General features: G+C 37.3%; 4 protein-coding genes across 8 annotated transcripts; 3 read left to right on the top strand and 1 right to left on the bottom strand.

The window, feature by feature from the left end:
• Positions 1–1,436: 1,436 nt before the first annotated feature.
• RWDD1 (RWD domain containing 1) lies at positions 1,437–24,154 on the top strand. Of its 3 annotated transcripts, none has more exons than XM_054569861.1 (8): positions 1,439–1,907; positions 2,680–2,734; positions 9,308–9,373; positions 11,519–11,649; positions 18,592–18,735; positions 20,322–20,454; positions 20,954–21,016; positions 23,860–24,154. In XM_054569861.1, exons 2-8 carry the CDS (start codon positions 2,713–2,715, stop codon positions 23,979–23,981), a joined length of 681 nt encoding a protein of 226 aa, XP_054425836.1. In that variant the 5' UTR covers positions 1,439–1,907; positions 2,680–2,712; the 3' UTR covers positions 23,982–24,154. The 3 variants fall into 3 exon arrangements, with proteins under 3 accessions (XP_054425835.1, XP_054425836.1, XP_054425837.1); XM_054569862.1 differs by lacking the exon at positions 2,680–2,734 and adding an exon at positions 3,089–3,216 and having other exon boundaries at positions 1,815–1,907; XM_054569860.1 differs by lacking the exon at positions 2,680–2,734 and having other exon boundaries at positions 1,437–1,907.
• A 7,147-nt stretch (positions 24,155–31,301) lies between these two features.
• LOC129067723 (amine sulfotransferase-like) lies at positions 31,302–62,516 on the top strand. 2 transcript variants are annotated; one of them, XM_054569863.1, is made up of 7 exons: positions 31,302–31,436; positions 46,352–46,506; positions 48,327–48,535; positions 52,562–52,688; positions 53,508–53,602; positions 60,177–60,360; positions 62,077–62,516. In XM_054569863.1, the coding sequence occupies exons 2-7, from the start codon at positions 46,362–46,364 to the stop codon at positions 62,226–62,228; spliced, it is 912 nt and encodes a 303-aa protein (XP_054425838.1). In that variant the 5' UTR covers positions 31,302–31,436; positions 46,352–46,361; the 3' UTR covers positions 62,229–62,516. The 2 variants fall into 2 exon arrangements, with proteins under 2 accessions (XP_054425838.1, XP_054425839.1); XM_054569864.1 differs by lacking the exon at positions 31,302–31,436 and adding an exon at positions 45,358–45,375.
• Positions 62,517–68,675: 6,159 nt separating this feature from the next.
• On the top strand, positions 68,676–90,604 carry RSPH4A (radial spoke head component 4A). The gene is made up of 5 exons (XM_054569866.1): positions 68,676–69,459; positions 72,423–72,657; positions 86,154–86,888; positions 88,895–89,012; positions 90,484–90,604. Exons 1-5 carry the CDS (start codon positions 68,795–68,797, stop codon positions 90,504–90,506), a joined length of 1,776 nt encoding a protein of 591 aa, XP_054425841.1. The 5' UTR covers positions 68,676–68,794; the 3' UTR covers positions 90,507–90,604.
• On the bottom strand, positions 86,820–121,426 carry ZUP1 (zinc finger containing ubiquitin peptidase 1). 2 transcript variants are annotated; one of them, XM_054569867.1, is made up of 10 exons: positions 121,293–121,426; positions 119,604–120,176; positions 116,510–116,620; positions 114,649–114,770; positions 108,292–108,460; positions 104,572–104,760; positions 103,954–104,119; positions 100,355–100,506; positions 96,940–97,160; positions 86,820–86,910 (listed from the first exon to the last, which is right to left on the bottom strand). In XM_054569867.1, exons 2-10 carry the CDS (start codon positions 120,160–120,162, stop codon positions 86,851–86,853), a joined length of 1,749 nt encoding a protein of 582 aa, XP_054425842.1. In that variant the 5' UTR covers positions 120,163–120,176; positions 121,293–121,426; the 3' UTR covers positions 86,820–86,850. The 2 variants fall into 2 exon arrangements, with proteins under 2 accessions (XP_054425842.1, XP_054425843.1); XM_054569868.1 differs by lacking the exon at positions 86,820–86,910 and adding an exon at positions 93,158–93,255.
• Between the last annotated feature and the right edge of the window lie 470 nt (positions 121,427–121,896).

The raw sequence follows: 121,896 nt of genomic DNA on the forward strand, positions 1-121,896 counted from the left end.
CATTATTGTCTTTTGCTTATATTATCACCATAGCCTCCTAATTGGTCTCCATACTTTCAGGCTTTGTCCCCCCCTTACATATATTTACACTTAGTAGCTAAAATAATGTAGTCAGATTGTCATTCTTCCAGCTAAACCCTCCAATGGCCCTATATGACCTGCAACCCCCAACCAGTTCCCTGTGCACTAGCCACACGGGCTTCCAAAATACCAAGTGGGCTCTCAATTTAGAAACTTTGCACGGTTCCCTCTGCTCAGAAGCTCTGTACCCAGTAACAAATCAGGCCTGAGGATACCGAGAAAAATAAACCCCTCATATTTGTAAAGTTACTTCATGTATTTTATTTGATTCTCTTCATCTTCAGAGGAATTTCTGTTTTCCTGAAAATTTAAAAGTTCCCAATCAACCCTTAATACTTTAAAGCATAGAAGAGTACCTGAATATGTTTTAATGTATTCCTCCGCTATAAGTAAGCAATACTTCCTAATACAAGATCAAGATGCCTTCTGGTCCATGGGCCATCATCATTTTAGAATGATAAGAGAAAAACTTCAGAGCCTCATTATTAGGGACCTTCTTATTAAAAACTGTTTCCCCCAATACACAGGTGAAACCAGCTTTAATACAGAAAACAAAACGAAGGAAAATATTTTAAAAGTGTAAAAAATCTCCTAAGGTTGGTGTATTTTCTTATATTTCCCGTTTATTTTGACTTAACCATGTTCATTATAAACATAAATAGTTCTTTCATAATCTTTTCATAAAAAGTAACATGTTTAATCACTTGCTTAGCTTTCGCCATTCTAGTTCTTTGAAATTTTTCTTTGTAAATGATGAGATGAACTTGGAGGTGACAGATGTATATATTTTAAATATATTCCTCATTTTTATTCTCCCAAGTCAAAAGTTCTGAACATTTTTCAGAATGACAGTTACCTTGCTTATCAAAACTGTTACTGAAATCCACACATACTCTTCATCAATTCATAGAACTTCGCAATCACAGACACCTCTAAATCCATACCCAGCCGCATTCATTTTACAACTTAAAGTGAAGCCTCAGCATCTGAATGTAGAACCCATATCTCCGATTTGCAGTTGATTTCTCTCCCGATGCCCGCGGAGTGGCTATTCAGGAGTTGGCCCGAACCTTCCGGATCCGCGGGACCCACCAGCACAGCCTCTGTCACTCTGCCCACTGGGGTTTACACAGCTCTCGTCTTCTCGCCCAGCTCCCACAGGATGCCTGGGACCTTACCGGTTGGCGAAGCGTACAAACCACCTGGACCGTACCCTTAGCCCACACTACAATGAGCATCCGTCCGCCCCACCGGGCCAGCGGGTCTCCACCCGGAAACCGGAAACGACGGATTTCTCAGACGCACCCCCGAGCCTCAACCAGCGACTCCCTCCAGCTCCGGAACGCGAGGCGGACTTTCAGTCCTGACACATCGAGCGCGGATGCCGCGCTGAGGGGCTCTTCACTCTCAGGCTCTGCAAAGCCCAGCGACCGGTCCTAGGTGTCTGTGACGAATGCCAGACCGAGAACGTTAACCATCCCTGCAAATCTTGAGCGGGCGTGGGATAGGCGGCTACACAGTGCCCCGCTGGCCAGGCCCAACGAGTCGAACGCGGAACCAAGGAGCTGGCGGAGGCTGGCGCGGGGCTGTTGCTCAGCAGGCCCGGCCTGGCTTTGGGCCCCTGGCCTCCTAGCCGGAGATTCTGCGCCTGCGCCCGTCAGGCTGCTGCCCGCTCCCCTGGCGCGGCAGTGGTCCCGGCTGCCACGCGCCGCCTGGGTGTCTGGGCGATCCATGGGCAGCAGCGAGGGCCACGATGACAGATTACAGCGAGGAGCAGCGCAACGAGCTGGAGGCTCTGGAGTCTATCTATCCGGACTCCTTCACAGGTGACTTCCGCGGCCGCAGCCCCGCAGTCATCCCGGGATAGAGTGGGATGGGCCGGAGCTGCCGCTGCCCTCGGCCTCCCTAGCCTCGATGGAAAAGGGGACAGGGAGGTTGCGTGGCCACCTGGCCCGCCATTCTCTCCTCTAGTTCTTCTCCCGAAGTGTTCAGGCATTTGTGAACAGCTCCACGGCTGTTGTGCTTGTTCTCTGAAATCTAGAAGTCAGAGCGAGGCTGGCGAGGTCCCTGGAGAGCGTCAGGCCTGGAATTGAGTCGGGGGCACTTTGGTTTCTGTGTAACTTACAGCAACCGGAGGTTGAGCGTAATAGCACGAAAATATCCTCCACGTGGGAGTAACCCTTCCAGAGCCCCAAAGATGTCAGTTTTCACCTTTATTCGGGTAGAAGATGTGTTTTCCTACGACGGTGTTTTAAAGATTATGGAATTCAGAGTGGTGTTTACCCAGAATCAGTTAGAGTAGCATTATCCCCGAAGTTTCTCGTTTTTTTTTTTTTTTTATCTTTTATTTTTTATTTTCTGGCATTCTGCAGAATGCCCGATGATGTGGCCCAGGGTTCAGTTCCACTGTAGATTCACAGGCTGTTAGGCAGGAAGGGATATTAGATGTCATCCAGCCCGGAATCCTCTTGCTGCAAGCAAGGTAATTAAGGCTCAGGAAAGAGGTGGCTTGCTTTGGGTCAGCCAGCAAGTTAGCGGCAGGACTGGTACCAAGAGTTAAATAGGTCTGAAACTCGTTTCCTGTTCCTTCACCTTCAGACACGTGGGACGTGGAATCTAGCTCCAGCTGGGATGAGGTGGAAAAGATTACTTGGTAGGTTCGGCCAGTGTAAAACATGGAGAAATTCATTACGTAAAGAAAGGCAATTCTTCTGTATTAAGTAATCCTCCAGGTGATTCTTAAACTGCAACAAGATAGCCGTGTCACAGTATACTTAGTTTTTGAGAAGTGATCAAATGAAACCAATAGGAGCTAGTAGAACCTAAGTTTGAGGGATTTCTGTTCCCCATACCTTTTCTTTGAGTGTTGTCTGTCACTGTCAGTATTCATAGTGTAAGGTATGTTATTTTAACTCATAAACTCCAGCCCCTCTCTGTGTAGTTTTCTTAGCTCTACCTTTGACCACTGCTTGCAATGGTAGCAAATTTTGTTCTGCTTTGCCAACAGGCAGATGTCTCTCAGCTACCCCTGTATAGCTGCAGTCCTGTTCATGTTCTCTCTCACCAGCAGTGCAGCTGTGCTGTGAGGATGTTAAGGGGATGAGTGAAGAGGGGTTTGAGAGTGTCGTTAACTGGGTGAGTGTGTATGGAGTCTGGCTCCCTTCTCTATCCTTGCTTATATGTCAATGTCTAAATAAAATAGAATATAGGGTCGGTTGTTGGATATATCCTTAATCTTGAGATATAGTCATTCCTTGTCTATTGGAAATGTAACAGGTATGGACACTATGTAGGCAGAATTAAGAAAACATAAGATTTGCTATTCTTTTTCTTTTCTTTGGACATAAAGTATCGCTCATTAAAGACTGCCCGTGTAAGCATTTATAAAAGTGATACATTTTTAACCCTGCAACAATCTGGTGGTTCTTTTGTATTGTACTAGATCTTCATACAATTCAGTGGCTGCAGTTCGTGTCCAAGGCAAAAGTGCTTGAGGATTCTTGAGACAGGCTAATAAAAGACAATGTATGAGTCTTTGACACATGCAAGTATTCTGTGGTATTAGCTGAACCCAGTCGTCTCTAATTCCTACCAGCATTTCTATAACCTTTGCAATAAATAAATTAAATTGAGAAGGCTATTTTATAGCCTTCTTTTGTGTTGATGATTTTATACTTTCATATTTTCATACCAGATTTAAGAAAGAGAGATTGCTTGTGTCAGTTTGCCAAGGAACATGAATTTGTAGTTTTCTAACTATATTTTGAACCACACTTAATATAGTGTTTTAATATTAGATTTGGTAAATGCTCAGCAGTGTTGATGAAGGAAGTAGATAGACCTTTTTTTTTTTCTTTTTTGGATAGATGGCTGAGTGCCTGACAGAAAAGCCTTATTAAGCACATCATGACCCCACCCTCTTGCAGATGCTGAAGAGACACAGTTGGGCCAGCCCACAGTCCTAGCTGTGTAGGCCTAGCTTAACTTCAGAATTGTTTGCTTGACTATTTTCAAAGAACTTTTGGTCCAGTGTTGTATTTGTCATGAGTTGTAACAAATCATAACACAATTTCTTCTTTTTGCCTATTCTGTAGCTTGACTGCATATTGATCCATCCTTCTAACAACTAGTCTTCCAAAATGCAGACTCACTTTCCTGATACCGCATTCTTCCTCAGTAGTGCTTCTAAGGTAGCAGCCATTTCTGTATCAAAGTCTCTGGCTATGGAAAGTTTTGTTGGAACAAATTGGTTGGCTTTGCGCTAGCCAAAAGTCAAGTTCCCTTAATTCTGTTTGGTAAAGAGGGGTATGTAATACTATATTTGCTGTGTCAGCACCTCTGGTAGCAGCCATGAGCCTTCAACATTTATAATTGCATCTTACAGATGGGGCAGAAATCTTGTGAAAGCAGTTTCTCTAAGACAGACACTTCCTAAGAAGCAAGTGGACTATTTTATGGGCTGTCTGGCTCTTTGCGAACGTCTTAGTGTCATTTATGTGTCCCTTTAGGGTACATTTCATTCAGTGCCTTGATAGTGTCTGTTCTTGACAAAAATCCTTAATTCTGTCCATTTGCCCTATATCACCTAACACTTCGACCCCTCTACTGGTTCATTCCTCTATGCACAACAATCTTACCCTTTTTCTCAAAAGTATTTGATCCACTTACATTGGTGCAAGTCTGGTATCTTTAGAAAGGGTAATCTTTCTTTCACTTACCCCAACAGGAATGCATTGGAACTGGGATTATTCCTTAATCACAATACAGCAATCGTTCATCTTTGCAAGTCCAGTTAAGTAGCTATCCTATCACTAGTTTAGTTACCTCCACGCTTGGGAATATTATCCTTTTCCATGGTTTTTTAAATACCCGTTTTAACATTAGGTTCTGCTGTGACAGAAAACCTCAAATAACAGTGGTTTTAAAAAGGTAAAGTTTATTACTCTTGCACGTAAAAGATAGTTGTGTAGCTCCTGTCCACAAATTCCTCAGGGATCCAGACTTCTAAGTTCTCTGTCACCTCCAAGGTGTAGTCTCACCTTCATGGTCAAGATGGCAGCATTTCTTTTCAGACAGCGGAATAGTTAAAGAGGAAAGAAAAAGTAAAAGACAGCAGTTTCTTAAGGAAATTTCCTGGAAACTGTCAAAGGACTTAATTTGCTTCCATCCCATTCATTGTAATTTAATTTGGTGAGACATTCTTGGAAGCGGGGCTGGGAAATGTATTTTTTCTTCTGGGTGGTCAGTGTGCTCAGTTAAAAATGGTATTGCTGGGAGAAAGGAAGAGTGGATTGGGGGAGATATTAGCAGTGTCCTCCAATATCCTTTTTCTGTTCCCAGTTCACGACTTTTTCTCTGTAATGGCTGCTTGGTGTGGTGGGTGTTACGAGCTCTGTGCTTTTACACAAATCATAAAACTTCTCTAATCCTCAGTTTCCATATCTGTTTGATGAAGAATAGTGTAAATGGAAATACTTTGTAACTGTTAAACAAATGTAAGATACTCTTTCCCAGAAATTTACTGTATTAGTTTCTGATTCTTCTAACATGGCTTAGTAATTCCTTGTCTTTATCAACGAACAGTTTTGATTTCATTTTCCTCAATTGGTGGCTGCATAGCCACACCTTGGAAATGCCATCTTCAAAATTTTGGCCTCTGAAATTCCTCTTTGTGTCCATAAACTTCGTAGCCCTACAGTTCTTTCATTCTCATGCTTTTACAGAACATGACTTTTCATCGTGATTTCTCATGGATTAATGGCTTATCAACTTCTTTCTTGTTCATCTTGCCTCCCTATTCTGTCTGGCTCCCAAGGTCAGGCAGTTAAAGATGTTCTTGCCACCATCCCCATAGTATCATTTACCAAATATTTACCAAATGTGATTGTTAGAAGCCCAGTCTATTGGGAAAAGACATTGGATAAGTCATTTATAACACAGTGTGATGAATCTTCCATGGAGGTGTATATTGGGTGAAGCTGGACCATAGCGGGGAGGTAAGGGTCTGGGTTGTTTTGGAGAACTGAAGGGTGATGAGGAGCTAACAAATGAATGAAACGTGAGGAAGGAGCACAGCATGTGCAGACACATGACTATGAGGGGGCAAAATGTGATCGTTGATCAAGTGGCTTGGTATTACTAGAATATAAAGTGAGAAGTGAGAGTTGTGGAAAATGAGACTTGACAAGTAAGCAGGGTCCAGATCACAAAGGGCCTTGTTAGGAATTTAGACGTGATCTTACAGGCCAAGGGTTCATTGCCCATTTTCTCCCCGCACAGCTGCAGAGACGGATACACTGTACCAGGGGTGTCCAACCTTTTGGCGTCTTTGAGCCACACAGGAATAAGAATTGTCTTGGGCCACACATTGAATACACAAACACTAACAAAAACTGATGAGCAAAAAAAAAAAAAAAAAAGGTTTTAAGTAAATTTACAATTTTGTGCTGGGCTGCATTCGTAGCCACCCTGGGCTGCATGCAGCCCTCGGGCCACGGGTTGGACGCCCCTGTTTGCAGACACTGCCATGTCAGACGTGGATCTCGCGAGTTACATAGTTCACAAATAAGATGGCCTTTTCTTCCGTTTATTTTTATCTCTCATGGCTGCTTCTTTTCTTTTAATCTCTGGCACTTTTTCCTCCTTTTATACTCCCCCCCCCACTAAATTTAGGTTTCCTTACAAAACTGGTGTTGGTCTTTATTTCTTTTTCCATTTTCTCTAGTGATCTCATCTAGTCTAATAGCCTTAGCCATTACCTCTCTGTGGATGATCCCAAAATTAAGTTCAAGCCCAACTGTCTTTAGTTCCATTTTTGCTCATTTCTGATTGCATACTCCATACTTCCAACTGAAACTATCCTGAGTCCTATAAATATATCATATTTGAGTTTCCTTTTTTATTTCTTGCATCTGTTAATGGTTCTACCATCCTCTGCTTGCAAATTTAAAATGTCAGTCATCACCGTGTACCCTGCTATTCCCATTGCTGCCAACCTAGTTCAGAACCTCATTGTCTTTGCTGGGATAATTTCAGTAGCTATCTAGTTCATCCTGCCTCTAGTCTTGTTTCTTTCCCATTTTATGCACTGTTGCTAGATTTATCTTCCTATGTTTAGAATACAGTCATGACCATATTACTGCTGCTAAAATAAACAAACAAAAACCCTGTCATACTCTGGCTGCTGTGTTACTCTTCTACATTTCTTTTCTTCGTCTGGATTTACCAATATGCCTTAATTCACAGACTAGCTCAAATGATTTCCCTGAAATTTCTCAACTGGAAAAAAAGCTTTTTTTTTTTTTTTTTTAATGAAACTCTACAGATTATTCAGCTCTGCCAGTTACTACTTGTATAGCCATGAGAAAACTATTTAAAAGCTCTTTTTTCTCAGTCTTACTATCTATAAAATTGGGATGGTACTGTATTTAATAGTTTCTAAGACATTTTTACATTTTAACATCTGTGCAATATGAATTTGTCTTAAAATCGGTTACATTCATAGTTTAATTGCAGCTTTTTTTTTTCTTAATGGTATATAATGTAGGGTGCATCTCATACTTGATGGGCTTTTAAGTTTGGTGAAATATGGCAACAGTATAAAATCATGGTCTTGGTGTGAGAATTAACAGATCTTTATGTAAATGCATAGCACTGCACAGGCACAAAGCAATGCTCAGTACATGTTAGCTGTCGTTATTGGCTGTTAGGTGATCCCTAACTTACAGCCTCATGAAGTCCTAGAAAATGGTAATATATTGGAATGTTATTGGGTTGAACCCTTATTTCTGTAGTTGCAATGTTTATGTTTAAATGGCATGTAAATGCTATTAATCATGAAAAGAAATAGGAATGAAATACATCAAATATGTTTTATGCACATTTGTTTTTTAAAAAAGTAGAGCCAATCATAAAAGCTTTATTATAATTTCCTTTCAGAGGCTTTTTCAGCATAGGCTGGCCTTCCTGAGGCCTATCAAAATATGAATCTAATGAGTCTTTTTATCTTTCCGACAGACACCTTTCAAGTACTCATAGATGTTCATCATCGTTTCAAGTACTTTTAAACCTCAATTAAAATGAGGGCATGTGTCTTAAAACTTTTATTGATAATGAATATTTATAAAGGCCTCAGAATTCCAAAGGAGGAAAAGCTGAGTAGCTTCCATTGCGACTTCTTCAGGGATCCCCACGTTCTTTCATTTTAGAAAGAGGCTGCTGACCCCGTACCACCCTTGACAGGGCTTTCTGGGCCTGAAGTGAGCGGCAGGTTTTCCTCGTGGACTCTGCAGCTGTCGTGGGTGGCTTCAGCTTTTCTTGTTCATTATTCTAAGGGTTCTCAGGGCAAGTTTTCTTTGTTTTTTGACTTCTTTTCATCCCATTAGTTTAGGTCTTTCATTGAGCCAAAATTTATTCAGTTTCTAGATACTGGCAGACACTGATCTAGGATCTCTCATAGCCTTAATAGTATTTTTGTGGGGGAATAGGTAATCAATATATAGTATCAGATATCAAGGTGTAAAATGGTACATAAAGCTTTCATAGTTATGTAAATATGTATTTATGTGTCTTTTGAAAAAAAATTTTATTGAATTTATTGAGGTGACAATCGTTAATAAAATTATATAGGTTTCAGGTGACTTGTCTTGCTTAACAAATTGGAAGTAATTTGATGTTATGATTTATGACCAATTTTAAAACTCCCTGAAAGATGGTAGAGGCTTGATAATTTGTAAAAAGATTAAAGTTTGGTTCCAGAGATGTTGTGTGAGAAAGAGATAGCTAGAAGATACAAACTCTAACAAGTTAATATTAACTGTTTGTCATGGGGATTCTGAATTGTATTTCAGAATACTTAAGTATAAATATTAGTGATTATACTGAATATTTATCAGTGGGTAGAAACATCAAACTTCTTTATCATTCCATTTGGGAATTTTTTTAAATATAATTTTCCATATATAGGTAGAAGTTTTATAATTATTTTAATTGATTTGATAAAACTCCAGGAGGTATCTACTGTAGGTAGTTCTTTCCACATTTAAGACAACCTGAGATTTAAACAGAAAATTCATGGATGTGTTTTATTATTTGAATGTCCTATTTAGTTTGTTTTTGTGGAAATAGAAATCCAGGCCTGGGGATCAGTTTCCCAGACTGGATAGTGATATTTGGCTAACTTAGAAAACATCTTAATAACTTAACCTATGTGTATATTTTCTTGCAGTATTATCAGAAAATCCTCCCAGCTTCACCATTACTGTGACATCTGAGGCTGGAGAAAATGATGAAAGTAAGTCTAGTAAAAAACACTTGTGGTTTTTCTAAGCCTCTCCTTCAGGAATTCTACTTATTCTACAGCAATTCTGTGCTGGGCATTGCAGGTATAGAGGTGCGAAGGGGCTGTTAAGAATCTGGTGTGAGTGCTATGTGTTTCTATTTGGTATACAATAAAAATATGACTTCTAGAGAAACAAAGTCAATGAGATATATTCTGATACAATAAGCTTAGCTTTTAAAAGTAAAACAGAAATGATAAGAGTACAGCAGATGAAGAGATTTTTTTAGTCAAACAAGACTTTGCATGCATATATATTTCAGTGGTTGTATGATATTTCATTAAGTGACTATTGTTTTTCCATGACTCTTTTTCATCTTTGGACATTTAGATCATTTACTGGATTTTTGCTGTTATAAATTAGTTTATATAAACACCTATCAGCATATTTTTCTCCCTCTCTTTAGGATGGGTATTCTACTGTTATTTAAATATATATTTATAGAACCAGGTAAAACCACTATTACATAACTATACAACTAAGGTAGATATACAAATTGAAATAAAGCAGTTACAAAACCAACAAATTAAAATTATTAAATAAAATAATTTAAACTTGGGCAGATGTTGGGGGAGCAGGGAGTATCTGAAGTTCATTTCTACTTTTAGTGCAGTTCAGTTTGATAAAAATATAATGTAAGTTAATGTTAACTCCAGGGTTTTTTTTTACTCCAGGGTTTTGTTTTTTTTTTCCTGTTAAACTAGTCAACTAAAATTCAGCCATGTAATACCAATGTTAGTGTTAATACTTGATAACTCTAAATCTGTTTTATACAATTGGAAATGATACTGGATATTTATATATGTCTAAAATCTCAAATACAACATGAGCAATTTTTATATTTTGTTTAAAATGTAAATATATGCATAGATACTTTAAAGTATCCTTTTAAAAATACGTTTATGATCATTAAATAAATCAAAATGGTAATAATGATCTCTTCCTGATGATGGATTATTATTGCTTTTGTTTTTCCTTTAGCGTATTATTAAATTTTTTTTATAATGAATGTCTGTTACATCACATAGTAGAATCAATAAGTTTTTTAAAGAAACTTTTTAGCAAAGTTTAATAAGAAAACAATGAAAAATGCCAAAAACACTCTAATTTTTTTATATCCATTGACTGATAAAATTCTTTGTTGGCATCCATACACAAAAATTAAAACAAAATATCAAACCAGCATATTTTAAGGTGTCGCCCCCCGCCCCCCCATAGAGAGAAATTTAGATTTGAATTAAAATAATCAAAATCAGGAAGTTTTAATCATTAAAATGTGAGTTACAAGAAAGGCATACTCTAGACAAAGGATTATTGTGGCTAATAAGTTATGACAGAAAATGTTTAGTATATCTACTTTATTTCAAATTGCTTCAGAATTCACCAGGCTGGGCTGCCAAGAGACAGATACTTTGCAATAATGTACATGTAAGAATCTTAGTCCCATATAAGTGTAAGATCTGTGAGCTGGCACAAGCCAAAAGAATGAGTGAGAATACATAGATGAGTCAGGTTAAAAGTTTCTCACACAATCTCTCAGACTGTCCACTTCAAAACATGTCATCTAGCAACCTCTTAGCAATCTTCTGCTGGCACCATACAGATAGAAATATCGATTCCCCTCCAGCTAAAGCCAGATCTTTTGCATTGGGAACTGACTTTATTAGAGGCCTGAAAATGAGTCTAAGATAGTACTTTATTTATATGTTATATTTAGTGCCCTTGTATTCATCTAAGGGAGGGTTTTAAAAAGAGTGTTAACTTGGTATTTTTTAACCTTGTTTCTCTTTGCAGGAAAATCTGTTGTGCTCCTTTTTCTTTTTTTTATGGACACATTGTAATTACCGTATTTTGCCATGTATAATGCACACCCATGTTTTGTGTGCATCATGCACAGGATTATTATACCCATTATTATACCCAAAGTATGTAATCATCATACCCATGTATAATGCATATCCTTATTTTTCCCTCAAAAATTTGGGCAAAAAAATGCACATTATACATGGTGAAATATGGTAATTACTGGTTCAACAAAGATGTTGATTTCTCTCTACTTTATGTTTTAAGATATTCTTATCAAACTCTTATATCTTTAGCTGTCCAGACTACCCTCAAGTTTACATACAGTGAGAAATATCCAGATGAAGCCCCTCTTTATGAAATATTCTCCCAAGAAAATCTAGAAGACAATGATGTCTCAAGTATTTTAAAATTGTTAGCATTACAGGTAAGGAAATAATGGGTTTTGTAAAGGTAGTTTGTTTTTTTTGCCCTAAGCATTATATATCAATTGCAAGTCAAAAAATACTATTAAATACGTCTAATTAGTACATTGAACAAGCAGAATTCAGTGTGTGTGCATGTGTGTGTGTACAAACAAATACTTTTCAACTTTGGGTAAGATTTGCTGTCCTTCTGCCTCTGTTTGAAATTCAGTCACCCAGGACTTTTAGGTAAAACGTCTGATAGGTGTAAGCACAGCTTCAGTATGGTTCTCGGAATACCCAGTCTCTTGTGCAGTTAAAAATCCAACTGAAAAGAATTAAAATTTCCAATCCCTGTGACCTGTTGCAGGCTAGTTCCCTACAATCTGAGAAGAAGACTGGTGATTGATTTATTTTTTCTTATGTTTCCTCCCTAAAGATTATAAACAGAAACAAGGGTTTATAACTCCTCTAAGAGGGGAAGAAAAAAATGGGTATTGGAAAGTTTTTATTTGGCACATCTGTTTTGGGATGGGATGCTGAGCTTTGCATGTATTTAGAGCTGTCTCTTGCTTGGGTGGAGAGTTTTCATGTGTTCTTCAGAGTAGGGAAATAGAGAAGACAAGCAAAACCTTTACCATATTAAAATCAGAACTTCTAGGTTTTTCTGTTTGTTTTTTCTAAGAAGAATTAGCAGAAAACATGTCTCCACCTTAAATGTGACTTGCATATTTCAAGGACTATTGGTCTTCTTAATGCTAATTTGTTTTATACTTTATCCTCACCTGAGGATATTTCTTTATTGCTTTTAGAGAGAGAGGAGGGAGAGAAAGAAAAATTGATGTGAAAGAGGAACATTGACTGGTTGCCTCCCACGTGCCTAGACTGGGTTGTATGCACCTGGACAGGGGATTGAACCCGCAACCTTAGGCATGTGCCCTGACCAAGAACAGAGCCTTCGGTCATGTGATGACGCTCCATCCAACTGAGCCACACTGACCAGGGCTTAAAGCTGATTTTTAAAAAATGCTACTATTATTGAGCTATGAGTGAAAGAACATGTATTAAACATGAATTTGTGCTGATCCTGAGTCCTGTACCCAGTATGAAATTATACTAATTCTAATACCATTTGGCATAACACACTTCATTTTAAAACATTGTAGAGAACCCAAGACAATATGCTATATTGGAGCAGTTATGTATTAATATGTTATTTGATCTGAATGATTTATTTTCTTTCATTTCATATTGCATTCATACTCCTTCCTTTAAAAAAAGTTTTAATTTCTTTCTAATCTTACCTGAGATCAGAGGTATTAAGAGAATATTTGTACTTTTTCTCTAAAAATAGTTGTATTTTTAATTATCAAAATAATAAATTCATATTACAGAGTACTCAAGAAAATACAGAAAATCACAAAAGGAAAACAGAGGTTATCAGAGTGTTAATCTCACCGACCAGGTATAACTGCCTGTCAACATGTGGTGTGATAGAATTCAGATTTTTCTTAGGCTTATATTTATATTTCCTCTTCCATCCCAAGTTAGATTATTCTATACATTATGTTTTATAACAACCTTTTTTAACATTACAATATATGTGGACATCTTTCCACTTTATAAGCATATTTGTAAATCAGTATTTTTGATAACTGCATGGACTTTCACTGTACATATGTGTAATTACACACTGTTTTTGAAGCAACTTAAAATTACTTCTCATTTTTGCCTTCTCTAATATATAATTCTTTGGGAGAAGGCAGAGGTGTCTCCTCTACCCTAGCAGTGTGAGATCCAAGCAAGATCAGTGACAGCTTGTTGGCCGCCACGTCAGAGAGTAGGGCTGCAGACATCCTCAGTGCCAGGTGTTGACCCTTCTTTCACTTTGAGTTCCCAGATGGAGGTATAGGTAAACACGCTTCGCCTCCTTGTGTAACCACAGAGAGAATTACAACTAGACCTCAAAACAACACCCAGAACCATCAGAAAATTGAGCTGTATGGAAGTCTGACAACCAAGGATTTAAAAGAAGCACACTCAGCAGCCAGGTGGGAGTGGAGAAGATGTAGCAGCAGCAGAATGGGTGGTCCCGCATTCACATATGGTAGATAAAAATTGAGTGGGATACCTTGGGAGCAATGGTCCCAGCCCCAGGCCAGACTGTACAGCCCAGGGTTCCAGCTCCAGGAAGATAAATCCTCTTAACTTCTGACTGTAAAAACCAGTGGGGGTTGGGACGGTGGAAGAAACTGCTGGATAATCAGAAGGCTCAGCTCAGAGGACCTGCAAGGACTCAGAATGCATACAACCCTCCCCCCCGCCCCCAGGATTCTTCATCAAGGCAACAGCTAGAAGAGCACCAGTTGCACAGGGTGGGTGCCAGGCAAACCTCCAGAAGCCAGGCAGTGGCATTGTGCTTTCTCCAAGCCCTCCCCTGACACAGAGCCACAAAGTGGTGAGGTAGGTTGGCCTGCCCTAGCAATTACTTAAGCTTCCACCCCACACAATTTCTAGGTACCTTTTCTACAATAGGCCATGCTACTAAGATAGGCAGCCAAAGCAGCTTTTCCTAACAACAGAAACAAACACAGGGAGGCTGCCAAATTGAGGAGACAAAGAAATAGCACCAAATGAAAGAACAGAACAAAAACTCAGAAAAAGAACTAAATGAAACAGAGATAACCCACTTATCAGATGCAAAGTTCAAAACACCAGTGATCAGGATGCTCAAAGAACTCACTGAGTATGGCAACAAAATAAAAAAAGACCCAGGAAGAAAAGAAGGTTACACTAAGTGAAATAAGGAAACATCTACAGGGAACTAACAGTGGAGGGTATGAAACCGGGATCAATGATTTGGAACTTAAGGAAGAAATAAGCATTCAACCTAAACAGCAAGAATAAAAAAGAATTTAAAAAAATGAGGATAGTATAAGGAGCCTCTGGGACATCTCCAAACATACCAACATCCGAATCATAGAGACGCAGAAAGGAGAAGAGGAAGAGCAAGAAATTGAAAACTTACTTGAAAAAATAATGAAAAAAAACTTCCCTAATTTGGTAAAGGAAATAGACATACAAGTCCAGGGAGCACATGGAGTCCCAAAAAAGACCACCTCAAGAAGCATAATTAAAATGCCAAAGGTTAAAGAAAAAGAGAGAACCTAAAAAGCAGCAAGAGAAAAACAGAAAGTTACCTACAAAGGACTTCTCATAAGACTAGCAATTGAATTCTCAAAAGAAACTTTGCAGGCAATAAGGGACTGACAACAAGTATTCAAAGTGATGAAAAGCAAGAACCTACAACCTAGACTACTCTCTCCAGCAAAACTATCATTTAGAATGAAAGGACAGATAAGAGTGCTTCCCAGACAAGGTAAAACTAAAGGAGTTCATTACCACCAAGCCAGTATTACATGAAATGTTAAGGGGACTTACTTAAGAAAAAGCAGATCAAAACTATGAACGTTAAAATGCCAACAAATTCACCACTATCAACAACTGAATGTATAAAAACAAACTAAGCAAACACCTGGACAGGAACAGAAGCATAGATATGGAGACCATTTGGAGGGTTATCAGCTAGGATAGGGAAGAGGGAGAATGGGGGAAAAGGTAAAGGGATTAAGAAGCATGATTGGTAGGTACAAAATAAGTGGGGTGGGGAGGGGAGTTAAAATAGTATAGGAAATGTAGAAGCCAAAGAACTTATATGCAAATACCATGGGCATGAACAAAGAGGGGAGATATTTGGAGGGATTGGGGGTACTGGGCGGATGAGGCCATAATCAATAAAATATTTTAAGTAAAAATATCTAGTTCTTTGAATATTTTCATATATTACTATTTGTAAATCCTTACAGCAGAGTCTCCTTTGAATTTGTAGTACATGGCACATAGTAGACACTCAAATATTTTTTGTTTTTAATTAAAGAATGAGTTATTGATGAAAATACTAGTCCAGTGTTTTCTGGAAGATTTCTAGATTAAAAGGTATGCATACTTAATGTCATACATACTGCCAATTTGACCATCAAAATGGTTGTGCCAAATTATGACTTCACTATTGCCATTGAAGGTATCTGCCCACTTTTAGTATCCTGGGTATTTTTATTTAGAAAGAAACAAATGATGACAAGGTTAAGATAGTATAAAATCGTAATTTCAAATTTGTTAATAACTAGTGATGTGGAAATCTTTTCATATGACCTCTAGTTGTCTGTTTTCTGTATGAATGATTCTTTTTTGCTTTTTTGTTGGAATACTTAACTTTTTAAAAAGAGATGCTACCAGATTTGCTGTTGAAATACAAGAGGTCTGTCCAGAATGTATCCAGCCATGCACTATGAAAAACAGGTGTTTGTTGAAGAAGATACAAGAAACATTGTACATAGGAAAATGGCGCCTCAGTCCCCTTCACAGTAGGCACATTCAGACCTCACACAGTTCTCACAATTACCATCAGCTGACCTGTCGTATTATCCTGAATCTCCCTGATGGTGTCTGAAATCTCTTCCCTTTCAAAGGTGATTTTAGTTTTGGGAAAAGCTAGAAGTCACAGGATACCAAGTCTGGGCTATAGAGGGGCGAGTTACCTTTGTGACATGATGTTTTGCCAGAAAACTGCATGAGACGTGATGCATGAGCAGGTGCATCATCGTGGTGAAGCGGCCAATCACCAGTTGCCCATAGCTGCAGCCTTCTGAATCATCCAAGTAGTTTCTGTGAGGGAACGTCCAATCTTACTGCAAAATTTGATGCAGATACATTGTTCTACTTGCTCAGTTCAGTCACTTTGAATGTGGTGGCCACATGGTATACGTTCTCACTCACTGCCATCTACCACTCCCACAAACTCATACAATGAAGTCCTCATCATTCATGCATTAACATTCCAGTCCACTCTCCTTGGCTGCCAGGTTACATTGATGTCATGCAAACCATTCTTGTTATACTGGTCTTTTTCTGGACAGATCTTGTAAATCAAGGGTTAAGTGAAGTAGTCAAACCAGACTCTATTGGCACCATCCCACCTCTCATAGATTTTATACTCTGATGAGGAGAATGGACTAGCAAACTGAATATCATTTTCCTGTATGAAAAGTGCTCTGATGGGGAGGTACAGGAGTGAGTGTATGAGTGCATGTAGATTTGAGGCACTGGAGAAGCTTCCTAGAGGAAGCAGAGACCTGAAGAAAGTGTTTGTCAGGCAGAAGAGAGAGAAGAGTTTTACAGGAAAAGAACAAGCTTGTTAATGGGCATGGGAGTGAGAGAGAGAAGAGAGATCATTGTTTACTTCCAGAACTCTCAGTCACACTAAATCACTTGAGCATAGACTTTGAGGTTTGTGGTTATATTGATGCAATTAAAGAGCTTAGAACTGGGCCACACAGCAGGAGATGAGTGGTGGGCTTGAAAGCAAAGAAGCTTTGCAGGTATTACCGCCTGCGCTCCGCCTCCTAGCCTGTCATTCCCTGCCCCCCTGCCCCCCCCTGCCCCCCCCCCCCGCCACATCCAAAGAAAAATTGTCTTCCGTGAAACTGGTCCCTGGTGCCAAAAAGGTAGGGGACCACTACTTTAAACTGTTTAAAAAGTTTGATCTTGCTCCTGATTGGTTTGGGAAGCTATGAGGGGTTTTTAAGCAAGAGACTTAATAAATCAATTTTGTGTGTGTATTGAATGGTCAGAGAAGTTGATCAGGTTTTTAGAAGACCACTTAGGAATTTCTTGTGATATTTCAAGCTAAAGATGATGGTGTTTGATAGTGTTGATAGAGGACAGCAGGCAAATTTAAATAGTATATATGAATAGGTAAGAGACAGTGATAGAATTTAGGATGGGATAGGAGTGGTCAGATTGGGTACATGGTGGTATGATTCTCTGAGATGCAGAACTTAGAAATAGGTTTTGTGGAGATGATGGATTCCATGTTGAGATGCCTATGGGACATCCAAGTCACTGTCCAGTGGTCAGATTTCATATGGGTTTGGCACACAGGATAGAGGTTTTTTTAGAGTCAGATTTAGGATGGTTAGCATGGAAACACACAGAGAAGCTCCACCGCAGAGGATTATACGGGCTAGCTTGAAGGCTAGTCATCAGGGAGGGTCCAGGAAATGAAATACCTATTCAAATACTTCTGAGGCCAGTCCTGTCAAAGAAATGCTAGGAAATTTCTTCAGCTGCTGGGACAGAGATTCTGGCATGTAAATTTTGGATTTTTATTTTTTATTGTTTTTTGTCTTGTTTATCCACAGAAATAAGATAGGGTTCAAACCTATCTTATTTCTGTGGATAAACAAGGTATCTTTTTATTTTATTCTGCCTTCAAATTACCAACTTCCAAAAAGCGTTTGAATTATAGCCCTTTCATGAGTCAGAGATACTTTCTATCTGGCTTTGAATCATTTCAAATCAAAAGAAAAAAAAAAAGGGTAGCTAAAGGTAAATCACAGAACTACCTACAGTCTTTATTATTGTTTTATGTTAGTTGCTGTGGCCTCACTGTTCAGGTCATTGTCGCAGCTGTTAAAATATCCAAGGAACTGAAGTAATGAAAACATACTTGAGAACCGATGTTACTAGCTACTGTGGGAAAAGTCTTTTGAATTCTATCTACATTTATGATTATTAAACAGAATTTATTGACATATCTGCTTTATGTTAGGTATAACAAATTATATGACTTCTTAAAATTTAAGGTGTTGTTATTGCCATATATGTTCAATTTTTAAATAATCATTTACCCAAGTGTCTGAACAGATGTGTAACTGAATTAGTGATCACATCATGAATGTATGGAATTTAGTTGTTCTGCTGAAACACTTTTTTTATTGCTTAGTTGTTTTTATTTGTCTCAGCAGTGTGCTTCTCACTACAACCTCAGTTTTTTTTGTTACTGGGTTTTTTTGTTTGTTTTGGTTTGTTGTTGTTTTTTTTTTTTTTTTTTTTTGGTTACATAGGCAGAAGAAAACCTTGGTATGGTGATGATCTTTACTTTAGTGACAGCTGTGCAAGAAAAATTAAATGAAATAGTGGATCAAATAAAAACCAGAAGAGAAGAGGAAAAGAAACAAAAAGAAAAAGAAGCAGAAGAAGCTGAAAAGGTATATTAAAAGCCATGTTTTCTTTCTCTAAATCTGTTTTTTTTTTTTTTTTGAGTTGTTTGGGATTTCCTGTTTTTGGTTTTTGTTTTTGGAAACTTAAGTAATTTTTTTGGAAATCACAAAAATAAATGAAAATAAATTTCAGTAAAACTTTACTAAGTAAAATAAAATCTTAGAAGTCCCTCATTTAGTTGGTGGTATAACACAAGTGATGATTAATAATCAGTAAATTTAGTAAAGCTCATGCAGGTAAGATCAAGAAATAGAAATTATTTCACTTACAGTATCGAGGTGAGAATTAATAAAACTGCCACCAGAGTATTTTAAATATAGTCATGCACTGCTGAACATGGATATATGTTTTGAAAAATGCATTGTTAGGCAATTTCATTGTGCGAACATCATAGAATGGCACTTACACAAACCTAGATGGTGTAGCTTGCTACACATCTAAGCTATAGGTATAACCTACTGCTCCTAGGCTACCGCCCTGTGCAGCATGTCACTGTCCTGAATACTGCAGGCAGTTCTAACACAATTTGTGTATCTAAACATAGAAAAGGTACAATAAAAATGTGGTATAAAAGATTCAAAATGGTACACCATTAATGGAGCTTGCAGTACTGGAAGTTGCTCTGAGTCACTGAGTGAATGACAAGTATATGTATGAAGATCTAGGACATTACACTACTGTAGAATTTATAAACACTGTACACATAGGCTACACTAAATTTATAAAACAGCATGAGATTAAATCAAGCGCAAGAGAAAATGATGCAATTAAGGCACTTGGTAAATACAGATTATGAGGATGCTACTGACATAACATGGCATACCGTTTTACAGCCAACTTTTTATATAAGCAGAAGGAGTACACTCTAAAATAACAATAAAAAGTGTAGTATAGTAAATACATAAACGAGTAACATGTTTGTTAATTATCATTATCAAGTAGTAAATGTATTATATATAATTGTATGTGCTTTATTTTTTTACAACTAGTAGCACAGTAGGTTTGTTTACATCAGTGTCACCACAAAACACATAAATAGTGCATTGCCCCATGGTGTTTGGACAGCTGTGATGTCACTAGGCGCGAGGAACTTTTCCCATTATCTTATATGACCACTGTCGTTATAAGTGGTCTGTAGCTGACTGAAAATTGTGTTGTGGCATGTGACTGTATTTGCTAAAGTAAAGAAAACCTCAAATTCTGAAATTTAGTAAAAAGATAAGCTGTGATGCTAAGTGTTGTAAATTGATATATATTCAAAACATTAATAATGACAGCAACAACTTTCTTCTGACCAGTGAACATCAGTGGAGATATGTGGCATATTATCTTTATTTTTTTGTAATAAAAATTATAGGTGGACTTTTCCAGAATAAATTGCCAAAACCAATGAGAGTAGCCAGTGTAGGCAGAAATCAGATTAAGTACTTCAAAACTTGAAACAGTTTATCTGCATCTTTCCTGTAAGTGGCTATATTCATTTGTGTAGAGGATCATTAGGCTTTATTTTTTTAAAGAGTTGTCTCATTTATCTGGTGACATGTTTTGTTTTTGTTTTTATTTTTCCCCCAAGCAATTATTTCATGGCACTCCTGTTACGATTGAGAATTTCTTAAATTGGAAGGCCAAGTTTGATGCAGAACTCTTGGAAATTAAAAAGAAACGAATGAAAGAAGAAGAACAAGCAGGAAAAAATAAATTAAGTGGTATGACTCACCCCTATTTCTATTCCCCCAAAACCCTTCTGCATTACTTCTGATAGAGCAAGAGGATCATTTGGACAGATTTCTGTAGAGATTATTATACTTGGGTGTCTGGGGAAAAAAGAGAGAACGTTCTCTCTGCATGGTGATATATCTTCACATATAATTATAATTAATATTTATGGCCTATCTTTGATAGAAATATTACAGTGGATAGACTTTGAGATATAGCCCCCATGACTTCCAGGAGTACAAGCCTTAGAAGTGATAGAGTCGAGCCCATTTATTTTTCTAGGTCTTTGAAGCAGACTAGGGTTATCACTTGTTCCATTTTAATCCAAATATTTCCTATGCCTCTTAACTGAGTTCATAAGTTTATTGAAATTCACAGAAAAACAGGTTTTTAGGCTTGTTTTCTTGGGTTATTTCATTTTTTTAATGGATTGTAGAGAAGATGAAGGAAAACTATGCTGTTCAAATTAAACATATTTATTTCTTTTAGGGAAACAGCTATTTGAAACAGATCATAATCTTGACACATCTGATATCCAGTTCTTGGAGGATGGTAAGATAACAATGGAATTCCACGTGTACATACTGTGTTGTTTTTAATATTAAACCATGAAAATCACAGTGACAACAATGTAAATCTTCCGAAGGGTATAAAAAAAATACATTTTGAAGAGTAAATTCTAATGTTTGATAAATTTATACATTAAAAATACCAATTATGCTTTAAAGTTTTCTGATAACTTATGCAAAATCAAAGATAGCAACAGATGAACAATTATGATCATTTTAGCCTCTAACAGCTTGTAAACGAGGCCACTGTGACTTAGGTGACCTGTTTCCCTCAAATTTCTATCATCATAAATGTATGGAAACTATATTCCATGGTCTATCATGGAGCTTTATAAAAACCTCAAATCTGGAATGCTTCTTGCCCCCTAACCAAAAATCTTACATTTCATACCACTCTTATTATCTTTAGAGCATCTAGCCCCTTACTCTTTCCTTCTCCTTTCTACCCCAATCCTTACCCTCTTTCAGTCTTCCATATCTCCATTGTCCATATATCCACAAGTATTTAGTGTATACCAGTTATAAGCTAAGCACTGTCCTGGTGCTGAGGATACAGCAGAGAACAGCATAGAAAAATTTCCTGCCCTCACAGAGCTTAGGGCCTGCATGTGTTTCTTAAACTGTACTCTATACTGCCACACCTCCAATGGCACCCTTAATAGTTGTACACTTCATTAGCTTTCTGTCATGCCCGTTTTACCAGCTGGGGATCCTCTGTCATCTGGCCCTTCACCGTTGTTGCGGACTACCTGCTGCAGAAGGTTAAGAAGCAGTATTGATGTGGCTGACTGTTAAGTTTCTCTCTTCGTTCTTCTCCAAATCTTTGATTTGAGTCCTGGTTTCCTTCCCTTCACTGTTGATTCCCTGTATATTTCACTGTATTTCACTTTGCATAGCCTTCACTTTTTCCTCTATTTTATGACCATACTCAACCATTTATGTGAGCATCCTAATTACCAGTGTCTTGAGCTCTACATCTGATATGTTGTCTGTCTCCTCGTCACTTAGTTCTTTGTTTGGAGTTTTGATCTGTTCTCTCATTGGGCCATATTTCTTTTTCTTGGTGCACCTGTTCCCTTGTAAGGGGCAGAGCCTTAGGTATTCGCCAGGGCGGAACAACCCATTTCTCTGTGTTTTGGCACTGTATGCGGGGGAAGAGTCAGAGAGGGAACAATGCCCTTTCCTAGCTTGCTCAGCCCTCACCCCAGTTTCCATCACTTCTATCCCTTCCCAGAAGCTGATTGTGTCCTTTCAGGTGCTGATTCCCAAGTGTGTGGGTTTGTGTACATCCTAGGATCCCGTGGGACTCTCCAAAGGACTACCCTGTGAGACTGAGAGTTTCTCCCACTGCCACAACCCCCACAGGTTTTTACAGCCAGAGTGTTTGAGTCTTTATTTCCCGGCACTGGAACCCTGGATTGCATGGTCTGTCTAGCTCACCAGTTGTTCTTCCCGGCTTATCCACACGCGAATGTGGGAAATCCCATCTACCAGCCGCCACCTCACCTGCCCCAGTCATCAGCCTCTGCCCTGCCCTGCTTCCTCCTTGCCCGGCTGCTGGTCTCCTTCCAGTCAGGATGAATGTTTCTTCTTTAACTCCTTGGTTGTTGGACTTCATGAAGTTTGATTTTCTGGCGTTCTGGTTACAGTTTGTTTTTAAATTGGTTGTTGTCCTTCTTTTGGTTGTACGAGGAAGCAAAGTGTTTCTACCTATGCCTCCATCTTGGCCAGAACCGTGTGTTAGCTTCTTAAATTACCTCTCTGCACTAGTTCCTTCCTCCTCCTAGTGACCTTACCTATCCTATTGTCACTGCCTCTGAGGTGGTGTTTCTAAAACCACATGATATTTCTTTCCTTAAAATCATTTGTTGGTTCTCTACTGCTTGGAGGAAAAGGTTGACCTACACAATTCTTTAGTCTTTCTTTGTTATCACCAGATATTTTTCCTCAAGAGTCTTACATTCTAATTAGAAGTATACAATGTCTTAGCTTTTTTTCTCTGTCTTTACATATACTACTGCCTCGAATTGCTTCATTCTGGCCTTTTCCTGGCAGATTCAAATTTGTGGTGAAGGTATTTTCGGGCTCATCTGCTCTGTGAAGCCTTCGCTACCCCTTTCAGATAGACAGTCATTCTTTGGCCTGAACTTAGCAAATTGTATTTGGTTACTGAACAGCTCATATGCATGAAGCAAGACTTATTTTTATTGAGTTGAATGTCAGTAGACTATAGAATCTGAGAGGGAAGGAAGATGAACAATTTGGGGTGATTTAAGAGTATTGTAATATCTTACCTTTATGACCTTTAGACGAACTGAAGGATGTAGATATTTAAGGCAAAACCTGGGTATTACTTCCTACAGGTTTAGATATTTGGAATCTTGGGAAGGCATTCCATTGGTAACAAGGGGAACTGGGTGATATTGAAGAACAAGTTAAAGCCATCAATTAAATAACTAGTTGAGCTCTAATGATATACATATCTTCCACTATTGGAAGAGAGAAACCCCTGGTTTGAGGCCCATGGTCAGTGATAATCAACTTTATATAACCAGTACCTATCATCATCCTCAACTTGTCACATGGCACGCCACATCATCAGTAATTCATTCTAGAAAGCCTTTTTTATGACTGGAGGCATGAAGTTTTTCTTAAAATGTGCCTGTCTCCGCTCACCATTACAGACCATTGGTATGATTGGCAGTAGTAGTTTAGGATTTTGTCACCTCCTGTGCACATGGAAAAGTTTCTGTTTGGTACTGCCAATGAATTATATCTTTTATTCCTAATTGTAAGACTGAAGGTGAAATCTTTTGTCTTTTTCAGCTGGAAACAATGTGGAGGTAGATGAGTCTTTGTTCCAGGAAATGGATGACTTGGAGCTGGAGGATGATGAGGATGATCCAGACTACAACCCTGCCGACCCAGAGAGCGACCTGACCGATTGATGGGCCATCCCCATCTGCAGAGAGGCTTGACTGCCACAGCATCTGTGGCTATGCTGAGAGGGTGTTGATTTTCCTTTCTTTTTTCTAAGAAAAAATAATTTTCAGGAGAATAGTCTTCTGAAAGCTTCATCAATGAACTTAATAAAACTGACCTTAAAATTTCAAATATAAAATGTTCAGTTCCTCTTACTGGTGGGAAGAAGGTCACACATTTAAAATGATTTAGTGGTGGAGAGAGCTGCCTGTAACCTCAGACTTGGAGATGGACTGCTGCTGAGCTCAGGTGTAGTTATGTGCAAGTAATCAGAATAACTCGGAATTTCTATGCTGGAGATGGTGGTGGCTTTTGGATTCTAAGTGCTGTCATTCATATAAAATACTATATGACTGAGGTGAATAGAGCATAAAACTTTTTGAATTCTAGCCTATGGGCATGATAAGTTTAAGTCTTTACAAAATGAGAAGTTCATGTAATAGTCAGAAATAAAATAGATTTTAGTCGTATGGTAGTATTTGAATCAGAACAATCTGTAGGAGTTATTAAAGTGTATACTTGGCCCTTCTCAGTTTAGGTTAATAAACACTGAGCATCAGTCTGAATATTAAAACAGTGAAATCTCATGCCAGTGACTCAGGTGATTGTTATACATACTGATTAAGAACCACTGTCTTACAGTTATGAAGTCTACATGTTGTCATGTTCCCCTGTGTTTCTAATTAATCAGTCTGAAGGGGTGTGAATTCTTGGTGTTGTACACTGTCTGCAAGAGAACCACACTTCGCATCCATGTATATATCAGAATAATTTGGAATGATTGACTTGGGGATTCTAGGCAGGAGAGTCAGGCTTCATGCAAGGTCACTGCTGATTTAAAGTACTGAATCTAAGCCACAAAGAGAAATGATTTATGCTATTGCAAATAGCTGCCTCCATTCAAAAGTACATATACCACGTACATGCAAGTACAACAATATCAATCCCACATTTATATTTATATGGAGTTAGACCTTATGATTAAAATCAAATAAGACAAAGGTATCATTAAGAAATTGAACACTTTTCCCCAACCTAATCCTAATCCCGACCAATACAAGGGACTAGTAGTCATGTTCAGTTATGTTCAGCATTTCTATGCTGAGAGAAGTCCGAAAGTTTGTGTTACGTAAGATTTTGCTTTTCCTAAGGAAAGATCCTTTTTGAAGCCAATCAGCAGATATGTAAGAATCTAAAAGAACACTCTGAAGTTAAGAAAAGCAATGAGGTCAATGAAGACTTTCAAGTGTCAAGAATGATTCCACCCCCTCACTTTCACCCATGATTTTTTTTTAAGTTTTACACACTTTCCACAGGTATTGAATGGACCACCACCTTTGTCATTAAAGAATGTCATTTTCAGAATTAGGCAGAACCTGATGATATAGAAATAAAGACAGTCTGGTTCTAATGATATTTCCAGGTATTTTCATCCAGACGTAACTGATAACTATACTGTTGACTTTGTATTCTGCAAATTAACCAAAGACTCTGGTTCTCACACGGGAGCATATATCTTACCCATGGTAAGTGCCTCACTGTCCTCAGCCTAGTCCCTGGCAGTTCAGAAAGGCATCAGGGTTCCCTGGCCTCCATCCCCAAGATCATTAGGAGGAAAGGTCTAAAGGTAGAACCATGTGGAACTCTCAGGTAAGGTGGTCATCTTTGCATAAAAGTGCTCAGTGGACAAGCAAAATGAAACCGTACTATTGCCAACCCCAAGCACAGTTAAGCTAAAGTAATTAAGGGCCTGAAAATACTGGAGTGTGGGCTACTGCCACATAAACCCAAGATGTTAAAAATATGTTCTTTGTTTTGACCATACCAGTCCAAATGTATCTAAATGGGATATAATTGTTAAATTATACTCCAATTGTGCTGTTAAAAACAGATTGATTCTCATGGAACTTAGACTATTTTGAAAATATGAATCAGAACATTTTTCACATACTTTTAAGTTAGGTTTTTTTTAACTGCCTTATATTAATTTGTATCTTCTGACATTTAAATTTTGTTTTATAAGATATCTCTAAAAATCTTTAAGACATCAGGATCTGTTACTAAAAATGTTTGTTTTACAAGGCAGATATTGATGCTAAGTCCTTTGAAAATGACATTGAAGGAGAGTTACAGACATTCTCAAAGGTGTGCATCTGACGTCTCTGCTTGTTATTATCAACTAACCTTACAGGATTCTACATATTTGGGATAGGAAATGTCTCTGCACATGTATTTTTACAGGGGAGGGTTGGGATTTCTGTTTCTGATATTGGTGCTCAATTGACGATGAACTAGTACACATTGGTTGATCCTGCCCCAGAGAGCTTGAGCACAAGAAGAAAAACAAGATTTAATATTTTGTAATTAACATTTTAGTTCACTGCTGAATATAACACATTGCTTAGCATGAAAATATAGGTGGTTCTGGTAAAAAAAAAAAAAGAAAAAGAAAATTGGAATAATAGGCCCTTGTACTAACTGTGGAAGCTTGAAAAACATTCACTTAATCTCTGATCCTCAATTTTGCCTGTAAGGGCGAGATTATAGTCCTTAGTATGCAAAATATATTTAAAAGGAAAATTAATAAACATGTTTGAAATTGGTCAGTTACCAGCCAAGTTCTTCACAGGGCTTTGTCCACAACTCTCTCACACCTTCTGCAGTTCACTGTATTCCACCTGCCCTACACAATCAAATTATGGTGAAGGAGTATTTATATTGCTATGGGCCAATATTTGTGTCCTCCCATAATTCATATGTTGAAATCCTTACACCCAAGGTGGTGATACTAGGCAGTGAGGCCTTCAGGAGGTGATGAATAAGTTCAGTACCTTTATCAAAGAAGCCTGTGAAAACTCACTTACCCCTTCTTCCGTGTGAGGTTACAGTGAGAAGACAGCAAAGGAAAAAGATGCTCATCACACATCCATCTGCTGGCATCATAATCTTGGATTTCCTAGCTTTCAGAATGGTGAGAAATGAATGTCTGTTTATAAGCTACCCAATCCACAGTATTTTGTTAGAGCAGCCTGAATAGCCTAAGACAAATGCTCCATCTTCCTTCTGCCATTATTTCATCAAGTCTAATTGAAAAAACAAAAGATTACTTAGTAGTGAAGAAAGCACATCCTTAGCTATAGTTGCACAGACACTGCCTTGCATTTGTATCTGTAGCAGCAAACCTGCTTCATCTCAGCTCCTCAGCTGCCTATTTGATCAGCTGCGGGTTTTGTTGTACAGTCTAACTTTTCCCTCTGTCCAGTCATGGTTCCTTCACTCTGTCACAGGTACTGTTCCTAAGAGCACTCCCTATGCCTGCATACAAATCTCAGTCTGGTCTACGGCCATACCATCCTGAACGCTCCGGATCTCATCTGATCTTGAAAGCTAAGCAGGTTGGGCCTGGTTAGTGCTTGGATGGGAGACAAATCTCAGTCTCTTTCCTGGAAGAACCTAACATAAAATATCTCACAAAATGACTTAAATTAAAGCAGTAGGATGACCCAATGGCTGAAAAGCAATGGTACCAGCTGAGGGCAGATTTTGGTGGGCTAGGTCTTTATTGGTGCTCCTGGCTACCCATAGACTCCAAGTGGTGCTAGGGAAGTAGTTCTGGGTGCTGGATGGAAATTTGTGGGAGCATTTTTGGTTGTCAAAATATATCAAGGTGGATAGAAGCCAGAGATACTAGGCGTTTTCTGGTGTGAGGACAGTTTCACAACATGAAAAACCTCTGAATTTTGCATACATTTCTAATGTTCCTCTGGACATTCATGGCTATGAAAAACCCATATAACTACTTTAGCAAGTGGAAAAAAAGAGGAAGAAAAAAGAGGTGGGAGTGTGATAAATTTTAGGGCAGTTTTTCTAGACTATGAAGAAATTCCATTAAGCTCCTGTAACAGGTGAAGTGCTCAGAGATCTATTGAGAAGTGACCTGGGGGAGGGCTAAGTAGGCCCCTGAATAGGAAGAACTTGAGACATTAGGGAAAGCAAGATCCATGTCACCAGCAGTAGTTGCAAGTTTCATGCAACAGGTACCTGTGCTGGATGTCTAGGTGGAATGAGAGACATCTCAGTAGAGGTCTGCAAAGCTCAGGAAAATAAAACATCAGCCAGACCAGGACAGCCTGCTTCCTTGTCACTTAGTTCTTTGTTTGGAGTTTTGATCTGGTCTTTCATTTGGGCCATATTTCTTTTTCTTGGTGCACCTGTTACATTGTAAGGGGCAGAGCCTTAGGTATTTGCCAGGGCAGGGCAAGCCATTCAGCTGCTTTGTTGTGCTTTATGTGGGGGAAGAGTCAAAGAGGGAACAATGCCACTTGCTTGGCTCTCGCCCCACTTTCAGTCACTTTGTTGACAGGAGAGACCTGGTTCTTCTTGCTGATGCATGTAAAGAATTGCATATCAGCAACTCCATTAACCTGCAATCAGAGTTTATTAGTGATCCGTTCCCAAGGAAGAGAACGGGCCTAACTGAGATGGAGGGAGGGTAAAAGGCAGAGATTCGGGGCAAAGCAGGGCAGCAGAAGTAAGGACAGCTGAAGTCTGAGGTTGCAAGCCCCCCTGAGACCTAAGCCCAGGCGGCCAGAGAGCCCAGAGTGCCCCACGAACGCCAAGAGAGTTAGTTCTTTGTTCTGAGAACTTACATAGTTGATGGGATGGGAGTACAAACGTTACATATTGATTAATGGGTAAGTGTGGTGCCAGCTTTCCTGAGGGGATGTGACTACCCAAACTTAGGTTTGTGTAGGGGTCTGTTAGCCCGAATCCTTAATCTTGCTCCAAACTCCGTTTGTTCATCTTGTTGTAAAACAGATACATGACAGAAGGCAGTTAGTTACAGTTGCAGCAATTACCCAAAGTTATTTATAGGCTGTTCTTTGGGCACTGTAGACCCTCTCCTGCATTTCAGGCCTTGGGATGAAAGCATAGTCTCAAGACTTTCTTTACTAGATACTGGAAACACTACATAGAATTTCAAGGACTCCCCTCCTTCCTTGCTAACATAGTGTTTCTTGTGATGTTGGGACACTTGGCAATATTATCGGACCAGGCTCAGGACTCCTGAGTTAACAGGTGAGACATGTCTTCTTCCTTCTTCCTGCCTTCGTTTACTATTCATTCTACCTAAGTGATAAGGTGTTTCCTGGTGACCAGGATGCTAGACGCTGACCAGTAACAGCAGTGTAGTCTCAGAGTTCTTCCTATGCTCTTTCCTGACTCAACTTTGCCCGCTACCTGCAAGTAAATTGGGCTCTTCCGGTGCTGATTCCTGGGTGGGTGGGTTTTTGTATGTACTAGGATCCTATGGGTCTCTCTAATGAACTCTCCCAGGAGGCTGCAAGTTTCTCCTGTCATTGCAACCCCTCTGGGATTTTTACAGCCAGAGGTTCTGAGGCTTTAGTTTTCCATGCTGGAACCCTGGGTTGCGTAATCTGTCTTGCTCCCCAATTGTTCCTTCTGGCTCATCTGTATGCGAATGTGGGACTGTCCTGTCTGCCAGTCATCACCTTGTCCGCCTGGTGCACTGTTTTGCCCCTTGTACTCTGCTTCCCAGCTGCCTGTCCTCACCACTCCTACCAGTCTGGATGAATGTTTCTTCTTTAACTCCTTGGTTTTTGGACTTCCATATAGTTTGATTTTCTGGCAGTTCTGCGTATTTTTTGTTTTTATCTTTGTTGTTGTCCTTCTTTGGTTGTGTGAGGAAGCAAAGCATATCTATCTATGCCTCCATCTTGGTCAGAACTCCAGGAAGATCTGTTTAAATCATCATTGCATTTATTCAACTTGCTGTTTAACACTGAAGGAGATATGTGATCTCTAATCTGCAGGTTTAATCTTTTCTTTTCTTTTTTTTGTTAGATTGGGAAAGAGGATTTGAGCATAAGATGAGATTGGTTATAGAAAATAAAAATAATGTCTTCCCGCCCACAAACTGCTGAGCCATGGAAAGTAACCCTTTTCCTGGGTTGTAGGAGAATTAAGACAATATAATTAAAACCTTAGCTTGAATTTGAATGAGTGATAGGAGGTGGCTTCTAGGGAACAAATCCTTTAGAGAATACTTGATGAAAGATACCTGTGACAATGAAAATCATGTAGGTACTGCAGTTTACTTCAAGAATATTAAGTGATAGTTATGTCAAAAAAGATAGTGTTGTGTTGAAGCAAGTAACAGGTTTCTTTTCTTTTTGTTGTTCCATATTTTATGATGAAAAAATAAGCAAAAATAAGCACTTGCCCAAGTTTGTGCTGTGGTTGTGAATAGGAGAAATGAGCTTTATGTGATTTTATTCTGAATTATCATATGATACAAATACATTTTTATCATTTAATAAGAAATTTATTTTTGGTTCATATAGAGTGAGTCCCTTTTGCCAAGGACAGGGTATATTTCTCAGATTTCTTTTTTTAATGAATATGTAAATAGTATTAAATTTACTACCTCTTTTGATCATGAAAAGGGCTCTATTGCCATCTTGAAAATGCTGTGTTCACAAGTGCCATTTCATGGTTAAAGAATTTATTGCGTTTTTAGCTGCCAGTACTGTTCTGCAGCTGAACTTGGTTCCAGGGTCAAAGGGAACAAAAAATAAAAACAAACAAAAAACCAGAAAACTTACTCCCCCTAATTTTGTCCATTTCTTCAAGTTTTGTCTCCCCTTCACAAAATGCCTGCCTTTTTTTACTTTAGGTGTCAGTTAGTTGTGGGCCTTGTGTGTGTGTGTGTGTGTGTGTGTGTGTGTGTATTTTTATGTGTGTGTGTTTACCCACATTTTATTGATGTTTCAAAAAAATAGGCTGAAGGGGGTTTACACAGAACTTCAGTGACAGAGTTTTGATTGTAGGATTTTATGGGAGCTTTGGGCAACCACAATGCTTCAAGCTCCTCTAGGCTGAATTGATCCAGACAAAATCCTGACTCTCTCTCTTCTAGTATGAGTAATATTTGTGTACAGAAAAACAGGCATTTCCAGTTGTTCCTTAGAACCTGGTCTTAAGTTCCCTGCCTAACTTTTCTTGCCTCCTTGCTTTTTCCAGGAAACAACTATATTGCATTTAAACTGCATCTTATCCCCCTTGGAGACAAAATGGCAGAGACAACAGATTCCTTATTTTTTAGTTTCTCAATTACCCCCATTGAAATGAGAGAAACCGAGAGTGACATCAGCACCTGGATGGCCTAAGTTGTTCCTCCTCCCTTTGTTGATTTACAAGTATTGGACACCCATAAACAAACAAGTTTCTTTGCACAGCACACCAGGACATCTGAGAGATCAATCTATTTGTACATCCGAAAGGAACTGGATTGGATGTTGGCGGAGGCTATATACGGAACCAAGCGAGTCATGGTGGCAGTGGAGGCAGTGGCAGCAGCAGCAGTGGCTTCTTTAGCAGAAGAGCTGGAAGTAAAAGAGGTAAGTGAAACTCGATGGAGATGTTCAGGCTGCAGCTAGAGGGACGTGTTGCTGTTCAGCAGCACCTAGATTTCTGGGGCAGGAATTCCATGGCTAGGGAAAGGAAAAGGAAAGGAAAGAAAGCAGACAAGAACATGATTCCTGCCGCCTGCCTTAGAATATCAGCAAGAAGACCACCCACTGAGCTCACATGAGGCGCTCTCTCACTGGCCTGTGGGCACACTGAAGCCACAGGTGGTAAGCCCATACCTCACCCCAGTTTTTCTTTTATACCAGGCTTTTCAGGTGTGCTTCCAACTTAGTAGCAATTCAGGTCCGGTAAGAGTAACTAAAACTTTGTGCCACATTTTGAAAAACAAAAGAAATTAGAAAATAGTAAATCTATTAAGCTGTTAGAATAAAAGTAAACAGCCTTCCCTAAATAGAAAGGTATTCATTTCTTCAAATGAGATGGCAGAGGCACATTTTCTCAGACAGTATGAAAAATCATGGTAATACAGTAGTTCAAAAGGAAAGTAATAATTCTCTAGCAACAGAGCTCAGAGATGGTCGATATTTTGATATAAGTGATAATGAATACAAAATAACTGTTAAGAAGAAATTCAATGAGTTACAAATAAACTCAGAAAGACAATTCAGTGAACTCAGGAATTAATGAATAGAAGTACTTTGCCAAAGAAATTGAAATTATAATAAAGAACCAAACAAATTCTGAAGCTGAGAAATTAAATAAGTGAAATGAAGGGTATATTAGAAAGCACTGGAAATAGAGAAGATAAAATGAAAGAGAGAAGAAATGATCTGGAAGTAGGACTTTAGAAATGATTCCAGTAGAAGAGGAAGGAGAACTAAGATTTTTTTAAAAGTGAGGAAACCCTACAAGAGTTATCAGACTATTAAGAATGCCAATATATGACCCCGAATAGCCGCAGCAATTTTGAGAAAGAAACACAAAGTAGGAGGGATCACAATACCGGACATCAAACTGTACTACAAAGCCACCATACTCAAAACAATCTGGTACTGGCACAAGAACAGACCCATAGACCAGTGGAACAGAATAGAAAGCCCAGAAATAAGCCCAGGTCTCTATGGACATCTAATATTTGACAAAGGGGGCAGAAGCATAAAATGGAGCAATAACAGCCTCTTCAACAAATGGTGTTGGGAGAGCTGGACGGCTACATGCAAAAAATTGAAATTGGATCATCAGCTGACACCATACACAAAAATAAACTCAAGATGGATAAAAGACTTAAATATAAGTGGCAACACCATCAAAGTCCTAGAGGAGAACATTGGCAGGAAACTCTCAGATATCCCATGCAGCAATTTTTTCACTGATATGTCTCCTATAGCAAGGGACATAAAGGAAAGAACAAACAAGTGGGACCTCATAAAAATAAGAAGCTTCTGCACGGCTAAAGAAAACATCAGCAAAATGAAAAGGGAGCCAACCATTTGGGAAAATATATTTGCTAATGATACATCAGATAGAGGTTTGATCTCCAAGATATACAAAGAACTCACTCAACTCCACTCCAAGAAGACAAACGATCCAATCAAAAAATGGGCGAAGGACCTGGGCAGATGCTTTTCTAAGGAGGAGATACAGAGGGCCCAGAGGCATTTGAAAGGATGCTCTGCATCACTAGCCATAAGAGAAATGCAGATCAAAACCACCATGAGGTATCACCTCACACCGGTCAGAATGGCCATCATAAACAGATCCACAAACAACAGGTGCTGGCGAGGCTGTGGAGAAAAGGGAACTCTAGTCCACTGTTGGTGGGAATGCAGACTGGTGCAGCCACTATGGAAAGCAGTGTGGAATTTCCTCAGAAAGCTGAAAATGGAACTGCCTTTTGATCCAGCGATTCCCCTGCTGGGACTATACCCTGAGAACACCAAAACGCCAATACAAAAGAACCTATGCACCCCAATGTTCATAGCAGCACAATTTACAATAGCCAAGTGTTGGAAGCAACCTAAATGCCCATCAGTAGATGACTGGATCAAAAAATTATGGTACATATACACAATGGAATACTACGCAGCAGAAAGAAAAAAAGAATTACTAAACCTCGCGACAGCATGGATGGAACTGGAGAGCATCATGCTAAGCGAAATAAGCCAGGGGGCGAAAGACAAATACCATATGATCTCACCTATAAGCGGAACCTAACCAACAATGCAAAGAAGCAAGGAAAATATGACCAGCAACACTGAAAGGAAAAGAAATCAACAGAGACAAGAGGGAAGGGGGGGTGCAGGGAAAGGGAAGGGAAGGGGAAAGTCAAGGAACATATAGCAAGGACTCATGGACAAAACCAAAGGGGAAGAGCTGAGGGAGGGAAGAAGGGAGGGGGCAAGGGAAAGAGGTGGGGGGAAGGCAGAGACAAATGTATTTAAAAAGTAAATAAATTAATTAAAAAATAAAAAAAATAAATAAAAAAAAGTACATAAAAATAAAAAAAAAAAGCAGACAAAATACATTTTAAGGGAAAGATGGTAGCAAGAGGCAAAGGTCACTGTATAAAGATAAAGGGATGAAATATCATTGATGTACAGACGGATTCTTAATTGTGGTGATGATGTTGTGGTTTTGTTTTTTTAAAAGAACCTTTATTTTTTAGCAATACGAATTGAATTATTTACAGATGAAGTTATATGCCTGGGGTTTGCTTCAGAATCATGTGGAAGAGAGAAGTAGGAGTACAGATGAAAGGAGACTGGCCATGAGTTGATAATTGTTGAAGCCAGGTGATGAGTACATGAGGATCATTATACTGTGCTGTCTACTTTTGTTTAGTTTTGAAACTTTCCCTAATAAAAATAGAAACAAACAAAAATCTCATTATATCTCCTGAGTCAGTAGAAAGTCTTAATAGCAAGTTTGATGTGGCAGAAGAAATCATCAGGAAACATGAAGATATTTTAATCAAGATTACTTAATCTGAAAAAAAGGAAAAACAAAAGAATAAAAAAAAAAAACCCTGTAGAGATCCTCAAAGACCTGTGGAAAAAGGAGAAACAACAACCACCTCTAGGAGATCAGAACCTAGACCAGCTCTAATTCCTAGTTTTTAGCAAAATGTGCCATCAGCCAAGAGTGTCTGAGTTCAACCAGAGACCATTTTCTTTACTGTTCTGTTTCTTTGCATATGTCACTCTTTCCTGTTTCTCCTTTACTGCTTTCTTTGCTTTTTAATTGTTTGTTTTAATGAGTTACTAGAACTAATGCTATGGAAGAGTCTGTTTTTCCAACAGTATGTAGTCTTTGGTGTCTCTACTAAGAACTTTAAAAAAAAAACCTTGTTTTATATTTAAGTCTGGGCCAACATAGCTCAGTGGTCAGTCAGAAATAGGACAGAGATTGTGCTTAAATACCTTATGCTTGTAAATTTCCCACTTTTTCACTGTTATAAGATGGAAATAAAATTTAACCAAGTTCAACAACCATCCGTTTTTGTTTACTGTCTTCAAGTTATTTATTTTAGTTATTGACTCATGTTATTCTTTCTAATCATTAACAAACTTTGTCTTCACAAAACTGATTGTTTTTTACATTTATGGTCATTGCAAGGAAAAGACAGTCTGAATAATTGCAAAGTCAAATTTCTGTCACATTAAACCCTTATTTTCTTAGCAGTCAATATTTCCCCAGGGGAAGATATTTAAGCCTTTTGGATCAAATTTTTATTTAGTAAAAGATGACAATAGGAAAGATGAAATTATGAACTTGAAGCTACTAAATGCAGCTCTAAGTAAGAAATACAAGCTGACTTTGCTTGGTGTAGTCCCTACAAAATAAGTGTGAGGGAAGATGTGTCAGGGAGACGTTGAGTTTGTTCCAAATCAAATAGTGTGCCCAGTTTAAAGTCAACAGAGGCAAAAGAATTATTATTTCTCTTCATATATGACAAGAAATATTTGTTGTTGCAGAGTCACTACAATAGAAGAAAAGCAGCAGGTAAGATCAACAACCCGAGTGAATATAGAGAGAATTTAATAGGCCTTAGAATATTTATCCTTCATGGTCATTCTGTTTAGAAGACAAACTGACTGGATAGAGGGTGGACCTGTGAAAAGGATGACATACAAAAGTATCTCAAGAACAAACCCCAGAACCTACCACTACTTCTGTGATCGTGTGGTATAAAGACCTTATCAGTATCTGCCCATCTGAGGACTACAATGGCTGCTAAAATGTGCTTGGCAGAGAAATGAGTATTACATCTGTGTCAAGAATATTATAGAATTTTGGAAAATATGTAATCCTTCAAAGTTAATCTATTTACAACTTGCAGATATGGCTTTCCTTATTCGTCTTCTCAGTTCTTCTCATTACGTGTTTCTAAATTCTGTTTCATAAGAGACAATACAAATCAAAATCAATAAATTAACAAAAATGTCAAAGCCTCAATAGTAGTGCGATTAAAGTAGAAAAACAATGGTGTTGGGAGAATTGGACAGATACGTGCAGAAAAATGAAACTAGACTACCTTCCTACCCCACACACCCGAATAAATTAAAAATGGACCAAAGACTTAAATGTTAGACCTGAAAGCATAAAAATCCAAGAAGAAAGCATAAGCAGCAAAATCTCAGACATCGTTCATAGCCAGTTTTTTATAGGATGTATGTTCCCAGGCATGGGAAAGAAAAGAAAAAATAAATAAAGACTTCATCAAACTAAAAAGTTTTTCACAGCAAAGGAAATCGTCAACAAAATAAAAAGACAATCCACAGAATGGAAGAACATATTCACCGATAAATCTGATAAGGGGCTAATATCCAAAATTTATAAAGTACTTACAAAACTCAACATCAAAAATAAAACAAAAAAACCAATTAAAAATGGGCAAAAGACCTGAATACACACTTCTCCAGAGAGGACATATAGATGGCCAATAGGCACATGAAAAGATGTTCAACATCACTAATCATCATAGAAATACAAATAAAAACCACAATGAGTTACCACTTCACACCTGTCAAAATGGCTATCATCAATAAATCAACAAACAAGTGTTGGTGAGGATGTGGACAAAAGGGAATCCTTTTACACCGTTGGAGGGAATGCGGACTGGTATAGCCACTAAGGGAAGTAGTGTGGAGATACCTCAAAAAATTAAAAATGGATCTGCCGTTTGACCCACTGATCTCACTTCTGGGAATATATCCGAAGGAATCCAAAACACTAATTCGAAAGGACACAAGCATCCCTATGTTCATTGCAGCGTTATTTACAATCACCAAGATATGGAAGTAGCTCAAGTATCCTTTAGTAGATAGTAGATGAAACGACTATGGGACATTTACACAATGGAATTCTGCTCAGCCATAAAAAAAGAAGAAAATTTTACCCTTTGCAAGTATGGATGGACCTGGAGAACATTATGCTAAATGAAATAAGTCAGTCAGAGAGAGACAAATACCATATGATTTCACTTATGTGGAATCTAAGAAACAAACTGATCTAAGAAGCGATTCAGAGACTCAAAGATAGAGATGAGATGAAAGCTAGTGGGGGATAGATTTAGGTGGTAGAGGGATTGAGCAAAAAGGAAAAAGGATTCATGCATATGGACAGCAGTGTGGTGATTACCAGGGGAGAGGGTGTCTAAGGAGACTAAATGGTAATGGAAAAATATAATAAAGATTAAAAAAATAAAGTAGAAACAACTCAGCTTTTTGCACTGATGATTTCTGGGCATAAGAGAATCATGAGTGGAAAAGCAAGCAAAAACAGCCGTTTTTTTCTGGAGTTATTCCTAAGCAAGGACTTTGCACCCTCTCCAGGAGCCTTGTGGAACTCTGAGCTGGTTGAACCATTTATCATCCATTATTTGTGGTAAATGGATCACACCTTTCTACCTCTTGGGTGAATTACTGATTCTGAGATAACTGCTAAGTGGTTAATCACATTGTCGACTAGTTAGTCTTCATGTGTATCTTTCTCCATTGACATCAACACATATCAGACTTTTAGAAATTTTATACCATTTCTGGACTAATTATATTAACAATATATAACTGTAAAAATACAATCAAAAGAAGGTTTAGCTTCACTGGTTAAGTAATAACACTTACCATATAATTCAATATACTAAATAAGCCTAATTAGTTTATTATGTCTCTTTTTATTAGGAGAGAGATCTAAATTTTTGAGGTGTTGCAGGGCCCCTCTGGAAAACATTAAAGGTAGTTCAATGTCAAAAGACTTTATTTAGAATTCAGTTTTGGGGAAGTTTATCAAAAATATCAAAACATTTTAAAACACTTGATTAAAAAGAGTCCTAAGTCCCTGTGAAACAATACTAAATTATGTTATTTAATCCAAGTGACAATTATATAGTTCAAAGGCAAATACATAGGTTACATAGTTGTAAGCAAAATTTAGTTTTTTTAATGTGAAGATTCAGAGGTTTTTTAGGTGATAAAAACCTGATAAAGACAACATGAAGCAGAGACAATTATTTTGATAAAATACAAAAATCTTTGCTTTCTAGGTAGATAAACTAACAGTTAAAAAAAATGTTTCAGATTGTATCAAGATCAGAGCAATGGTCTAAGAAAACTTATTTTAAGTTAGTAATACATGATAGTTTTTCTTTCTTTGCTCTGTAAATAATTAACCCTTAATTTAAGTTGGCACAAAATGGTACTTGTTGCACACTGTCCAATTATTCTTATCTTCATGGTCATCCTTCAGAGCCATGACCAGGAACCAAATAGGAGCTGCAAAGTCTTAGCATTGGAACATTTTATTGATCGTGCTACACAATTAATGTGTGCTACCTCAATGTGCTTATACTTTTTCTTAAAGTATGTTGGAATATTCCAAATTTGGTAGTCACAGGTGTTAATCCTATAGTTGGCTACTAGTTAGGGCTCAAATTTTATTTAAGACTTTCTTTAATGAATATCATTTGAATAGTTCTTATTTAAAAATAACAAGGAATTTCTTCAGGATATTAAAATCATTTTTTAAACATACCTTATATTTTTCAATTCCCTGAAGATCACATACTGAAAGAGAAAAAGCAAACATTGAAAACAGAAAATTACACTGTTTCTGTTTTACATCCACTATCATCTCTTCATAAGATCCACAATCATATCTTCATAAGAAGGCAAGACTCTCAACTTTACATATTCATATCCTTATTCTGTAGTTATAACATACTAGAATATTTTTAAGGAAATTCTGTTTCTGTTCCTGCCAGGCCCTGAATTAATTAATTGATTCTTTTTATATGTCACATAACGGCAATCGGAAACCCAACAAACTTTTCGAAAACTAAAGATAAAATAAAATATGTGAGACCATTCAAGGACATTTAAAAAAAAAGATTATTAGAGTATTAAGGAAGAGGAGAATAAGGAATATATCTTACTACATATCTAATGGTATAAAACATATAGTCAATGTAGTGTGGCCCCAGTGAAAACATACATAAATGTCTAGAAGTGAATATTAGTACATGTATGAAAATAACATGTGACTTGATATCATGGGTGATTTATTTTTATCAGAATTGAATAATGAACATATGTGAAAGAGGATTAATTCACATTATGTTTATCAATTATGAAACTAATATTCTTAGTAATCTAAATATCAAAAATTTAAAAAAAACTGTAAAGGAAAGTATATATATCATACTGTTTTTATTCTAAGGAGAGGTCAAATTTTTCTAAGTAAGATGATAAATCTAAATGCCATAAATGAAAATACTGATACATGGAATTACCTAAAAGGGTAAAATTTATGTTTACAGAAAGATACCATTAACAACACTCCACTAGCTCACAAGGGTAATGACTACACCTCCTTCAGCATCTGGATCTCAGTCCTATATAAGAAAGCCCATCAGCCAGAGAGAGAAAAATGAAGAGAATTCGATGAGCCATTGGTTCACAGAGACATGTTTTCTTTTTTTTTCAACTTGTCTAGATGTGGTCAAATTGCCCCCCAAATTGAATGTATTCATTTTTATTTCTATCACTAATACCATATGTGAGAGTTCTTTTTCCTTTACACGTGCTCTCCGGCACTTAGAATCGTTGCTTACTTTCTGCAAATCTAATGAATATTTAGTTTTAATTTGATTTCCATGATTACTGGCAAAGAGAGCATTTAAAATATTTTTAATTTTTCATTTGATTCTTTTTATGATTGCCTATTCATGATTTTTGTCTTTTGTGCTATTTATTTTTTCACTAATTTATAGGAATTTCTATATATAATGAATTCTTCTTTCGATAGTTGCATTCATTGCAAATAATCTGTAGTCTATGGAATTTGGTCAACATTTAAATTTTTGTAAATTTCAAACTTAAATAAAAATCACAAAAACAGAAGAAAGAGTTCTCATGTGCCTTTTGCCCATAATTGTCAATTATTTATATTTTGCCCCAAATGCTTTATCATTCTCTCTTTTTCTTTCTCTTGCCTATTAGTGAAAATTTGCCCCTTTGTTCCTAATTAGTGTGGGCATATTTCCTAAGAATAAAGAAATTCTTGTATAGTTACCAAAGTCACAAAGTATAATGTTGATACAATATTATTACATAACCCACAAATACATACTCAAAATTTTTAATTGTCACAATAATACTACCCCATGACAGGATCAAGTCTAGAATCATTCATCAATTTTAGTTGTCATATTTTTTTAGTCTACTTTAACCTGGAAAGTTTCTTTTGTTTCTTGATGTTACATGACTTTGATATTTCTGAATAATACATGCAAGAATGTTGATCATCTTGATTTTCTCTGATGTTTCTTTAGTATAAATTAAGGTTGTACATTTGACAGGAATATACTGAAGTTATGTGCCCTCAGTGATCATATTAGAGGCATATCAGATTATTATCTCAATGTTATTGATGTTTGCTTTGATAACTTGGTTCATTAAAGTCTACAAGAGTTTTAAACTATAAATTAATATTTTGCCCAACACTAACAAATTAATAATTTGTAGGGATATATTTTGAAAACATCAGAATATTTTGTTCTACATTAGAACTTCCATTTACTACTTTTAACATAAATAGATGATTTTCCCATCTTTTCTACATTTACTACTTGGTAATTTAGGCCAAAGAAAATATTTGCCTTTCCACTCATTCATTTGTTCATTCATTCATTCATTCATTTGTTCATTCATATCATTCTAGATGAAGGGTTGTCTTACTACAGTGTAGGCCAAATGCAGCTAATCGCCTGTTTTTTGTATGACCTGTAAATGGTTTTATAATTTTCAATAACTGAAAAATAATGAAAAGGAAAATAATATTTTGAGACATGGAAATAATAGAAAAAATTATATAAAACTCAGGTTTGTGTGGAATCCAGTGAAGTTTCATTGATACACATTTTCATTCATTTACATATGTCTGTGGCTGCTTTTGTACTACCATGACCTGGTTGAGTATCTGTGACAGAGACTATTTGCGGCACTCCACATGCTCATTGCTTTGGCCTGTTGTTTGTCCCACTACATTTGACAACAATGTCATTATAACTCAGCTGTGTTTTGTGTGCCATGTGTGTAGTCATGCTTTTATTATTTTATGTTTTTATTATTAGTGCATGCTTATTATGGAAAAGACAAGAAAAGTAAATTTTGAATGTCATTCTTTTAAGGTACAGTGGCATGTGGATTACTGTTTATGAAGAAGTTGGTAGAGCATTGTATTTTAATACAACGACACTAGAACTGAGTTCACAGAATGCAGTATACATCAACATTGCCAGATTAATCAGTTATTACAATAATCCAAACTAACAGGAAAGGAATGGAATGGCACGAAAAATATAGATATTTCAAATAAACTATCTCATCACAGCAGAATTGCTTCACAAAAACAAAAAGTCAAAATGAGGCTGCAATAAAAATAAATTTCTTAGTAATTATTTGTTAGTCAAACAATGTAAGCTATTTTCTGATGCAGAGTTGATTACAGGCTTGACTAAGTTAGCTTTAAAGAGCAGGAAGACTGCGGGCAGGGAGAGTTTAGGTGGTGGAGGGACTGAGCAAAAAGAAGAAAGGACTCATGGTCATGGACTACAGTGTGGTGATTGCAGGGGGGAGGAGGCATAAGGGGACTAAATGATAATGGAAAAAAAATACAGTGAAGGTTAAATTTTTAAAAAATGTTTACAGAGGAAAGAAACTTGCCTAAGACTGTGAACTGACCCCCATGACTCTGTCTTCTCTTTAGGAGATGTGTATCACAAAGGAATGTTTTAAATTATTATTATAGTTTTAATGTTGTAATAAAGAATTGTGGAACTTTTTCTCTTTTTTGTTATCTAAACAACTATCTAATTTTTGTGATCTTGCCTGGCAAAGCTAAAGCATGTACTACCTGGCTCTTTCCCAAAGTTCATCCACCACTGGTAAAGGATCATGAGTTGTTATTTTATTCGAAGGGTTGTAACCATACTATCTTATTTCTTTCAGAGTCCAAGCTGGCTCTGATGTCCCTTTGATATGTCTTCAGTATTCTCTGAGTATTTCTTTACTTTGTGATATAAGATGTTTGAAGCCCATATGTACTTCTTGTCTCCCTTATGGAATCTGCCATCTCTCCTCATTCCTCTAAATAGAGAAAGGAATATAGTAATCAAGATTTTGTCTTTAAGTGTGCTCATTTGTCTGATTTCTCTTTGTTTTTATGTCCTTCAGTAGACAGAGCTAGGTCATAGAATATGCTATAATTTGATGTGATATAATGCGATACGCTTCTAATTATCTCAATTCTTCCAGCTCTTAAAAGATATAAAAGGACAAGCAAGGTGAATTGATTAAGTGGATTGAGGAAGAAGTTATTATGTTATAATTATAAAGGATTTTTTCAAATCCTTTCTTCTATTTTGGTGTTCAGTTAGTTGATTGGACAGACTGTTACTGGAATAAATCACACCCTCCAAAATCTTAGAAAACTAAGATTTCACAACACTGTGGAAAGTTCCACAGAAACAAAAGGGTTAGTGATAGTTTTAACGGCTATAAGTACCATATTATCGTTTGATATGGAAATGAGGAAGCTGAAACAACCCATTTTGTCACAGATGCAGTACTGTAACTCTTCTGCTAGTGTTAAATGCAGACTGGCCTAGAGGTGAAGAAAGGGAAATCACCTCAAGAATTTCAAAAGGCCCCTAAAGCATTTAGTTCACTAAAAATTCAAGTTATAAAATTAGAAATTCTTGGCTGGGCTATTCGTTTTCATATGTAGTTTACTCCCATTGATTTCTTTTTAGGTTATGCCCCTCACAAAAAAAGTGACTATTTTCTTAATTTATAAACATGATGTGAAACAAAAAAAAAAGGCTGAACATTTATAAGCTTAAACTACCTTCAGCTTAAGCCTTATATCCTCCCAGTGAAGGCTTGTGCATTGGAAGGATTAAAAACCTCCCCTAGGATCAAATTCTGCTGTTAGCAGAAACCTGAGAATCATTCTCAAAGAGTGTGGTAAAGTGGGTGGGGTTGTGGTGTGCAGGTGGAAGAGAATATGGGTGGATAAATGGTGATGGAAAAACATAAAAAGTGTAGTTTATATAGATAACAAATGACAGATGAATGGGAGAAATCTTCCATGGAGATGTTAGGACAGGTCTGAGATACGTTTCAATTATTGTATTGAATGCAAAAGAAGATAGGCTGAGTCTTCCATAATGTTTATAGGAGTGGAAGAGCATGACTTAGGAAGGACAACCCTGGGCATTGTAGAAAATGAAATTAAATACTTTGTGATTTTATTACATTCTTTGAATCTCCCATAGCCATAGGCAGTTCTACATAGGATGGTTCAAATGAAATCCTGAAAAAAGAACATCAGCCTGATGAGATGGGTCTAAAAGATTTTATGAACCATCCTTCATGCCCAAGGAAGATGTTGCTATGCCTTTCAAATTTTATACACTTTGGTTTTTGTTTTAGAGTTTCCAAAGTTAATATTATGCTGGGTACATTCAGTTCTCTTTATCATCTCCACTTGTTTTGAGTACTTTGTTTTCACTAGGCTAATCAGTATCTATTTCCTAATGTCAACAAAATATTACCTAATTTATTTATCGAAACCCAGCTACCAGCTGGCTCTAGAATACTACTCTTTGGACCAAATTTGTAGGGAGTATTTCTTTCTCAGCAACACATTAGTCCTTGCCATTCATACAATTATATGAGAAGTGGATTGTGCTTCACCTGCTGATGGGTAACGGGGAGTAGTAAAATGGTAGACTTAGAAGTGCTTTCAAGTCTTGTCGTCTGTTGAGCATATAACACAATTATTTTTCCTCCTCAATTTTATGTCTTCCCTCCTTTTCTTTGGGACTTCAGTGCAGGAATGAAGGAAACAGATGACATAGATTTTCTTTATACAATCACTTTCTCCCAAATTCACTAAGGATTTGCAAATGCTATATGACCAGCCAATGCTGAGATCCTACATGAAAATGTAGCCCTTATCCCACTTTGTCCCCTTGTTTCTGTGACAACATAACAATTACAATTCTTTCTCTTCTGGGACTGTGGAAGGCAGACTAAACATAATAAATAAACAAAAAAGGTGATTTCAGACTGTTGTTGTGGCCTGCCTGACACTGTTTCCTTTTTTCTCAGAATCAAGAGATTGTGGAATTGGTCCTGTGTGTGTGTGTGTGTGTGTGTGTGTGTGAGATGTCAGAAGGGTATGTTAGTGGCTCACACTTTCATCTTTGTCTTTGCTTTAACTGTATTTCTCACTTATGGGCTTTTCTGTTTGTCCATGTTATGTAGTATAAACTCTTACTCACCGTACTCCAAAGGCTGAGTTACACACTGTTCTTGTTGGAAAATTTGTGATGCTAGTGTCAAAATAGCACTCCATCCTCCTCTTGAAACGATTCCTCATGATTTGTTGACCAGTCTCTTCTATCCTTAGTTCTCAATAGTTGAAGTTGTCTGGACTACAACTTGAGCCATGGCAGCTCTAACAAGTTAGTAGGGCCTTAACTGGATTTTTTAACTGGAATTCAAATAACATCCCACAAGGCTTTTCTGGAGGTTGAGATGAAACATCCATTGGAACATCCAGATAGCGCTTTATCAGTGTTTTGGTTCTAATTTTTTTGAGTGATTGACAGGATTGTTAAAGTACAGATTTCCAGGGCACACTCCCCAGAAATTCTGTCAGTCTGTTATAGGGCCTTGGACATGAACATTCACCCAAAAACCCAGGTAATTCTAATGCAAGAGATTTGTCTACTCTTACTCAGAAAAATTCTAACATCTGACTTTCCTGTATTGGTCAGGTGCATTAGATTGTTTGTAAAAGAATTAAATATTGGTATTCTAGAAAGATTATTTATTCTTAGGGAGAGGAGAATGGAGGGAGAAAGAAGGGAGAGAAACATTGATGTGTGAGAGAGACATTGATTGGTTGCATCTTGTACAGACCCCGAAGAGGAACAGGGACTGCAACCCAGGCACATAGGCATGTATCTTGACCAGGAATCAAAACCACAAACTTTCACTTTGTGAGCCAAGCCCCAGCTTACTGAGCTCCCCCCGGTGTGGGCTCAATGTTGTTTATTAACATGCAATTTAGACAAAGCCATATTTGCAACTTTTATTTTTTAAACTTTATTTTTATTGTTTGCACGATTACAGATGTCCCCATTCAGCCCACCTTTGTCCCTCTTTTCTGAGCCCCTGCCCTCCCTTCCCTCTGGCCATCACCTCACTGTTGGCTGTGTCTGTGTGTTACGCATGTTTGCGCTTTGGCTAATCTCTTCCCCTTCTTTGATCCTGTCATTCCTCTCCCCACCCCCTGACAGCTGTCAATATCTTCAATGTACCTATGAATCTGTTCCTATTTTGTTCATCAGTTTACCGGAAGTTTGTTCATTAGATTCCACCTATAAGAGATGTCATGGTATGTGTCTTTTTATTTTTTAACAAATTTGTTTTCTTGGTATGCACAGAAATTATTTTAAAGTACATTACTGAAATACGTGTTGGTTCCAAACTTCATGCGACTAGAACTCCTGGGATTTCATCCTCTCTTTAATGTTCAAGAATAGATTTCTCAGGTGGAACTAATACAGAAATGCTTATCTGATCCAACTTTTGAACAGATGTGTCTTTAGACTATTTGCTTCCTATTTTTATTTTGACTTCCTTATGTATATTTATTTAGGATTTCTGACAAAAATTGAATTGAAAAAATATAATAATGGTCATACAATATTTTGCAACTCTATGAGGACAACATCTCCACAGTACGAGCAATTGGTATTTCTCATGCGGAGCATAATCCACAATTCATTGGAATGGCACACAGGTCTCAAAGCTTCAGAAGCTTCTTTCAGGGACTGCAGATTATTTCTGTTCCAGAAAAAAGTAAAAGTAGAAACAAATGAAAATAGATTTATTGAAGAATTTCCTATTTCTATAATAACAAAAATATGCAAAGAAGAAAAGTGTAAAATACTGAGGAACTGTATTAGGGGTAGTAACTGAGAGCAGGGACTCAGTGGCCAAATAATCCAACATCGGATCCTGCCACGTCTGCTGGCTGGGTAACCTGGAAGCTCCTGTGCCTTATTTTCCTCAGCTGTATGTGTGGAATCATGACAACACCTCCCTCATGGGGCTTTAGGAAAAGCTGTTTAACCTTTAGTATCTTACTTTCCTCATCTTCAGAATAATGGTAAAACCTCTCGGAATGTTTGATTGTTGTGAAGATTAAATCATTTACACATACATATGTATGCTCTTTAATATGGTATCACTTCATACACACAGGACATTTAAAAGGTGCTTGGCATATATTGAACACTCAGTAAGTTTCAGTAATCATTATAAAATACTAAGAAATTGAAAACGATTGTATTTGTTTTTACCACTAGGTGAATAATTATGGAAAACATCAACAAATATTTATTGAACTATAAAGGCTATAATTTTTTATCTACTGCTATAAATGATATTGACTTTATAGAAAATATGGAGGATTTTGAAATTCAAGATGATGATGTCTTCATAATTACATATCCAAAATCTGGTAAGTCTGAGGATTGGGCTACCTGGTATCAGTCTTCACTCTGGTTTGGTAATACATGTGTACAAATGTGCCCTTTTCTAGGCATTAACGGTAGCCCAGCCTACATTATACCTCCATTTAAAATATTTTTTTGAAGTTATAGAAGTCTCAAATCCTTAATACGTAAAGCCATTTGAAATGCAGTTATTGTCATTTTTGAAGGCACATATGAAGAAACCAAATATTGAGCCATAAGCAGATACTAAGTAAACGCTGATCTGTTGGCTTGCTTGAGAATAGAAGAAAATATATTTTAGAAACCCAGCAGGATTCTTGTTAGCAGCATATCTAAGTCAGAAATAATTCCTTGTGTGCTTTCCAATGACTCAAACTGCTTTGTATTTCTCTATAATAATGAAATAATTTGAACTAAAATAATTTGCCTTCAAATCTTACAGTCCCCCTGAAGTGTATTTACTATATTTTACTTTTAGAACGCAGGGTGACTGGTGTTCTTGAATCAGTGTTGTAAGTGGTTAATGATGCTCAAAGATACACTGGAGTCTGTCAATACAAAAATAATTATTTTTTAGTTTCATGAAAAGCTCCCTTTTACCATCTACTTTGAAATTCATGACTTTGGTGTGAATTTCAGATTAGTAATATTGATACAATGCCTTTTCCCTGAACTTTCCCACCCTACAAAATTTATCAGCACATCTGACACTTGGTGTTTTTTCCCTCCCTTAGCTGTTGGTTGCTATAGTCCCTTGCTAGGTTTCAGGTTAAGCAGCCCATGAGAGTCTTCCTTTACCCTTAGTCCCACGCAAGTCTTTGGTACAGCACACAACAGTCCTCAGTCCAACCTGCTGGGTTCTTACTCATGTTACAGGGCAAATTAGTGACACTGCAGGACTCACTGTAAATATTATCTAATCTATGATGTCTATAATTCTACTCAAATGAGTAGTGATGATTGCAAGATTATTAAAATCTCACATTGTTTCAGAACATTGGTTGTATATTCATGAATATAGAAGCAAAATCCTAAACCACATAACTCTACAGAAAACAAATCTTGCAACGTTAAAATATACACTGTGACTAAAGTGGCTTTATTTCAAGAGTCAAAACTGGTTTAAAAATATATTAATGTAGTTCACCCACGTTCCTACAGTAAAGCCTGAATGATCACTTCAACAGGTGCAGAACAAGCATTTAATACAATTCAGCACATATGTGTAAGACAAACTCTTAGCAAACCAGGGAGAAAGTGACCTTCTTGAACCTGATTAATAGAATTTACCAAAAACTACCACAAACATCAAGTGCAATAGTGAAACATTCAAAATCAAGAACAAGATAAAAATGCCTGTGGATACTTTCATTCAACATTGGGTAAGAAGACCTATGCAAAAAAAGAAAAAAGAAAAGAAAAAGAAAAGGTGAAAGGGACCTTGAACTCTTAATGTGTCTATACTTCTAAAATATAAAGCTTTAAGAAAGACTAAGGAAGGAGAAACAGAGGTACACACAGGAAATCATAACATGGGCCTTACATGAAGTCTAGGAAACAAAAAAAGCACTGAATGATTAATTTGAACCACTACTATCACAGCTCTTTTCTAATAAAAAGCTAAGAGCACCTGATTTTCTCTTTACTAATTTTAATGCAAAATACACACAAACAAACAAAAAAAAGGACACATTTTCCTGGCATTTTTAGAGTGGTTAAAAGAAAGAAAAAGTTCCAAATGATTTTGAGCTAGAAGGTATTATTGCTGACATTTTTTTAGAAAAAATTAATTCTGTGTTGAAAACGAGATTATTTATTTTTACAGGTACCATCTGGACTCAGCAGATATTAAGCTTGATTTACTTTGAGGAACATCGTAACAGCACTGAAAATGTGAAAACGATTGATAGAATTCCCTTCTTTGAATACATTAGGCCCAAAATGGACTTTGTCAAGAGACCATCCCCTCGTCTCTTTGCATCTCACCTCCCATATTATTTAGTACCAAAAGGTCTCAAGAGCAAAAAAGCTAAAGTAAGTCATATAAATAATTGATGGACCTTTGGCACAAACAAAAATACTTTCTTCAAATATTTCTTTCCAGCCCCACTCATCCACCTTCTGTCTTGTTTTACACATTAAAATATATATATAATTATAAATATATACATAAATTGAGTCATTATACATATGACTTGCAGTGTGATCATAAAACATAGAGCAAAAAATTCTCTTTGGCAGCACATGAAATTCAATTCTTTTTCATAATTTAGTTAGCCAATTGTCCCAATATGACTTGTTTAAGCATTTACTCTTTCCCAACCATTTTAAGGTACATTTTGATATTCGAAGTTACTATAGTCCCTTCTTCTGATTCTGTATTCTTTTCTCCAGAAATTAACATGTGGCAGTTTTTCACTGTTTTAAATATTGTAACTGATAAGGCAAATCTCCATCAACTTTATTTTTTGATATCTTAATTTGCCCAGTGATTTTTTGATGTCGATTGGAATTGATTAAATATATTTAAATTAATTCTGGCACAATCATTAGAATTGCACTATTCCAATATTCCTTCAGCATCATTCTACTACTCTTTATTTACCAGGTCTACTTACATGTTTACCAATTGTGCTATGTTGTTTTTTGTATGTTTCTTATACACACTCCCTGAATTTCCAGTTTTTTGTTCATTTATACGGCTATTATGAATTGAAAATTTTTTCACTATTGCCTTTTCTATTTAGTTATTGCTGTTATAAAGATAAAATCATTGGTGGTGTTGGTTATAATAGATGGCTTCCTGAATCAATTTTGTTAGTTTTATTAACTTTCTCCCCATTCTCTGGAATATATTAGACTTTAAAATAATACATTTTATTTTCCTCTACTTTCCAATATTTACAAATGTTGTTTACAAAAAACAATAGTTTTTATTCTATTTCAATAGTTAAAACCTGCAGAAAAATAGAATAATAGAGGTGGTGATGAATGTTCTTCTCTTGTCCTTGATTCTCTAGCATTTTTTAGTATCGTTACTGGGTTTTGATTTTCAAGGCACATAATGAAAAAAATTTTTCCTATTCTTAGTTTACTTGGAGTTTTACTTTTTCTTTTTTCTTTATTCAGAAAATGTCTAATCACTTATAATGACTTTACTGGCAACTCTGAAAATGCTTCGTTCCTCCCTTCCCCCTTTAATCTACACTGAAATGACACCACTAATACTTAATAAAGTTCTATTTCTGGGATAAAACCTGTTTGCTTCAAGTGTAATACCTATTTTAACCTACAGCTGGAAGAGCTAATGTGCTCCTGTGTATAATGTGCTCCAGTGCATAATGTGCACCAGTGTTTTTGTGCGCATTATATAGATTATTATACCCATTATTATACCTACAGTAAGTAATCATTATACTGCACATGTGTAATACGCATCCTTCTATTTCCCCCCAAAATTTGGACGAATAAGTACTCATTATTGATGGCAAAATATGGTAATTTTTACTCATGAATTTTTATCTGTATTTTTAAATAGACCCTAATTTTCTATGATCTATCTTTATTCAATTTTGGTATCACTGTATTTCTAGTCATAAAATAAGTTTTGAAGCTTTTTGCTAAGTTATGTAGTTTAAAAATATCAATGAACTGAATTTTTTAAAGATTGAAGTCCATTATAACAATATCTGATCCTGTTAGCTTTATAGTCCCACATTTTCATTCTTCTGATCAGTTTCTTTAAATTATCTGCCTTTACCTAAACCAGTATTTTAATTTTATTTTCAAAGTAAATTATCCTCATTTCATCTATATTTAAAAACAATGGAAAAATTGCTCTGATCCAGTATGGCTCAGTTGGTTGGGTTTGTCTTGCAAAGCAAAAAGCTCACCAGTTTAATCCCTGGTCAGAGCACAGGCCTAAATTGTGGCTCTGGTCCCCTTTTGGTTGGGGTGAGAGTAAGAGGCAACTTATCGATGTTTGTGTCTCAAATCAATGTTTCTCTCCCTCTCTCTCTCCGTCCCTTTCCTTCTCTGTCTCTTAAAAAAAAAAAAAAGAAAGAAAAATTTACAGCATATTCTTTCATAATCTAATGAATTTTCTCCAATTTTCTGATTATACCTTTAATAATTACATCATTATCACTTGTAATGAGGAAATTTTTTATATTCTCTATTTTTGAGGATATCAGCAGTTTTCTATTACATTCGTTATTTTTCTCCAAAGAACTAGTTATTTTTTAAAACATAATTTAATGTTTTCTACTTTATTGATTTCTGCTTACATTTTATTTCCTCACATTTTGTTTGCATTTGTTTATGTCTCTTTTAATTAAATGGTTGCTATTATTTAGTTCCAGTATTTATTTTTAAATATCGACATTTTAAAATGATGGATATCCTTTTTAATATAGCTATACATATAATTTTGTTAGTATCTAAATAATCTATCATTAATTAAGGTTGATTTTCTAATTGGTCCAAGTTATTTTAAAGATTTTTAATGTCCAACTGTTTATATAAATTTTCTCTTTAAACTTTTTTTCTATTGATTAATTGTATGTATTATTATCAAGTAATGGTACTGTAAGAATTCTAATTTTTGAAACTCAGTAAGCAGTTTTATGGCCAATTATATGATCAATTTTTTCAATTTGTTCCGCGCCTACATGAGGAAAAGGTTTATATTCTCTGTGTGGGGCAGTAACACACGTGCAGGGCCCAGCAGAAGTAATGTCTGCTTGACCGTGGTTGGTAGGGTAATAATACGTGTGTAATAATTTATAGTTTTAATTTGAACATTTCACCTAAAATGTCATATGGTGTGCTTGAGTGTGATATTGTTATGTTACAGAATTACATGCTTCTGATTTTGTAATAAAAGATTTTGTAATTGAAAAAGGGTGTTATTTGTGCTGGACCCTATATGTGAAATAAATTTTGTTAACTAATTGTGTAAATTTATTTAATTAATTCTGTCATATTTGTGGCTAAAGATAATTGTGTGTAAATCTCCCACTATGATGGTTGCTAAATTAAAATCTTTACAGACTTAATAGAATTTGTGTCATTTAAGACTTTCCAGTATGTTATTTAGTAAATGAAAGTTTCTGTTCTGTTAGTCATGCAAACAGGTTATATGTTGTCCTGTTAAATAATTTGGCCTTAAATTTTACTTAACTTTATATTGTCACTTATTTTCTTTGTTTCTAGGATTTTGCCATGAATGCTTTTTAATACATTAGTCATAATAATTATTATTTATTTTAAATTTTGGCCACAAGTATTTCTTATTCTGTAAAATGATTATGACTTTTGTCCAATTTTTAATTTCATTGTCTTCTATTGGTTTGTTTTACATATATTCTGATTGTAAACATTGGCTATATGTGTTGCTTCTCACATACCTTGTTGCTTTTGTTTCATGGTATATATTAATAACATTCTTAAAAATGTAATGTAATTTAACTGATCAATTATTATTTAAATAATATTTTTAGAAAATATTTTTCTTCTCCAAAACCAGAAATATATATATATTTTTTTAAGATGTCCAAGGTTTGCTTTCATGTTTAAATCTTTAATCCATTTGTAAATGATTTTTTTTGGTCTGGTGTGAATTCTGAGGTAGAATACCATTTTTATTCTATACAGATAATTATTTGTTTCAACATATCCTATTAATTATAATAGTTTTTCCTCTTTAACTAATCTCCAATGTTACCTTAGCTTTTTATCAAATGTCACTTAAGGCTCACAGAGGGTAAATTAAAATAACTCATATGCAATATCATTTACAATATTAATAAACCACATGAATAACTTGTTTTAGAAATTAGCCTTATATGCTTGCACATGTGAAATGTCATGTGAAGAAAGTTATTTATTTCAACAGTCTTTGTAATAGCAAAAAAATAGGTATAACCTAAATTTCCATGAGTCGTTGACTGGGTGAAATAAATTATTTCACATTCATATATTGAAATATTATGTAGGTGTCAAACAACCTCTAAGAATAACCAATAATTGTTAAAAATTGTTTTACTATTCCCCTTGCAGATTATTTATGTCTACAGAAACCCCAAAGATGTTTTGATTTCATACTTTCATTTTACAAATTTAATGGTTTTATGTGAAGCTATGGATAACATGGAGCAATTCATGGAAAAATTTCTAGAAGGAAAAGGTAACTGTTGATTTATTTACACAAGTAATATGTTTATGAGGCCATGTGGCCTTTTACCCAAAATCTCAAACTTAGGGAAGATATTTCAGGCAGATAAAGGAGGGTGATGATACAAACTGGAATGCATGTAGGTGGTTGCTATTCTGTCAATTTAATTAGCCTCCCAGTGGCTTTTCTATTCTCACCAGGACCACTTTGGGGGTTGTTATAGTTGCAAAGGTTGAAGAAATATTTTGACCACATCACAGAACAACCACAAAGTTCTCACAGTTCAAACTAGTTAGATCCCTGTATTCCAAAACTGCCAATATTCAAAGTGGATGTAGTTTCTGTGTTCTGCCAAGGACCTATGACTGGCCTTATAAGGCAGCAGTAAAAGCTTCATTTCAACTCTGATGCAAGAGGATTGTGGAATGTAGAATACAATCTTCCCATTTAGAAGATTGTATTCAGGTTCTGTCTTGTAGATAGCTGAAGTTGCTACCAAGAGATCTTAAAATAGACAATAGATGGAGAAATAAAGACATATGTTTTCAGGTGGAAGAAGTAAGAAAGTAAAGAACTTACCTTAAGTCTTCAAAAGTAGTTCCTTGGGCTTCTTATTTCTTCACTACTGCTTTCCTACATACATAGGAAAGGCAGGTTTCCATTAACATCATGCAATTTTTCCCCAAAGCACCACTATAAAAAGGTAACATAGATGTCCAGTGGTAGAGATTCATTTTCTTTCTGAGGATTCCAAAACAGAAAAGAAAGACTACAGTTTGCTGTTCATTAAGTGCAGCATCTTTACCTTGTTACTTATTAACTTTTTTACAGTAGCAGGAAGCCTTTGGTTTGATCACATTAGAGGCTGGTATGAGCACAGACATGACTTCAATATTCTGTTCATGATGTATGAAGAAATGAAAAAGGTAAGAGGGCAAGGTTTTTCTGAAAATTATTTCTTTGAAACCCTTAAAAAATCTTGGTTCTAATGAACCACATTTTCCTGAGTTTTTTTGTGCCTACCTCTCAGATGTCTGTAGGGGTTTCCAATTTTCTGCCCATCCCTTAATTACCAATTTCCTCAGGGCTCTCTTCTCACTGGACACAATCATCTTTTGTTTCCTTTTCATGTACCCATCTGTACTGATAAAGGCAAACTCACATGTTTAGAGATTTGAAAAAAATAGAAAAGGCACTTTGAAACACTAGGGCGAGAAGCCACTAAGATGTGGCTAATTAGCCAGAGCTAATTGTGTGTCCTGTAATGCAGATTCTTCCTGTTTGTTTGTTTTTTTTTTCAGGAGAATTTTCAAATGTAGGTTTTGAGTGAAATTACATAATACTTACATGTTGGAATCCAATCAAACTGTTTTAAAATATTGCATGAACCAAACACTTTAAAGTTCACTATTCTGTAACCTCTAATTGTTATGTTGATTCACTTCTACATCTTACTCATTCCTTAATTCAAAGTTATTAAATGCCTACTATGTGCCAGACACTAAATCATGAGGCAATTGAATCTTTTATTTATTCAGTTTATAATCCAACAGGGAAAATATGTACTCATCAATCTGGTATATAATTAAAAACTGTTATACATGTTATCAAGGACAAGTGCAGGTATGACATCAGTGTATGTGAAATGTACTGATCTGGTATAATTAAAAGTGATTGGCAATTATTTCTGGAAAAGGTAACATGATAAAAGCAAGCTAATAAATATGGCTTGGAAGGGAGGGAAAAGAAAATTCTAAGCCAAGGAAAGGGGATGTACAAATTATCTGAAGCAACAAAGTACATGCCACCTTTGAAGAACTGAAGGGAGAGGTTAAAGAGCAGTAATCAAAGATGAAGATCAGAGAGGTGTATAGGAGTTTGACCATTCAAGGTCTGTAGACTATGTTACTGATAGTAAATTCTTTAATCTTAAAAGCAATAAGGAGCTCTTTAAGAGTTAGAAGAATAGCTATGGGATAGAATTAGTATTTTTAGAATGTCTTTCCCATTGCTCGATTTAAAAGTGATAACAGTAAATACAAGCAAACTAGAGACCAGTGCACTAATCCACTGAAAATAAGTAGGGTTTTGGATTAGAATGGTATCATTAAGACTTGAGAGAATGCAAAGTTTTAAGACATATTTAGGAAATAAAAAAGAAAGGGATTATATGTAAAAAAAAAAGAGAGAGAGAGAGAGAGAAAGGCTGATGTGTAAGATACCTCCTATATTTCTAGCTCATATATCTGTGCAGATAACGGTGTCGTTTGTGAAGGTATTGAGGGAACACTGAAGCAAGATGAGGCTAGCGGGAGAGTACAAGGTTGGGTTTGACATATGGAGTAAAGGTGACTTGAAGTATCCTAATAAAGATGTTTGGAAATGGAAGAGACGGCCTAAAGCTCAGAGAAGAGTTAGTTCCAGGCCAACAGATGAGTGATGTTTATGTGGGCGACCTCTCCTCATCTCCATTTTCTCTCCACTATCCAACCAGTGTTATCATCTCAAATGCAATTCAGATTTCTTCCTTATTTTCTATTTATTTGCCTTCATAAAAATGTGATCACAACAAAAGCATTAATAAACAATAGAATTTACTGACCACAGGGACAGAGAGTCCACAGAATAAACTATGCAAAATCTCTTGAATGTTTTTCTGCTCTGTCACGACTATCAAGAGGTATCACATTTCTCTTACTTTCCAACATGCATTTTTGATTTAGGTTTTTTGCCAGCATTTCCAAGAAATTTTTTTAACTGTATAATAGGGAGAGAATTTTTCATCTTCACCTGTGAGGGAGGATAAACCTTAGTCAACTCAGGATTACCTGCCTTAAAACTCTTTGCAGAAAAAGATGCCAATTTTCTTAAGTGATTAGGTTTCCATCAATGCTGGTGTCTATCTTGAGGACTTCCATTGTCTGCTCCTTCCCTCGGAATATCTTGGCAATTTCACCTACTACTGTTTATGCCTGGTTCTCCAGTGGTAGTTGTATCAGAAACACCCAAAGCCCACAATAGCTTATCTCAGAAAATTTTACACTTTTCCCAGTGATTTAGATGTTATATTTCCAGGAACACAGTGACCATAAAGAAGCATTTTCTTCTTCATTGTCTCTGGTATCCTACAGTATGTAGTTGGAAGGGAGGCAGAAGCTGTTATACTGTTTAGAGATTGATATTTATGTGTAAAAATTATAAATAAAAGCAAAGAAGTTGTTATTGTAAAAAAATAAGGATAATGGTTATTTGAGGGTTGGAGGCAAGGTTCATAATTAGGGAAGGGATGTGTGTGGTGGAGTTCTGGTTATTCCACCTTTAATTTTTTAAAGACCCACAATGCCATTCATATTCATTTCCATAGCAGCTGCAGCATTTTATAATGCTATTGGTAATGCACAAGGGTTCCAATTTCTCCACATCCTCGTCTCGTTACCACTTGCTTTTTCTTTTTTAATTAATAGCCATTCTAATGTGTGTAAAGTGGTATCGCATTATATTTTTTATTTGTATTTCCCTCGTGATTAGTGGTTTTGAGTATCATTCATGTGTTTATTGAACTTTCATACATCTGTGATACATCTACCTAAGTCCTTTGACAATTTTTTAATTGTGTTGTTTGAGGGTTTTTTTGTTGTTTTTGAGTTGTAGGTCTTATGTACTTTGGATATGACTTTTATCACATTATGACTTGGAAGTATTTTCTTCCATTCCATGGGTTGGTTTCACCCTATTATTTGTGCTCCTTAATCACAGAAGCTTTTAACTTTGATGGGTATTTTATCTATTTTTTTTTCTTGCCTGTGCTTTTACTGTCATATCCAAGAAATCATTGCCAAACCAGATATTATTAAGTTTTTATCTTATGTTGTCTGAAAGTTTAATAATTTTAGCTCTTATGTTTAGGTCTAACCCCTTTTAAATTAATTTTTGTATATGTGATTATAAATGGAACTATTTTCATAATTTTTTTAGATCGTTCAGTGTTAGTGTAAAGAAATGCAAGTGAAATGGGAGTGTTGGATTTGTTTCCTCAATTTTGCTGAATTGGGCTAGTAGTTTTTTGGTGGAAACTTTAGCGTGTTCTATGTATAAAATCATGTTGAATGTGAACATAGATAATTTTACTTCTTCCTTTGAATTTGGAAACCTTTTATTTCTTTGTCTTGCTTAATTATTCTGGCTAGGACCTCAGTATTAAGCTGAATAGAAATGATAAGAATGGAAATTCTTGTCTTCTTCCTGATCTTAGTGGAAAAATTTTCAGTCTTTTACCACTGACTGTGATGTAAGCAGTAAGTATTTCATTTATGGTTATTTGATGTTGAGGTAGTTTTTTTCTCTTCTTCATTTTTTTACTGTGTTTTTTCTTATCATAGAAAGGTGTTGAATTCTGTCAAATGCTTTTCTTCATCAACTGAGATGATCCTGTGATTTCTTTCCCCTACTTTCTTTGTTTCCTAAGTATATTTTATTGATTATGCTATTACAGTTGTCTCATTTTTTCCTCCCCTTTATCCCCCTCTGCCTTGCACCCCCTCACACCAGCTTAGTTCCCAGACCTTAGTTTATGTCCACGGGTCACACGTGTAAATTCTTTGGCTTTTCCATTTCCTATACTATCCTTAACTTCCCCCTGTCCATTTTGTATCTACCTATTCTGCTTCTTATTCCCTGTACCTTTTCCCCACATCCTTTCCTGTCCCAGCTGATAACCCTCCATGAGATATCCATTTCTGTGATTCTTTTCCTGTTCTGGTCGCTTGCTTAGTTTGTTGTTTTTGTTTTTGTTTCTAGGTTCAGTTGTTGATAATTATGAGTTTGTTGTCATTTTACTGTTCATAGTTTTGACCTTTTTCTTTTTCTTAGATAAGTCCCTTTAACATTTCACATAATAAGAGCTTGATGATGATGAACTCCTTTACCTTTACCTTGTCTGGGAAGCCCTGTATCTGTCCTTCCATTCTAAATGATAGCCCTGCTGGATAGAGTAATCTTGGATGTAGGTCTGTGAGGTAAATGGAGACAGCCTGGCTTCCTCACCCAGGTGTCTGGTTAACTAGGGGAAGTAGTTTCTCACAACCTTGAAGGATTCTGATAAAGTAGTGTTCTCATAGCCTTGAAGTGCGTCTGATAAAATGTTCCTATAGCTTGAGTGGTCTCGCATGTGTGGTATGAAGCTCTGTTGCATAAGGCCTGTTGGCACCCTGTCGGCTTTGTTGGTTTTAGTACTTAAGAAGGTAGGGGCTCCTCACTGGGGACACAAACATAGGCACACAAGGGGAAGGCAAGGCCCACCCTGGGTGCCATGTGGATAGGACAGGTGACATGCAGTGTGACACGCAGCTTGCAGCCTGCATGCATCATCCACCCTTGATTACAGGCATGTCAGACATCCCAATAGCTCCCCGAATATTCTCCCATATACATGAATCCCTTAAAGCTTTCCAGCCCTAAAGGGTCATAACACAAGGTCCTTGGCTTTCGTGATTTTGAATACTTCATCCCAGCCTCTTCTTACCTGTAAGATTTCTGTGAAATCTGCTGATGTCTTATGGGAACTCATTTGCAGGTAACTCTCTCCTTTTCTCTTGCTGCTTTTAAGATTCCCCTGTTATCTTTAACTTTTGGTAATTTAATTATGATGTGCCTTGGTGTGTTCCTCCTTGGGTCGAGTTTCTTTAGGACTCTCGAGTTTCTTCCAGGAAGTCCTGGAAGTCTATTTCCTTTGCCGGATTGGGGAAGTTTTCCTTCATTATTTGCTCAAATAAGTTTTCAATTTCTAGCTCCTCTTCTTCTCCTCCTGCACCCCTATAATTCAGATGTTGGAATGTTTAAAGTTCTCCCAGAGGTTCCTAAGCCTCTCCTCATTTTTTTTTGACTTCTTGTTTCTTCATTCTGTTCCGCTTAAATGTTTATTTCTACCTTTTGTTCCAAATCATTGCCTTGAGTCCCAGTTTCCTGCCCTTCACTGTTGGTTCCCTGTATATTTTTCTTTATTTCACTTTGTATAGCCTTCACTCCTTCCTCTGTTTTGTGGCCATTCTCAGTCATTTCTGTAAGCATCCTGATTACCAGTGTTTTGAACTCTGCATCTGACGAGATCACTTTTTGCTCATTGCTTAACTCTTTGTTTGGAGTTTTGATCTGTTCTTTCATTTGGGCCATGTTTCTTTGTCTCAGAGTACCTGTTATGTTGCAAGGGGAGGACCATTGTGTACTCGCTGGGATGGGGCAACCCACTGCACTTGTTGCAGTGCTGAATGTGGCAGAGTGGTCAGAGAGGGAACTATGTTGCTTGCTCGGCTCCTCCCCACACAAGCCCTGCTTTCAACAGACTGGCAACTTCTCCAACCACCACAGCCCCCACAGGTTTTTACAGCCAGAGTCTCTGAGGCCTTATCTAGCCTGAAATGGTATGGTACCCTTGGCTGAACAGTCTCTCTCACTCCCCAGTTGTCTTCCCAGTTTATCTGCTGGTGAATGTGAGGCCAACCCATCCGCCAGCTGCCTCGTTGTTGTGCATCCTCTCTGCCCCGGCTGCCCATCTCTGCCCCTCCTACCAGTCTGCATGAATGTTTCTTCAACTGCTTGGTTGTCAGACTTTCATACAGTTAGATTTTCTGGCAGTTCTGGTTGTTTTTTGTTTTTAAATTTGTTGTTGTGCTTCTTTTGGTTTAGTGAGGAAGCAAAGTGTATCTACCTAAGCCTCCATCTTGGCTGATAGTCTCTTTCCCCTTCTTTCTGTAAATGTGGTATTACATTAATGAATTTCCATATGATGAACCATCTTTGCATTTCAGGAGTAAGTCCACTTGTTTACGGTGTGTAATCCTTTTAATATGTTGTTGAATTTGTTTTGCTAGCAATTTGTTGAGGATTTTCACATCTTAGCTTTCATAACTGATATTGAGCTTTAGTTTTTATTACTTGTAGTATTTTCCTTAGGCTTCAGTATCAGGGTGATGTTGGCCTCATAGAATGAGTTAGGAAGTGTTCCCTCCTCTTTGACTTTTGGGCAGAGTTTGAGGAGGATTTGTCTTTATTCTTCTTCAAATGTTTGGCTGAAGTTACCAGTGAAGCCACTGAGACCTGGACTTTCCTTTTTGTGGCAGCCTTTGTATTTAATTACTTGCTTTAGTCTTTCCCTTGTGAAATTGTAAAGTCTTACCAAGCACTGCGAGCATATTATTGTTCTCTTAAACTTCTCTAGCACCTATCACAGTTTCTGCTACATATAAGATATCCTAAAGGTGTTGGTTGAATGAATGAATGAAGGTGAGCTGTCCTTGTAAAATGAAACATGAGGAAGCTCAAGCAAAGCTGACAGCCAGAGTACTCATTTTCACAGAAGGAATAGGGAAGGAACATATCATGTCAAACTTTAGGCTTACAATAAGCCCGATCACCTTCAGTTTTTCAAAGTGTGATAAAGTGTTGGGATGTAATTCATGTATTCTTTATTAGCTGAATACTTTTTCATACCCACAACTCTTTCAGGATCTCAGAAGTTCTGTGCTTAAAATCAGCAGCTTTCTTGAGAAAGAACTGAGTGAAGAGGACGTGGAAGCTATTGTGAAACAGGCTACATTTCAGAACATGAAGTCTGATCCAAAAGCAAATTATGAGGAAATTCTAAACAATGAACTTTGGAAAAGAACAGAGGGACACTTTATGCGCAAAGGTGATGCTCAGGGGTTTATAGAAGCAAAAGTGTTGAGAGTTCCCATGAATCCTTGGCCTCTACAGTAATTAAGAGATGATTCTACCATGTCTCTCCACGTACTGCCATTTGGTCCCTAGAGAAAATCAAATGGCCCTGAAAATGGCCCTGAAATGTATCCCAGGAAACTGAACAATTCTTTAGTACAGCGTCTAACATTTGAAACTCATTAGTCAATATTGTATTCCTTCTTTTTAGTCTATGTCATCCTACTCTTTAACATTGATAAGTCTTACCTGAGGGTGCTGGATACATGTGATTGGGACAGCTCAATTCTTTTAATTTCTCATAGAACATTCCAGAAGTAAACACAGTATGTATTTTGTTGTGGGAGAGGGAATTTGAATTACAGTTATCTTCTCACGTGTCAGATTTCTTCAGTGTAAAAAGTAGATTAATACTTCATTTAGGAACTATGCTACAAATTCAAGTACTCAACAACATGCAATTAATTTTTACTGTGCTTTTATGGCATACCAGGAGTTAAGAATAAATATATTTTCCCTCTGATACATCTTAACTTCAAATTTTTTAAAAAGTTTGATCTTTTTAGTGTACATTTTTCTGTACACTAAAAATAATTTGTACTGTTCTGTTTTACTCATACTGCATTCACGAATTCATTCATAATAGCATTTTGGTAATGGATATTTATTCTTAATTTTATAAATTTCTCTTGATACTGGTATTTTTTAAAAAATTGTTTGTTCTTTTGTCCTGTCTGTTGTCAACTTTAACATCTTATTGTTTAACTAGATCAAATATCAACTCTCTTAAATAAAGCAACTCTCTTGCCCATTAATAGCTTGGTAATTGTTTCAAATGCCAATGATAATGTTTAAACAGGAAATTTGATAGCCAAATATGCAAAATAATCTTCATTAAAAAGTTGGCTTAATGGCAGTTTCTAACTTCCATCAAGTAAAACCAAAGCAATGGCAGCTCTAAACACTCTGTTTGACCTTAACTTCATTACTTGAATCTCTTTGGGTCTCATTTATTTTATTTTATTTACTTATCTTTAGCTTTTTACACATTTATTTATTTTTAATTTTTGAGTTACAGTTGATATTCAAGATTATTTTATATTAGTTTCAGGTGTATGGCATAGTGGTTAGATATTTATATAATTTATGAAGTTAACCCCCTCAATATTTCCAGTATCCACCTGGCACCATAAAATGTTGTTACAATTTTATTGACTGTTTTTCCTATGCTCTATTTCACAGCATCATATAACTATTTTGTAACTACTAAATTGTACACCACAATCCCTTTATTTTATTTTTTTAATTTAAAAATAGAAGAAATAGTGATATTGTAGAGTTCTGTTAAACAATTATATTACTTGATGGAATATGCTGAGAATGGTGCCCGGCATTTAGTAAAATATATGTAAAAATTCTAACCTAGTCATGTATTTTACTTTTGTTATACCTCCTCAATAAAGGTTATAATTTAATGGTAGTAGGCGGGGAAACTATAATAGATAAGGACAGCGAACGTTGGAAGTGTTTTTAAGTTTGTTCTTAGTTCACGTCTATAGAAAGAAACATGAGGTGTCAGACTCTGTGGAAAACTATTGGATATTCAGCTTGGCTTGAAAAGATTAAAGAGGGTTGGGAGAAACCTATACCCTGAAAGTGCCACTTACTCCCCCTATGCTTATCTCTCTAGGGGTTGTTGGAGACTGGAAACGTCACTTGACAGTGGAGCAAAATGAGAGATTTGACAAGGTATTCCAAAGGAAGATGCAAGATGTCCCCTTGAAGTTCATCTGGGATATAAATGAGGAGGAGAATCAGTTCAATTCTCAGATAACCTACTAACTAGGAAGCATATTTTAATATACACATTGATTTATACTTCTTATGCAAATGTTAATTACAAAACTTCATTGCTAAAAAAATGAGTAACCTGTGCTGAGACTAGTTGCCCTGAGTTTGATAAACACTTTGAAATTTCAAAAATTACACTGATTCAGGAGATAGTCTGCACTGGTGGTCTGTGTTACAAAGTGAAAAACAGGAAGCATGTAATGTGAATTATAAATGTTCTGAGAGAGATTTCTGTAGTGTGCATTTTTTAATCTACAATTAAATTAACTATCAATGAAACCTTAAAATTTATTTTATTATTGTTACTAAACATTAATTATTTTATTTAAAATCACTGGGAATGTTGAAATAATTAGGGAACCCATGAGCAAGCACATGCCTTTTTTTAGTATCTTACCAGATCACTAAAATTTCCACTAAAGGTCAGACGGTCAAACATGAATTAATCATCTAGTGGTCCAATCATTTAACTATTTGGGTAAAAAAAATGTATTCATAATATATCACTAATTCCACATGTATTCAACAGTTAATTATTTAATATAAAATCATTTTGAAATACTAGAAAAATGTAGGGGAATTTGTTTATAATTCCCAAATGGAGAAAACATTTTGAAGCATAAAAGCAGTGGGAGAAAAATAAAAGTTTAGTAAATTGAGAATCATAAACATTTTGAGGCACCACCATCACCAACAAATGAAAACAACAATGTCCATATGCAGTTCAATCAATAAGTAAAGTGTGAGAAAAATGTACGGTCATGTAGATTAGAGAGAATCCACTCCTCTACATTCTTGACTGTGGAAAGGCGGGATGCTTTCAAAACATTTTAGCTACCCCGAAGGTACTGCTTATGCATGCTAATGGCAGGGGACACTGCAGTAAAACACAGTTTCGTTGCTTTTAGTTGCCAGTGATGGTATAGAAGAGTGACTGGTACAGATGGGAGAAAAACAGAGGAACGATCAGTTGCAAGAGAGTTTTACTCAGCTACAGTACATTTCGTTGAAAGCCATTAGAATTCTGAAGAATTTTACTGCATCTCTGCCACTTTGAATTTAGGGAAGTGTGAAGGAGTTCCTGAGTCAGGTCTACAGAGTCCACTGCTCCCTTAATGATCCCAAATAAAGCCTGGACTCCCGCAAAATAGCCAGTTCAATGTTCAGACACTAAAATTGCAGGAAAGCTATTATCCATAAAATCAGCTATTTTAAATGAGTGCTGAGATTGCCTCTATTTTGGTTTTTAAACTTAAAAATTGATTATGTACTTACATATAAACAGAATGAACTGCATTATTTAAGCAAGCATAACCCCAATTGATAAGATGAAGATAATAAACCAATATATCAATGTTAAGTTCTTTGAGATAGGTTTCTGTAATGAATTATTCCCCCTCTGTACTCTGGCACGTCAATATTGTTTGACAGTTTAAGCGCTGTCGTGCATGCCTTTCCCCTTAGTTCCCAGCAGCACAATTTCAGCCGCAGGCACAGGTCTCCTTCGCATTAGTAGGATCTCACTGAAAGTGGGTATTGTCTCTTAAGCTTGGCTGTTGTGGAGTGAAAGTGCATTCCCCACACCTCAGCACAACTCTCCTTTTTCAAACACATGCCCCCTGACAGCTCTCCTCTTTCATAATGTGAAGGTCTGGTCTCAACAACCCACAACTGGCAGATCGGGGATATGATTCCTGTCAGCTAGTTCCTACCAAGTGTGACCATATGTATATAACACGATCAGTTGCAATGACAAACGAAGTTAAATTCCATTACAAATGTCTTGCCTCTAGATGTTAATAGTTGAGAGATTCTCTGAATATAACTCATTACCTAGCTGTGTGAGCTTGGGGTCAAAGGTACAAATCCAACTTTGTATATCAGAGATGATGGAGAAGAGATTGTACATTATAAAATACTGTAAAATAAAAGTAATATTACAATTTAGAATTAAATACTTGTAGGGGAATTATCTTAACTTGCTACATATGCATTTTATAGTAAATTTAACCAACAAACACTGGGCTTACAAAAAGCAACGAATCGGCTCTCTGTGGTAAGGAAATTTTGAAGAAACATAGTTATACTTCCACAGAGAGGTCTATATTTAGGTAATGAGCAAATATAAGAGAATACATTTTTAAAACAGAACTCTCTGGTCAAATTTAAAATGTGCTTATAAATGAGGTTAAGTTGAATTAAATGGCATAATGAATATAGCAGGCGATACATTTTAAGATGAATTATAATCTACTAAAAAGGCACAGATTAATCAGAAGTAGGCAGAGGGCACAGGAAGGGGAAGTTTTTATGGTAGTAAACGATAAAAAATAACATGAGCTATACTTGGGGGCCCTAGCATCATCATACTATCCTCCCTCTTATAAGAAACCACAGCATATGTGGAAAAGTTCATGGGAAAAGTCACTGGTAAAAAGTCCTCCACAACATCAATGTGAATAACTAATATCACAAGTGACTCGGTCATGTAAAAGGAGTGCCTTCATAATATATACCACAGACACTCTGTGCAATGTTAGTCAACTTAGGAGTCAAAGACCCACAAGTTCAATAGTGTAAACTTCAGTCCTGAGACAAACCTTAGCACAAAGAGAAGAGTTAAGCAAATAAAGACCAGCAGAGTGTCAGAGCACCATAATCTAGAAGGTAGTAAAAATCCAAGCATTGTTTTAATTCCAGATAAGGTAGGCAGAGTGTGTATAGTAACTTTAATTTTTAATCAACCAAGTCTAACATATCTAGCAACCCTTACTGAATTATAAATTATATATATTTTTCTGTTCTTTTGTTATTTCACAATGATGGGGGACTCAAAAGTTGGAAAATTTTAGTTTCTGGAAGTTGATAAGCCTAAGGAGTAAGTGCATGGGAAAAAGCTGTTGTTTCAGGAGCTGCAGATAAGGCCCACCTTGACCCAGGAAATCACACTGATTGATATTTGTGCTCCTCAAGAGACCATAAGCAATCAAGGTGATTATGGCAATTAAGTTCAGCCATTGTGCTCCAGGGAGAGACAGAAGACCAACTTGGGTAAAGATAAGGCAACCACAGACCACCCGACCTCCTGGGCCACAGCTGGGGATATCCCCGACTTTGTGTTCCAGGGAGGGAAAACTGCCCAGAGAGAGAATGCTGCAGTTTTTCTTTAAATCTCATTTTCCCTGAATTCCAAAGCCCTCACCACACTTTGTTCTCTGTCATGAAAATGCTGGCTTGCAAGGAAAGCTGACTGCCTGTTAGGCTAAAACCCACAGTCCTCTCAGATCTTCAGCCTCCTGAATCAAGCACAGGGAAAGACTCAATCCCTGTCGCTGCTTATTGGGTCTGGTAGGTGACAGGCAGCAGGAACAAGGGCTTTCTGGTTTCAGAAATGAGGCCAATTTGCTAACACATCCTTCTGAAACACTGAGGATTCCAAGGGCTGCCTGTCAGCTGCTGGATCACAGTTTCCTGACTCACCGAGGCTGTTAGCAAGAGATGCTGGGAGAGAGTGGGAGGACTTCAGCAAAATCCGTCTACACAAAGAAAAATATTTCAAAGAACTTTCTGATACCTTCTCGAAAAAGCTTTTGTTTTTCTGTCATTCCAAGAGTGCAGAATGCAATGTCATATTTTGCTTTGGGGTCTTTTTTCATGTTTTAAAAAGTAGTCTGTTTCACCATGGATTCCACAGCCTCAGTAGTCAGCGTTTTTCAAGAGGCTTGCTGATTTTTGGCGCAGTGTTTCTGGGGCTCTGCGATAGGGTAAACTGATCGCAGGTGACTCCCGTGGTGGAGAGACAAAGTATGTATTAGAGGAAAGGCCCACAATGGAATGGATGTGTGAATAAGGATTCTATTGGACAGACACTGCTCAAAGATACACGAGATTCTACTTGTAAGTTCAGTTGAGGAAGATGTTCAAGAATAAAGTCGAAACAGGAGATGAAACTCTTTTCACTACACATGCCATTCATTTATGCTCACCTATGTGTCCAGGAGGCCACCCCGACTACCCTATTTAATAAGGCAGACGGCCCAGTGCCCGCTTCCTGCACTTCTTCTGATCACTAGTTTTCTCTGTTACCTTTTAATTCCCAGAGCCTTTATCTCCTTCCAATATAATAAATGCAGTGATTATTTATTATACTTATTGTCTAGTGTCCTTCCCCACTGAGAGGGTAGCTCTAGGAAAATAGGGTTTTCTGTCTGTTCTCGTTCAGTGTTTAGAAAAGTGCCCAGAATGTAACAAGAATGGGATAAATTTGTGGATGAAAGAATAAATAAGTAAATTGTTGCCTAACTTGAAGGGAAACGTGAAGGCCTTAGAATAAATTAAACCTGTGTATTTTTGAAATTTCTCATCAAGTCTAACTCATTGATAAGTTAAACAAACAAACAAAAAACCTTTCATCTAAAAAATCCTTAGGCAAGTATATTTTAAAAATATGATCTCAGTCTCAAATGGTCATATATTATGTGAATACCTTTATTTAACATTCTTGAAATAAAATTGAAGACATGAAGATAGATTACTACTTGCCAAAATTGTCATGGTGACTATACATGTGATAAAATTGAATAGAACAACAACACACACACGTCTACGAGAGCATGTAAATCCTGTGAACTCTGACTGAGCTCCAGGAACCGTCCCAACGTCAATTTGTTTCCTGGAACGAGCATGCGTTATGCAAGATGGTACTTTGGGGAGAGGCTGGATAAAGAGTTTATGGGACTTTCCAATCTTTTCTCTTTCTCTCTCTCTCTCTTTATTTATTTTTTGCAATTTTGTGTGGATTTTTAATTATATCAAAATAAAAAGTTTTAAAATGGTAAGAATTTTACATTGTGTCATATAATGTGTTTGAATATATGTGTTTTATGTCTATGTTATACACTGATTCGAAAACAATTTTGGTAGAGTCACAACTCAAACACACAACAAACCTTCTTCGTTTCCTCGTAGACATCAGGATTGTGAAGCCATCGTATGAGTGTGCCAGCCTTTCGTGCGCTCACACCAGGAACTGCCAACCACTGGACCAAACTGGCATAAAATATCTAAATCCGAAATGCCAGTATCTAATAAGGCTGAGAGGAAAGTAAGATTCCAGGTGCCACATCCAAGTTCTTTCAGTTTTCTGGACTATGTTCAACCAACTAATATTTTTCAACCTGTCTTATATAACTAAGTCCCAGCACCTTCAACTGGGAGAAAACCAACAGGGGTAGGGGAGTGAGCCCAGCGTCACATAGGCCTGCCGCTGTCCCAGTTTAGCTCCGGTAACCCTGGTCAAGGCTCTGAACTGCAGGAAGCCTCATTTCCTCTTGCATAAAGAGTGCGTAGTAAGAATATTTACTTATGGGAAGCAGAAGGCATACGAGAGAGATAAACGTGAAAACCACCTGCACGTGCCACAGCAACACACAATTCGGTGCAGGTTAATTCCCCTGCTTGTTCTTGAAATAGCTACAAGTGCCTTGTTACCTTACTGCCGGTACTGCTAGGGACACGGAGACTTTTGTACGCCACTAACTGACTTTTGTTTCCCACATTGCAACCTTTTATTTTAGTTATTATTTTCTTTAAGGGTATCCTTCACCATAGGGAGTCTTGAATATTGTCATAAATGTCACAATTTATGTTTTCTGCTCTGAGCATGTTTCCAAAGGAAAGCGGTGGTGCCTACAACATTGAGGTCACAACATTGAGGTCACAGAGCAGGATGCTTGCTACTTTCTGTTTAATAAATGTTAACCTTTATCAGTGAAACATTTTTTGATGAGTTCTTCCATTGTATCTCATGTCATATATTTTAGCATTAAAAAGATGTCATGACATCTTTTACAGTTTCTGAATACATACACAATCTGAAAGTATAAAGTGATTTTAGATGTTTTAGATGAATATTCACTTTTCTTAATTTTTATTAAGCACAGTATTTTTTATGAAAACTATGGAGAGGACTCTAATTATCCATTTGTTCAGTGTATTCACACTGTATACGCTACCCTCTCGTTAGTTATTTAGCAGCCATCTCAGTTATCAGATGGGCTATTGGCGACAAAGACCGCATTCACGGACCTTTTATTACAGTATATTATTACTGTTCTATTTTATTATTGCTGTTAATCTCTTACTATGCCAAAATTATAAATGATCCATTTACAGATTTTAAACTCCTAATCTATAAATCAGATCTTGAAAAACCTCCCGCGCTGGGTCCTGCCTCCTGCTCCTCCTCTGACGACCGCAGGTCGGATTGGCTGACCTAGGAAGAGGAGCAGAAGCATCACCAAATCACAAGCCAAGATTTTCATATTTCTTGGTCCCCTTCCGAGAATCCTGGCAACCGACGTGCTCCTTTGTTTCTCTCAGTGGAACCCGGCCTGGGGTTGCTATGGAGATAGGACGCTGCAACTTGCAGAGCCTGTGGGCCCTAGAAATTGCTTAGCTAACTTCAGCAGAGCGACTGTCCTGTGTTGTCTCCTTCCATTTCCCCCCGACGCCTTTCTCCTAGAACTGGGGTTTGTTTCCCCCCCTTGATTCTTTATATGGAACACTCGACCGCTCAGCAGCAAGAAAGAGAAAACCAGGAATCGGAGGAAGAAAGGAAACCATGGGGAGAAGTAACAGCAGCTTCTTTCCAAGATCCTAAGCTCGGGCTCGCGGAACCCGCGGAGTCGGAGCAGGGGCCTGACACTGGACCCCAGCGCCGGAGCAGCCCGCCTCGGAGTCCGCAGTCTGCAGGCAGCACACCTCCGGGGGACCTCCCAGGAACAGGTGCGTCATCTCCCCCTTCGCCCCCTGAGGGGTCCTCTTCCGCTCCTCCTCTGGCTCTGTCCACGCGGGACCTTGCGGCACCACGGCCGTCGGACAAGACCGCCAGAGTGATTCCTGAAGCCGAGCCGCCTCGCTCTGACCATTTGAAACAGTCACCTGATAAAGGAGAACCAACTCATCAAACAGGCCGATCAAAGGGGAACGCCTTTCCACCGTTTCAGGAAACAAATGGTCGCTTGTCTGAACCGAGGGATGTGAGCTGTAACGACCCGAAACAAAAGGAGCGGAGATTTGACATTTTTCGGGAGGGAGACTCCAACAGCAGCTCTGATCTGGACGAGGCCGAGCCTGAAGCGGCCCCCAGCGCGCTTGAGACTGCCCTGCAGAGTGCCAAGGCTTACCTCCTCCAGACCAGCAGCAAGTCGGGCTTAAATCTGTAAGTCTTGGAGCGGGGAAAATGTTTTAAAGAGAAAAGTAAAGCTAAGAAAAGGGGATGTGAGCATCTCTATATGAGAGTGTTTCTGAGTGTGGATGAAAGTATATTTGGAAAGCCTGTATTAGTAAGAGTTAGTGACTTAATAACTCTTTACCTCACAGGACCCAGCATAGGGCATTGATGAGCATTCTTTTACTTCTTTAAAGACCCTTGGCCTTGAGAATTATGGAGCCTTGGGTTTGGAAGAGATCATAAAGATAGTGAAAGCCAAGCATCTCTTCACGATGCTTGTATAAAACAACTTTCTACCAGTGGAAGGGAGTGCCTGGCTCTAATCTCAGCGTTCTGATACTTGTTCGATTTGGTTTCAAGTCCTCACTCAGGCCAGTCCGGGGTGACTAGATCTCAGTTATTCGGGATCTCTCCTGATTTCAGCACTAGAAGCTCGGCGTCCTGAGAAACCCCTCCATCTGGCAAACCAGGAGAATTAGTCAGTATAATTTTAAGGTCTAAAGAATATAAAGAGTTAATATTTAATGTGTGAAATCTTTCACCTAACTCAAGATTGGCAATTTAAAGTATTATTTGTAAACTATGTTTTTAAACTTTACTGAAGCTTCAGGGATGTGATCTGCTGCTCAGTAGTGGGTTCTACTTGAACTTCTGAGATAAACTTCTTGTCATAATGGCCTCGGTTAAATAACAAGCATGACTTTGCAAACTATGTTAAAAGTCCAAAAGAGCTCATTATGAACACTTGAGATCTCACTAACTGTTTAAAATCGAATACAAAAAGCACAAAAATGGGGAGATTTCCTTTACTGAATTGCATAATAAGGGGCATTACTGAAATACCTCAGTTTTATTTTCTTCCCAAATGCTACATCTCCGAGGCAAAGAACGAATATTGTCTATAATGTTCCTATTATCATCTAAATACTTTAGAGCCTGAAATTAAAACCTGCTTCCTACAAACCCAAACCCTCGGTTTCTTATCTGCAGCTCTTATTTAGCAGCCATAAAAATGATTTTCTGTTCTAATTAAAAGAATCTTTGACTAAAATATACGATCTGATATTTATTTTTCTCTTACTGCACTGAAAGCCAACACAATTGCTTTCTCCTATTCTATTAAAGCAAATTATCAATCTTCTCAAATTGAGAAAAGTGGTATTATGAATTAATATCTAATCAACATATTTTATAATTTGACAAAAATGATATTTTGACAAAATGGTGTAGACTCCTTAAAAAACAATGTCTTTCCAAAGCACTATGAATAAGCACATGTAAATGTTTTATTAAAACCTGAAAAATAAAATAAAAATGTGGACTTCAAGTCCTTCATTCAATGGCATACATGGCCCCTCTTCAAGCAAATTAAAGACTCCAGTCAGAACTGCAGCTACTGCCTGGTAGGCAGTGACATTTTCAGTCTGGAGACTTTCCCATGAGTTTCAATACTGAACAAATATTAAGAAAGTGGAGGAAGTTTTAAAGAAACTCCTAGTCATTAACATTTCTGTTCACTTACAAGAATAGCAATATTCTGGGACATAATGATATATTGTTTATACATAATACTTTAAAAACTGCCCTTTACATTGGTTGCACATATCATCTACAGAGTTTTTTTGACATTCTTGAGGTCCATTGGATAAATAGAGATATTAAAGAAAAAACAAAAAATGATACTTAGGGTCAATGAACAGAAAATAGGCAATTATTGAACAGGTGTTTTGATTCACTATAATAGGAGAGGAGATATGTTAAGGTACATAATCAAACAAAAACCGTCAATCTAATTTTGGCAATCAAACAAAAACCAAAACCCTAATTTTGGCAGTGCAGGAACCTAACGCAGTTGCTGCATGGCAGATATCCAATGTGCACGAGTACATAGCAGTGTATTTGTGATCCCAGAAAGGCCCCCTCTCAACTGAGGAGGAATGGTTCTCTTGGATGACTTGAGGACAAGACGGTTCCAAATTTTTTCTTCAGAGAAAAGGGACACAACAAGCAAAGGCTCTCAGGTAGCACTTAGCAACTGTATGAGTGATCTTTAAGCAGATTTACCTCACTGGGACAGCAGTTATAATGGAACTAATTGTTAAAAATGAACTTGGAGAGAAACAATACTCATCTGTCAGAGAGGAAATTTATGCAAGTTTCCATATTGGAGAGAGGAGTTTCTGTTTAGCCTAAGAGCACTTCGACGGACAATTTGGTTCTTAAATAACGAATTCGTATTGTAAGTCTGGTATTTGAAAAGGCACACCTTTCTGTTATGAATAAAATGTAATGAATTGAAGAGGTTAGAGGATGTTTCACTTACTCAGTTATAAAATCAAGAGCTAAGACAGTGTTTGTAACAGAACAAAAATATTAGAGTGCACTACATTTTAATAAAGGCGAATCCTATTTTATGACATTTTTCTTTCAGTTGTATGTGGGCAGAGGTTGAAAAATGAAATGTATTTCTACAGGCTTAGAACATGCTGAAGTGGATTATTGGCCTAGGAAATGAAACAGAAGAGAACAGACATATCACTTAAGAGAGTCAGTAGAATTTAGAAGTCAAATTGGATTTGGCAAGGGTGGGGAAAGGGGGTGGAAAAAAATTAAAGGTAAAAAAAGAAAAATGTTAATCACTTTAAAATATATACCTAAGAGATTTCAATCTCAAATGAGGTGTGAAAATGTTCCTGGCATAAAGTGTGTATCTTTCATAATGTGTTTTTCTTTAATATCTTAAATATTCATATCATACTGGAGATATTTCCTACGAAAAATTCTAGAATAGGTTTTTTTTCTGGTAGAAGTTACTGTGTTTATTCACTTAAAACTGATGAAGGCTTTGAGCTGTTGACGTTTCTTAAAAACCAGCTGAGTCTGCATGGAATGCTTCCTTCTTTCAATACTTTCGACGTGGGTATGATCTGGAATTTTCTCTTTTTGGGTAGATATGATCACCTCTCTAATATGCTGACCCAGATCTTAGATGAGCGTCCTGAAAATGCTGTGGACATCATTGAAAATATTAGCCAGGATGTGAAGAAGGCACATTTTAGTAAGAAATTAGATACACTCCAAAATGAAAATGAGATGCTTCCAACATATGAAATAGCAGAGAAGCAAAAAGCTCTTTTTCTTCACGGAAATTTGGAAGGAGCTGACCAAGAACTGGAAGATGAAATAGTAAGTCACTAGTACCTTTGATTACTTCAATCTTACGGTTTTATTTGAGGTGAGTGCTGTGGCTTTAGGTTCACATCAACAGTCTTTTATAGCTTTCTAAATGGTACTTTCAACCTCATGTCACACAACTCATGTCCTTGTTTAGAGTTTATTATTTCACATTGTGTTTTGTATTTCACAGGCTTAGCTAGTACATGTCTGTGGAGTTGAGGTATTTTTATCAGAGAAAATGGTTTCTTCATCTTTTATATTCCAAAGTGCCTGGGCCTATCGCTCTTTCTTCATTAAATACTTAATTGCATTTAATAACTTAAACTTAGGCTTTATATCAAGTTGCATGTTTTCCTTTTAATTTTACTAGGAAAATTAGTACTTCTTTTTTATTCCACTAAGACTTTATGTATTTATTTTCAGAGAGGAGAAGGGAGAGAAAAAGAGAGGGAGAGAAACATCAATATGTGGTTGTCGCTGGTGCGCCCTATACTGGGCACCTGGCCCACCTCCCAGGCAAGTGCCCTAGACTGGGATTCGAACAGGCTATGCTTTGGTTTGCGGGCCATCGCTCGTCCCTCTGAGCCACACCAGCCAGGGCAGAAGTGCTTCAAAAGTCATGTGAATTCTCTTCCAAGGCAACTGCCTCATATTATGCCTTGCTATTATGCTTATTAGGTCAATGAGACATAAAATAAAGGAGAGAGACGAAATATGTCTTTTTAATCGTCATAGATAAATCATTGAAAATACTAACAGAGAAGATGGTGATAGAGATAAAAACCTATCATTAAAGAATAAAACCAGTTGTATCACAGAAATTCTAGCGAAAAATATTTCAAAATACTATCCAGTATTCTGTTTCCTAAATGCCTATATGATTATAATTTACACTCCAGAGTAATTTATATGTCTCCCGAACTTCCATGTTTTGTTACCACAAGAGTACTTAAAAATCTGTCTACGTATTTGCAAATTTGATGTTTAGAGTGAGATAATGTCCGAGAAAGGCAAAAAGTTTGATCAGGGAAAAGGCAGGAGGCATAAGGCTCTGGAAGGCAGGTGTACTCTCAGGGCTTGGCAACCTTTCTAGGGAGACCTAACAGTGGGGCCCAGAGTGCTCAGTGGGAACAGGTGATAGGTATGAAGAAATTGATATCAGCTGCCCTTTTCTGAAAATATCTTACTCCAAACATTGGTTATGTCTTGATATTATGTCCCTGGCACATCCAGAGAAGATGAGTCTTGGGCAAACAGAAGGCGGTCACTCTCATGGAGAAATTTACCAAAGAAAGGTCAAACTCCAGCACAAGAATGGGGCATTGGGGTATCTACAGGCACTTCACGGTAAAGCAGGAATCTGCATCCTAAAACCAGGACATGGAGTGAGAGCTCAAATAAGCTGTTTTGATCCTGGAATTGGAGCCTCTTCACCAGATTTCATAAGTCCTCCTAATAAAAAGTAGGATGGGTTTTTGAGCCAGGAAGTACTGAGTCATCAGATGAAGATTTAGAGCTCTGCTTAGAGAGTAGAAACATGCAGGAAGAGAAAGACAGGTAGATGTTGGAATGTGAGCTTTGTGTTGGATTCTGTCCCAGACTTATATGTTCAAAGTGCTGGCATGTCTGTTGCTGTCTCTGACCACATCAAATTCCTATTCTTAGTCTCCTCCACTCATTTATTCATTCATCCTTAATTCAAAAACATTGCCATGCCTTCCTGCATGCCAGGTACTGAGATACATATCTGAAAAAGGCTTTTCTGATTTTACGTTATTCACAGCCCAGTGAGAGGCAGGGGGAAAAAAAGATTATAAAGATTACCAAACTACTTTATTAGTTCAGTAATGGAGATAGCCTCTTATGGTGGTAAAGATAGGCCTGTGTAATTGGATCTCAATCAGAATCTGAGCTCAATCAGTATTCTTTGTGGACTTTGAGTGACTAACCTCTCCCAGACTCAGGGATAGTCACATGGTACCAAACTAAGGGGTAGTGGTACTAAGCAAAAAGGGGCTGGCACATCCTAGAAACATAATGAATAGTGGCGACTATTGTTATGCTGTTTTTGACAAGCTGTGAGACAGAATGGAATGACTACTCTGCTATTAGGAATTGGGCAAGGTTTTGCAGTGGAGGTGATATTTCTTTCTTTTCTTTTTTAATTAATTAATTTATTTTTTTCAAATACATTTGTCTCTGCCTACCCCCCACCACTTTCCCTTGCCCCCTCCCTCCCTCCCTCCCTCAGCTCTTCCCCTTTGGTTTTGTCCATGAGTCCTTGTTATATGTTCCTTGACTTTCCCCTTCCCTTCCTTTTCCCTCGCCCCCCCTCCCTCCTTCCCTCTTGTCTCTGTTGGTTTCTTTTCCTTTCAGTGTTGCTGGTCTTATTTTCCTTGCATCTTTGTATTGTTGGTTAGGTTCCGCTTATAGGTGAGATCATATGGTATTTGTCTTTCGCCCCCTGGCTTATTTCGCTTAGCACAATGCTCTCGAGTTCTATCCATGCTGTCGCGAAGTGTAGTGGTTCTTTTTTTCTTTCTGCTGCGTAGTATTCCATTGTGTAAATGTACCATAATTTTTTGATCCAGTCATCTACTGATGGGCATTTAAGTTGCTTCCAACACTTGGCAATTGTAAATTGTGCTGCTATGAACATTGGGGTGCATAGGTTCTTTTGTATTGGCGTTTTGGGATTCTTAGGGTATAATCCCAGCAGGGGAATCATTGGATCAAAAGGCAGTTCCATTTTCAGCTTTTTGAGGAAATTCCACACTGCTTTCCACAATGGCTGCACCAGTCTGCATCCCCACCAACAGTGTACTAGGGTTCCCTTTTCTCCACAGCCTCGCCAGCACCTGTTGTTTGTTGATCTGTTTATGATGGCCATTCTGACCAGTGTGAGGTGGTATCTCATGGTGGTTTTGATCCGCATTTCTCTGATGGCTAGTGATCCTGAGCATCCTTTCAAATGCCTCTGGGCCCTCTGTATCTCCTCCTTGGAAAAGCATCTGCCCAGGTCCTTTGCTCATTTTTTGATTGGTTCATTTGTCTTCTTGTAGTGGAGTCGAGTCAGTTCTTTATATATCTTGGAGATCAAACCTCTATCCGATATATCATCAGCAAATATATTTTCCCATACGGTTGGCTCCCTTTTCATTTTGCTGATGTTTTCTTTAGCCGTGCAGAAGCTTCTTATTTTTATGAGGTCCCACTTGTTTATTCTTTCCTTTATGTCCCTTGCTTTAGGAGACATATCAGTGAAAAAATTGCTGCGTGGGATATCTGAGAGTTTCCTGCCAATGTTCTCCTCTGGGACTTTTATGGTGTTGCGACTTATATTTAAGTCTTTTATCCATCTTGAGTTTATTTTTGTGTATGGTGTCAGCTGATGATCCAATTTCAATTTTTTGCATGTAGCTGTCCAGCTCTCCCAACACAATTTGTTGAAGAGGCTGTTATTGCTCCATTTTATGCTTCTGCCTCCTTTGTCAAATTTTAGATGCCCATAGAGACCTGGGCTTATTTCTGGGCTTTCTATTCTGTTCCACTGGTCTATGGGTCTGTTCTTGTGCAGTACCAGGTTGTTTTGAGTATAGTGGGTTTGTAGTACAGTTTGATGTCCGGTATTGTGATCCCTCCTACTTTGTTTTTCTTTCTCAAAATTGCTGTGGCTATTGAGGGTCGTTTATGGTTCCATACAAATTTTTGAAATGTCTGTTCTATTTCTGTGAAATAGGTCATTGGTATCTTAATAGGTATTGCATTGAATCTATAAATTGCTTTGGGTAGTATGGACATTTTGATGATATTAATTCTTCCATTCCATGAGCACGGTATATGCTTCCATTTATTTGTGTCTTCCTTAATTTCTTTCTTCAGTGTTGTATAGTTTTCTGCATACAGGTCTTTTACCTCTTGTTTAAATTTAGTCCTAGGTACTTTATTTTACTTCTTGCTATATTGAATGGTATTTTTTTTTCTGATTTCTTCTTCTTCTATTTCATTGCTGGTGTACAAAAATACCTTTGATTTCTGAATATTGACTTTGTATCCTGTTGTTTTGCCAAATTCACTTATTAGGTTGAGGAGTTTTTTTGGTAAAGTCTACAGGGTTTTCTATGTACACTATCATGTCATCTGCAAACAATGATAGCTTTACTTCCTCCTTTCCTATTTGGATGCCTTTTATCTCTTTCTCTTGTCTGACTGCTGTGGCTAGGACTTCCAATATGATGTCAAAAAGAAGCGGTGAAAGCGGACATCCTTGTCGTGTTTCCAATCTTAGTGGGAAAGATTTCAGTTTTTGCCCGTTCAGTATGATGTTGGCTGTAGGTTTTTCATATATGGCCTTTATTATGTTGAGGAATGCCCCACTTATTCCCATTTTGCTGAGTGTTTTGATCATAAATGGGTGCTGTACCTTATCGAATGCTTTTTCTGCGTCTACCAAGATGATCATGTGGTTTTTGTCCTTTCTTTTATTTATGTGATGTATTACGTTTATTGACTTGCGTATATTGAACCATCCCTGCATCCCTGGGATGAATTGCACTTGATCGTGGTGGATAATCTTTTGAATGTATTGCTGGATGCGGTTTGCCAATATTTTGTTGAGGATTTTAGCATCTATGTTCATCAGCGAAATTGGCCTGTATTTTTCTTTCTTTGTAGGGTCTTTATCTGGTTTTGGGATCAGGGTGATGCTGGCCTCATAGAAGGAGTCTGGCAGTCTTCCCTCCTCTTGGATTTTTTGGAATAGTCTGAGAAGGACAGGGGTTAGCTCTTCCTTAAATGTTTTGTAAAATTCTCCTGGGAAACCGTCTGGCCCTGGGCTTTTGTGTGCCGGGAGTTTCTTGATGACTGCTTCAATTTCCCCAGCTGTTATCGGTCTGTTCAAGCTCTCTGTTTCTTCCTCCTTCAGTGCTGGAAGATTATACTTTTCTAAAAATTTGTCCCTTTCATCAAGATTTTCAAATTTCTTGGCATATAATTGTTCATAGTAGTTTCTGACAATCCTTTATATTTCTGTGGTATCAGTTGTTATTTCTCCTCTTTCATTTCTGATATTATTAATTTGGGTCCTCTCCCTTTTTGTCTTGATGAGTCTGCTTAAAGGCTTGTCAATTTTATTTATCTTTTCAAAGAACCAGCTTCTGGATTGGTTGATCCTCTGAATTGTTCTTTTCATCTCTATGTCATTCAGTTCTGCTCTAATCTTGACTATTTCCTTCCTTCTACTTGTCTGGGATTTATTTATTATTGTTTCTCCAGTTCTTGAAGTTGTAGTGTTAGGTCTTTTATTTGAAATGTTTCTATCTTTTTTAGGTAAGTCTGTATTGCTATGAACTTCCCTCTCAGGACCGCCTTTGCTGTGTCCCATAGGTTTTGGACTGCTGTCTGTTTATTTTCATTTGTTTCCAGAAATTTTTTGATTTCTTCTCTTATCTCATTATTGACCCATTCATTGTTTAATAGTCTACTGTTGAGTCTCCATGAGTTTGCAAGTTTTTGAAGTTTCTCTTTGAGGTTGATTTCCAGTTTCAAGGCCTTGTGGTCTGAGAAAAAGTTTGGTATTATTTCAATTTTCCTGAATTTGCTGAGGCTTGCTTTGTGGCCTATCTTTGAAAAACTGCCATGAGCATTTGAAAAGAATGTGTATTTTTCTTCTTTGGGATGTAAGGTTCTATATATGTCAGTTAAGTCCATTTGATTCAGTGTGTCATTCAGCTGCACAATATCTTTATTAATGTTTTGTTTGGAAGATCTGTCCTTTTTTGACAGCGGGGTGTTGAAATCCCCGACTATCAGTGTGTTGCTGTCTATATCTTTTTTGAAGTTGTCCAACAATTTCCTTATATACTTGGAGGCTCCTGTATTGTGAGCATATAAGTTTACAATGTTTATGTCTTCTTGATAGATTCTTCCTTTAAGTATTATAAAGTGCCCCTCTGGGTCTCTTTTTATGGCCTTTGTTTTGAAATCTACTTTGTCTGATACAAGTATGGCAAGCCCAGAATTTTTCTCTTGCCCATTTGCTTGGAATATTTTTTTCCATCCCTTTACTTTCAGTCTGTGTAGGTCTCTTGCTCTGAGGTGGGTCTCTTGTAGGCAGCATATGTGTGGGTCATGTTTTCTTATCCATTCAGCTACCCTGTGTCTTTTGATTGGGTATCACTGATATTACTGATATTACAGAGATATTACTGATAGAAACTTACTCATCTTTTGTCTTTGTACCTGTGTTCCTCTCTCTCTCACTCTTTTCCTTCATCTTAAACCAGTCCCCTTAGCATATCTTGGAGTGCTGGTTTGGTAGAGATGTATTCTTTTAGCCTTCTCTTGTCTGGGAAACTCCTTATTTCCCCTTCTATTTTAATTGAGAGCCTTGCTGGGTAGAGCAGCCTTGGCTGTAGGCCCTTGCTTTTCATGGCTTGGAATATTTGTTGCCATTCCCTTCTGGCTTGTAGTGTTTCTGTTGAGAAGTCAGTTCCTAGGCATATCGGGGCCCCCTTGTATGTTACTTTCTCCTTCTCCCTTGCTGCCTTGAGGATTCTCTCTTTGTCTTTGATAGCTGCCATTTTAATGATGATGTGTCTTGGAGTGGACCTCCTTGAGTCCCTCTTGAATGGGGTCCTCTGTGCCTCCTGGATCCATGAGAGCCTTTCTCTCCTCAAATTAGGGAAATTTTCCATCATTACTTTTTCAAGGAGGTTCTCTATCCCTTGCTCCTCTTCTTCTCCTTCTGGTATCCCTATTATATGAATATTATTGCGTTTCAGGGTGTCCTGCATTTCCCTAAATGCCTCTTCATTCTTTTTTAGTAGTTTTTCCATTTCTTGTTCTTTCTGGGACCTTCTTTCTACCTTATCCACCATCTCACTGATTCGATCCTCGGCTTCATCCAGCTTGCTTTGGATTCTTTCTATTGTGTTCTTCAATTCAGAAATGGTATTCTTCATATCCTCTTGTGTCTTCTTGATAGTTTCCATGTCCTTTTCCAGGTTGATATAGTTTGTTGTAAGATCCTGATAGTTTCTCTGCAGTTTCTCATAGTTCTCTTTGAGCTGTCTGAGCTCATTGAGCTTCCTTAGAACCATTGTTTTGAATTCAATATCTGATAGTTCCCTTGCCTCTATTTCATTTAGCTCTCTCTCTGGGGAGTCCCCTTTACCACTCATTTGGGGGGAACTTCTTTTTCTTCCCATTTTTGTGAGAGTCAGTTAAGTAATTTACTTATTTATTTATTTATTTATTTTTGCTTCTGCTTCAATTGGGCCATCTAGATTTCCTGACTTTGTGGATTAAACTTCTATGGTAGTAGGTGGGTCTTTTTATTTATTTATTTATTTATTTATCCCTTTACTTTTCTTTCTGGGCCTGCCTCTGATGATGTCAGTTGTTGACCCTATATGACCTTGGGTCCTTTGTTTGAGCCTTCCAGGAGTCTACTGTCTGTGTCTGACTCCTGCTTGGGGCAGCTCTGTGACCCCTTCGGCCAGGGATGGACTATTTCTGTGGATTGCTCTGCTCTCTCACGCGGGCTCCTTGAGCGCGCTCCCAGGCTTGGCAGGATCCCCCGCCCACCTGGGCTCGAGCGTGCTTGCTCCAGACCAGGGGGCCTATTCGCGACCTTGCATACTCGTCTGGCCCCCCTGGCTGGCGGACACCCCGGCACTGGTCAGGTTAGGGTCTTCTATTGTGTGCTTTCCCCGCTTTTGGCTCTTTGGGTGCGTTGCTTGTCCTCGCCAAATGGAGACTACGGAAATGGGAGGAAGTCAGCTCCAGGACTCTCCGGTTAATCCTGTCTCCGGTCTCTCCTCCAGGGACTCTGGGCATCTCTGTGACCCCTTTGGCCAGGCATCCAATAATTCTGTGAGCCATGCCGCAATCGCGGGCCGTGCGGGTCAATTTACGCCTGCCCTGACCGCTCTGCGCACTCCCTCGCAGGCCATATCGGTGCCAACCTACGGGAGGCACTGCCAGCCCGTGCAAGCCCTCACCAGCCCGCGTGGGTCTACACACGCGCTCGCCAACCCTCGCCGGCCACTTGGCGCAAGTGTGTGCACCTGCACTGGGTGGTTTTGGGGTGTCTATTGTGTGCTTTTTGGCTTTTGGCTCTTTGGAGGTGTGGCATCTTCCCGCACAATGGAGACTATGGCAAGGAGAAGGAGTCGGGACTCCCTGGTTCCTCCTCCCGTTCTTTCCCCAACGCCTCCGTTTCCAGTCTCTCCTCAGGGGTCTCCGGGCAGTTCTGTGACCCCTTGGCTCAAGGATCCACCCCCTGTGCGGACTGCGTTTCAATCGTGGGCAGTCTGGTCCATGCGTGCCCCTCTTCTGCCTCTTTGGGGGCGTGCCTTGCCTGCCCAGAATGGAGACTACAGATTGGGGAGGGAGTCGGGACTCCCCGGTTCCTCCTCCCGTTCTTTCCCCAACGCCTCTGTCTCCAGTCTCTCCTCAAGGTTCTCCCAGCCAGTCTGCATTCAGCCCCCCAGCTCACACGCGCACAAGCTGTGTGCGGAGTGCACAAAAAGCAGGTTAATTGATTCCCTTATGCCTGAGCGAGATGGTAGCTGCAGAATGGGAGGTGCGTTATCACGGGGCTCCACCGGCCGCCGTGTCAGTTCTCTTCACAAAGTTTTCCTCACCAGTCTTTTCCCAGGCACCAGCCCTCCCTGCTGCCACCTCTACCCAGAGATCAAGGAGGGAGGCTGCCACTGCAACTTTTGCGTTGGCCCTTTAAATGTCTCTCTGCATCCCCAGCCACCTGTCTCTGGCAGAGAGCACCCCTAAGCTTTTCGGGGTTGCGTTTTGTCTGTATTTTCCTAGTTTTAGCTGCTGTAGTTTAGAGGTCCCTGTTTATGATTCAGACCCCGTTCTTCTCGGGGGGAGCTAACTGGCCATTTCAATGTCCCTCTGGTGCTAGTGCCTGTGGGCTCCCAGCCCACCCTCTCGAGCCTCCATCACACTTCTTACCCATTGGGATGTGTGAGAGTTGAATCCACTGTCTGTCCGTGGCTCCAAGGCTCCTCTCCCACTATAGTTCCATTGTTTTCCAGGTGATTATTCCACCATTTAGTCGCAATTCCAGTTTGGTCTTGGGAGAAGGAGGTCAGCTTGACCCCCATTCACTCCTCCGCCATCTTTTCCTCCCAGAAAAAAAAACCGGAGGTAATATTTCATTTGAGCCATTTAAATGATAAGTAGTTGAAGTTCACCATGGGATGACTATAAGGAATAAAATTCTATGCAGAAAGAATAATACACTGTCTGAAAGATTATTGTTATTTTTAATATGTTTATTGATTTTAGAGAGAGAGGAAGGTGGCAGAGGGAGAGAGAAACATCTACGTGAGAAACATATAGGATGATGCTCCAACCTACTGAGCCCAGGGCTGGAGAGACAACTTAATGTTTGGGCAAGTGGCACATAGATTGGAGAGAGGGAGTGAGTGATGGAAATGAAGCAAACAAGGTGCTTAAAGCCAGACTGCTCTTTGTACATATATGAGAAATTTCTTTCTTGTATAGAGTGGGAAGTTAATAGGGGCTTTTAATAGAGAACAACAGCATGGTCTGACATGGTTAAGAAAGATTGCTCTGATACTAATGTGGCAAATAAAAAGTTAGAATAAGGACCGGGAGAAGAGCATTAGATTCCTTCTGTGACAGGACAAGTAGTCAGGATGGAGACTAGTTGGGGAAAAATTAGTCAAAGAGGAAGGGATAAATGCCAACAGCTCTTTGGGTGGCAGAATCAAGAGGACTCTAACTAAATAAGAAAATCAAGGGAGTCTAAGGAAGCAAGGATGACCAGCTTTGCATGTTTGGTAAACTGAGTGAATGGTGATACCTTTGGAGAAGATAGGATATGCACAAAAAAAAGAAAAAAGAGAGAAGATTTTGAGAGAGATATGAATACATTCTTGAGGTATAGGTAAAATACTCAGATTGACATTTCTCTTAAGTCACTAGAAATGTGGGTTTGGAACGAGTTGTCAGACTGAGAAAGTAGATTTTAAACAACCATGTATTTGTATGACTTGGGATGGTGTGGGAGAAATATCCGAAGTAAAATATGTTGAGTGATGAGATGATGGAAACTTTGAGAACACCAATATTTAGGGCTCCATTGAGAAAAGAGAATCAATCAAAGAGATTGAGAAGAAATAGGTATAGATGGCAGAGTAGGACCCAGAGTGAGTGGTGCAGTGGATGGGGGGGAGAGTTTTACAGAACTGCAGGAAAGAGATGGAGATTGAACCTGTCATGCCTATTTGACACTAAAATTAAAATATAAATGAGAACACATCTTTTGAAAGTATAATTTCTCCGTCTTAAAGGTCTAAAGTTTGTCTTTCAAGTTATCTCTACCTCAGTTAAGGTTATTTTCTACTTTCTTACAAAAGTTTCTCTAGAGTGAACTTGAGGCTCTACATTTTCATTTTTCTGTGTACCTTTTATGGAACTAAGTCCGATTTTATTCCTTCTTTTCAATCCAAAATTATTTACTATAAGTAGGGTCAAGCATCTGACTAAACTATGTCTTCAAATGTAGTCATCATTGAGCACTTATTACTTGTTCTTTTTACTTATCCTACCTGTTACCCTATACATAGGGTACTATATTACTTTTTATTTACTCTCTATGTTGGCATATATGTATGTAATAATTATTTATAAGCTCTATGGTAATATAAACAAACATACATCATACCTCCGAGATATTGCAGGTTTGTTTCTAGATGACTACAGTAGAGTGAATGCTGCTATAAAGTGAACCACACAAATTTTTTGGTTTTCTTATGCAAAGAAAAGTTATTTTCACACTACACTGGATTCTAGCAAAGGTGCAATAGCATTATATCTAAAAAAAAAATGTACATACCTTAATTAAAAGAAATATGGGAAACAAAAAGCTAACCATCCTCTGAGCAGTCAGATAGTTGTAATCTCTTTGCTGGTAGAGGGTCTCACTTTGATGTTGATGGCTTCAGACTAATCAGAGTTGTTGTTGCTGAAGGCTGGGGTGGATGTGTCAATTTGTAAAAATAAGACAACAATGAATTTCCAGCATCAATCAAGGCTTCTTTTCAAAAACAATTTTTATGTAGCCTGCAAATGGTGTTTGATAGCACTTTACCCACAAAAGACTTCTTTAAAATTGGAGTCAATCCTCTCAAACTGCTGCTACTTTGCCAACTAATTTGACATCATATTCTAAATCCTTTGTTGTCATTTCAACAATCTTCACCAGGAGTAGATTCCATCTCAAGAAACCACTTTCTTTCCTCCTCCATAAGAAGCAACTCCTCATGTATTAAAGTTTTATCATGATTGTAGCAAATCAGTCACCTCTTCAGGCTCTACTTCTCATCTAGTTCCCATTCTATTTCCATCACATTTTAATTATTTCTTCAGTCACCTCTTCAGGCTCCACTTCTCATTTAGTTCCCATTCTATTTCCATCACATTTTAATTATTTCTTCCACTATGTCTTGAACCCCCTCAAACTCATCAATGAGGGTTCTTCCAATCTCCTGTAAATGCTGATATTTTGACCTCTATCCATGAATCACAAATGGTTCTTAATGACATCTAAAATGGTGAATCTGTTCCAGAAACTCTTCAGTTTACTTTGACCAGATCTGTCAGAGGAATGCGGCAGCTATAGACTTACGAAATGTGTTAAATAATAACACTTAGAAGTCGAAGTTACTCCTTGATTCATGGGCTAGAAAATGGGTGTTGTGTTAGTGGGCATGAAAATAGCATTAATCCCACTGTACGTCTTCATCAAGGCTCCAGTCACCAGGAGTTGTTGTCAATAAGTAGTAGTATTTTCAAAGGGATTGTTTTTGGGGGGTAGTAAGTCCAACAATTGGCTTTAAATACTCAGTTACCTATGTCGGAAGCAGATGTGCTGTGATTTAGGATTTGTTTTTCTATTTATCAAGTGGATTTAGCACAATTCTCAAGGACCCTAGGATTTTTTGGAATTGTATAAGGGCATTGGCTTCGACTTAAGTTCACCAGCTGCATTAGTCCCTCACAAGAGTCAGCCTGTTCTTTGAAGATTTGGAGCCAGGCATTGACTTCTATCTAGCTATGAAAGTCCTAGATGGCATCTTCTTCCAATACAAGGCAGTTCATCTACACTGAAAATCTGTTGTTTAGTGAAGCCCTCTTCATTAACAATCTTAGTGAGGTCTCGATGCCTTGTTACAGCTTCTACATTAACACTTGCTGCTTCTCCCTGCACTTTGCTGTTATGGAAATGGCTCCTTTCCTTCAACCTTATGAACCAGCTTCTGTGAGCTTCAACCTTTACTTCTGCAGCTTCCTCAGTTCTCTCATTCTTCAGAGAATTGAGGAGTTTGGGCCTTGCTCTAGAACAGGTTTGGCTTAAGGGAATGCTGTGGCTGGTATGATCTATCGAGAGCACTAAAACTTCCTTCATAATAGCAATAAGTCCATTTCTCTTTCTTATCATTGATGCATTTACTAGAGTAGTACTTTTAAATACTTCAGACACATTTCCTGCGCATTCACTATTTGGCTGTTTGGAACAAGAGTCCTGCCTAGCTTTTGGCCTGTTTTGGCTTTCACCAGGCCTTCCTCACAAGGCTTAATCATTACTATCTTTAGAATTAAGGTGAGATATGTTCAACCCTTGAGGTGATTATAGTAGTTTTAATATGCCAATTTCAATGTTATTATATCTCAAGGAATAAGGAGCCCCAAGGTGAGTGGGAGACATTGGGGAGCAGCCAGTTGGTGGAGCAGTCAGACACGACAACATTCATAGAATAAGTTTACTGTCTTATATGGTCATGATTCGTGGTGCTCCTAACAATTGCAATAGTAATGTCAAAAACTACGTATCACTGATCACCATAAGAGATATAATAATAGTGGAAAATGTGAAATATTGCTAGAATCACCCAAATGTGATGACACAAAGACATGAAATGAGCAAACAAACATTGTTGGAAAAATTCTGATAGAGTCATTTGACTGAGGGTTGCGATATTCTTTAATTTATAAAAATAAAAAAAGTGGTAGCTGCACAGCCCCCAAAAATGATGTATGACTGTATATAAATATATATATTTATATTTAATCATTTTCTCAATGTCTGTGTGTAGTTAGGTTTTGGTATATTTTATTATTTCAAGATAGCCTAGGGGTCACAAACATTTTTTATAAACTGGATGTTGAATTTTCATCATTCATAATGATTATTAAAATTTTTCTGCCTAAGATAAATACATACAACAAGGCTATTATAATATATTGATAAATGTAAAACACAATGGTAGAAACTTTTATAAGTAATGAGATCGTTGAAATTTGTAAACTCTCAGAATGATCTAAATCTTGAAAGAGAAGTCAAGCGGGTGCAGGGAGGAAGTAGCGCTGATATGAAGATACATAACAGGGAAAGAGGAAGGAATCAGTTCTCTGTATAGATACCGTGTTAACCACAGCATTTGTATTCCCAGGCAGAAAACTCTCTTCCCAATGTAATGGAGTCAGCATTTTATTTTGAACAAGCTGGAGTTGGTTTGGGCACAGATGAGACTTATCGCATATTTCTTGCCCTCAAGCAGCTTACTGACACTCACCCAATCCAAAGATGCCGTTTTTGGGGCAAGATCTTGGGCCTGGAAATGAATTACATTGTGGCTGAAGTGGAATTTCGTGAGGGGGAAGATGATGAAGAGGTGGAAGAGGAAGATGTAACTGAAGAGAGAGACACTGGAGAGAGTGAAGCTGAGGAAGATGATGAACTGCCAAGATCCTTTTACAAGGCTCCACAGGCTATACCAAAAGAAGAAAGCAGAACAGGTGCCAACAAATATGTCTATTTTGTTTGCAATGAGCCAGGCAGTCCATGGGTGAAGTTACCGTCAGTCACACCCACACAAATTGTCATCGCAAGACAAATCAAGAAGTTTTTCACTGGGCGATTGGAAACTCCCATCATAAGCTACCCACCTTTCCCAGGAAACGAGAGTAATTACTTACGAGCACAAATTGCCCGAATTTCAGCAGGGACCCACGTCAGCCCTCTGGGTTTCTATCAGTTCAGTGAAGAGGAAGGAGAGGAGGAAGAAGCCGCAGAAGCTGGGCGGGATAGTTTTGAAGAAAACCCTGATTTTGAAGGCCTCCAAGTGACTGAACTGGTGGAATCGCTGTCTAGTTGGGTCCATCATGCACAACATATTCTTCCTCAGGTAGGGTTTTGCAGCTCTCAACCTGTCAGCCAAGCAGCACATATTTATTAAGTTCAATCTACTATATATACGTATGGTCCAGTGCAAATAATGCCCTTTTTATTACAAAATCTTTTATTATGAAAACATAAGCATGTAATTCTGTAACATAACAATATCACATTCAAGCACACCATATGACATTTTAGGTGAAATGTTTAAATTAAAGCTAAGAATTATTATACCCATATGATCACCCTACCAACCACACTCAAGCAGATGCTACCTCTGCTAGACTCTGTATATTTAGATTCTAGGCAGAGAAAGAGACCATTAAAAAAGTCAAGTAAAAACACAGACTTCTATATAATTGCCAAGTAGTATAGACCTGGGATCTCCAAGCAGACTTTTATTTCCAAACAGAAATAAGATAATTATTTCCATGAAGTATTTGACAAGTTATATAAGGATTTCAATTTATGTGTGTCATGAAATTATATATTATCTGTTAAATATAGATGGGGCACTAATTTGGGGAACATTTCTTTTATTCAATTTCTGTACTACATGGAGATTTTATGCCAAGAACAATAAAATATTACAATAAAAACAAAAACAAAAACAACCAAAGAGTGCTATTAGCAGTTATAGAGCATACATTCTGCTAGGCGCTCTTAAGAGCACTTTCTATGCATTACTTCATTGACTAGTCACAGCTGTATGAGAACTCATATAACCCTTGGTTTACAGATGAGGAAAAGGAGGCAGAGCTTAGGAAGTGCAGAAAGGGTAATATGGCAGCAGGGTCGGGCGAGAGCAGGCAGAACGGCTCAAGCGTCCGCCTGCTTAGTCACTGCTGTACTGCCGCACATGTAGGCAGAAAATCTTCACTAGACTTTGACCTGCATACAAGGTATTCTTTTATCTTTAGGTCAGAGTTAATGAGATCAGAAATGATAACCCCAAATCTCCATACCTATCTGATCACATTTTAATCTTAATAATAATAGTATCTTATCTGTCTTATAAATTGTTTATTACAAATTAGTAAAATGCATTATTACTTTTTTTACCAAGCACTGTTAAGAATATGAATGTTCTGCAACTTTAAGAAATTGACAAATTCTGGAAATAAATAGTATAATCTTTTGCTTAAAAAAACCTAGATCATAATAGCACTTGGTAAATTTATGAGGAATGAATGAATGAGTGAATGATTAAATTCTCACAGAGCAGAACCTTGTGCAGATAATTGCTCCAATCTGTGTGAAACCTCTGATATTTTAAGGTCCTCATCTTGCAATATTCATACTCAGGGTCGCTGTAATTGGTTCGACCCCACCCGTAAAAGTGAAGAGGAGGAAGAAGAAGATGAAGAAAAAGAAGAAGAAGAAAAAGAAGAGCCTGACTACATAGAACAGGAAGTGGGGCCTCCTCTGTTGACACCAATCTCTGAAGATTTAGGTAATTCTCACAAAGTTTATAGATAACATGCAATGAATATATAGTATTAAATACACAGAGTATATGTAATGAACTATATTTTATAGAGCATAAATGTATATACTCTGTATATACTCTATGTGTATATACTATATCTATATATCTACACACACACACACACACACACACACTATAGCATATGGTGGGGAATAAAGAATATAGCTGGCTAAACCACCAACTTTCTCCAAGGGAAGCTAAAGAAGTGCCAAGTGGGGCAGGGGGGAATGTCAGTTGGCTGTAGCTTTTACTGAAATGCTGACCATTATCTTGTATATGCCTTGCATTCTGCAGACCAGAAACAGATGACCAGAAACACATGACATTGTGCTATAGTGTGTAAATATCCAAGTTTCGTTCTTCCAGAATGTTCACAAAGTTCCCTCCAAATTTTATGTTAAGCTGCTGTTTGAAGCTTTCTCTGTCTAGCATGTGTGCTTTATGGTTTACAAAAATAGCTTCTTTGTTACACAGTATATCCTTGTCCATTTAGTAGTTAAGCTTTTGAATTTTTCACTGATTTACAGAGATCCAGAATATACCGCCTTGGACAACACGACTGTGTTCAAGTCTCGTTCCTCAATATGCTGTTGCTGTCCTCAGGTCCAACCTTTGGCCTGGAGCGTATGCGTTTTGCAATGGCAAGTAAGTATCTGACAACTTTCAAAGGTATTTTTGTGATCATTTCAGTTCTGGAAAGCATAACTTATCCTTGGAATCTTGTTACTATTGTTTTAACTCATTTTTAGCAAGGTCTTTCCAAACATCTGTATTATATAGTAAAGCATCAAATTGAAAATATTGGAGTAATTTAGACTTCTGCCTTTTCATCTGAATTGTTCAACTAATGGTTTTCCTTCTGTAATTATCTGAATAACTGACTTACTCATTTAAAGGGAGTAATTCTGTGCAGTGTTTAGTTTGTCTCCCATTATTTTTTGTTGGACATCTTGATACAAGATAATTAAAAGTATGTATTAGGTAGGCTATCACTTTCAAGAGAGTTAGTGTCAAGAAGTCAGTAATTGTCCTTTGAACCCCTCACTCCCTTCTGTCCCTTGCCTCCATTTCTTGTCTAATAACCAATGTCAAAAGAGCAGCTGAGCCGAAGAGGGAGCTGAGCTGCTAAGTGTCAGAGTAGCCATTAAAGCAACAAGCCAAAAAATTTTTAAAAAGCACCAATTCCCTCTGCCCTGCCTCGTTTTACTTTTTCTCCAGGGAGTGGCATACCAGTGGGAGGTCTGGTGGATCAGCATAGATGTGGGGGCCATCTCACTGATAAGAAAGTCCCCAACATAAGGCTCTTGCAGTTTATGGACAGGGGGCGAAGAGGGCAAAGGAAGAGGGGGTGTGCTTGGGAAACTGAGAGCGGGGAGAGCGTCTTCAGGGTTTCTGCCTCTCCCTGGGTTTCTGCCTCTCCCTCGACTGCCATAAGGAGGCCTTGGCAGAGGGACCCGGGAGGCCTCTGCTGAAGGTCTGAGAGCCCTAGGCGTGAAGGCTCCAGAGCTGAGAGCAGAAATATGTGAAGGCTGTGGCAGGCCAGAGGGCCAGAGCCTTTGACGGCCACTCCCCTCAGAGACTGCAGGGCGTTGACTGCAAGGCCAAACCTGGGGTGGAGAGGGCAGTTTTCCCCTGAGGCATGCCAGGGATGAATAAATAGCCTTTGTCATTGCCCACGTTGGGCCTGACAATTCACTCCTCGGTCTTTAACCACAAGCCCACTCATCACCGACACCCCAGACACGCATTTGCTAGTTAAACTTTTTAACTTTCTCTAACTCTAGTGAAGGTTGTAACTTTTTAATTTAGTGCCCTTCTCCCCCTGACCTCCACCGTGGTAAATAATTAAAAGGTCAGAGGTTGTGGTTTGGGTGGAGTACATTGTGACAGGGTGTGGCCTGTGGGTTTCTTAACCGGCTTAAGCAGTTTGGATCATAGAACTTTCCTGTGCTAGCAGAATCATTTAGCAATATTTCATCTCTACTGCATTTTAAATGGTTTTAAAATTATGGGACTATGATACTTGAAGTACGTTATCATTACAGAAGAGAAAGCTCAACTTTTCTTACTGAAAAACAATAAAATGATCATCTACATTTTTCTTTTAAACTTCTAGAAAGTTTGAAAATCTCTACATAGGCTGGGGTCATAAATACAGTCCAGACAGCTATACACCCCCAGTTCCACCAGCAGTTTGTGAAGAATACCCCAGTGGACCTGAAATTACAGAAACGGATGACCCCAGTGTGGAAGAGGAGCAGGCTCTCAAGGCTGCCCAAGAAGCAGCGGTAGCTCCAGCTGAGGAAAACGAAGAAACTGATGAAGATGATTATGACTCATAAAAAGAAAACTGGGTGCTTACTTCAGCAGCATATATAATAAAATACAACTGACCCAATTTTTGGATATACATACTCCTTATGTGAGTCTAATTGTATATGACATATATACATATAATTGGCAACTATTCGTGTACCAAATGTCATTCCCTGAAAATATCAAACTTGGAATTTCATATTTGGAACTAGTACTATGTATTTATAGAAAAAACGCTCAATGAATTTAGAGGCTAAATGTGTCCCAGAACACTGTTCTGGTAAGTACAATTAGTGAAATATGTGCTCTTGTATTTTTTTTAAATCTCAGGTTTAATTTCTATTACAGCAAACATCAAACTCTGTAAGCCACAAAGCTTCTTGGTGAATTCAATGTCTTTTCAGTGTCCAGTGGTTACTGAGGCCAAAAATATTGACAAGGGATTTATGATTCCATCACCTGCTCAAAGACTTCAGGAACACTACAAATTTTATCCTTTTTACCTGTTAGTCCTTAAAGAACTTTCCCAAGGACATCTTTTACCTGGTTGAAATTGGTTTGCTGTTTAGGGAAAAACGGTTTGCACAGAGGCGGCTTGCTGGGACACCCAGACACTTCAGACTAATACTTCCTAGCACTGCTTCTCTAAAACTATTTTCATTTTACTGACAAGGTATTTTTAAGCCCTGTGTGGGGCAGGCATTCTGAGGCTACTGACTGGCAGTTAGCAGATCACTGACCTGCAAACATTTGCTTGTCAAACACTTAGAAGGTGCCCTTACTCAGGCTTGAGCAGTTCAGCAATCACTTCTCAGGGGTGGAGAACTAAAGGTAGAGAGATCGTAGGCAGCACCAACTGTATTTTGGCAAAGGACTTTGGGCTAAAAGGAGTGGAATTTTGAGTGGTGAGAGAAGAGCCTGGAGAGGTAAGCAGGGCCCAGACTGAGTGGATGTCCAGACTCTGTCCATGGACAAGGAAGACGACTCAACTAGGAAGTGACAAACCAAAATTCTAACGAATGTTTTGGCTTCAAGGTAGAAGATGGCCCAACAGAGGACTCGGATGGGGAGACCAGCTGGAGCCTAGCACGTTATCTAGGGAAAGGACGGTGATGGCAGGTAAAAGGGTTACTGCCTGGGAGATGAAGGGGACGCCCGCTGGGTAGTCTAAAGGACAAGGTATTAGGTTGATTTCCGTCATTTCCCACTTAGCGATACTATTCATCTTGGAATGCACCTTTCAGTATTTGATGGAGCAGTTAATATTTATACTTCATTCGAGTACACTTTGTTCACTTTTGATGGTACAATAGAAAACGGGCTGCTTTTCTTTTTTGATGTTTCATATCCATGTCCTCATCTACATCGACTCCCTTTTGAGGAACTGCCTATCCACGGTGTACCTCATGGGGTCAGAAGGGCCTTCTCTGGAATCTCAATTGTGAGCAGAGACATTCTGCCCAGGCTCCTACCCCGATTCCTCTTAGAAGGTAGACCACAGTGTAGCCTTTCCAGTTGCCTTGGTTCCTGCACAATGCCTTTGTTCCTGCGGGCTCTGTGAGCTTCTCTAATCTTTCCATGAATTCCATTCCGCTTAAATTGGCCAGAGTAGGATTCTTTCTTGCAACCTTTCATGGCACATCCAACATAAATTCTGAAAGTTTCTTTCCTATAGGACACATTAAATACAAGACTCTTGCCCTGGCTGGTGTGGCTCAGCAGACTGAGCACCAGCCTGCAAACCTAAAGGTCACTGATTCAGGACCCAGTTGGGGCACATGGTTGGGTTGCAGGGCAGGTCCCAGATAGGTGGCGTGCAAGAGGCCACTACACAGTGATTTTTCTCTCTCTCTTTCCCCTTCCTTTCCCCCCTCTCTAAAAATAAATAAATAGAATTAAAAAAAAATAAATACCGGACTCTAAATCACAGTGGTGTAGGTAAGATTGTGAATATTTAACAAAAGCTAACCCTTCTTTTCAGAGATATACCTGTTAGTTTCTAAGGTTATTCCTAAGTGGTGAGGAGGGAATTTCAGTATATATGTTTCACAAAAGAGGAAAGCAGAATGTTTTATTGGTAAGAATTTGGAAGTGAGACGGCCTGGTTTCACACTCTGGATTATGATCAATTTTTCCAGGCAAATTATTAATTTGCAGAACTTCAGCTTCCTCACACAGCTAATAATACCACTTGTCTCACAGAAATACTTTGAAGATTAAACTAATTAATAGATGGAAAACACTAAGAATACCTAACACCAGTAAGGACACAATAAATATTACATGTGACTATAATACAAAACCAGTTCATGGAACATGGGTAAGAAATATAAAACCCACAATGAAAACAAGGTAGATATTTTCTGAAATAATTTCTAAACAAAGAATCACTTAAGATAAAACCTGGAAACTTTAAAAACAAAAAGCAGAGTATTCAGAAAATTCACAGACTTGTGAGTTGTTTTTAGGACTTTAATATCTGAATTTGTAAAATAAAATTCCAGTCACTGAGATGCTTAATTCTTCAAGGAATCTTCTCAGCTGTAAAGACCTGAGATGCTTGTCTCCTGGCCTTGAAAAGAAATTAAAAAAACTGTTAATTGTAAGCAAGAAAGCAATTAATTAGACTATATATCATTTTAATATTAAAAAATAAAATTTGGGAATGTTTTCAAGATAATGAAAATTTCTTAAGAAAAGTTACAATTGTGCATTTAAGAAGAATACACATGCTTCAATCCAAGCCCTACAAAATTAGGTAATATTTCAGAGAGAGACAATGCTGGCTCACACTCAGAGAAAGAATTGAAAATAGAGAGAAGGGGAAATAGAGAGGGCTCTGAACAGAGAAACTTTAAGAAAACGATCTTACACATTATGGCCTTAAAAATGCCACTTAGAAAACTTCAGTATCAGTGCTATTTCTACAGCTTGAGTCAGAAATGAAAGAATATTAAACGAAGCTAAAACAAAGTTTAATCAAGTTAAGAGTACATGGGTTACACAATGGAAGCAGTGATGTAACTTAACCAGAACATATCAAAATGTGAAAAGAATGGAAGAATATAGCTACTAAGTATGTTTGTATTCATTATTTGACTGAACTTCATTAGGGGATATTTTTTAAAATAAAAAATAAGAGCTGCAACATCCAGAACAAAATTTGTAGCTGATACTCAAAATATGTTTGTGGCCAAAATATGAAATTATGAGAGAGTTGCCAGGATAAAAAAATGTTTTTGAAAAACCCATTTACTCCTTGAGTAACAGCCACATAATTATTAAAAGATAATAAAAGTAAGTCCAAATATGAAGAACAAAACATAAAACGCTGTTATCCAAGTATCTACATTTTGAGATACTTTAAATAGTAATCTTGTTCTGAAATTCCTACAATTTAAAACTGTAATTTCCACTACAGAGAAAAAAGATATTTTAAAAGTGAGCTGTAAAAACACACATAAAAGTAAAACATTATTTCATCTGAGTTTAAAGCTGCATATTTCTATCTGAAGATATGTAGATAAGTTACTACATCAATATTCGCTGAATTAATGTATAAAAGCACTGTTAAAAAAGGGCAGAATAACGATAAGACAGATGGTAAAAAGAAATTCAATCACAGGTTTTAAAGCAACATGTGAAAGCAATGTTATGTTAAATTGGTAAGATTTTCTTCATTTTTCAAAATATCCTATCTTTTCAGCAATAAATGTGAAATTCTTCACATAAAAGCTTAGCAAACATAACACTGAGACTTTGTATCCTCACAGAAGTAATATAGGACAGGGCTCTGTGAACTGCCTGAACTGGAATCCTCACTCCCTTACTGAGTAACCATGTGGCTTTAGGTATAGAACAACTTCTCTGAGAATAGGCATCCTCATCTGTAAAATAAAAACAGTGCCTACCTTACAGGGCAGTTATGTGGATTAAATTAGTTAACAGATGTGAAGTGCATAGGATAGCACCTAGTAAAAAGTAAGCATTCTACTAATGTTACTTTTATTAATACAGTAAGTCCTCACTTAATGTCTATGAACTCTGGAATTTTAAGTGAAATGATGCATTATCAAAACATTTTTACATAGGCTTATTGACATAAACAAGAATTAAGTTCCCACAGCACGTCATCAATGTCATAATGAAACAACATTGAAGAAACTGATGTTATTTGAGGACCTGCTATATTACAATTATAACCATATTATAATTATTATCTTGTTGGGAACTGTCCTGCCTGGTTTCAGGGACCAGAGCCTTGTGGACAGGCAAAAAGGCCCCAAGGCTGGAGCTGAGCAAGGAGGCCTTGGGAAAATAGGCCACTGAGGAGACAAAACCTGTCCCCCTGGCAGGGGCACAGCTGCTGCCTCCCTCACATCACCCTGCTTGGCCCTGGGGGATGGCTGGTTAGATAATGGCGGGTAAGACCCCTTGATGGCAGGGGCAACCGAAGACAGGCACAGCTGCATAGGGCCACCAGGGAAGGGCTTGGGGGACACAGAGAAGGGGCAAAAGACCCTCACCCCTCAGGTTTGTCACGGCCAGAGTCCTCATTCTATCTGAAAGAAGTTTCCTTCTCTCTTGGCTGTTCTGCTGGTGCCTGACTGGGTCAGTGAAATAAATACTAAAGGCAGGTATAGCCATAAACTGGATCAGGTGGTTCCCCGGGACAATTAGGCCTGGAAAAGGAATGCATTAAATCGTAGGAAACTTACTTTGCTAAGAATTCCCTCAAGTGGATGAGTACTGATGTTTGGGGTCCAAGATAGAAATGTGATCGGTTTCTAAGGATTCAGGGTTGAATGGGTGCTACCCTGTCTACCAGAACCTGACCTGAGGCAAATCTCTGTGTTCCTTCAATTGTTATCTATGATTTCTGTTTTCTGTAAACATAGTCTTTTGACACTGATTGAGGAGCTTTGCATCTATGAGGTATACCCCAGTGCGTATTGTTCTCAATAAAAGCCACTTTAAGAGAACGGCTCCTGGCATTCTGCACTAGAGGCAATCGCCACTCCCTTTTCCTGGCAGACCGAGAAGTGTCTGGACAGACTTATTTTTCTCCAGCGGGGAATCTGCGCAGGACGCAGCACTGCCCCATCATTATCCCATCTCTATCAGGCAGCACTGTACACTGTCAGCCAAGTTTTGATTCTCATGGCTAAAGATACAGCTACTCTCCATGGTCTCTCCGCCAATATAAGATCAGTAACAAATGTACATTCTTAGTATTCTACACTATCAAGGACTCAGTTTTTAAACCAGAAAAATGATAGTTAACTAAACTGTTCAGTTAGACTCCATGATAATGTTTAACCTCATCTACGCTCTCAAAAGTTACCTATATCCTGGTGAACAAGCATGTTGGTATTGTATAATTAAAATTAACCTATAATTTTATCCAACCAAATTAATAACAGGAATGTAATTTTGCATTTAGGTCATAGAAAAGAATCTTAATTAAACAAATCTTGCCTTTATATCTCACATTGTTAGGGTAAGAGTATTACCCTGGCTCTAGCTCTCATTTCAAACATTTTTAGTCTTTTCCCCTATGACCCTGTTATTCTTCCTATATGTTCCTCTTTAGTCCTGTATCTTCTCTCTTTAAAAGGAAACAAATCAATATGAAGTACTCTGAGGGTACATTTCTTTCTCTAAATTTCTGACAACTATATATTTCCTAGATTTGGTATGCTACCACATAGCTTCTTTATACCAAGTAGAGGGTTTGCAACTCCTAATTTGTTTTTTCTATTGTGTACCACTCACCACTTAACTGCAAGAGATAAAGAGGCGACGGTACTGAAGTTAAATTCTAGAGCTGGGTATATCCACTATGATCAAGTGCATAACATGGAGCCTCACAAATCACAAGAATCACATTTAATAAACAATAACTGCAAGGTCAACAGTTAGGTTTTCTTGGATTAAATTAGGTCTTCTTACCGTATATCATATATATATAGACATTTTTCATCACTCACCTGACATTAAAAATTAAAGTATTCAATATAAAATTAAGTATTTTTATGAAGCTCTGAGTAAAGTATTTGGAAGTAATTAGGTATCATTTGAAATTTAAAGATGTCCACTGCAAAAATCAAATGACATAAAAAGAAAATATCTTTGACAACTTAATGATATAGAATGTATCAGGAAATGCAAAGGGCTAATAATATTGATTTTAACTGAAAATTTTAAACTCTGAAGTTCAGCTTAAGTCTCACATAACAAATATTTAGATACTTACAATTTTCTCTTCTGCAGTAAGAACACCCTCTGCTGCCACTATCTGGTATTGTTTATGTTTTAAATTTCCCACACATTTCCGAAGTTGTTTGAGACTGCTAGCCTCCATGTCTTGCTTTAGTAGTTTCTGCATTTCTCGAGAAGGACATCCAGGATCAAATATTAGTAAACATAATGTTCGGTTTTTTCTCTCTTCGATTCCAATAACTGTTCGACTATGACCTGTCAAAAATAAAATAACACACATATATATATGTATCTGTCTATAACTATTCATACAGATAGAAATAACTCTGTATACACACACTATATACTCTCTGTGTATACCGTGTTTATAGGAATGTGTGTTTAGAATATAAATATAGTTAGTCCCTCTGACACGGAGGCATCTGGGCTCTCACTCCTGAGACATAGAGTTTTAGTTCTACTTCCTATCAGTTTTCCCTTGTTCAATTTTAGTTTTCTAAAGCCTTCCTTATAAAAGTTCTCCACCATGACACACATTTTAGTTTTCCCTCCTAATCTCTTGATCTTTCCTATCCAAAGCATCTAAATGAAAGGATTTGAAAATTAACTACCATAAAACAAAACTCTAATGGTTCTAAGGTAAACAAAAGTAAATTTTATAGAAGGAGGGGCAAAAGATGGTGTACAATTGTAAGTATGTGAAACACAGAGTGTATTCGTGTATTATAATTTACTAATTATTGTATTATTTTCCATGTGAACAACTGTAAACCTAGGTTTGCTCCACACTGTCAATATTGGGGTGGCCAAAAAGTTCACTTTTTTTTCCTGTAAGATGGCTCTAGTAGAGCTTAGTTGTCATAACTTCATTCAAAACAATTTTGTTAGATTGTATTGTGACAGCTGTCATATCAGAATGCATTTTAAAAAAACATCAAAACTGGTCCATTTCTGTGTAGCCATTTTAATATTGACCATGGAAGAAGCTATGCAACATTTTCTGCATATTATGCTTTATTATTTGAAGGTAGAAACACAAAAAATATATATGCAGTGAATGGAGAAGGTGTTATGATGGACCAAACGTGTCAAAAATGGAATGTCTCATTGGACGATGCTCCATGGTCAGGTAGACCAGTTGAAGTTGATAGCGATCAAATCAAGACATTAATTGAGAACAATCAAGGTTCTCTCACGCGGGAGATAGCCAACATACTCAAAATATTGAAACCAATAAAGTTATTGGTGAAAGTGAAAAATGTGTCTTTCATTTTATGGAAAAAACTAAATGAAATTCTTGGCCAACCCAATATTTTGACTTTCCTTTTACAGAAATAAATAGCCCAGTGACAATTTTCCCCCAAACAAGGGGGAATTCTACTCTCTTAGGTAAATTCAATCTTCTCCTGAGAAATACAAAATACGCTGTCAACTTTAAAACAGAAATTTCTCATAATTCCCTGCCCCCCAATCAGCCATCAATTTGAAAAGTACTTGGGTCCTGTTTCACATGGAGCACACTGTTATATTTAGAAAAGGAATTATGAAGTGAAAGGCATTGGTAGTACTTAGGAGCAATGTATAGTTTTATAATAGACATAATTCTAATGTAATGCTAGACACAAATAATTTTAAGTGAAAAATATATTAACATTTTATATCCTGCAATGAATACTAATAGTTACCTATATTTTACATAATCAATGCAAGGCACTGACAGGTTACATGACTTCCCCAGCTAGTGAGTCAGGACTGAGATTCAAACCCAAACTTGTGAAGCAACCCTCAGCTTCGCCTGTCTAAAGACAGCTAAGAATGCCAGGGAAGAAACACTAAGAAGAGCCTGGCTCTGTACAAAACCTACAGAAGTCAAAAGACTTGGGCTTTAGAACTTACAAAACTAAGTTTTTACTCCTTTAGTCAATGTAGCTCAAACTGATATTCTCCTGGTAATCCCTAATTGTCAAATGAGTTTTGGCAACTGAGAAATATTCAGATCATTTCATCCAGCATGACGATAGACAGAGAAATGGTTTTCCAAAGATGTCCACATCTTAGTCCCGGAAACCTGTGAATGTAGTATGTTACAGGGCAAAAGGAACTTGGCAGATACGATTAAGACGACAGACCAGGAGATGTGGAGATTTTCACGGATCATCCTGACCTACAGAATCTAATCACCCGAACCCTTAACACTGGAGAACTTTTCAGGGCTGTGTCAGAAAAATGGAATGTGAGGACTCAATTGGCCATTACCGGCTTTGAAGATGGAGGAAGGGGCCATGAGTCAAGGAATGTGGTGGCATCTGGAACCAGGGAACAGCCATCATCTGACGGCCAGTGAGGAAGCAGGATATCAGTCCTACAACCTCAAGAACAGACTGCAGCCAACAGCTGAATGGGCAGGAAAGGACTATCCCTTAGAGCCCTGAGAACTTCCAGCCTGCTGACCTCTTAATTTTAGTCTTGTGAGACCCAAAGCAGACTTCTGACCTAAAACACTGTGAGATAATAAAATTGTGTTGTTTTAAACCACAGAGTTTGTGGTAGTTTTTTATGTTAGCAATATAAAGCTAATATAAGCACCCAGAGCCAACAGTTCTAAGTGTCCACAGGACTTCATCTCCACCATTTAGGAACTAGGAAATTAGCTAACATTTTTGCCTTAATTAAAGAATGTTAAAGAGCTATCACTTTATCTCCACATGGGATCATCCTGTTATATGTCTAAGGTAAAGACACAGACACTGGGCACACATATGCTCGTACTTAAAAGTATTGTCAACGAAATACTAGAACTTCAATATGAAGGGCCTTAACGTTTATAGTTTGTATTCCTTAATGATGACATGCCCACCATTTACTTTCCCCTATTCCTGTCAATGAAGATCGTCCATTCAACAAAATTTATCAAATTTTTATTGTGCCAGGCACTGTTATACGCAGTTAATGATACAGGAGCAAAGAAAACAAACATTCCTGCCTTCATGGAGCTTAACTTGTAATAGGAAGAAATACTGCATAAATAAGATAAATATGTATTATGCTACATATAAAAAAAATAAAGCAGGGAGGAAGAATGAGAAATGCCAGTTGTGGGAGGTGGGAATGAGATGAAATTTTAAATAAGGTGGGTAGGGAAGGTCTCACTGAAGTGATATATGGGTAAAGACCTGGGGGCGGGGTGGAGGGGGGAACAATAAAGGAAAAGTGAACCAGGCAGCCCAGGAGATGCCTGGAGATGCCTGGAGATACCAGGGATATCATCTTTGACTACCCAGGAATGAACTGTAATGAAAATGTAAATGAAAATCAGACAGACTATTGTCATAACACTCCCCTCCTCTTTATTATCAGAACCTTATCCTGTCTTAAAGCAAAAACCAATTCATTGTCTTACACAGATATTGTCTTATAAATTACAACTGTTATTTATGAGATTTACTAACCTTGATGCTGAAGATAGATAGGAGGTTTAGATGTACCTACTACTTTTGGACCCCCTTCCCTCTCTGAAGAATAATAGTTTAATATCCATTCAAATAAGCGAGGGTGTGTACCCAAAGGACCTGTTGACTTGTGAAAATCCACAATACGGCACCTATAGAAAATGGACAGAAGAGATTATTTAGAGACTATGTTTAAAATTATTTTCATCAGTGTAGTAATCAAATACAAAGAATTCTTAGTTTAGAATGAATTCTATCTTATTATTTTCTTAAAAAGAAAAAATATGCAAATTTTATTATTTACATGAAAAACTCATTTATGAGGAAATGATTACTTAACTAACTTCCTAATTAGGTTGATGACTAATGTAAAAGTTACAAAGATTTTGATGTATAAAATCTCCATGAATAGTAAATGAGGATCATACTTGATCTTTCAAAGTCATCCACATATAACCTGAAACACAGCTTTTATTCTAAAGCCTCTAAACCTGATAATCAATGAGAAGCAGATTCTAATTTTAATTCTTCAGTAGCCATTCACATGTATCAAAAAACACCTTGAATACTTTTGTTGTGAGCTCTCCAAAATACTAATAAACAGGAAAAGAATATCTGTAAAAATCATAGAAAAACTTGTATGTACCTCTATCTATACAGCTGTCCATTATCCATCCATCTATCTATCCATCCATCCTCTATTTCTCACCAGACCCTGGTGGTGGTATTGTTTCCTCAAGAAGTCAATCTTGGAGTAACAAAGTCATTTTAACGAAAAAAAAACTGTTTATACTCTCCAACAACTATTTCAATACTGTCTGATATAAACAAAAGCAATTAAATCCTTCATTTTCACTTTAAAGTACAGCACAGATATTCTGTCCTTGTCTCCCTTGGCAATAAACCACATCTCCAAACACAGCGAAATTGTAATAGTTGTTATCTTTAACTAGTAAGATTAATGTTGATGACTTTCAAACTGATTACTACTGAGTTTTAAAAGTTGAAATGAAGTTTTGTGTAATTGTTAAAAAGCAGAAACAGTGCTTGGGTTAGCAGTTGACTGCACGTTTATATTTAGAATGTGAAGAGTACGCAATAGAGTATAATTCACAGTATGCAAAAAGGAGACATTTAAATAACTAGTACTGAAATTCAGGATTTAGTAATTTTAGAAGGAAGGCTAAAGTATTTCATGTACCAAGAAAGGAGATGGATATAACAGGTATTTTAGATGAGTATTTTCCTTTCCTTAAAACTTATTTAAAAGCCCAAATATGGTACAGTATATATAATACAAATGTATGAACATATGGGCAAAAAGAAAAAAAAGGAAAAAAATTTAGAGGGCATAAAAATAGTCCTTAAAATTTAAATAATCCAAGAAAGTCATTATACACATAGTAGCTTTTTTATTTAAAATTTTAAAAAGTTTCACCTCTAAATCTGATCAGTTAATATGGTATAAGTGATGTAAAACACTGACTAAATTATCTACAATGAAACATAAAAGAAAACGCCAAGTTGTGAAGCTTAAGGCAACTTTTCCATTCATGATCATCACAAGCATCTACCTCTGATCGCTCCTGAGAGCCCAAAACATACTAATGAAGAGAAAGTGATTTAAACTCCCAGGGACAAGGAGAATGAGGGGAGATAAGAAACTGCCACACAATTCTGAAAAAAGGAAAACTACATTTAACTGAATGTAAATACACAAAGACAGTTGTCTTCAAACCCCAGAGAGCCTGAAAGCTTAGACGCACACGGTTTTGGGGAGAGTACTAGTGGGAATAAAAATTTGACTTTGATGGTAAGTTTACATAAAGAAGGCAAATCACCCCTCACCCCCTCATTCCTTCCACCCCGCACCACACACACAAAGGCAGGAGCTGTAGCAGAGGAGTGGAGAACTCTCCTCTGAATGGCTTCTGAGGAAAGATCACCCTCCATACTCATGTCTGGGTCAAAGAGCAAGTTTCCACCTAAGACTCTGAAATGAAATCTGCTAATCTGCAAGCTCCACGCAATCCTACAGGACCTCCAAGCAGCTTTTTAGCGCCTCATTCCTCATTCTAGGAAAAGACAATTAAAGATTTCCAAAGTTAGAAGGCCTTCAAAATGGAAAAGACTACAGTACATAGACATGAAAACAAATTAACACAGAGAGAACAGAAAATGCAAGGAATAGGAAGATACAAAATATTGGAGAAAAATGTTACAAACTTAAAAGACTATGACGCTATAAAATTGAGCTTTAGAATTAAAGACATGATTGCTAAAATAAGCATTTCAATAGAGTAGTTGGGAAATAGAGTTGAGTGAATCTAGACAGTGAAACAGAAAGCAAATATAAAAAATGAGACATGACCAAGAAAATTACAACAGTTAAACTGTGGGCTCTTACTACATTCCAGTCTGTTCCAAGCATTTATTATCTCACTTAATTATCACTATTACTCCAGGAGGCAGTACCTATTTATATGCTCTTTTATCAAGGGTGGAACTAGGTAGAAATACTCTATAAACAAGATAAATAAGGGTTAAGTCACAGAGCAGGTAGGTAGGTAGGAAAGCCTGAAGCAATTGCTGGCAGCCTGACTCCAACGTCCAGCTTTGAAACACTATACTGAGATCTTACAACTCACCGTTTCAGATTTGGAAGGAAAATGAATGCCCAACACAATATGTCAAAGCCCCAGATTCCAGGGTGAAATTTCGTACTAGCAGGGCTAAGAAAAGATGCAAAAAACTTCCAAAGAAAATAAACAGGTTATACATTCATGAATGAAAATCGTGTGGCATCTTATCTTTTCAGTAGTAATACTGATCACTGGAAGTCAACAGAGTAAAAACTGAATATTACCTGAAAATGATTTTGAGTTTAGAATAATATAGTCTCATTTAAGTAATAGGAACTAGGCACCCTTTTTTGAAAGTTAATGAAGGAAGTGCTTAAGCAAGAGAGAGTAATCCAGAAAGAGAAAGACATGAAACTTAGAGAAAACCCAGTCTTCAGTTCAAGGAAAAAGTGGTGTCCAGGAATAGAAGTGTCGCATATTACATGACAGTGGTGTGTTCAGAAAAACTTACGACCATGATATAGTCAAATGGTAAAAGGGAAAAGGAAATGCAATTTTGAATTCGGGGAACAAATTTTAGAACCCTTAGGAAAGAAAATAAAATCAGTAATGAATAATATTTACACAGTCATAATGTAAACTCTAACTTAATGAGCACTGAGATTTATCCATGTTAGAAGGATGGTGAGTGAACAAGAGGGAGATATAAGGGGAACACAACAGACAATGTCTAAAACTGATAAACAAACAAACAGAAAAGAAGAAACAAAAAGAAGCCATGAAAGCATGTTATTTAACAACAATGGAAGCTACAGCTGCCTCTTAGGAATAGGACTTGCAAATAGAGAAACATGAGATTGAGAAGACTGGGAATGAATTCCTGGTTTCATTGTAAACCTTTTAGTGCTACTTATATTTTATTTTTTAACTACATCTTTGATAGAAAAACAAACAAAAAGAAACAATACACCCTGCCATGTATGACAATAACAGTAACCTGGCTTTTTAGGTACGTACTTCACCCTCAGGGAGGTTAGAAGTGTATATATTTCACATGCTCCGATCCAGGCCTTGGTTCCCTGTAACCTGTTATTGAGTTGACAGGCACCCTGAGGATCAAAACCTTCCCTCCAGGCATCTTCAATCATCGACTGAATTTTTGGAATACAAGGAACTGACATACCTAAAATCATATAAGCAAACAGTTACTAAAGTGCGGAGTAATTTTATTTAGCAGTATATACCATTTAGTCTAGGAAATCTAAAACGCAGTTTTTAAGACAGTTATTCCTGACATCTTCTGTTGTATCAGTCTCTCTTCCTCCAACCAGAATCAGGTTTTTAATATAAGTATCCACGAATGTATTTCTCCATCAAAACCATTAACTGTCCCTACTAGTTATTAATTCATGTACAGCATTTACTCTAGAGGAACCTAAAACAGTTTCTCAGTTATTTCTGACATTTTTCTGTTGTACCAGTTTCTCTTCCTCCAACCAGAATACAGGTTATCAATGTAAATATCCAGCAAAATACTTCTTCATTAAAGGTTATAATTGTGCCCACTATGTTAATTCACTCCATGTCTTAGGTACTTTATCAGACGACAAGTTCGAAGTATCGTACTTCACATACCTTTCAGGCAATCATCATAAGCATCATTTTGTAATAATGATGAGAGTAGCATTTGGAAATTTCTGTAACCACAGCCCCAGCCTTTGTCACCAAAAGATGAATGAAAGTGATCTACCACTGTAGAAAGCCACACACGCCTCACGTCTGTGGCGGCATTCTGGTAATACCTATGAAGTGCTTCAATAATTCCTAAAGTAGGAAAGAGATTTAGAAGAATTAGTTATCTTTCTATGGCTAATATTTTTCTAATATCAATCTGTTCTTCAAGCACCAATCTAAAGCATGTCAATTTTTTTTTTTTTTTTTTTTTAAGGGAGACAGAGACGGAAGGGAGAGGGAGAGAAACAGATGTGAGAGAGAAACACTGATTGGCTGCCTTCCTTCCATATGTGCCCTGACTGGGGACCGAACCTGCACCTGACTGGGAATTGAACTGACAACCTTTTCGTGTTTGCGACAACACCCAACCAGCTGAACCACACTGACTGGGGCTTCTTTATCTTTTTACTGATATGACTTTAGTTCATATTATGCTTTGCCATTAAATCAATCCTTCTAAATTTTAAGGCAGATAATCGAAAGGACATATTATATACTGCCATGTTCTGAAATCTTTTACATTTATATTTAAAGTTATATATAAACTAGTGGTTCTATACTAAATCTAAAATATATGCGGAGCACTGGCTGGTGTGGTTTGGTGGACTGAATACCAGCCTGCAAAATAAAGTCTCATCAGTTCAATTCCCAGTCAGGCAGGGTACGTGCCTGGGTTGTGGGTCAGGTCCTCCAACTGGCAGCATGTGTGAAACAACTGATTGGTATATCTCTCACACATTGATGTTTCTCTCTCTCTCTTTCTCCCTCCCTTCCTCGTCTCTAAAAGTAAATAAAATCTTAAAATGTATGCACAAATCTAAATTAAGAATGACACAAATTAAAACCAAATAAGAGTTCTAATATTTTCTCCCTGTATACCCCAATGTATCATATTGCACATTTCCCAGGATCTGCTTTTCCACGTAGAAGCTTTTTATGGGAAGACCCTCAGAGAAGTATAAATAGAGAAAAGTACAGATTCACTAAGTTGGTACTGAGAAAAATAAGCAATAAGAACTTTAAGTATTGTTATAAATGAAGGGAAAATATTTGATCCATATCTTCTCTTTCTCTCCCTCCCTCTTTCGGTCTCACACATATGTACAAACAAATTCTGGGCAGATTAAAGTCTAAATATGAAAATGAAAGTATGAATATGTAAAGAAAATATTAAGAAATATGTTTGTGATCTCGAAGATGGGGGAGTTTCTTAAACAGGATACAAAAAAAGGGAAAGACTGTGAAATCTGATTATGTTCAAATTTAAAACTCTGCATAAGACATCATGTACAAAAAATTAAAAATGGAACTGTCTTATGATCCAACGATTCTACTTCTGGGTATGTATCTGAAGAAATCCAAAACACTTATTCAAAAGAATATATGGCACCCAAGTGCCCATCATTACATGACTAGATAAAAAAGCTGTGGTACATATATACAATGGAGTATTACTTAGCCCTATGAAAGAATGAAATCTGACCACATGTAGATCTGACCAGCATGGATGTGCCTAGAGGGTATTATGCTAGGTGAAGTAAGCCAGTCAGAGAAAGACAGATACAGTATGATGTCTCTTGTATGTGGAATCTAAAGAGCAAAATAAATGAACAAACAAAATTGACACAGACTCATAGATACAGAGCATAGACTGATGACAGCCAGAGAGGAGGGCAGTTAGGGGACTAGGTGAAAAAGACAAAGGGATCAAGAAGTACAAATTGGTAGTTACAAAACAGTCACGGGGATGTAAAGTACATCATAGAGAACATAGTCAATAATATTGTAATAACCATGTATGGTGCCAGGTGGGTACTTGAAATATTGTGGATACCACTATGTAAAGTATGATTGTCTAACCAGTATGCTATACACCTAAAACTAATAAAAAATAACACTGAATATAAACTGTAATTGAAAATTAAAAAATACATACCACATACAAAATATAATGGCAAATATTATAGACTTGAAGATATTTACACCTCATAAAATCAACAAAGAATTAGAATCCTTAATACTTAAAGGATTCCCGCAAATTAATACAAAAAACAATGCAACGGAGAAAGGACACGTGAATGGGATAGGTTATTTAGTGAAGAAACTCCTGCCTCAGGAGTAATCAAGGAAATGCAAATTAGGATATATATCATCTCATGCCCTATTCAATAGCCAAAATTACAGAGAGTCACCGTACAAAGTATGAGTGAGAATACACTGATGCAAATGTAGATCATGACCACTTTGGAAAACAATGTCAAAAAAGAACTTAACAAAATTAACGATGCACATGCCCTTTAACTTAGTACTGTATTTCTAGTTCTGGATGCAATATGAGAGGAACTCTTGAAGGAGACCTATGTATAACCTATAAGACTGAAAAACTGACAACAACCTAAATGTCAACATGAAAACAGTTAAATAAGATGTGTGTAATTTGTACAAGGAAGTACAATATAGCAGTCAAAATAAATGAAGTACAGCTGTAAGAATCAATATACTTGAGCAAATCAGAGTATAGGCATTGCGTGCCAACTGTAAGTAGTTTAAACACAGAAGCTATCACATACTGTTTATGAAAATGTACACATATGGTAAAGTATTAAAACATATATGGCACCGATAACTACCAAATTCAGTGTAATGGTTCCCTTTGTGGAGTAGGAGGGATTAAAATCAGAAAGGGTTACACAAGAGGTTTACTATACATACGAAATGTTTTACAGCTTTAAAGCACTGAGATTCAAAATGGTGGGTGGCAGGAGTAAATTTTGTCCATATAATATTTTCACTACATTAATAGATGTATTAAATATGTTAAAATATTTGGAAAAATGCATTTTTTTGGAGCAAGACAAATCTGATTGTAAATGCTACTGGGCGAATAACTAGCTATGTACATATCTTACCTTGGGAAAATAACTTCTCCATGCCACAATTATCTCATCAAGCAAAATGTAACACTACCCAAGAGAATGTTTGGTTTGAGAGTTAAATGATACCTTATTAAAGTACTGTATATAAAGTTCTTAGTGACTAAAACTGTATTGAACAATATAGTAGTAGCCATTATCTGCATATGGGTACTGAGCACTCAAAACGTGGCTTGCCCCTTGGAGGTGTTCTGTCCAGGATAAAATACACATTAGATTCTAAAGAATGTACAAGGACTGCAAAATATCTCATTAATAGTTTTTAATATTGATTAGGTGTTAAAATATGAGGAACCTAATGAACCTAAAATATTAAAAATAATTTTTCATGGTCCTTTTTACTTTATCTAATGTTGACTACTGAAAATTTAAAATGATATATGTGGCCCATTTACATTTCTACTAGACAACACAGATCTAGAACACAGTAAGTACTTAATAAAAACTTTTTTAAATGGTTCAGTTTCAAATACAAAATAAATGAACACAAAATAAAAGTGACTTATTTACTATAAAAGGTTCAGAAGTTTGAAAAGAGCTTTTTAAAAAATTATCGGAACAGTCTCACCTAAAACTATATATACTGTGGATTATGAAAATTAGGCAAAATTCAAGTGATTCCAGTGATTACTTCAGTAATGTATACATAAAATATTAAAAACCATGGTTTTGGTGCTTAAGTACTCACCAGAAGTTCTTGTTTTTCCATCATCAATACCAATAGCTAGTGCTTCCATCATATCAGCTCTTCTTCTGTGAAATTCAGATGGATGCATCCTTCCACTGTTTACTTCTCTCTCCATGCTCTGGAGCTGCTGCTGTTTGTACCCTCCAGAATCATCTAAACCATATTGTCTCTATTGAACATAAAAACAAACAACCATTTTTATGTCTCTCTACCTCAGTGAGGAAGGAAACTTACCACAATTTTATTTATCTGAAAGTGCATTTTGAACCATTCTGGATAACAGACTTTTATAAAAGTCAACTTAAAGATTTTTATGAAAAATAAATCATATGCATACAGAATCCCTGAGTAATAGCCTTTTTCTATAAATAACCATCATGGCAAGAGACTTGCTTTCCTTGTAGTAGGGAAAGTAGAGAATCCTGTCTTCCTACTAAAAGAATGGTGGACGGTAGATGAGGTCTGAACATATTGCTGATTTTTTCAACAAAATCCGTCAGTACGTGTTATTTCGTTCCCAGGATAGCCTACAAGAGCCTACTTAATTTATAACTCATTCAGACATTCATTCTATATAATATATGAACTGTTTTTGCATATTGAACAGACAATCTTAAGTATGTGTAAAACAGCCTTCTTAGAAAAAGTTTTTGAGATCTAAACTACTTTGCAAAGTTAGGTAGCAAATTCCCTTTTATATTGGAAACTTTTTGTATTTATAATGTTCAAAAAGTATATTAGGCAAGAAGACTTGGGAAAAGCCAGCTTTTCTCTTCTGAACCCTGGTGGAAATGTATTTTGCAAGTAAAATAATCACTAATGAGAAAAAGAGCCAAACTTAGATATTCCAAAGTGGAAATTAAATTTTCTCACACTGCCATGTGAAATGCCTGAGAAAAAAGAGGTTAAATAAGTTTTGGAAAATTATGGTATGTATAATGTACATTAGTATATAAGTTGATAAGTCCTAAGGTATACAATCTGTTACTTTGTTTTTCATTTACAGTTTACATTCACTATTATTCTGTATTAGTTTCAAGTATACAGTATAGTAATTAGACAATCATTTACAAAGTATTCCCTCTGATATTTCATGTACCCACCTGCCACCATACAGTTATTATATTATTATTAACTATATCCCCCATCATGTACTTTATATCCCTCTGATTATTTTGTAACTACCAATTTGTACTCCTTCATCCTTTCACCTTTTCACCCAGTCCCCCAATTGCCATCCCCCATAGCTCTGTTTGTTCTGCATATCTAGGAGTCTGGTTATTTTGTTTGTTCGTTTATTCTGTTTTTTAGATTCCACATAGAAGGAAAATCATACGGTATTTGTCTTTCTCTGACTTATTTCACTTAGCATAATTCCCTCGAGGCTCATCCATGCGGTAGCAAAGGTAAGATTTCTTCTTTTTTATGGCTGAGTAGTATTCCACCGTGTTAATGTACCACTGGTTTCCTATCTATTCATCTGATGATGGGCAGTTGGTTTGCTTTCAAATCTTGTTTATTGTAAATAATATTGCAATGAACATTGGGGTGAATATGTACTTCTGAATTAGTGTTTTGGGTTTCTTTAGATAGATATCCAGAAGTGGAACTGCTGGGTCAGAAGGCAGTTCCTTTTTTAATTTTTTCAGGGCCCTCCACACTCCGTTCCATAGTGGCTGCACCAATTTACAATCCCACCCAATAGTGTACAAGGAGTTTCGCAGACCAAAAAAAAGCTGTAAGAATACATCTCCACCACACCACCATTACAAGGGATGCTAAAAGAACTATTTTAGAAGATGAAAAGAGAGAAAGAGAAGGAACACAGGTACAAAGGGGGAAAAAATGGCAAAGAATAAGTACCTATCAATAATACCTTAAATGTAAATGGATTAATGCTCCAATCAAACGCCAAAGTGTAGCTGAATGGGTAAGAAAATATGACCCACATATATGCTGTCTATAAGAGACTCATCTCGGAAAAAAAGACCTTCACAGACTGAAAGTGAAGGGATGGGGAAAAATAGCCCTGGTTGGTGTGCCTCAGTGGACTGAGTGCTGGCCTGCAAACCAAAAGGTCACCAGTTTGATTCCCAGGCAGGGCACATGGCTGGGTTGTGGGCCACGCCCCCAGTAGGGGGCGCATGAGGGGCAGCCATACATTGATGTTTCTCTCTCTTCCTCCCTTCCCCTCCCTAAAAATAAATAAAATCTTAAAAAAAAAAAGAAAAGAAAAAATATTTCAAGGACATGGACATGAAAAAAAAAAGCAGGGGTAGCAATCCTTATTTTGGACAGAACAGATTTCAAAACAAAGGTCATAAAAAGAGACAAAGGAGATCACTACATAATACTTAATGAAAAGGCCATCAAAAAGATATAATCCTTGTAAACATATATGCACCCAACATACCAGCACCTAAGTATATAAGAAAAATCTTGGAGAACTTCAAGAAAGAAATCGACAGCAACACATTCATTGTAGGGGATTTCAGCACCCCACTGTCAACAACGGACAGATCTTCCAAACAAAGTATCAACACGGATATTGTGGCCCTGAAGAACACTCAAGATTAAATGGACTTAACTGATATATGCAGAACCTTTCACCCCAAAGAAGCAAAATATACATTCTTTTCAAATGCACAAGGAACATTTTCAAAGACAGAGCACATAGTTGGACACAAAACAAGCCTCAAAAAAATTCAGGGAAGGTGAAATCAAATCAAGCATTTCTCGGATCACAATGGCTTGAAACTAGCCATCATCCTCAAGAAAAAAACTAAAAAACATTCAAATACATGGAGACTGAATAACATGCTATTAAATAATGAAAAGGTCAACAATGAGAACAAGGAAGAAATCAAAAAATATCTGGAAACAAATGAAAATGAACACACAACAGCACAAAAACCTATGGGACACAACAAAGGTGATCCTGTGAGGGAAGTTCATAGCAATATAGGACTACCTGAGAGAGAAAGAAAAATCTGAAATAAACCACCTGTCCCTACATCAATAAGAGCTAGAGGGACAACAAACAAAGCCCAAAGTGAGTAGCAGTAAGAAAATAATCAAGAACAGGGCAGAATTAAATGACATAAAGACTAAAAAAACTATTCAAAGTATCAATATATCCAGGAGCTAGTTCTTTGAAAAGATAAACAAAATCGACAAGCCTTAAACCAGACTTATCAATAGAGAACCCAAATAATAAAATCAGAAATGAAAGAGAAGTTACAAGCAATACCACAGAAATACAAAGGATTGTAAGAAATTACTATGAACAACTATATGCCAAGAAATTGGACAACCTGGGCAAAATGGACAAATTTCTAGAAACATACAATGTTCCAAAACTGAATCAGCAAGAAGCAGAAAGCCTGAATATATGGATAACAACTAGTGAAATTGAGGCAGTAATCAAAAAACTTCCGGTACACAAAAGCCCTGGACCAGGTGGCTTCACAGGCAAATTTTACCAAACATTTAAAGAACTAACTCCTATTCTTCTCAAACTATTCCAAAAAATTCAAGAAGGAAATCCCTCCAAACTCTTTTTATGAGGCTAGTATTATCCTAATTCCTTTTTTGGTAAAGACACAACAAAGAGAAAACTACAGGCCAGTATCTCTGATGAACATAAATGTTAAAATCCTTAACAAAACATTGACAATCTGGATCCAACAATACATTACAAAGATCATACACCATGAGCAAGTTGGATTCATCACAGGGATGCAAGGATGGTACAATATGCACAAATCAATGAACGTAGTACACCACATAAAATGAAAGACAAAAATCACATGATCACATTAACAGATGCTAAAAAAGTATTTGATAAATTACACCACCCATTTATGATAAAAACACTCAGTAAAGTGGGAACTGAGGGATCATACCTCAACATAATAAAGGCCATATATGAGAAACCTACAGCCAACATCATATTCAACAGGCAAAATCTGAAAACTTTCCCTTAAGATCAGGAACAAGACAAGGGTGTCCACTTTCACCAACTGTATTCAAAATGGCATTGGAGGTTCTACACAGCAATCAGGAAAGAAAAAGAAATAAGAGGCATCCAAATTGGAAAGGGGAAGTAAAACTGTCATTATTTGCAGGTGACATGACAGTGAACAGAGAAAACCCAAAGGGTCCACCAAAAAACTACCAGACTTAATAAGTGAATTTAGCAAAATAGTGGGATACAAAGTCAATATTCAGAAATCAAAGGCATTTTTGTACATCAATAATGAAATAATCAGAAACAGGAACAAGGAAAAAAATACCATTTACTGTAGCAACAAGAAAAATAAAGTACCTAGGAATAACCTTAACCAAGGAGACCTATAATTGGAAAACTACAGCACACTGAGGAAAGTAACTAGGAAGACACAAGTAAGTGGAAGCATATACAGTATTCATGGATTGGAAGAATTAGAGTCATTAAAATGTTCATACTATCCAAAGCAATCTATAGATTTAATGCAATTCATATTAAAATATCAACAATGCCATATTTCACAGATCTAGTCCAAATCTTTCAAAAATTTATATGGAACCAAAATTGACCCTGAATAACGTCAGCAATCTTGAGAAAGAAGAGAAAGTAGGAGGGACCACATTACATAATATCAAACTATACTATAAGGACACCGGAAATCAAAACAGTCTGGTGCTGGCATAAGAACTAACACATAGACGAATGCAACAAAATAGAGAGCCCAGGAATAAACCCATGCCTCTATGGTCAATTACTATTTGACAAAGAGGACAGGAGCATTAAATGGAGTAAAAATAGCCTCTTCAATAAATGGTGTTGGGAGATCTGGACAGGTACATGCAGGAAAATGAAACTAGATCACCAACTTACACCATACACCTGAATAAACTCAAGATGGATAAAAGACTTAAATGTAAGTTGTGACACCATAAAAGTCCTAGAGGAAAACACAGGCAGTAAAATTTCATATATCCCATGCAGGAATATTTTTGCCTATACGTATTAAAAGGCAAGGGAAATAAAGGGAAAATTAAACAAATGGGACCACATCAAATTAAAAAGCTTCTGCATGGCTAAAGAAACCATCATCAAAATGAAAAGGGAACCAAGTGCATGGGAAAATATATTTGCCAACAGTACCTTGGACAAAGGTTTGATCTCCAAAATATGTAAAGAACTCATATGACTCAACACAGAAAGACAAACAATTCAATTATAAAATGGGCAAAGGACCTGAACAGACACTTCTCCAAGGAGAACATACAGATGGCCCATAGACATATGAAAGGATGCTAAGCATCACTAGCCATGAGAGAGATGCCAGTTAAAACCACAATGACATACCACTTCACACTGGTCAGAATGGCCGTCATTAATAAATCAACAAACAAGTGCTGGTGAGGTGGTGGTGAAAAGGGAACCCTACTGCACTGTTGGTGGGAATACAGACTGGTGCGGCCACTGTGGAAAACAGTATGAAATTTCCTTAAAAAACTAAAAATGGAATTGTCTTTTGACCTTGCAATTCCACTGCTGGGACTGTACCCTGAGAATCCTGAAAGACCAATTCAAAAGCACCTATGCACCCTTATGTTCACAGCAGCGTTTCTTCCAATAGCCAAGTGCTGGAAACAGCCTAAGTGCCCTTCATTAAGTGAGTGGACCAAAAACCTCTGGTGCATTTACACAGGGGATTACTACACAGCAGAATACAGAAGGAACTCCTGCCCTATACAATGGCGTGGATGGAACTGGAGAATATTATGCTAAGTGATATAAGCCAGGTGATGAAAGACATATATATGATCTCACCTATAAGTGGAACCTAATCAGCAAAACAAACAAGTGAGCAAAATAGAACCAAAGGCATGGAAACAAGGAACAGACTGACAGTGACCAGAGAGGAGGGGGATGGGAGAAAGGGATAAGGGAGGAAAGAAAGGGAAGGGGCTAGGCAAGGAACATGCAGGAATGACCTATGGACATGGACAGTGGGGCGGGGACTGACTGTTGGAGTGGAAGGTGGGCTGGTCGGAGGAGGGCAAATGGAAAAAAATGGGACAACTGTAATAGAACAACAAAATATTTAAAAATAAAATAGAAAAGTTTAAAATAATTTCTTCATGGAGTTGTTGTAAAAATTATGGTATCTATGAAGTGCTTACCCCAGTACATAACCAGAACGGGTACTTGCAAATGGTGGCTGTTATGAACTATAAAATATTGAATATGTGTTAAAAAATATTTAGTATAATAACAAGTATAAAAATAATAGACTGAAGTCTTGACAGCATGACTGAAAATTAAGACTTCTACCAAACAAAAATATTATGTTATAATCTATGTACCTGCAGCTTTTGAAATTCTTCCCTTTCTTGTCTTGATTCTTCAGATTTCCTCTTTTGGTCTTCTTCTTGTTGAAGCTGGTGAGCCAATTCCAGATCTCTAGTACATTGGACTCTATCCAAGCCTATTAGATATTTTTAGTGTTTAGAATAACTACTAAAATCAAAGCTTATCTATTACATGTTTACATATGTACTTTTTAAATGGAGTAAATGCTACTACCACTTTGCCATCTGCACATGCCTATGATGTCATAAAAACAGTATGTATAAATCTAGCAGAACTTAAAACTAATTCTATAAGGGTACAACCCCCACTTAAATCACTAATATTCACTGAGTGTTTAGGCTGTGACAAAGACTGTTAATTAATTACTTCATTTGGATCTTTGTAACAACCTTAAGAAGACAGGTATCACCTTCTTAAGGAACCAAAAGTTAGAGAAATTAGGTAACACCCTCCATTGGTGTCCCTTATTAACACAAATGAGATAGACTGGTTTTTAAAAGAAATACTGGGAGGTGGAGGAAATACTAAAGGGCATAGAAATATGTCTGCGAAATACAGGTATTAGATCATGCAGGTATTAATTATAGCCTGGCCCCAAATAATACAACGTCGCAACACCTTTGCTCTATTTCTCCTCTCTCCAGTGTTCCACATATCCATTAACCAGTGACTTCTGGCCAGTATCTTAACTTCTTGACCTCCCAATTTGGTGGTTTAATTATGTATTTAAATATCCTTTCTTTCCTTTCAAATCTCTCAGTTTCTACTGCATCCTCCTATTTGTTTCTCACATCTGTTGTTGGAGATACGTATTTCACAACTGATTTTTAGTGTACTTATGAGGCTATCAGCAGTGATATACTCAGACCATATCTTTCTCTCATTATTCACTATGAGCTCACAGAATAATTTATGCACCCAAAGATAGCCTACCATAAACAAAGTAAAAATGATCAGATATTAAACTTCAGAGGGTTATTCTTCCACAGTAGTTAGTAAAGAACCAACAGTAGAAAACTGTTCCATCTTTGCTACAATAATTCTCATTGTGGGATTACTTTGAGTGAGCAGGTAATGCTGTCTGCCCATAGAGATAGCTGACTGGTACTAGGGTCACTGATACTGGACACTAAAGGCCCCTGCATTAACATGTGGGATCTATGTACCTTAAGAAATGGAAATCCATTAGAACACAATTGATTTCTCTGAGGGTCTCCTTTGTATTTCATTTCAGTGGGACTGTGCAACCCACATAGGATTTTTCCACTTCTAAGTCACTGTAGTGATTACTTAAAAAATACCACATGAAAAAAATAGAGGAGACAGAGCAAAACTTTAGAGTCACTTATAAAACTAGTAAGTGGTAATGTAAGAAACTTGGCTAACAGCTAGAAAGGCACTTAGAAAACTTTTCAGCCACACAGTTCACATTCTTTTAAAAAAATTATATGTGCCATATGGCAGCTTCCTAGTTCACCAACAATTTTGGCTGTCCAAATGCTAATTTCAGTTACTTCTAGCTGCTGAAAGAATGGCCTCAACTTAAAAATCAAACAGATTTTTAAAAGTCCACAATATTTCATTTTCTTCTGAATATTGTTTCTCTGGGGCAAAACTTGGGACTCACACTTTTGGTTCAGTTTTTGGTCACAACAGTTTATCCCTGACAATTTTTCTGCAAAAAAAAAAAACTTATTTTAAAAAGTTGTAACTGTAATAGAATTATTTAAAGGGTCAGATTAATTTTTAAGCAGTATGTTTCCCCCATCACTGTGTATCACTAATCTAAAACTGAGATGTGTTCTAGGAAGTAGAAATTAAATGACATTCTTATTTTAAAACATATAAGCATACCTTGTCTAAAGCTGCTTTCTTCCAAATGCAAGTCAACATGTTCCTGGAGAATATGGTAATTTGTACAGATGAGCCCACACATAGGACAGTCATACAGTGTCTGACCACCGTCTGTATTAGAGATATAATTTAATTGGTTTTATTTTTAAAACTTCTAGATTTTCACCCCAAGTCAAACACTATTTTGGTTTCATGCCAAAAAATGTCTACAAGTTGAAATGCTGAGTGTTTGAATGTTCTCATCTGAGGATTAGAAGCCACAGTTTAGATGGTAGACATTTACAGACATGCTCCAGCGTACTCTTTTCCTACTTCCATCTCTTTATTTTTAACCAGCACATAAGAGATTTTTCTGTCACTTGAAAATTTAAAAACAAAATGGAAAAATTTGATGCAGCATAAGTATTCTCAATTTAGGAAAGAATTTGGAAATATTTAGTTATATTATCTGTATGATAATAAAGCTGCAGAATGTATCCAGATAAACTACAACACTAAATAATTTTCTTTCAGTTTTGAGATATAACTGACATACAGCAGTATATAACTTTAAGGTGTACAGCATAATGAATTACACATATTGTGAAATGATTACTAAAGTTTAGTTAGTATCCATCATATCATATAGAAATAACAAAAAAAAATTATTTTTCCCTTGTGGTGAGAACTTTTAGGGTTTACTCTCATGGCAACTTTTAAATATACCACAGAGCAGTCTTAGCTATAGTCATGTTATGCATTATATCCTCAGAACTTTTTTATCTTACAACTGAAAGTTTGTACCCTTGGCAACCTATATCCACTTTCCTCACCATTCACCTCTGCCTCTGATAATTACAAATTGGATCTCTTTTTCTATGAGGTTTTTTTTTATTTTTTAGATTCCACATATAAGTGAGATTGTACAGTATTTGTTGTTTTTTTTTAAGGTTTTATTTATTTTTAGAGAGAGGGAAAAGGGGAGAGAAAGAGAGAGAAACATCAGTGTGTGGTTGCTTCTCACGTGCCCCCTCCTGGGGACCTGGCCTGCAACCTAGGCATGTGCCCTGACTGGGAATCGAACCAGTAACCCTTTGTTCTGCAGGCAGGTGCTCAATCCACTGAGCCACACTAGCGAGGGCAGTATTAGTTTTTTTATGTTTGATTTATTTCACTTAGTATAATGCCATCAAGGTCCATACATATAAACACAAATGACAGGATTTCCTTCTTTTTATGGCTAACTAATATTCCATTATATATTTGTACAACATCCACTATCCACTAACCTTGTTAAATAAATAAAAGTTCTTTGTAGTTGGATTTAAAGCTAATTTTCTACTTCTAGGGTCAAAATGGAAGACTGAGCATAATCACAAACCTTTCTTACCACTGTAATAAAAGAAAATATTAATGACAAAAATATGTTTGATCAGAGGTTGCAATCAAGTTTTAAAAATTAGTTGATATATTGTATAGCAGTGAAAAGGTAAACTAAGGTACTGAGCTATTCACTGATGTCCTCTCCAAGGTGAAATTTACTCAAAAGAAGAAATGAATTCAGCAATACTTTGACAAGTACTTTGACACAGACAAGTATTGTTTTAGAGATGAAGATACACTATAGGCTTTGGTAATGAGAGCTGTAGAGATTCTAACAGTTTAAGAAAATCTGGATATAAAGAGAGATGTTTCTCATTGCCAAGGCACATAAGTTGGGGAACTTCTCCATCTAACTGTAGAACAAAAGAAGTATAAACATTTCGTTGCATAGGAAGGACAGAAATATGAGCTGACTGAGAACATACCGCTGTTGGAATAGCCTGCTAACAACTACAAAAAACTTTGGAGTTCCACTGAAAACTGTCACAGATAACTGACAACAAGCATCCCAGTCTGTGAAAGGATTTGTATGACCTCGAACTATCATGCATTACCAAGCAGATTTGCAGGGTATAGAATACCAAGGAGGAAACGTAATTTTTTTTTTAACCTTGACAAATACCAGGTAGTTTTCATGGATCCTGCAAAAGGTGCTTCACCCTCCAGCATTCCACCCTCGGTGGAAGCCAAAGAGACCTCTGCCTTACAACTGGAATGTTTCCAGAATTTAATCCATGAGTTTTGGATATTGAAAAGGAAACAAAACTGAACCTAACCCTATAGTTTGGTTTGTCATAGTGTTAGTATCGCAGCCTACAACTAAGTCCCTAAATGCCCCTTTAAACTAATTTTAAAAGAAATCCAGGTTTTGCTTTTATTTGATGGTGAATTGGTTGCTCTTGTGTTTTATGGGAGGGGAAAAAGATATTTTTAACCTTCATACATACAAGCAAAAATACATTTGGTGCTGTAAGTCTTCAGAAGCTAACAGCATTAACATTGTAAGTGAAAGAAATGCTAGAGATAAAATACCCACAGAAGTATATGATGGGCACATTAGCAGGCTGGATATGGCTAAAGAAAGTCTGAACTTGAGGATATCATTAGAGTTTTTTCCCAAACTGAAAAGAGAAAGATCAAAATAAAAATTTAAAAATAAAAGAAAATAGAACAAAACATCCAAAGAACTCTTACAAATCAGTAAGAAAACCAAAAACCAGATTAAAATATGGGCCAAGGACCTTCACAGACACCTCACCAAAGATACACAGATGGTAAGCATAGGAAAAGATGTTCATCAGACATTATTAGGGAACTGCAAGTTAAAGCTACACACGTATTAGAATGGCCAAAATCTGGAACACTAAAAATACCAAATGCTGGCCAGGAATGAAATCATAGTATCCTCTGATCATAAGACTCAAACTACAACTCAGTAAACTCAAAAACAAAAAAATCATAGTCTGAGACAGTCCAGGTGTCACTGGGTTGGTGTTGTAGTTCTCCTCAGAAAGGTAATACAGCTACTCTCCCTGCAGCTGAAACATTTAGTATCAGCATCCAAATTCTTTCCCACTATTATATTTTTATATTGCAACAACTGCAAAAAACAATGTTATAGATATAAACTGATTTTTAAAAGTTATAGTAACCTGATTTACAAACCAACTTTTAGGACACCACATGTTAAACTGAGATTAGTGTTACTTATTACATAAAATGAACACTTTACCTTCTACTGGAGTGTCTAAAAAACTGGCATGCTTTGTTTTCACATGAGTTTCCACATCTTGAGCACAATCTTCTATTTTCCCACAGAATGGACATTCAGAAGGACTATACGTTGTATCATAAATTGATTCTTTTATTTGGGATAGGTCACACTGCTTTTCCTTACTTCTCAGGAACTTTCTAGATTCAGACAAGTTCTCTGAATAAAAGGTTTTCTGTTTTAAAGTGCCATCCTCAGGCAGGCTTTGAACTGAAATTTTTGGATTAGATGCACAAGCAGAATGCATACTTGAATTAATGTCCATTCTACACTGCTGGGTATTGTCCTTCCCGTTATCGAAAGTCCTATACTGTATTTTATTGGTCTTCTCAAAGTTTCTCTCTAGTTCATTTTGCTCAAAATGAGCAGTTTCAATATGAAAACACATTTCATCATAATTCACACCTGACAACTTGCAAAATGGACATATAACTTCATTTTCCATGTGAACAATTAGGAGATGAGACTTCATGTCCGGTTCTGAGGTTACTGTTTCACCACAAATATCACAAGACAGCATGGTACATCGGGTGGCTAGAAAACAACACGGTATTAAGTTAGAAAGTAAGGTGAAGAAAAAGAAAATGCATTTTATAAAATGATTTGGAACAATTAAATGTGTTTAAAACTTGATTATTTAGATGAATACATTTTCTATGAACTTACTGCTTCTGAAATAAAAAAACTTAATAAAACTCAACTAAAATTTCCCTACTGCTTCAATTTTATGATTTTAATAAAACGAAGGCAATAACGATAAAGCAAATTAAAATAATTTTTCAAATATTTCAAAAACTGTGGTTTGAGGTAGAGAAAAACATTTATGAAGTCATCCAGGTAAATCAGGTTAAGAGAAAACAAAGAAGGCTTATCAACTGATGTATCTAAATAGAGAAACTAAAATTTGTTAACAACGGGGAGGATAAATACATCTTAACAATAGCAGTTACCAGTTAAAGAGCTTTATGCATATCAAACTAATTTAGGTATAACTATTATTCTACATAGAGTACACCTTAGTTCAGCTATGTCACCACAGCTAGAAAATGGTTACACAAAGTGCTAACCCAGTGAGGCGCCAGAGGCTGTACTTAACCTAAAGCACAGAAGCTGAGTGAGCACAGTAGAAAAGAGCGCTGATTATAACCTGGATTATAATCTCAGGTTTCAGAACTTTAGGTAAAACATCTCACCTCTTTGAGGTTCGATCTATAAAATAAGTTACAAGAAATCGTCAGTCACTTTTGAGTTTTGTGGACTAATAAAGTACTAGCTACAGAGAAAACGCGATTTTCCTAGGAAATAATTTTTTTTAAAAAGCAGTCACTGCCACAATCGTCCTATTACAGAGAGTTCAGCTACGCGTTATTTAAAAATAAACAGGAAAAGAGAAGAAAACTATTCCCATCATTCCAATAAATTTAGTTTTATAAGAACTCCCTACGCTGTCTTTATTTTTCTCATAGCCCTCCAAACAAGTGAAAACAGTCTCTGATTTTAGAAGGAAATTCCCCCACAGCCCCAGTGGAAAGACCATCACGCCGAAAGATCCAGCGGCGGCCACTGTGCCCTGAGCTGGGCTTCCTCTTCGGTCCCGCAGCTGAAACCCTCTGGCTGCCCGCAGAGGAGTGCGTGCGCGGCCTCGATTACCTTTCCCGGCCTGAAAGACGAAAGCAGGCCTCCTCTTCACCCAGAGATTCACAGTTAACCGAGAAAAGAACGAGCGACTCCAAAAGCGGAAGACTTCAATCTCCAGAATCACATTCAAAAAACCTTTTCCTCCGGTCCCCGGAAGGGAAGGGATCCCAGCATGCACCGCTCCACGCCGGGCAGGGTTGCGGTGCATTCTGGAAGCCGTAGTCATTTCTCCATCCTCCTATCAGGACCCCGATCCCTAACTTTCTAGGAGAGACTACACTGTGACTTCTTTCTGAATGAAAGGGCGGGTCCTAGAGCAACGCCCGAGTCCACAGCACCTACAGCACCCACTGCCTAGGGCCTGAGTATCGCTCTCTTGTATTGTCAGTTAAGGCATTTTAATACTACTAGCTGTCACAGTGTAAACTGTGCTCTTCAGGTGGAGGATGACTAAGATAGGTTTTCATTCAACAAATATTTAAGGAGTGTCTATTAGAAAGACCTTCTCGGAACTGGGGCTGCAGCAATAATAAAAATACACAAAATTCAGGCCATTTGCAGCTTACACTCTGAGGTGGAGAGAAAATGAATAAACTGATCATGGTAAGTGCTATGA

This window comes from Pteronotus mesoamericanus, unplaced genomic scaffold, assembly GCF_021234165.1.
Source record: "Pteronotus mesoamericanus isolate MK-2021 breed Mesoamerican mustached bat unplaced genomic scaffold, CSHL_Meso_final contig_20, whole genome shotgun sequence".
Taxonomy (NCBI): Eukaryota; Metazoa; Chordata; class Mammalia; order Chiroptera; family Mormoopidae; genus Pteronotus; species Pteronotus mesoamericanus.

Bases quoted from the DNA above. Each gene is read 5' to 3' on its own strand.
- LOC129067723 (XM_054569863.1), top strand. From the start codon at position 46,362: ATGGAAAACATCAACAAATATTTATTGAACTATAAAGGCTATAATTTT. The intron at 48,536-52,561 runs GTAAGTCATATA...TTCCCCTTGCAG, and splicing joins TCAAGAGCAAAAAAGCTAAA to ATTATTTATGTCTACAGAAA. The intron at 53,603-60,176 runs GTAAGAGGGCAA...CAACTCTTTCAG, and splicing joins TGTATGAAGAAATGAAAAAG to GATCTCAGAAGTTCTGTGCT.
- ZUP1 (XM_054569867.1), bottom strand. From the start codon at position 120,162: ATGCTGTCTTGTGATATTTGTGGTGAAACAGTAACCTCAGAACCGGAC. The intron at 104,761-108,291 runs GTGAGTACTTAA...TTCCTACTTTAG, and splicing joins TGGAAAAACAAGAACTTCTG to GAATTATTGAAGCACTTCAT. The intron at 97,161-100,354 runs GTTAGTAAATCT...TATTTTTGACAG, and splicing joins TATCTATCTTCAGCATCAAG to GTCATAGTCGAACAGTTATT.
- RWDD1 (XM_054569860.1), top strand. From the start codon at position 1,835: ATGACAGATTACAGCGAGGAGCAGCGCAACGAGCTGGAGGCTCTGGAG. The intron at 1,908-9,307 runs GTGACTTCCGCG...ATTTTCTTGCAG, and splicing joins CTATCCGGACTCCTTCACAG to TATTATCAGAAAATCCTCCC. The intron at 9,374-11,518 runs GTAAGTCTAGTA...TTATATCTTTAG, and splicing joins GGCTGGAGAAAATGATGAAA to CTGTCCAGACTACCCTCAAG.
- RSPH4A (XM_054569866.1), top strand. From the start codon at position 68,795: ATGGAACACTCGACCGCTCAGCAGCAAGAAAGAGAAAACCAGGAATCG. The intron at 69,460-72,422 runs GTAAGTCTTGGA...CTTTTTGGGTAG, and splicing joins AGCAAGTCGGGCTTAAATCT to ATATGATCACCTCTCTAATA. The intron at 89,013-90,483 runs GTAAGTATCTGA...TTAAACTTCTAG, and splicing joins TATGCGTTTTGCAATGGCAA to AAAGTTTGAAAATCTCTACA.